Below are 144,179 nucleotides of genomic sequence, written 5' to 3' on the forward strand. Positions count from 1 at the left end.
AATGGAAGCATGAAATAAGAGAATGAAGAACAATATCTTGTTAAAAAAAAAATTGGGGCCTCCCCTGGTGGCGCAGCGGTTGAGCACTGGGCAGCGGGGCTGCCACAGCCTCTGCAGCACAGGTTCGATCCCCAGCCACCGGCAAGGGTCCCACATGGTGCAGCAGACCTCTCCTGCCGCACCCGCTGCTCCCCTCGCCAGTGTAGTACATCGGTGTGCCTGTTCTGTTCCCTGCTCTGGCTCTAGTGAGTTCTCTCACCCTCCCGTGCTTCTGACTGTACCCAGTGCTTGCATGCATGCATGCATGCATGCATGCATAAATAAATAAATAAATTTATGTAGTTTTATCTTGAGAGAATAATCATTATGTACTGAATATTTTAAAATATTTTATTTAGATAAAATTGCCATATAACATTAATTTTAGATGTATTTCAATATTTTTTTTCTACAGGAAAAAAAGTTTAGCAATGTCGTCCTTCTACCACTTATCTTATTCTCTTTAGAACTGCAATTATGTACATTAGGGCTTTTTTATTCTTCACTTCTATGAATATTTTTTCTCAGGAATCATATATTTTTTACTCCAGAAATAGGGAGTTTCAATAATTTCTAAGTAAAAATAAATCTTGAGTAACTTAAGATCTTAAAACAAGGAAATGTGGGAAGTGGTTTCTACATGGATTTACTTTAAATATTTCTTAGCAATAGTAAAACCTACTTGAAGAGACCATTTTATTAAATTAGTACAAGTCTAAACAGTTTTAAATGAAGAGTGAAATGTACTCATGAGGCAAAACAGAGCCAGAGCATAAAAGTTTTTACAAATTGCCGATGGAATTTTATAATACATGCATAAAGATTTCCTTTTGTTCTATTTATACTAGATATACAGAAACAGAACAATATGTATTTAAAAATTTAGAGGAATTTGATGGTTAGGGGGTGGGGGAAATTTATAGGAATTTGATAAAACAATTAACTGTTTAGTTATTAAATTTTATAAGCTGTATTATATAAAAAAGATTTATGCACTTGATGACATTTACATTAATCTATAGTGGAGATACATGTAAACAAATTCGGAATAATTTTTTGTAAATACTGCTACATCTGTCAAACTATTGAAGGGTAATAAAATTAGAATGTTTAGAGAAGTCAACATGAATGTCTCTATTATTGAAGTTGATAAATGAACTTTTCAGTCTATTAAAGAAACATGTAAGGAATACGGGCATGATGTTTTTGTTTTTCATGGAATATATCCAAAATGTTGACAATATTGAAGAACAACTCAATCAATGCCAAGTCCTAGAAATTAGTTAGAAATTGGTTTTGTTTTCTTTAAAGTGAGAGAAAATGAATTGTATCAAAACATGAGTTAAACAATATTTATTCACCCTTTCTCATCACATGATTTTAACAAAAACTCAAATCTATTAATAGATATTTGCATCTATTAAAGTAATTTTCTGAAAAAGTAGACCATAGAAAGCCTTGTTTTCCCCTCACTATAAGGACACATTGGTCATTATTCAGCTCATAAAATAAAACCAATGTGTTCATTTGTTAAGGTTAATTCAACCCAAACAATTCAATTACCAGTAAAATCCAAACATTAATCATTTTCCTAGTAGGTATGTAGTCTCCAAGCACAATGTCTCCTTTTTCACCTGTTGGCTATATTCTAATCACTTCATACCAATTCTATATTCTAATCCACTTCATACATAGCTTGTTGGTATAAACCAAAAACCGTATTCATTGAAATTTTTTATTTATTCTATATTGCCATTTTTTCTATTTATGGGGGTTAAGACAATAGTGTCACATACTTTCTGAATAAACAAAATGCATAAACCAAAAGTAAGTTATCATTTTAAGCAAACTAAAAATACAGCAATAAAGATTCTGAGACTTATAACTAGAACCTATATAAAAATAAATCAGAGAGGTTTGTCAAAGTTGGTCTGATACAAGTTGAAACCTACTGGCACTACTGTCATGTATATGAAAGACAAAAATTGGATTTAACTAGAGAAGATGAATAATATACTTTGACAACAAGGTCAAATATTAAATCAAATTATCTTTGTTGCTTTTGCTTTATTGATAGTACCTCAGGGTAACAACACAGACATTTAGTAGACTACCTCTTTATAAAAAGTATAAAACTATCCCAGGAAATTTGGATGTTAGCATTTGACAACCTCTTATGAATTAAAGGATAAAGAAAATAATCATTATTTTCTAATATCACACAAAGGCATTAAACTACTAATTTATGAGCAATTCTGGAAAAAGATAAACATGTCAAATCATATCATTATGATGTAACATCAAGAATCATACTGTGGCAATAACTAAAATTAAAAAGTGCACCCATAAATATACTTTTATGAAAAATATGTGGATAAGAAAACTACAGAAAATGAAATATAGTTAAGAATTTATACATTCAATTAAAATACATAGCCTTTGCTTATCTGTTTACCAATGACTAGATAGAGAATGATAGTAAATTTAAAAATTTGAGATGTGATGATGCTACTGTGGCATAGTTGAGACATAGTGTTAAGAATGTTTGAAAATTACCTGGGGTTGGAGTAAATAGGCACAATTATAGATGAAACAGGAGTACCTATATTTTAATAAATATGAATTTAGATGTTTGATATATGAAGATGTATTCTATAATTCTACTTTGTATATATTTGAGATTTACCATAATAAATGTAAAAATATAAAGTATCTAAAATCAAGAAAAATTTTACACCACTAATAAAGTTTTGCTAACACATTTATTTTCATTGTCGATTCCCAGGAGCTAAAAATATATTCCTATGTGTTTTAAAGAATACATTAATAAAATTAAACCTAAAAGGTCATAAGTTAGACAATCTATTAAATTTTGGACTAATGTAGCTGGCATAATAGCTATCCAGTGTCATTCTCAGTTGATTCCACCTGTCCAGCTGTGCAGTGCCTTGGAGAATGAGAGAAAAATGGTTGGCTGACAAGAGTTATTGGAACGAACCAAATGATGATCAATCAGATGTAACTTTTTGACTTAAGGAATAGTTATATTTCAATCTTCCCTTTTATTTTTTATTTTTGTTTCTATTTCATTTTGACTCTAAGGATAGCATTTGTCTTTATAAAGATATTTTATTCTGAATTATACATCCCCTAGAGAACAATTACTTGATTTGTTGTAATTTCATTATAAAAGAATCAAACTATCAGCAACCATTTTAAATTCTTCATTGCTATGGGTATTTCTAAAAATTATTTACTTTAGCTGTCTGAAGATGTACACAAACACACATATATACATGCATGCATATGTATCTATTTGAAACTAAAGTGTAAGAAAAATAAAACCACTGCAATTTATGTAAAATAAACTCAAATATATATATTTGGGTATAGGGACTAATTTGCACCTTTTAGATATTAGGTTTACATCATTTTTTCTTTGTAGGCAGAACTTATTACCAGCTATTTATAGAAAAGCAAGCAAAATATTAATTAAGTGGTAGCCTTATAATTCTAGTGAGCTATGGCTTCAATCTAGTTAAGAATATTAAATTTAACTGTCACTAAGACTACTGCAGTAATCTATATGATATATTATTTGGTCCCCTTAATGAACATCTTATCTTTTAAAGGGTGAAATAAAAGTCATTTTAATTTATTTGTAAGATGATATTAAAGCAAGATTCACTTGCAATTTGGTTTAAATTGAGAATCTAAATTTTGGCCCTGTCAAGCAAACAAATTTGAAAAATTTTAAAGTGAGGTTGGTACCAGTTGAGAAGGATAAAAGAAGTGAAATGGTGAAAATGCAATGTGACCAAGCAAATAGGAAAGTACATGTGTTGACAACCATGGGGACTATAATCATTGCATGATTAAATGACCTGATATCTTCCATAGGTTTCTAACATGAACTATTTAATTTTGATTTTGAGATTATGATAAAACCAAATATAAATGTGATAAGTATTTCAAGAAATGATTCCACCAAAAAAAAGTAGCCATCAAATATATCTCTGCGACCTAACAGAATATATACTTACAAAAATTATTATTATTGTATAATAAATATAGAAATGTATCTATAAAATAAGTTATTCTTACTAGCAGCATTACTGTATGTCAGCTACAAGTATCTGGTGAGTTATGAATTCATAATTATACCTTAAAATTTAACACTGAATACTCAGGAGAAAAACTGAAAGAAGAATTAACAAATAGCTGCTATGGTTATTTGTCACTAAAAGCTATTTATTGGTGAAGCTGATGCACTAGAAATTGGTCATCATAATTCCAGAATTTCATTCATATTTTTGTGTAGACCATGGCAAAAGCATGGAACTTTTGTAATTGTATTATATAAAATTCCATTTTACTGACTCCCCCTAGTTTCTAGCTGTGTGTGACTCACTTTAAGGAAACACATTTCCCTGATTCCTATAGACACAAAGATTTGAACACTGACAATAATGTAAGGGAGATAGGAAGCAGATTCTTCCCTAGATTATAATCCTTAGATTATAAACCAGACCTAGCAGACACTCTGACATCTTGTGAGAATTTAAGCAAATGATTCATCTATTGAATCCTTAGATTTATTAATAATAGTGACGGTGAGATAATAAATCTATATTAAGTTGCTAAGATTTTTGTATTTTGTGTGATGTATATAAAACAAATACAAATTGTCAATGATAAGACCAGGATTCTATAAACAAGCTGACAAAGTTGCGTCCTTGTCATAATAAAGAAAAGAGATATCAGCAGGTATGTGTAATCAGCAGTTTTCCCTGAGGAAATATTGAAAACTGTAGGTATGGAGTAAAAAATGAAATATATATATATATACATATACTCCATATAGTAAATGAGATGACATGCATCAAATACCAGAGAAATTAAGATCTTTTAGCACATGCTTTTATAATTTATGACAGAAAGGAATCAATATTTTTAGTCAAAATTATGATGTGGGAAAAGTCTTCCACTCTATCTCAGAATTTCTTAAATTATGGTCCCCAAAAATTGGAATCAGCATCAATGGCAGACTTACTGAGAAAAAAAGAAAAAAAAAAAAAGCAAATTGTCAAGCCCCACCCGAGATCTACTGATCTAAAAGTTCTTGGGATAATATGTCCTAGACACATATGTTTTATCAAAGTCTCCAGGTGATTTTGATGACTCTCTAGTTTGAAAATCAAGCTAATATGTTTCTATCCAGTTTTCCCAATGTCATATATTGGCCAGGATTTCCTTTCTCCAAAATATTCTCTTGGCTTCTTTGTTACAGATAAACTGTCCATATAAGTGTGGATTTATTTCTGGGTTCTCAATTCTGTTACATTGTTCTGTATGTCTATTTTTGTTCCAGTGTTATTTTATTTTGATTACTATAGTTTTGTAATATAGTTTGAAGTTTGAAGTGTGATGCCACCATTCTTTCTGTTTTTGGTCAGGATTACTTTTTCTTCCTGGGATCTTCAGACTGTTTTTTTTGTTGTTGCTTCCAATAAACCCCTTTCTGCTGAAATGACTGATTGATTTTGTGTGAATTCCAAAATAGTCATTGTAAGTAGATTGTGAAAAGACGGCAGAACCACCACATACTCTATTATACCCATCTAAAATTTTAATAATTTATTGATCAGCTACTACAATATTTCTTTACTTTCCAGAAAAATTTTGCTATCTACCCATGATTATATTTTTCCTTCTAAAATATTCTTATCTCAATATTCATTATAGATGTTTTTATTAATATCACAAATAGCCTTTGTGTTGTCACATCCAGAGTTCATTTTTCTGTTAATCTAGTCACTGTATTTTTGACTATTGATGTACATGACACATCCTCTTTGAAAAAAATTTTCTTTGCTTATTGAAACTGTATTACTTCACTATCGGCTATTTCTTTTTCTCCTTTCTGGTTCTATTCGTAAGCTAAACTCTGTTGGCAAGCCCACAGATATTGTTCTAGGGTCCATTATATTGACTATCTATGCTTTCCCCTTTTTAATCTCATCCAGAGTTTATTTAAATACCAACTACAACATTTGCTGATGAGTTCTAAATTTATCTATTTAGTCATTGCATTTCTCCAGAAATCCCAGCCAACGTATAGAAGTGATAATTTGATCATTTTATGTAGATGCTTTGGAATTCTTTTCTTTCTCTTCTTAGTTTTTAATAAAATATTTTATGTATGTGCATGTGTGAAGGCTGGGCTTGGAGAAAGTCTATTGTATCAACCTCTATCCAAGAAACTGACAAGGAACAGTACTTTGTCAGTGTTCTCTGCACAAGAATGTTCATTTTAAGGTTAGTCACTTTTATGACTGATAGCTAGTTTTATTTTAAATGAATTATTCAAAATTAAATCAGGAGAGTCACAGATAATGACATCAAATACAGAATATTTTTTTCACTTTTACAAAACTCTACCAGTGATAATTAGGAAATTAAGGTAGAAGAAAAATAATTGCAACTTTTAAACAAAGCAAAGAAAGTGTTATGATAGTCACAGATTCTGCAAAGTTCAGAAACAGGAAAAATGTTCAAGAGAAGGGACATAGAAAGATCAATAGAAAGAAAACTGATGAACATGAATTAGATTTATATGGCATCATTTTTAAAATTATACTTGAATTCAATAAATAAATATAAAACAGGTATAACTAAAGGTACCAAAAGCTATATTAATTTAAAAAGTTATCAATGTATGTTAAAAAGTTATCAATTTTTAAGACATAGTATATATCTTCCTAAAACTAAAAAAATAGTACATCAATTGAGTTTTCATTTAATCAATAAGAATTGAACTCTAACTGGGGCAGCAAAATTATAAAACGAAAAATGGGTATGGTTTGAGAGTTAAAGATTATGGTCATGATCTTCTCAAAGTCCCTGATAACACCATAAAGAGTATCTGAAACACAGATGACTAACAGTACTCTTAAAACTTTCATAAATTCAAAACAGATATATGTTATATATATATTAATTTATAAGAAAGGGGTTTGGCAGGTCTGGAACAAGGGAGAGATGCGAAAATTCAAATCAAGGTAAAAATTCAAATCTTATTTTCTTTCCAAACCAAAATAAAGTTGGACCAACCAATTAAGAGACCACCACAGTAGTCTTAGCAAAGAGCTTAGACTAGAAGAGCATATGAAAGATGGATTGAGATGAGATATTACAAGTAGAGAGACATATTGCTGTTGATTTGTTGCATGAACATATAAAGGAATGGGAAGATTCAAGAATGAGTCCTCTATCTTTATATTACCAACTGCTGGGGTTATGTGAAGATGGGCAGTACTTACCATCAAGGAAAATACTATCTCATTGAAAAGACAAACAAAAAAGTAATAAAAATATTTTATTTTATTTTTTTTTAATAGAGGCATGTTTATTTATTTATTTGTTTGTTTGTTTGTTTGTTTTGTTTATACATGCACTGGGTACAGTCCGAAGCGCGGGAGGGTGAGAGAATCCACCAGAGCCAGAGCGGGGAGCAGAGCAGGCAGAAGGACCGAAGCACACTGCTGAGGGGAGCAGCGGGCGGCAGGAGGGGTCTGCGCGCCATGTGGGACCCTCCTCTGGTGGCCGGGGAGCAGCCGGGGATCGAACTGGCGGCACGGAGGCCGCGGGCAGCCTCGCAACCCAGCGCTCAACCACTGCGCCACCGGGGAGGCCCTAATAAAAATATTTTAGATAATGGTAGTTTATGGATTTGGTGGAGTTAAAAATACATTCCGATTTTGATAGGCTTGTTTTAAATCTGCTTGTCACATTACAAATCCATATAAGCATATTGTGGTGGTGGGAAGGTCTACAAATTTAACTCACCAGCATATATAAAACACTTTGAAAGATACTGAGCTGGATAAAACTATGGATAAAAGGATGTATAATATGTATTAGTAGAATATTAGATATTCTCACACAACAAAACAAAATGTGAAAAGACTTAATTCACTATTTTTAAATGTTTTACAGAACAAGGAGACAGATATGCATAAAGTCAAAATCAAAAGAAAATTTTAGTTATTTAATAGTAGTCATTGACATTTTCTCTATTGGAAGTCAACCCTGACAGATGAATAGCCCACACCTGAGGGAGAAATAATATGTTGTCCAAAAATTAAAAGTAATTAATTCTGGGCTAATTCTAAGTCAGAGTCTGTATTATGCTATGGAACTTTGAAACATTTTTTATCTTTTATTATTTTAGTTTTGTTCTATGTTAGAAATAGGAGTTGAATTTTAACTTTTACTTTAATTTTACTTTATAAAAAATATAAAGTAATACTGAAAATGTCTCATAATTGTAACAAAAACGAGGTTTTGAAGTACAGGTATTTTCACAAAGGATGCAATGATGATAAATATTCCAAATGAAAAATTGAAACATGCAGACTTACAATTTAATATATATTAAGCTACTTTGCAAAGAAATAATAATAATAACATAAATTTAGCAAGTATATGATAGATAAGATAGGAATATAGTGAGAATTAAAAATTCAAGTAATTAAAATTGCATAACAGTGGTGATATCAAACACAGATTTATGTACTGAAAAAAGAAAGGACATGGTGCAAATAAAATGCATATGTTTAAGTTAGAGATATGCATATTTACTTATAAAGTACTATTAAAATATAAGTGAAGAGGTTTTCCATATACAATGAATGGATGTAAGTCGCTGCAAAGTTTTCATGAGCTTGTCTGACATGCTCATCAGAAAAATGTCTCACAATGATGGCCCTGTTAGGTCCATGCTTTGTAATTGGCCAGGAAAATATTTCTCTTAATTTCTTTAAGATTAATGTTGTTTTCACAGAAGATTCATGTAAAATTACCTGTATTTGATCAGCTTTTTCCCTACTTTCAAATGTCAGGTTATTAAATTTCTTTTTTATTTCTCTAAGGAACAGGCTGATTTTCCATTGTGTAAAAATGTCACAGAACAGCTGTGACCTTATGTTTGGAGATGACTGGTACAATGAAGTGTCAGAGCTAGTGAAAATGCCATTCTCCGATGAAGTAAGCTGCATCTATCACATTAATCATTTGTTTATAATGACTAACACAGGTGTAGACCGCCGAATATAAGAAAACTAATAAAATTGCTATTTTCTATGATGTTCCTCATTACCAGTAAATTAGAAAAGAAATTAAAGATGTAGTTAGGTCACCATATGTCACATAAATGAAAGAGCTAGATTTTTCACATGGGTATAATTCTGGGCTAATTCTAAGTCAGAGTCTGTATTATGCTATGGAACTTTGAAACATTTTTTATCTTTTATTATTTTAGTTTTGTTCTATGTTAGAAATAGGAGTTGAATTTTAACTTACATATACCATTGCCCTCACAAAAAAGCACAGGAACTCTCCTTTCAATTTAATAGGAAATAGAATACTTTTAGCTCTTTCCTAGGGCGGTATTTAGGAAGATACATTGGAACAAATTTCCCCAAGAATGTTAGTTTTCTTTTTATATCATATTCTACTGAGAAATGAAGGTGATTTTAAAAATCCATATATCCAAGCTTATCAATTTTTTCTTATTTTTAAAAGAATGTGTCCACAGCAGCTCATAGTTTTGTATTATTCAAGTCCCCATTTTTAACAAGTCTATGAAGAGACTAAATAGAAAATAAGTGGATGATACCTAGAGTTCTAGTCTGAAATCACATTATAGCTGTTTTATAATTAAATTGACTAATTTTCATCAAAATAAATTATGTCAGAATAACTATACCTGTAATTCTTGTTACTTCTAAAGAATTTTGTATATTTCCTATTATGAAAATATAATGACATTAAGATTAAATATAAATGGGAGCATACATAAAGTTCATTAGGAGATATCAGAGGATGGGACTCTGCTTAGTGAGCAATTTATACATGTGATTAGTTAATTCCTATTTTGTATATGTCATATTAGAGTGTCTTAAAATATTTAAATATATAATTATGAATAAATGTTTTACATGAAGGGAAAAATCACCTTATTTCAAATATTGTTAAAAACCTTAAATTGATTGAGATGTTTACACATTTACCAATTGGTATCATTGATATCACCTCCAAGACACACACACACACACAAATGGATAAACAATATACCCTGTATAGTCATGAACAAAAACAACAGATATTCTATAAAGGAAAATATGTGTCTGATGTTACTTTACTAGTTACATAAAAAATCCGATATTCAGATAATTGAGTTGAGACACTTTTCTCTTCCAACATAGTGTGAGGTAAAATACAGAACATTCATATGCAAAAAACACTTGCATATCAATCTAATTTTTATCAATAAACAAAAATATGTCATGGGACGATAGACACATTTCTCTTTAAACTGTGCGACTATTTAACTTTATTTTTTATGAAAATGACAGAAAAACTATTTTTTTTCCACACAAAATTTTCCCAAAGCAAAATTTATAAAAGAAAAATGTAATTTGGGCTTAAATTTAATAATCTGCTTTATAAAACACACTGCAGTGAGAATAAAACAGCAAGCCACAGGTTATTATCAAATATTTTGAAAACATATAATGAAACCAGAATAATAAAGAACTTTTAAAATGCAATAATTACACCCACAGTTTAAAGAAAAATTCAGTAAATGTTTTAAAGACATTTTACCAATGAAAATAAACAAACAGGAAATTGGGCCATGGAAAGTGGCTCAGTATCATTATTTCTTAGTAAAATCTACTTAAAACCACAATGAAATAGTATTAAATACTTCTGAGAATGGCTAAGCAACCAATTTTGTCAATTTGATAAGTGTTGGAAGAAAGTCAACTCTCATCCATTTCTACTGTGGAGACAACCCTGTTCAGCCACTATGGAAAACAATTTGACTGTTGTAAAACTAACAAACTTACCATATGGCATAGCAATTTCACTTCTTAGTATTAACCCAAAGGTATAAATATTATATCCATTCAAATACAGCTTGTTAATATTTATAGCAACATTAAAACTGCCAAAATCTGTCAAATTTCCTTTAACAGGTGTATTGGTAAAATATCAATGATATGCCAGTAAAATAAAATATTACTCAGAAATAAAAAAGCACCAACTACTGATACAGATATTGGGATGAATTGTTATCATTCACAATTTAAAGTGAAAAAAGATAAATCCCTCAAATTATTAAAATAGGCATATAATAAGACCCAAAAATTCCACTAAAGGACATCTAACTGAAGAATGCAAAAACACTAATTCATAGTAGTGCATATACATATGTACTACTATGTTCATTGAAGCATTTTTTTTTACAATAGCCAAATTATGGAAATGACTTCAGTGCCCAACATAAGGATAAATTAGGATATATGGTATAATAAGATGGAATACTGCTCAGTTTTTTTTAAAGGTAAATTTTTTTCCATTTACAAGATAGAACTGTAGGGAATGTAATTAATGAAATAAGTCAGAAGGAGAAAGAAATATATGTGCAATATAGAAAAATAAAACAAAGGAAGTGACAATACTACATCAAAAGAGATCCTAGAAGTATGACTACAGAATCAAGTCTGCTAGAGGGGAAGGTGGAGTGGGTATGGGAACCAAGGTGGAAGAGGGTAAAATGGTCTATGTTGGGTGCTTTGGTGATGGGGATGGTGTGGTGACAGACATCTGAGGAGGTATGGACCTAGTACCATAATTCACATAAGTGTTATAACCAGTTACCTTAATAAAAAATAAAATTAAATGCAAACAAAAATTCTTATCAAAGGAGTTCATTTTAATGACTTTCTGGATTAAGAAAATATTATAATGCCATCAGTCAGCTCATGGGTTGTCAGGGAATCAACTGAAGGTGAACATTTATAAATGGTATGAGAGAACTTGGGTTCACAGTGATACTAGGATATATATATTGACTATGTTATTACAGTTACACAGGTCTACATGTTACTCAAATCCAACATGACTGTACATTAAAAAGGGTGACATTTACTGTATGCAATAGATACCTAAATCAAATCATAAATATATATATACAAATATATATATATATAAACAAGTGTTGCTATTTGATGAGAGAGGCATAACCTCTTTGAAAAATAAGGACAGTTTAAGATAAAATATACCTTGATTAAGAATTATAATCTGGGGCCTCCCCGGTGGCGCAGCGGTTGAGCGCTGGGTTGCAAAGCTGCCCGCAGCCTCTGCAGCGCCGGTTCGATCCCCGGCTGCTCCCTGGCCACCGGCGAAGGGTCCCACATGGCGTGCAGACCTCTCCTGCCGCCCGCTGCTCCCCTCAGCAGTGTACTTCGGTCCTTCTGCCTGCTCTGCTCCCCACTCTGGCTCTGGTGAACTCTCTCACCCTCCCGCGCTTCTGACTGTACCCAGTGCTTGTATAAATAAATAAATAAATATTAAAAAAAAAAAAAAAGAATTATAATCTGGAAGACTCCACTTCATAAATAGTAAGGTCCTTTTTCAGAAGCTTTTTTCTATATATAATTATTTTCTATCTCCCACAGTGCTTTCTTTTTTTTCATTCTCACCTTGTAATAAAACATGGTTTTAATAAAGTGGAAATAAAACTAAAAATCTTAGAGCAGGTTTGCTGCTTACCAGAATATCATGTTTGATTTGTATATATGTAGCATACTTCTCATATATATATGTAAATCATATTCTAAATAATCCTTTCTAAAAAGGCATTTAATTAACAGCCTTAAAAAGAAATAAATAGGGTCTCCCTGGTGGCACAGTGGGTTGAGTGTAGTGCTATGAAGCTGTCTGCAGCCTCTGCAGCACTGGTTCAAATCCTGGCCAGCCAGGAGATACCCACATGGCTCAACAGACCTCCCCTGTCTCACCCGCTGCTCCCCTCAGCAGTGTTTTTGATCATCTTCCTGTTCTGCTCCCTGCTCTGTCTCTGGTGAATCCTCTCACCCTCCCGTGCCTTTGGCCTATACCCCAGCTGTTGTATAAATAAATCTTTAAAAAAACAAAAAATAATAAAAAAGAAGTAATGAATTAAAAAACAATTGTTTTAACAAGTCACATAACAAGTCACATATTTTTCTAAGCCAATGCAATCTACCATCCCCTTAGTCCTTATTTCTAACATAACAAATTTACCTTTTTAATATTAAGCAATATTTTTAAAGATTTACTTATTTATGCATACAAGAATTGGGGTACAGGCCAGAGGTGTGGGGGGTGAGAGGATTCACCAGAGACAGAGTGGGGAACAGAACAAGCAGATTGACTGAAATACACTGCAGGGGGCAGAAGCAGGCAAGTCAGAAGAGGTCTGTTGTGCCATGTGGGTATTTCCCTGGCCGGCCAGGGATCGAACTAATGCTGCAGTGGCTGCAGATAGCTTCATAGGATGTGTCTTAACCCCTTGATCCACCAAGGAGTCCTTCTGATCATATTCTTATCCGAACAACAGGTTGAGAGACTATTCAAGATAATAGAAGGAATATTTAATATCCAAAATATATAAAGAAAAAGATAGAAAAAACATAGTTATTAAAAAAGTCCATAAACAGATATTAAGACCAAAGAATTGCAAATCAGCATAGAAATTAAATATATGGAAAGGAATTCATGTTTATAAACTGCGAGGCAAATATAAACTACTATGTTGAAAACCTTTTATTTCAAACCATAATGTTGGGAAAATACTCAGTGGTGAAAGTGGAGATGAAATTATTTTTCTTAACTGATTCTGAGAGGATAAGTTGACATTATCATTTTGAGAACAATACGTTATAATCATATTAAACTGAAAATGTGCATGCATTGTGCCCCAGCAGTCCCATGCACAGTTGAATGTCCTATTACACTTGTGGTACAAGGACAACAGGACATTGGACCTTGTTACATCACAGACATTGGAAACAAAGCTTATGTTAGGGTAAATGAATAAATTAAAATATGACATCAATTCACAAAATTGAATACTCTGTAATTGAAACTTATATATGGAAGTGAAACTAGAAAATAAAATGAAATGAAGGGAAAATAAAAGGAAGATGTAGCTGAAAATGTGTTAACCTAATACTTCTGAATCAGATGCAGTGTTGTAAACCAATGTAATTTCAATAATAAAAATGAAAATGCAGGTATATATTTTTCATAATCCACATAAATCATAACTACATACAATGTTCCATAATTTCTAATACTTCTATTTAGATTTATATTTATGAAAGTAAAATAGAATTAATTATGATTTGATATTTCTCTTAAAATTTCAAACTTGGACTCTGCAGGTATAAAATGAGGCAGGTCACAATATTACTTAATGCTTTTATGGGTATCTCAAGTAGAAATAGTTGGATTGTAACCAATTCTTCCGCATATTTGTTTAACAAAATGTACCTTGGAAGGGGATTTTATATTTGTACAATATTGGTCTTTTTATATTTTACTATAAAACAGAATTCTACCAACCACAGAGACTGGAAGAAGTGTTCATCATTAGATCTTTTTGTTAAAAGTTTGAAAAAATAATCCTAGATTTTAGGAAAGAACAAATGCATTATGATCCTAGTGAGATATACCATGCACAAAATATATGCAGAGACCGCATGGAAGACATCTTAGTTACAACAGTTAAAAGCTAAAACAACACCGTGTATCTGGGATAGAATAAATGAAGAACATAGTCTGCCAATATTAATTCTGCCTATATGTGCAGCTTTTGAGACCAGTACTTAAGACTGAAGAACATTTTTAGTATAATAAAAGTAAAGGTAGCTTAACCTTGAAAAAGGTAGTGGAGACAGAATATGAAATCATTAAAAATATATAGGCTATTTTGAAACATCCAACTGAGAAAAAGTCCAAGGGAAGTAAAAATTGTTTTTTATGTCCTACTTCCAAAGATAGTAAGACTCACAGCCAAGGGATAAAATCAGCTAAATGACTATTCTTTTTTTGTCCTCTTTAAATGTACATATACTTGTAAAAGTAATCTATTACATTATATTTAATATGTTCCTGAATGGTTTGTCTGAATTTATGATTGGTTAAAGTTATGCAGTGATTGTGATTCTTTCACATGTACATTACACATGTAGAAGCATATGCCTTTTTATTTTGTTGTGATGTATTTGATTCACTGAATAAAATGATAGGGTATTTGGTGTTTCAGTAACGAGAATCATAAAAAGAATTAGAAAAAAGTCAGGGAGGGCCTCCCATGGTGGCGCAGCGGTTGAGCGCTGGGCTGCGAAGCCTCTGCAGCACTGGTTCGATCCCTGGCAACCGGGGAGGGTTCCACATGGTGCGACAGACCTCTCCTGCCACCCGCTGCTCCTCTCAGCAGTGTATTTCGTCACTCTGCCTGCTCTGTTCCCCGCTCTGGCTCTGGTGAATTCTCTCACCCTCCCGTGCTCCTGACTGTACCCAGTGCTTGTATAAATAAATAATCTTAAAAAAAAAAAAGAAAGAAAGAAAACTTGGCTAACACAATGAAAGTGGGAGGATAATAAATACATTTAAAAAAAAAACTTAAATAAAAAAAAAGTCAGGGAGCCTGCAAAATTCTCTCAAATAGAGAATTATGAAAATCCATTCAAGCACTTTAACATTTAGAAAGTAACCTTTGACCTGTAGCAATTTATTGCAGTGCATGATGTAATAATAGAGTCTAAATCAAGAGAAGCTATAGACTTTGACTGGAAAGCTTTACCCTCAGAAATCTTTGTCAGGTAGCTCTGAAACATGACTCAGCTACAAAAATGAAGCAACAGAGATACAGAAATAAAGACAGAACAAATTTATCATAATTGATAAGATCTATAGTCCCTTAAGTCCCCACAATTTCCTGTTGATGTCTTTCTTTGACATACAAACAAGAGCTGTGGTCTCTATGCAGCAATATGACAGTGACTGAATATAGTCAACTTAGCAAACATTTATTCTCAATTTAGCACTCTGCTTTGAATATTCCCCTTGTCTAATTGCCTCTGTAACATATAATTATAAACAGCAGGTGACAATATAGTGGGACAGATTGACAGAAAATTATATATATTTAGAATGCTTAGTCCCTCTCCCCCTCAGATCATAAAATACTATGGCAATCAGGAAAAGTTTTGAAGATGGAGCGACAGGTCTTATTTTAAGGATGAATATAGGATATGAGCAAAACAAATTAATGAGTTCTCTAGATTTTCACTCTCAATAAGTGAGTAAAAGGCTATGCCACTTATGAGTTAAGGAAAACTGGACATTTTGAGACCAAAAGAGTACATCTGGAGAAAATAAAATATTTTATAACTGTTTCATTTAGATGAAACCTGGATATTAAAGTAGTGTTACTTTGTTACCTGGTTATTAAAGTAGGGAATTCAATTTGGTGCTGGCATTGGAATAAACCCTGTTGGTGCACCACACAAATGCCCTAGGATTCTGTTTACTATGTTATTGATGTCATTAACCCAGCTGCCACTTGCATTGCCTGACTTGCTGTTCACTTGTTTCATATGTTTTTCTTATGCTGTTGGCATTACTTTATATTAAACAAATTCTTCCAGGGTAGTAGTGAATGGGAGCAAAAGCTAATTTTTTCATCCATATGGAACAAAGTCTGTGATTCAATTTATGCCACCATCCTGGAGCAAGATTTATCAAAAAACATATTTTTGCTGGCTTACTTTCTTCTCCTTTCTGTCTCCTCATGCTTACAATATACCCTCAGTAAGCTCCTACATTTAAATTTACTTCTCAGATTCTCATTTTAGAGACTCTAAGCCAATAAAACCTAATATCCAAGCCAATAGAAAAATCAGGGTTATAAAAACACATATAAAATATCAGCATAAATGATATTCAAACTCATGGGTTTGTATAACATTATCAGGATAGTGAACATATATATATATATATATATATATATATATATATATATATATATATATATATATATATGTATGTAACTCTCAGTCGTGGGAATTTCAATATTTATAAGTGCATAAAAGAAAAAGAGCCCATAAAGGAGTCTCAGAGTGACTGTCTTGTAAGACAGGAAAATAATCAAGTGAAGATACTGCACCAAGAATTTGAAGTGATCAAGCATGTCAAAGGCTATTGAGTGATTAAATAAAATGAAGACACTTAATTGGTCATTGAAAGAATACTTTAGGAAAGAAGCAAATGTATAATCATCTTGCATAATTATAAACACAAGCATCACTCTGAATATTTCATTTTGCAAATGATAGGAAATTATTTGGTTTCTTCAGTAGGATAAAGTCAGTGCCCCCAAGGAACTGAGAAAATACTAAGAGGAGACACTAAAAACAAGCAGGGATGGAATCTTATAGAATTACCTTGACATTCTAGACATAATACCAAAATTAAAATCTTTACTGGAAGAGATGAAGAATATAATTTTATTCATATATTGTGAGAAACAAATACAGTGATACATTGACTTGAAAAACAAACAGAATGCAGAGCATAAAAACAGATAAGAAAAGGTAGTGTCCCGACCCGCGGGATTCGTAGGGACGAAAAGAGAAGGGCTGAGGATTGAAATGAGGGGCTTGAGACAACTTGACGCTAGCGGATGCTTCTTTATTTTTTCTCTCTCTTTCTTCCCCGGCCTTCTCTCTGCTCCTCTCACCTCATGCCTCTCTTGTGGTTCTCCTCTTATATCCTGGTAGCTCCTCCCCCGTTCCTCCCAGTCTCATGTGATTTACAGGAAAAACCTGTGGTTTCTCAGAAGGCGAAATGGTAAAGCGAAACTTAACTGATGGCATGTGTTGCGCAACACTGCGCATGCTCCGGACATCTCCCCCTTTTTTCTTTTAAATGAGACACCTGGCCTGTCTTAGGTTGGCATATCCTGTGACCAGCCTTACCCGTCAGCGCTAATCCGGCGCACTTGGTCCGGACCGCTGTCTTAGGTTGGTCTGGACGGGCTATGTTCTTACCCGTCTTTGGCTCTCAGGTTCTCTAGGGCTAAGCTGACCCATTCGGTGCCACTGGGGAGTCCTGGTCAAGTACCATGGTGCCAAGCAAGTACTTGCCTGATGGCAATAGCACGTTCTTTGTTTCGCCTCCGTAGCTGAAGGAGAAACCATATGCCGAATGCACAAACAGCAAAAAGCCAAGAGCTAAGGCTACCACCCCGCCTCAAGCTTGCAACTCTGGAAGGAGTCCTCTAAACCAGGCAATGAGACCTTCACCCGTAACAGAGGCAATCCGAGTATTGTTAACAGTTACGAGCTGTCTCGCCATTTGAGCAGTCAAGTTCAGGAACTGGTGGTTCCAAGGTCCTCTGGTTACACTACTTAACCTATTTACTTCCATAGACATATTTTTCACCGCAACAGGAGTTACACAAATAAAACGGTACAGAAAGTTGCAAGGCATGTGAGCAGTTAATAAAAGTGTGTCTATCTCTTCTTGCATTAGAGCTATCTGCTGATTGAGCATCAAAAGTCCATTTCATAAATGTTCATTCATATCTTGCTACGTTGATAACGCAGAAGCAACATTGGCAGCTAAACTGTTCATAGTGTCAGTATTTGCAGCAGCTTGAGTGACAGCGACGGTGGCAGCAGCTGCAGCCATAGCCACCGCTATTGAAACGGCGACAACAGCTGCAGTGATGCCAAAATCACGTCTCCTCCTAAGTAGAACAGGGGAAAGATGTGCAGAAGCATCCACGGGCATGACTAAAGTAGAAGGCAGACGAACGATCACCGCCCTCTCCGCACTCCGGGTCCAGCAGGCAGAGAGGGCGCAGGGCTCCACTGAACAGTTCAACACAGTGGCATTTCCTACATTATTGGAGAGGACAAAAAGAAGGGAGGGGACAGGCAGACAACAGTAGACAAACTCTCTGATCTATTATTCTAGATACTAACAGATTGTTCAATGGTAGAACTAATGTTTGCAGAATAAGTGCCATTAAATAATTTCACCTCACCCTGGCCCAACAGGGCACTATCCAATGACTTGGAAGCGGAAAAGTGGAATCATGACGATCAATGAGGAGCAAAAAAGGCAGCCGATGCACAATCGTCCATCATACTGACATCTGGGACGCTCGTGTCATCAAGGTTAGCACGGTCAGGTATATTGACAAACAGAACCAATCCAGCGGGAACCCATCGGGGCGCTTCCGCATCCTTACTTGCCGGCTCACCACAGCTGGTCCTTCAGCGGTTCCTTCATTCTTTTTCATGCCCCACGTTAGGCGCCATCTGTCCCAACCCACGGGATTCGTAGGCACGAAAAGGGCTGAGGATTGAAATGAGGGGCTTGAGACAACTTGACGCTAGCGGATGCTTCTTTATTTTTTCTCTCTCTTTCTTCCCCGGCCTTCTCTCTGCTCCTCTCGCCTCACGCCTCTCTCGTGGTTCTCCTCTTATATCCTGGTAGCTCCTCCCCCATTCCTCCCAGTCTCGTGATTTACAGGAAAAACCTGTGGTTTCTCAGAAGGCAAAATGGTAAAGCAAAACTCAACTGATGGCACATGTTGCACAACACTGCGCATGCTCTGGACAAGGTAGGTCATAGAAGACTAAATAAAAACTAAAATATTCATATATAATGGTAAACACAAAATCACATCATAAAATCACAGAGTTTTCATTCAGTTAATGTCAGTAAGGCTATCTTAGGAGCTTCCTAGAAGTACACTTATAAAACTTTCTGACATTTTTTATTTGCTCCTCACTAATTGGGAGTCAGTAATTCCACTTATATTAATAATCCTAAGGATATTTATTAAATAAATATTATTAAAACCATATTAAATATAGTTTTAAAATTTTATAGCTAAGGGTATTTGAATTATTATTTACAAAATAATAACAAAAACAATGTAAAATGTAAAAGTTTAAAGAGTGAGTTATTAAATAAATTTTTGGTATATATTAAATATAGACAAATGTTATATTTATACCTTTTTCTTTTTTTAACATGTTCATATTTGTCTCACCATAATTTAAAATTCCATTGTTAAATATAGGCAAACTGAACATATACATGCAAGTTCATTTATAATTGACATGACTTTATGCTTTTTATATGACTTGACTAAAATATTATCTTTGAAATTAAATAACTTCCAACTTCCTCTTACATGGACAGGTGTCATATCACAGAAGCAAAGTATCCTAAGAAATACACAAATCACATCACCTTTGCTCTGAAGTACAGGGATTTTTTTGAGAATTTCAGGGCGATGTATATAACAATATTTTTATGTAGAGAAAAAATAATGCCAGTGGGGTTTAAGAATTATAAAGTGTTAAACATTAGAGGGAAATTATGTCTCCAAGTGTGAGTGTGGAACTTAGAACATTTTCAGAAACAACTATCACAGTGGTTGGAGGCCACTTACATAGAAAAAACTGTGGATGCCTGAAAGAAAAGTGCATAAGAGCTCATACATTTAATGCTTTTTAAAAAATGGGGGAAACAAAAAGATCAGATATTGTTAGCAGAGTAAAATTAAAATCAGCAATAGTTTTTTAACAAATTTTGCTAGAGGTATTATGCACCTTTAAATTCTGAGTTTGGACTGCTATATTTAATTAATTAAAAATTGATTAAAAAAGTGATAACGGACTGATATATAACAGCTAAAATAATTTTAAAAAAACTCTTAAAAGAAAGCATAAAATCAAATTAATCTTCATGACTTTGTGTTTGGTAATGGTTTCTTAGACAAAACATCATAATCATGAGTGACTTCTGTCAGATAAATTGGTTTTCACCAAAATTAAAAATTGATGTCCATCACATGATGGCATCAAGAATTTGAAAGGACAACACAAAGAATGGGATATTTCTTGCAAATCATATATCTGATAAGGCCCATATATTCAGAACATATAAAAATTACATAATACAACAATTAGAAGACAGATAAGTCAAATTAAAAATGAATAAAGGATGTGAATAAATATTTCTCCAAAAACACTTACAAGTGGTTAATAAGTACATGGAAAGTTGTTCAACATTATTAGTCACTAGGCAAATGCAAATCAAAATCACAGTGAGTTACTAGTTCATAGCAATTTATCTATCATAGCAATTTATATGGTTAAAACAAACAAAAATGTGGTGACAAGTGATCTGGGAAATTTCATTTCTTGATAGATAGCTGGTGAAAAGGAAAAATGATGCAGCTACTTTTAAAAACTTTTAGGACGTTTCTCAAAATGTTAAAAATAGAGTTATCATATGACCTAGATACTATTACTTGTTATACAGCCAAGTGAAATGGAAATACATCTCCACAAAAATATGCACATAAATGATCAAAGCAGCTTCATCTTTGTTAGTAAAAATGTGGAAGCAATTCAAATGTCCATCATTTCATTAATAGATAGGGAAAACATGTTACTTCATACAATGAGATATTGTTTGACAATAAAGCAAACGAACACACTGACGTGTTACAGCATGGTTGGAACTGAACAACTTTTGCTAAGAAGTCAAAGATAATATTTTATTATGCCATTTATATGAAATGTACAAATTGTTAAATTCATTGATTGAAAGCAATTGGTTAGTAGGAACTGCGGCAGAACAAGTAATGAATGGGGAGTAACTGTTAATGTGCATTCAATTTCTTTTTTGGAGACATGAAATGTTCTAAAATTAGAAAGTGATGATGCCTATACAACTCTGAATATATTAATAACCACTGAAAAGGTGGAGTATAAAATATATGAATCACCTCAAAAATACATCTTTAAAAGAGATATATTTTTAAAAGATCAAGGGCACAAAGTAAAATATATATTATAGAACTATTATTCTGAAATATTAATGAAAAATCTATACTTAGAATATATTTTCATGTTATTCAATACAATTATGTCTACACTGAGATCTTGTGTTTTTTTATTTTTCATTAAGTTAGTATTGATTATATAGATTTAATTAATATTTTTGTTGATAATAAAATTTTTTAATTATTATTGATTTGTTGACCTCAGGAAAAAAATCAAGGCTTTTATAATATTAATTAGAAAAAATAGACTTTATCATAAATCTTTTAATCACACTTTGTTTTTTCTTTCCAAGGTAACTTCCCAGGGCTCTCATTCATGTTAGGATACAGAGATCTTATAACAGTTACTTAAATCACTGAATCACTTTTGGAGAATGAGTGGTGCTTTGTTACTTTTCCTTTACTACCACAGCAAGACTATAGAGATTTGCTATTCCTTTCAGGTTAAGATTATTTAATTACTGGATGCCTTGGTGACACTCAGTTTCAGTCAGACAATTTAAACAACACACAGGGATGAATTAAAGGGATGGTACATAAAGAGAAAGTGACCTCAGAGCTTTCTTTGTTTCTTTGTTTCTTTCTTTCTTTCTTTTTTTCAATAAACAAGTCTAAGCAAGTCTTGAAAGGATAAATTTGTAATTTCTTAAACATTCTCAAATCCTGGAAAATTCTATAAACATAATGTCAGTAACTTTCAATTTCTTTAAACTTAATTCCACACAAATTACAGTCATCTACATAATAAGTACTTAAGATACAATATCTTTGAAGTCTGTCAAGTTGATCTCTCAAAAGCTTTGTTACTCATTTTAGACCCTGCCATTACTGCCCATCAACTAACCCTTTTTGTCTTTCTTTTACTTACCTTGTATTAAAAAAACTAACCCAAATTTAGGTGAAAGTATGTAGTTCAAATGGTAAATAATTAAAAAGGAAGCTGCCAGCTCATCAGCAGCATATTATTTCATCAAGATTTTTATTTTTTTTAAGATTTTTTTTTAAAGATTTATTCATTTATTTATACAAGCACTGGATATAGTCAGAAGTGCGGGAGGGTGGGAGCCCTAAAATAAAATCTTGATGAAATATGGGTCTCCCTGATGGCGCAGCAGTTGAGCGCTGGGCTGCAAAGCTGCCCACAGCCTCTGCAGCGATGGTTTGATCCCCGGCCGCTGGGCGAGGGTCCCACATGGCGCGACAGACCTCTCCTGCTGTGCCCGCTGCTCCCTTCAGCAGTGTACTTCGTCAGTCTGCCTGTTCTGTTCCCCACTCTCTCTGGTGAATTTTCTCACCCTCCTGCGCTTCTGACTGTACACTATGCGTGTATGAATAAATAAATAAATTTTTAAACAAAAACAAAAAAGATCATTTAAAAAATAAAATAAAATCTTTTTTTGTTTGTTTTTGTTTAAAGATCATTTATTTATACAAGCACTGGGTACAGTCAGAAGCACGGGAGGGTGAGAGAATTCACCGGAGCCAGAGCGGGGAATAGAACACGCAGACTGATGAAGTACACTGCCTAGGGGAGAAGCAGGTGCAGCAGGGGAGGTCTGCACACCATGTGGGACCCTTGCCTGAGGCCGGGGATCGAACCGGTGCTGCGGAGGCAGCGGGCAGCTTCACAGCCCAGCGCTCAACTGCTGTGCCACCAGGGGAGGCTCTCATCAGATTTTAAGAATCACTTCTTTTCTTAACAACAAAATAATAATAGCTATCACCATCAGAGGCTAGGTATTCTATTAAAAGTAAATCCCACAGAAAAGAAAAGGTGCCCACTTTAGCTGACACGGCATATTTTCTAACAGTGATGCCAACAAAAAGCTTTTAGAATAAGAAGTATGCACTATAGCTGTTTATATGCTTATAAACTTCAGTGGGGTTTATCTTTGTTCAAGATGATTGGGTGAGATTTATGAGCAATGTCTACCATCCACTGATGAGTCATTGAGTAAACATGTTTCCAGACTGTGTATGTATACAGAAACGTCAGCCAAAAAGTCAGTTATGTGGTGGCTCATATGCCATATTTTCATGAAGGTTTTAAAATCAGACTTTTAAAACTGCAATTCGCCAATTACAAGTGGGTGCCTTGTTTACTTTGTTTTTGATATTAACAAAGGAAAGCACTGCTGGGTTTCTCTTCAGCTGTTTGTCAAATACATGTGTTTCTTCATATATGAATATTTGGAAACAAAGATTTGGTTAATATTCCCATTCCTCTTCTCAGATAGTTTCTTTTCTTTCTGTATTTTTGTTACACAGTCAAAGATTATCAGAGACCACTATAATTTTAGTTTTCCATATTAGTGAATAACAAAGTTAACCATAAGCCCATTAATTTAAAAAGAAACAACAACAGTAATCATTGACTAATCTCAACTCCTTTTATATTTCAGATTTGAAGATTAAGATTTTAATACTAATGCTTGAGACTCTAAACCCTTTATCAGACCAAAACTAATAAAAACTGAGGATTAGTCATTGTATGCATAAATATCTATTTTTTACAATCTATTTGAAATTAAAATTAATATTCATTTAGTTGTATCTATAACTGAACAATAATGTATTAAATAATTCAGATACTGATTCAAATATTTTTGCTTATAAACACATTTTTAATTTTATTACAACCATCACTTCCCATTAAAAATAGATACCTTAAAGGAAAAACTATCAAATTTTGCTTTAATTTTTCCAATGCCAAATGGCTTCTTTATTTATTTTTATTTTTTTTAGATTTATTTATTTATTTATACAAGCACTGGGTACAGTCAGAAGCGCGGGAGGGTGAGAGAATTCACCAGAGCCAGAGTGGGGAGCAGAGCAGGCAGAAGGACCGAAGTACACTACTGAGGGGAGCACTGGGCGTCAGGAGAGGTCTGCGCACCATGTGGGACCCTCCCCCGGATGCCGGGGAGCAGCTGGGAATCAAACCAGTGCTGCAGAGGCCGCAGGCAGCTTCGCAACCCAGCACTCAACCGCTGCGCCACTGGGGAGGCCCCCAAATGGCTTCTTTAAATGATTGTTTGACTAATACTATGGACTTATTTTTATTTATTTATTTATTTTTTAAGTATTTATTTATTTATTTATCCAAGCACTGGGTACAGTCAGAGGCGTGGGAGGGTGAGAGAATTCACCAGAGCCAGAGCAGGGAACAGAATAGGCAGACTGAGGAAACACACTGGTGAGGGGAGCAGCGGGCAAGACAGGAGAGGTCCGTCGCGCCATGTGGGACACTCGCCGGCTGCCGGGGATCGAACCGGCGCTGCAGAGGCTGCGGGCAGCTTTGCAGCTCAGCGCTCAACCACTGCGCCACCTGGGGAGGGCCTTATTTATATATTTTTAAAGATTTATTTATGCATACAAAAACTGGGGTACAGGCCAGAGGTGCTGGTGAGAGGATTCACCAGAGACAGAGTGGGGAACAGAATAGTAGGAATGACTGAAATACACTGGTGAGGGGAGCAGCAAGCGAGTCAGGAGAGGTCTGTTGCGCCATGTGGGTAACTCCCTGGCTGGCCGGGAATAGAACTCATGCTTCAGAGGCTACAGATTGCTTCATAGTGTGGTGCTTAACCCCTTGAGCCACCAGAGAGGCCCAATCAACTTATTTTTAACATACAAAATATTGTAAGATAATAAAAGCACAAAAATAAATTATTTGAAATTCACTCATTGTAGATTTTATGTTGGTATATACACAGAATGGTTTTAATCACTAAGACAAAAAATTGAAATCAAGGCAGCACAGCAAATATCAATTGATTGTATTAAGAAATCTTAAGCTACTTTTAAATCCCAATCATATGTTTTGGAACACATTTTACTGTGAATCAAATTAATCAAAGTGATAGAAATTATCTGGAACCAATGTTAGAAAAACAATGAGTTCTGCCATTTATATAAAGTTTGAAATGGCTTCATGATAATCTTCATAATTTCTAACTTAATAAGAATTTCAGAAAAAAATAAGGCAAGCATGTTTTTTGTAATAGACAAATTAATCTAGCCCCTTTCCATTGTCAAGTCCAATTTTCCTCTTTTAGACATAGTCATATCCTCAATAGTAGTATAAATTCAGTATTACATAGTTGACATATTTGTGCTCTGTAATAATAGAATTCAAATAAGAATTTCAATCCATCAAGACTATGTAACTGCATTTAGTTAAATTAGACATACTGTCCAGTTAAATTTTAATGAATTTATTCACTTCCCAACTGATTGTTAATATTTGCCCAAGATGGCTCTCACTGACTTATTTATCATGTTCTTTATGTTATGCTATGTCACATTGCGTTATGTTATGCTATATTAGCTGCTAGATTCAAATATGTAAACACATAGTATCTGCTTGATGAAATTTATAACCAAAAAAGAGGAAATATATAAGTAAATTAACATTTTTTTTTAGGGGTTAAATGCTATGATAAATCTAGGTATGGGTTTATGGAACATTGCATAGTACTTCATTAAGTCATAATGTATGCCTTTTGAACTTGAGATTAGGAATTTTGCATTATTAAGTTAATATAAATGTTAAAACTTAATATCATTAATAGATTACTCTAAGGCAAGTATTATTAACATTCAAATGCAAAATTCTCATTTTCTAAAACTCTGAAAGTACTTCTACTATAAAACAATTAGCTTTATCTAGTACATCAAGAAAATTGCAGCTTTTATCCAGGTTTTTTTTTTTTTTTTTAAACAGCAAACATAGAACAGGATGTTTTCAGAGTTTTTCAAGATGTTTATAAATACCACTTGCTCAGCACTGAAACAAGGAAATACTAAATCCATGGCATTTATAATATATGCACAGACTATTTACTTTGCTTGTCCTTTTGAATGTTTCAGCTTATATTTATGGCTAGTGGGCTAGAGGCTAGGACACTTAGACCCTAAGATTCTGCGATACCTAATTTTGTGGCATGTTTTGATGAGCAGCAGTAGGGTTCATGAAAGGTTAGTTTATGCTTTACTGCTTTGTGTTCAGAGTGAATATGCAGAGTTGTAAGGAATCATTTAATTCTCTTGAAATTCTCCAGTGTTTCTTGGAATCACTAATAAATTCATAAAATGACATTTTTAACAACCTGCCAATTCACTACATATAGTCAACATGTATCCTTAAGCACAAGAACTCTATGGGAAACATTTTGATAAGTAACTTCATCTCTTCTATACTGAATTGCTTGAACTTCATTGAAATGAGAACTAAATTTAAAAGATATAGATATTTTTAATCTTCACATGCTGTTTTTTCCCATGATAGATAAATATATCCGCGTGTACTATGTTACTTGCTATGTTTTCTTTAGATTGATTCTCAAAATAAATCAGGACATTACCAAAATAAGAAGGTTAACCATCATTTTAAACTGTTTTAATTATTAATGGTCAAAGGTTAGGGAAAACTTTTTAAAATTAGGGTTAAATTAATTGTTATCCTCAACTAAGTTGAAATATGTATAATTACTAGAGGCAGAAATCGACCACGAGGGTCTTAAAAATAAATCAACTATTAGATAAATAATTACTCAATCTTTTGTTAAGAGGATGTAACTGGCTTGTTTCTAATATCATAGTATGTATTTCATCATTTTAAACAGAAGTCAGTAAGGATATTTGAGAAAAGTGACTACTTTCAAAATAAGACCTAACCTGATCACCCACTTTATGACTGAAAATAGTCATTCAACTATGCATTCCTTACTAAGAATCAAAATTGATCTATTTCCAGTTATAAGAGATGAATTCTAAAAAGAAGGCAAACTATATGATCATATAAGTGACATAGGAAACTGCCAAAATTCAACATATTCTTTTATTTATACATGTTACTGACTTAATATTGGTTTACAAAACCGTATAAGTTTGAGGGGGGACATCTTCACCTTTATGTGTGTATGAACATCAGCTCACCTACCACCAAATTTCCTATGCCCTCAACACTACATGTCTGATGTGTTCTTTCATATCCCCCTTCCTCTTCCATCTAGTAACCACTTTATTTTTCACACAGTCTTTATTTGGGGGGTGGTTGGTTGTTGTCATTGTTTATTGATATTCCACATATTAAAGACACCACCCAAAACTGTCTTGCAATTTTTGACTCATTGTAGTTATCATAAACACCTCAAGTTTGATATATGATATAGACAACAATAAAAAGGATATTAAAATAAGGTTGCTATTAAAACCCAACAGAGTGTGAAAGGATGGTTCAATATCCTGGTTACAATATGAAAAAAATATATATATATTCTTAAAAATCTGCTTAGAAAGAACACTCTACATACAAAGGCATAAATGCAACTTCCAACAATATTTCCTGATTTGAAATTCACTTGCTATAATTAACACACACACATTATGTGCCAAACTCATTTAGTTTCAGCTAATGTACTAATTTCAGCTACAAATGATTCAGTGATTTATATACGCCAAGTTCAGGAAACATATCTGTGCTATCATATCTCTTCTGTGTTATCATATCTCTTCTTTTATGTCTAATTGAATGATAATATATAAATTCCATATAAATCAACTTTTCAAGAATGCACACTAATTACTGATGTACACTAATTGACCATTGAGAATGGGTCTGATGAGCCATTAAAAATACAGGGGCTTACTTTGAAATTACCTACCATAGGTGTTATTAAGCAGAGTTTACCTTTTGTACAAGACAAAAGGCTCCTCCTCCTTTGGAGTTTAAATCCTAGCAGCATATGAAAGAAAATGAATAGCAAAATTATAGTATAATCTGAATAACTGGTATAAAATGAGAAAAAATACATAAGAGGTTGCTAATGGACCATGGTACAGTGAACTGAGTGTTAAACAAAGGTGGTAGCAGGTGAGTTCAAGGTTCCTTGCTGGCTGCAAAGAATAAGAGTCTTTTTGGAAAAGTGGGAAAATTAAGTTTATGTTATACAGAAATGATAGTACAATAAAGGGCAAGGCCATATTCCTTTACACAGTAATTTAAAAATAGATCTATGTCTAAATCATGAGAAATTTTTAAAAACTAATATCCTTTTTGATTCAAGATGTCTGTTTTTCTTCCATAGCCATATAAGTCAATATCTGCCTTGACATTTTAGAAGACATTGTAACTCAGCTACGAATGGTATTTAAATACTAACTGAAATATTTTTTCAATGTAATGATTTATAGCAATCCTAAAACTTTCTACTTTGATTTGCTAGAAAAGATTGGTTTACTGACATAGACCTAAAAATAGATTAATTGCTTTAGGGAAGTGATGATTATATTTCTATCATTTTCTAAGTGTTTCATTTGACCTTCTTTGACAGAGATCTCAGTAGACTCTGCTTAATAACACCTATGATAGGTAATTTCAAAGTAAGCCCCTGCATTTTTAATGGCTCATCGGACCCATTCTCAATGGTCAATTAGTGTACATCAGTAATTACTGTGCATTCTTGAAAAGATGATTTATATGGAATTTATATATTATCATTCAATTAGACATAAAAGAAGAGATATGATAACACAGAAGGTGAGTGTGAATCATGTCAAATTTGATAAGCTCTCACTCACACACCATTAAACAACCTCAACAGTCATGTCGGGGGAAGACTGCTGTACTTTTTCAATTTGCCTTCTCATCACATATGCAAATTATGTCTCTCCACAAAAGAGGTCCATAAAAGTGGTTAAAAGCACAGTCATCTAATATCAACTTCCTGTTTTATAGTCATAAATATAAAATGACAATAAAAAGACATTTAATTAAGATTAAATAGCCATTACTAAACATAAAATTTATTATATTTAATACATAGCACCATCTAGTGAAATGAGAGAAATCTGCAATATATTGAATATGTTGCAGAATAATTTTGCAAATATTCGAGGTTAAGTTCCTTGGCATTAATTACACATTTATTTTTCTTCTAGAAAATTCTCAAAGAATAAATAAAATATTATATCACACACATATATGTAATAATTTAAAATCTATGCTTTTTATATTACTATGTTTATAAAATCAGTAAAGTAATAACTATCTTCTCAAATATGAATGCAATCATGAGCAAGGATTTACTATTTAAGCAGGTATGTAGTGGATATTTACCTAATTTAACCTAAAATAAGTCAGCTACAATATTTGATAGAAAAATGATAAGTATAGTATCACAGGTCAGGGAGAGGAGAGTAATCAAGAGATTACAAAATTGTACTGCAAAAGATTTACTACTAAAACAATGTGCCTAAAAGGCCTGATAATACTACTGTAAAACTACTTACAATATTTTATAATACTAAAAGAATGTGCCTAACAGGTCTGATAATAATATTGTAAAACTACTTATAATATTCTATAATACAGGGGTCTCCCTGGGGGCACAAGGGATTAAGTACCGCACTATGAAGCTATCTGCAGCCTCTGCAACACGAGTTTGATCCCTGGCCATCCAGGGAGCAACCCACACGGCGCAGCAAACCTCTCCTGGCTCGCCTGTTGCTCCCCTCAGCAGTGTCCTTCAATCAATCTGCCTGTTCTCTTCCCCACCTTGTCTCTGGTGAATTGTCTCACCCTCCGCATCTCTGGTCTGTACCCCAGCTCTTATATGCATAAATAAGTAAATCTTTAAAAGAATTTATTTTAAAGATTTATTTTTATTTATACAAGTACTGGGGTACAGTCAGAGGCATGGGAGGGTGAGTGAATTCACCAGAGACAGAGTGGGGAGCAGAACAGGCAGACGGACCAAAGACACTGCTGAGGGGAGCAGTGGGCGAGACAGGAAAGGTCTGCCCCACTATGTGGGTTTCTCCCTGGCTGACTGGGAATTGAACTGGCGCTGCAGAGGCTGCAGACAGCCTCATAGTGCGTGCTCCACCCACTGCGCCACTGGGGAGGCCCTAAAAAAATATTTTATAACACAAAAAGAATGTGTCAAATATGTTTTTATAATAATATTTGGTGGTTTTGTATAAAAAAGGAACTGATTATTTTTAAAATTGTCAAAATAAATTTAATATTTTAGCCTAAAATATGCTTGGATTGTTTCAAATATTAAATATTTAAATATGTGACATTTAAATTATACATACACACACACACATACACACAAATACTGTGAGTTGACTCCCTACCATTATAACATTTAATTCATTTATGTATGTGTGTGTATAAATATATATATATGCACATAATTTTATTATGTTACACAACAATTAATTTGAAAATTAATGATGAAAGTACATCATTCTTTTGAATCAATTCTTTTAAATCAATTATTTTGCAAACCACTGCTAGGTTGGGGCTCTAATGGGGGTAATGATATGGTGATATGGTAGCTTAAATTTGTATAGTTGTGAGCCTAACCTCTAAAATGTATGTAAAGTACATGGGCATTAACTCAACAAACATACTTTTAGAATAAAATCCACTTCAAGACCACGCTTTCCACTATCAGGCTCACTACTGGAGACATAGGGCTCTTCTAACAGGACTCTTCTAACAGCCATCTTTGACTAGAGACATCTGCTTTGATGAACTTTACTTAGATCGTGCTGAAATCTAGAAAGCTTCCCCAAACCTTCTTTCTATCTCTCCTTCATTGAAGTCAGACTTGCAATTTGATGGATCTACCAGATACTTCCAACTTTTACCTCTTCCCGTTTCTGTTTGTTTGTTTTTAATGGGCATTTCCCCTAATAAATTCCTTGCACATTTAATTACATTTAATCCCATTCTGTCATCTACTTCTTGATAAATACTAAAGTGGGTTCCTGGAAGAGCCACAAGTTTTCTCTCATAATGATTCTTATTCTAGATATTAATTTGCTCTTGTCATACACAAAACTTCAGCTGGCATTATCACTTAGAAGCTTAGAGAATGCTTGATCTATAGTGTTGGACTCTCATACAGAGCAGCATTTCAGAAGAGGATACAAGGGGTCCAGTTAACTATAACTTTTGACCATCCTCAGGTTACTTCAGAATATATGGCCCTGGAACCTCCCTGGTGGCTCAGAGGTTAAGCTCATTGCTATCACCGCCATGACCTGAGTTCAATCCCCAGCCAGGGAGCTAACACGCATGGAGCAGCAGACCCCTCCTGCCTCACCTGCTGCGCCCCTCAGCAGTTTATTTCAGTAGATCTTACTGTTCTGCTCCCCATTCTGTCTCTGGTGAATCTTCTCAACCCCACACCTCTGGCCTATACCCTAGTTCTTGTATGCATAAATAAAAAAAATCTAAAAAAAATATTCCATGGCCCAGGGGTCAAAAGGCAAGCAGAGGGAACACAGAGGAATTGGCCTTGATCAGTAGGAGGAAGACTGGATGTTCTTAGACTATAGGGCAGGAAAGAGTATGCATTGAATCCAGGTCATCCACTTGGATGACTCTTTGTTATTTCCTTGCTGTGTCTTTATTTCCTTGCCCCACTTTAACTATGAATAGATATACAGAGCATCTCTGGACTGTAATGAAGGGTATTCTTACGAAGGAATCAGACCCATCAGAAATAAAGGCTTGGGTCATACTAATAAGAAAACCCATGACATCCAAAGAGACAACTGTGATTGCAAAGGATTTAGAATAGACAGCAGTTTTATGGAAGAAGACAACTATCATTTGTTGCTTCAAGAGCAACTGCATCAAAGCTTACTACAGTAGTTATTCTCTAATTATTTTTATTAAAAAAAATGGCACCTACTCATTGAGACTGTTATAGAGGATTTGGGGTGCTTTGGTGGTAGGTGTGCTATGGTAACATACATCTTAAGATGTGTGAACCTATATCCCTAAATAGTATACAGTGTTGCAAACCAACATAGTCCCAGTATTAAAAATAAATAAATAAATAAAACAATAAAAAAAGAAAAACGAGGTCCTAGAAAACCACAGAATAATCATTCCCTGAGCCTATGTGGAGGCACTGATCTGTAGAACACAAGTGGTCAACTCTGGTGGCCAGGAGATGGGTAAACAATTGACCAAGAGTGCTAGCTCCTGTACTCTAAACTTCATTAACCCGTTTATATCCAAGCCCAGTTTCTAACCAACTGCACCTAGCTAATGATGCAGAGTGGCAAGGATACTAGGGCTGCCCTATTTCTGGAAGATATAAAGTTCCTTTGATAACCAGATTTGACTTGAGGAATCTCCAATTTCCCTGACAAACTTGCTTCACTGAAAAAGTTTAGGAGTCTTTCACATACATTGCATCTCTGACACTTGAAGTCACACTCAAAACTGTCAGCTTGGTAAATATGTCAGACTTAATGTCCTGCCACCCATTTCCTCTCAGAGAATAAATAGCTCAGGCCTTTCCTCTAATAAAATGTTTAAATGTTTAATTTTGAAAATGCAAAGTTAAACAGGTCAAGACACATGCCATGTTAGGAATTACTAAATATATTAAACTGGTCATTTTTGTTGATCCACAGTCAGTAAAGTAAGAAGAATAAAAATCTGATATGAACTAAAATTCTTCTGGTATTTATGAAGGCTAAAATTACATTATCTCCACCAACAAGAGAAATTAAAGATACTTTAAACAACTGGCACTGCATCAAACTAAAAAAGTTTCTTCAGAACAAAAGAAACTATCATAAAGACAAATAAACCAAACTACTAAATGGGAAAGAATATTGCATACCTATATCTGACAAAGGGTTGATAGTCAAGATCTACAAACAACTTATGCAACTCAACTTAAAGAAAACAACTCAATCAAAAAATGGGCAGAAACACTAAATAGATAGTTCTCAAAGAAGACATATGCATGGCTAGTAGGCACGTGAAAAAAAAGTTCATCATTTATTATCAAGAAATGAAAATCAAAACCTCATTGTGGTACCATGCCATACCTGTGAGAATAATTCATATCAAAAAGACCAGAAACAAGAAGTGTGGCAAGGTTGTACAGAAAAAAGATCCCTCGTACACTGTTCTATGGTATGTAGACTGGTCCATTACCTATGGAACACAGTATAGATGTTCTCAAAATATTAAAATTAGATCCACCATAAGACTTGGCAATCCCAGAACTAGGTATCTACCTGCATATCAGAAGCACTAATCCACTAATCCAAATGGAAGTATGACTCCTATGCTCACTGCGGCAATATTTATAATAGTCAAGCTAAGGAAATACCCTAGGTACCCAAGATGCCTGGACTAGGAAGATGTGGTATATATAAATGATGGAATGCCGCTCTGCTTAAAAAAAAAAAAAAAAAAGATAAATATTATCATTCACAAGACAAATACCAGATGGTGTCACTTATATTTGGAATAGAGAGAAAATAAGCAAAGCGTCAGATGAAACCAACCCAAAAGAAAATAGAAATATGGCTATTTTGGTGGTGGGTGTAATGTGGTAAAAAACACCTAAAGGGTGTGATAGTATATCTCTAAATTATATTCAGCATTGTGAACCAACATTGACTTCATTAAATACAAAATCATTTAACACTATTAGAGATTTCAAATGTGTTTAAAAATAATTTGATAAAATTATAAACTCAGTTAAAACTTGATTTACATATTTAACTTTCAGACTTACATAGCGCTTAGGTATATAGTCAGAAACTGACAGTACATCTAGTTTAGAATCCCAAATATATGTTATGTGCTATTGTATTTGTAATAAATAGATTTTATTTCTAGAGCACTTTGGGGTTTATAGAAAAATTGAATGGAAAACACAGTGACTTCCCCTATACTCCATCTTACCCATATTGTCTTCCCTTAGTGTACTTCTGTTTAGGATCAAATTTTAATTGGCTATCTTATTGGAAAACAAATTCCAGAGTTCACCTGATGGTTCACTTTTTGTGTGTACACTCTATGGGTTTTGACAAATGTCTAATGTTATAGTCACAATTTCAGTGTTATGCAAAATAGTTTTGCGATCCTAAAATAGTTTTCACTCTTTATTCATCCCTCCTTCTCTTTCTCTGAACTTTTGCAACTACTGATATTTACCATAGTTTTGCCTTTTCCAGAATGGTATAGTGTTAGAATTATTCAATAAGGCCGACAGACTGGCATCTTATGCTAAAAAATATGCATTTAAGATTTCTCTGTCCTCTGTGGTTTGTGCACTTCCTTTTATCATTGATGAATACTTCATTGTATGAAAGTGCCATATTTATTTTATTAATCCACTATAAGGATATCGTGGTTGCCTCCTAATTTTGGTAGTTACAAATAAAACTGCTATAAATGTGCACAGCTTTTAAGAGAAGCTCTCAACTCAATTTGGTAAACACCAAGTGTTCAGATCCTGGCTTATATAAAATTGTGTTTAATTTTATAAGAAAGCGTCGCTGTCTTACAAAGTGGTTATAACACTTATTTTCTCTCCAGCATTGCCTGGAGATCCTGTTATTCCATATCTGTTCCAACATTTGGGAGTAGGTGTTTCAGTATGTACCAAAAAATTAATTATATAAATTCATCCTTGAAATGTGGCAAATCATTTAGTTAGGGGGCAGCAAGGAACACTTGCATCATGCAGGTTAAATACAATAGAATGCTGTAGATGAATTTCTGAAACAAATAATTACAAAATACATATTAATGTGTAGAAAAAAATAACATATTACATACAAACTTTTTATTCTACTGATTAGCTATTTGTTGATTAAGCATATCAGTGGATTTTTGGCCTTGGAGTTTTTATTATTGTTTTTACATTTTCTATTTTTCCTTCTCTGGTATTATTTAATATTGTATTATTTCTAGATTTGTTTAGAATTTTACTTAGAAACTAATATCCCTGTACATTCTTTGTTAAGTGTTTATTATTTATGGTTCTAATAGATTCACTGAACTTTTAATAGTAAGATGAGGGATCTGACATCTAGCTCAGGATTAATCTACTACATTGGGCTCACTGACAAAATAATTAAGAGAAATGAGTGTGTAATGAAAGAATAAAATAATTAAGCTCTTATTCCTTTTATTATCCCATTCTCCTGTGACTTTGGAAAAAGCCCCTTAGCTTCATTTTAATAACTGTGCATGGAATGAAAGTGAGGAGATAATTATAAAAACAATAAGAGGTTTGGTAAAATAACAGAATACTATATTTTGAAAATAAGCATTATATGTATTGTATATTTATATTTTTATGTTTATGCTTTTTAAAAACACAGCTATGGACTCATTCTCAATTAGTTTACTTGGTAGTATAAACATTTCTCATGGTGAATAGCTTGAAAGTAAGTTTTACGTGATAAAATTTTAAGATGTGGATATGATTTTTGAATCATATTTCAAAAAAACTGCTCCATTTCTAATAAACTGTCTTACTAATGTATCCTTCTAGAAAATAAGATAGTCATCAAACACAACAACATATAAATATGAGTCATGGATAACTCAGACATCCTTCTCTGCTAAGGAAAGATAAATACTATCATCATAACCAAAATAATTCTCATATAGTATCAGTAGATGAGATAAATCTATGGGGCATGGACTTCAAAAAATAATAATATAAACTTCTCTACTCCTTCTTTTATGAATGGAATAAGTAAGAATGATACAAGGATGCCCTTAGATATTTGTCAAGAATCTACCCAAGAGTCTAAAGTTTTCTGAGATAGCTGGAATATATGAGCCTATCTATTCTCACCTATCATCAGTCATAGAAAATAGTGGAAGCTCTCTTAAGACTCAACAAAAGACTAATTCTATCAAGATCATTAATTGGGATAAGGGCAGAGGCAAGAAAAGTTGTGATTTTAGGCTAGCGGGTAGCAGACAAATGAAAATTTGTGTTTGGAATACTACATATAACATAGACGTACTATGTTTAATAACCCTTACATTTTGGGATAGTAATTTATTCCATTTTATAGTTAGGTGTTCACATTTTTAGAGAGTTAAAAATTTTCTGCTCATATTTTGACATGGCTACATTCCACACGTTTTCACTCTTCCTTAAGAATCATGGTTTTAAATCCCAGAATAAGATTTCTGACATTTATGGATTCATTTTCATTGTGGGTAAATCATGTTCACTAACATATCTATAATTTCAACTATTTCAAATTTTATATATATATATGTATACATACAGGATATACAGACTATACATGTATATATGCATAGATATATACATGTATAGTGACATGTATAGTGATTATACATATATACCTGTATAGTCAGTTTCATATTTCCCCCATTTTAGCATCAGATAAATAATGTGAACATGAGATTGGTGGGGTGATCAGAAAGAGCCAAGGAAAGACAGAGTTATCCTGTGGTAGTAAATAATTATCATAATGAAGCCTACTTACTTCTTCCTGAATTGTACTCCTCCATTATTGATGACAAGGATCCATATTCTAAAACTGTCTTTGTCAACACATTCTAACCTGGAAAAAAAAAGTGAATGTGACACTTAGACTTGTACTTTTCCACACTGTATAATAATTGAAAATTATTTAAATTCATAAAATGTGCACATATTTTAGGATAATATATAACAAATATGCCCCACTAATTACAGCAAATGATTTTTAAAGCATTTTTTGTTTTAGATTTAATAAATGTTATTCTTTTAAAGATAACATCATTTGATATGCTGAAAATTATTCTGAGAAAATTTATAATACAAAGTAATTATAACTAGCCACAATTCTAAATGTTACTTCTCTTACACTTAAGAGTAATTTATAATCATAGGTGAATGTGAAATATTGCTATAACCATTTTTTGATGAAAAAATATTTTACACCACAAAAATTGAAATGTTCTGTATTATATTTTTACCTTTTAATTTGAAAGTATTACGTGAGAGCTGAAGAGCGAAACGGTGCTGCCACCTCCTGGATGATATAGGAATTATCTCTTTTCAAAATATACACAGCATTAAATATGAAAACTTGTGATATTCATGCTATTTTTCTATTGAAAGAGTATCACAATGTACAAAGCTATGTGTCAATGTGTTAACATACCCTTTCCTTGTCATTAAATCTATTTTATGCTTTCTTACCCACTGTCTTCTCCATGACCCAACTCTTTAGTTTAATCTTTTGGATAATAGGAATTCATATAATTAAAATTTTAACTAAAAACTAGCTAAGGAGGTAAATAAATATTTACATTCATTGAAGGAAAATAAAACTTGAACTACCCCTATAAATATAAATAGAGGTAAAATCAGTGTGCAGTAAGAGGAGCAATAGGGTGAGTCAACATGGCAAAATGGCATTTTAGTTTTTATGTCATATACTCATTCAGGACATAGATGTACAGTTGGCATATATTTGATTACAACTATGAGGCTTAGAGGAGATGAATTTTGGGATATCACTGCAGCATTTCATCTCAAATATTTGTATTTAAAATGGGAATAATATAATTTATAGAATACGACATTTACAAAGGTTAGAAAATACCTGATGGTTCATAGAAAAAATAATTTCTAGCAGTAAGAAATGTTGGTTAACAAAAACACTCTTAAAGTTTTTAAGATGTTTTTAAAATATAAAATAAACACCACAATCGATTTGGACTTTCTAGACTGACAGATTTGTATGTGTGTACACACACAGACACATCACACACATACTACTGTTTTATTCTGCTTTTTATTAACTCTGCACTTTACAATCTATTTTTTACCTTTAATGATGTATCATTATTTTACACCCTTATCTGTTTTTTTTTTTTTTGTTTGTTTTTTATTTTTATTTTAAAGAGGCATGTATTTTTATTTATGATTTATTTGTTTGTTTGTTTTGTTTATACATGCACTGGGTACAGTCAGAAGCGCGGGAGGGTGAGAGAATTCACCAGAGCCAGAGCAGGGAGCAGAGCAGGCAGAAGGACCGAAGGACACTGCTGAGGGGAGCAGCGGGCGGCAGGAGAGGTCTGCGCGCCATGTGGGACCCTCCTCCGGTGGCCTGGGAGCAGCCGGGGATCGAACCGGCGCCGCAGAGGCCGCGGGCAGCTTCGCAACCCAGCGCACAACCGCTGCGCCACCGGGGAGGCCCCCTTATCTGTTTTTTTCACAATAAAGGATTTCTTCTGTCAGGAGTGATCACCATTTTTCCCACAACCAAGGCATCCATAGTCTTCCACCAAGATCCAATGTTCCCTCCTGCTCCCTGCTTTCTATCTGCCTCCTCCTGGATGCCTCAGATCTAAGGTCAGCTTAAAAGGCTAGGTTTTAATGTTTGCCTTTGTCTGGTACTTTGTTTGGTTTCTTTACGTTCTACATATTAATGAAACCATCCAGTATTTATCTTTCTCTGCTTTTAATATTCTGACTAATAAAAACCATTTTAAATTAGGTATATTAAAACTTATTTTTACATTGGGATTACTTTTGCTTTTACTGCAATAATCATGACAATAAAATAACATATTGCTTTTATAGGTTTAAGTGGATTAATTCAAGTACTTTAATATTTTAATAATTGCCCAACATTTATTCATTTGATCATGTTAAAGGGATCATTTTTAACAGTTCTGTTTGCTAAGAAAATTTACAATTTATTCTATTGTTTCACAAATTTTGGTCTATGGCTCACTGGTGGCTCATGCTTATTATATTTACTCATGCTAGATTAATTTTCTATTTTTGGTGTAACAATTTATCACAAATTTAGCTGAACATAACACACATTCATTATCTTGAATTTCTTTTTTTTAAGATTTATTTTTATTTATTTATGCATACAAGAACTGGGGTTTAGGCCAGAGGGGCAGGGGGTGAAAGGATTCACCACAGTGGGGAGCTGAACAGGCAGATCTACTGAAATATACTGCTGAGGGGAGCAGCATGGGTTAGCAAACTGGCTGGGGCTCAAACCCATACAGCAATAGCTGTTGATAGAGCTTGATAGCACTGAGACTTGAACTCCTGAGCCACTAGGGAAGCCCTATTATCTCGAATTTCTATAGGCCAGAGCCCATTGTGAATCTCCCTGGGTTAACAATCAAAGTTTGCATGCTTCCCCTCCCCTCCCCTACCCTCCCCTCCTCTTCTCTTTATACAAGCACCAGGTACAGTCAGAAGTGCAGGAGGGTGAGAGAATTCACCAGAGCCAGAGCAGGGAACAGAACAGGCAGACTGACAAAATACACTGCTGAGGGGAGCAGCGAGCATGGCAGGAGAGGTCTGCGTGCCATGTGGGACCCTTGCCAGTGGCCAGGGATCGAACTGGCGCTGCAGAGGCTATTTGCATGGTATACCTTTCTCCATCCATTTTATTTTAATCTGTGTCTTAAATTTAAAATTAATTTCTTATAGACAATGTGAGTTGGGTTTTAATTTTTTTTTAAATCCACTCTGGCAGTTTCTATCTTTTAATTTGTGTATTCAATCATTTAAATGTAAAGTGATTATTGATATAGTTTAATTAATATCTACCATATTTGTGTTTTCTATCTGTTGTCTTTGTTGTTTGTTTCTTTGTCTTCCCTGTTTATGTTCTCTCTAATATCAACTTAAGACTTTTTATAATTGCATTTTCTGTCCTCTCAGCATATTAATTATAAAATTATACTTCTCTTATCTTTTATTGTTGGTTTCCCTAGAGTTTGTAATATAATTTGCCACTAACGTAAATCTCTCCTCAAATGGCATTATACCAGGTAATGTATAGTTACACGCACCTTATAATGCAGTAGTCCTAAGTTCTCCTACCTGACACTTTTAACATTGCTGTCATTTAAATCATTCATTCACATGTTATGGTCAACTGATAGTTGCTATCATTACTTTAAACAAAAGCTTATCTGTTAGATTAATTAAAATATTATTTTACTTGTAATTATTCCTTCTCTAATGTTCTTCCTTTAAAAACATATGGCATAAATTCAGAATTGTATAGTTTTTTTTTTTTTGATCTATGAACAACTTCTTTAACCATTCCTTTATGGTGCACAAACAATATTCTCAATTTATGTTTGACCTTGTATTTCTTCTTTATTTTTATTTTTTTAATATTTATTTATTTATGCATACAAGAACTGGGGTACAGGCCAGAGGTGTGGGGGGTGAGAGGATTCATCAGAGACAGAGTGGGGAGCAGAACAGGCAGACTGACTAAAATACATTACTGAGGGGAGCAGTGGGCAAGTCAGGAGAGGTCTGCTGTACCATGTGGGTAGCTCCCTGGCCTACCAGGGATTGAACTCGTGCTTCAGTGGTTGCGGATAGCTTCATAGGTTGTGTCTTAATACCTTGTGCCACCAGGGAGGCCCTTTTTCTTTATTTTATTTTTAAAGGATAATTTCATTGGACACAAACATTGGGCTTTTTTTTTCTTTTACCATTTCAAATATTTCACTTTACTCTTATTTTGTTTCAAGAGTGACTATTAGCACATCACACCACTTATTACAAGGTTAAGCTGACAGTAAAGTAGGATAAGGGTTTTCTATAATGATTTTTATTTTTATGAGTATTAAAGATGTGCTTCTTTAGTAACATTTATGCAATTTTCAGGTTTTTTTTTTAATCCAGTAAGACTTTATGCTCAAGTATTCATGCCAGTCAATTCTAATTTTAAGGGAAGAGAACAAAACATTACATGTTTAAAATAAATGAAAATATTTTCTATTCAAAATTAAATAAAAATACTATAGGACCTAGGGAGAGATACTTATATTTGACTTTTTCAAGTGACCTACTTTTAACCAATGATAATTACTTTCAATCATCTTTCTATTCAATTTATAAAATGAAGTTTTTACTTTTAATAGGTAATCTGCAGTCCATTAGACATTGAAAATAATGCCCATGGCTTAGTTATTCTTCACCAAAGCGAACTACTTTTTGGGACTCAATGCTTATCGTATAGTTAAAATGAACATTTCAGGAAATTAATTTCAGGCTTGAAAGAAAAGAGCCATACATATATCTGATATGGCCATAGCACAAAAATGAAAGCAATTTTGATTTCTAAAGTACTAAATGCCATATTCTTGAAGTTCTTTGAGATATTGTAAGTTAGATACTTATTTTCAATGAAATCTATATGAAAATAATAAGTACAAAATAACAGATTCAGTATGTGTGGTTGATATAATTAGAATGCTAATAGGAAATGCTTCAGTTAACAAAAAGCAAAAGCCCACATCAAATTTAAACTCAGACAGTGTGAACAATAAAACTGTTTGAAATGTTTTTAAGGAAAAAAAAATAGAATGAGCCAACGTTGTTTATATCTGAAGAAGTTAAATCATAAATGGAGGTGATATGATAAATCATTTTTATCCCTAACTTGTACAGCAGGAATAGATAACTGTCTATTAGGTGTTGAATGAAGATACATGAAGTTCTTTTTCAGAACACAATCCAGTGTTCTTTGAATTTGGTCTCGATGATATTTAGATATTATAAATTTCAGAATACTAATGTTAAGCTCTCAGAGTCATAGTTTTCTCCTATGTAAAATGAAGGTGATAATTAATTTTAATAAATAAAATGGTTTTTAAACTAAGTAATATTTTGCATGAAATAATCTATGCTATTTGTATGACAAATGGACAATGTAAAGTTTCAAAACTGTAGCTAAAGGAAATACATGTAAATAATTTGCTTACATTCAGTGGGCTTTAAAAAAAACAGTAAGATTACATCTAGCGGGCCTCCCCGGTGGCGCAGCGGTTGAGCGCTGGGTTACGAAGCTGCCCGCAGCCACTGTGGCGCCGGTTCGATCCCCGGCTGCTCCCCAGCCACCGGAGGAGGGTCCCATATGGCGCGCAGACCTCTCCTGCCGCCCGCTGCTCCCCTCAGCAGTGTACTTCGGTCCTTCTGCCTGCTCTGCTCCCCGCTCTGGCTCTGGTGAATTCTCTCACCCTCCCGCGCTTCTGACTGTACCCAGTGCATGTATAAACAAAAAAACAAACAAACAAAATAAATAAATAAATAAAACATGCCTCTATAAAAAAAAAAAAAAAAAAAAAAAAAAAAAAAAAAGAAGATTACATCTAGCAGGAAATTTATCTGTAACTTTTAAAAATAATATTTATAAATAAAGTACCCTACATATTGATTGTTTCAATAAAAGCAAAATGTTGCAATAAAATATGAAATAAAACAACATTTAATATAAGTTAAACATAATTCTTTCATTTGGTAGCTACTTTACTCAATTTACTATGGAAAAACTAAGTTTTACAAATGAAGCTAAGTACAAAGCTATTTAATGTGGATAGATGTATTTGAATGCAAGTTTCCTTAGCTCTGTATTTCATGTGTACAATTTTACTTTATTTTCCAGGAGACCATACCAGTTTTCAATTTTTTAAAAAAGATTTTTGCATTCTTGACAACTTTTGGAAGTTTACTTCATTTCAAGGGGGTCTAAATCTATACATGTTCTATACAGGGTGGGGGAAAGCAAATGTTGTCTAAAAAAATTTTTAAAAAATGATAAATGTTAAAATAAAAAATAAAGTAAAAAATAAATCTATATATGTTCTATACAGCATAGTTTAGATTCGATACATGCTAAACTTCTCTTATTTCAATTTAAAAATATGTAAGTAGTTTGGAAAAAAAATAAAATAACAGTTGTTCTTATTCCTTCATCACTCTGGTCCCATGTGGAATCTAAAAACAGGACTTTCTAATATAATTCATGATTAAAAGCATTTTGAAATTGGAAAATATATGAAAAAATGTGCAACATTTAACTTATGGGGTTCAATGTGGTATTTAGGTTCAAACATCACTTGCAGGTGGCTTACTACCTCGTTAATTAGCATGTGTTTCTATTTTATAGCTAAGGACTTACAATATTTTGTGTATCAAAGCTTACTTAATTTTCATTTTGATATTTTATCCATAGATATAATGACAAAACAGAGAGGACTAAAATAATGTGAGGGTTTCCCTGGTGGCAAAAGGGGTTAAGCACAGCACTTGGAAGCTATCAGCAACCTCTGCAGCATAAGTTCCATCCCCAGTCACCAGGGAGCTACCTACCTAGCCCAATAGATCTCTCCTGTCTTCCCCACTGCTTATTTCAGTCAATCCACCTGTTGTGTTCCCCACTCTGTGTCTGGTGACTCCTCTCACCTTCCCCAAACCTCTGGCCTGCACCCCAGTTCTTGTATGCATAAATAAATCTTTTAAAAAATGCAAACAATATAAAATAATTTGATCTGTGAATAACAGATTGCCCAACAGCTAAATTGTGAAATTCTAGGGAGTTTTATTGTTTCCATTGACGGAGAATAACATAAAAGTAATCATAGTTCCAGGAAAAAGTGCTCAGTATGCACAATTTTTCATTTATACAGCCTTTAGAGTTGATTCTACCTTTCAAATTCAGTGTATGCTAGAAGGTATGAGTGGATATAAGCATGATACATGCTTATCAGAGGTATTTTGATTGGCCAGAATATTTTTAAAAATCCCACATCTAAAACCTTGGAGCTAAAAGTCAGGATTGGTGAATTATATAAACAGGAGAGGGAGGTACTTGCCGGTAACAAAAACGCTCCTGGATTAAAACAAACAGAAAAAAAAAAAAAAAAAAAAAAAAGAAAGAAAAAGAAAAACACGCTCCTTAACTTCTCTCCTGCCACAGATTAATGGAATGTATAGTCACAGTTGGCTGCAACACCCTCATTCCATAAACCCCAACCCCACATAGCACACACAACCAAGAGAGAAGCCCGACTTCCAGTTTCTCTCTGCAGAGCAAAGGTTTTGGACTGCATGTCTAGTGCTCTGCTTTTACGATTCCCATCGACGGGACATGCTCCCAAAACACTCCCAAAATGCGAAAAGACAGCAGCGTTTTCATGGAGAAGTTCCACTTCACCTTAGCAAACAAAGAAGCTGCTTTCTCTTTTTGTCTTGAAACATATTGCATTGACCTTATTTCCATTTTCTGTTCAAAACTCTTGGGGAGAATGCTTAAGACCACTTAATGTTTTTTCTCACCCTTGCTGTGGCCCAGCCGTGCCATCTGCAGAGTCTTCGCAGTGCCCTGGGGCCTTCAAACCTGGCTGCGACCTCCGAGGAAGGGCAGGACATTTGCGCGTTGGAGCGATGTATTCACCCATTCACCCCGAAATTCCTCCTTGTCACAGCCTTTTCCACAGAAGGCTATTCTTGCTTTTCAGGAGCCCCTGGAAGAACAGCTCGCGCACCACCTGCGCCAGGTGCTCACAGGAGAGGTGCTGCGCCTGCGCGGAGCTACCTGCTGCCGGAACTTCCGGAGGAAGCGACCTGCAGGCTGCAGGCCGGGGCTGCAGGGGATGCGGGAGTCCGCGAGGCGGAGGAGATTCTCTGCTGCCCCAGCGATGGCTGGCACTTTAACATAGGAGGAGAGGCTGGTGATTGTTCTGAGTTCAGTTACCTGCTGGGAGTCCTGGACTCAGGGGCCTCTGGGAACTGGTTAGTGAGGGTTCCAGAAGCAGCAAGGCCTGCGCCAGCAAGAGTGGCTTTGGTGGCAGCAGCCAACTTCAGGCAAGTTCCCTGGCCAGGACACTGGCACGAGCAGGGTTTCCAATAGCAATAGTAGCAGAAGCTGCCAACAGAAGCTTCTCCCAGGTTCTCTCTGACACCATCCCTTTTGTTTTCTGTAGGACTGTTCTTTTGGGGAGTCTTTTGGGGTGGTGCCACCTAGGAAAGTGGGTTTTTGATGTGAGGAATTTGAGGATATCAAAGACTTCGGGCATCGTGAAAGCTTCCCTTTCAGTGAGTAAGGAAACCCAGAACAAGCCGTGGGGACCCTCTGCGTCTCCACACGGGTGATTGCTTTGCGGCTGCCATGAGGCTTTCGTAAAACTTAAATGCCTGTTTTTGTGGGCTCTGGATGTGAGAGAATCACAGCAAAGCAAGGGGTAGTCAAGCAACTATTGGGGATACTTCTGTTTCATTTCATACTTGCTAAAATATTCTTTCATGTTTTTTATACTATAGACCATCTCCAAGCTCTTTCAAAATTACCTCTGTGCATGTATGTAAGAATAGTCATCTCCTTGCTATAAAAGGATATTCAGAGGGTAATGGTGTGTCCAAGGTGACAGATGTGGTAACTAGTAGAGCAAGAAACAAGACCCAAGTCTCCAAGTTATAATTTGATGTTTTTGTACTAACATTGTCCTCACAAAGTATTTGCAAATGGATTGGAACTCAAAAAGTTTGCAGTCTATAAAGCTATCCCAGAAGCCTGCCTGCCTGCCTCTGTGTGTGTGTGTGTGTGTGTGTGTGTGTGTGTGTGTACTTTGAGTCCTTAAACTTCCCCGTAATGCACTTTTGAAAATATAATAACAGGGCCTCCCTGGTGGTGCAAGGGGTTAAGTCTCAGTACTGTGAAGCTAGCTGCAGCCACTGCAGCACAAGTTCAATTCCGGGCCAGGGAGCTTACCCACATAGTGCAGAGGACTTCTGCTGTCTTGCCCACTGCTCCTGTAAGCAGTGTATTTCAGTAGATCTGCCTGTTCTGCTTCCCACTCTGTCTCTGGTGAATCTTCTCACCCTCCCCACCCCCCACCTCTGAGATACACCCAGCTCTTGTATGCATAAAAATTAAATAAAATAAATCTTTAAAAAAATACGATGACAGTCCCTGAAACATTTTTTTTTAAAATGACTTAATAAGTCTTATATTTTATAAAACTAATCCATGCAGTAACCAAGGGTTTTATTTTTCTAGTTATAGAATGTTTTATTCCAATAATAGTAAAATAATATTATTATACTTTTTATAAAATATGATTGCAAAATTACTAAAATCATAATGCTATTTGAAAACTAATTTTTCTTCTTGATTAATAGACTGTTTCATGTATTCAAAATAACTGAAGTGAACTCTCCAAGTTGAATTAAGAGGGGAGCAGTGGGTGAGACAGGAGAGGTCTGCTAGCCATGTGGGTTGCTCCGATACTGATGGGGATCAAACTGGCACTGCTGAGGCTGTGGACAGATTCACAGCTGTGTGCTGAACCACCTACGCCACCAGGGAGGCCCTGGGTGATGAATCTTTAAAGATGTCATTGCGATGTATATCTTGTAGTGTTTTACCTATATTTTCTTCTATATATTTTATGGTTTCAGGTCTTATGTCCAGTTCTTTTATCCATTTTGAGTTGATTTTTATGCATGGTGAAAGGTAGTGGTCTAGTTTCATTTTTTTGCATGTGGTGGTCCAGTTTTCCCAGCACCGTTTATTGAACAAATTGTCCATATTCCATTGCATATTCTTTGCTCCTTTGTCAAAGATCAGTTGTCCATATAAGTGTGGTTTTATTTCTGGGGTCTCTATTCTGTTGCATTGGTCTGTGTGAATATCCACTACTTCACCACAATCAGAATGTGGTAGTTTCATTTATCTTCAGATATTGTAACTTTCCCATTCCCAGTTTCTTTGAGAAACAGAAAAAATGCATAAAAAAAAAATCTACCAGGTGTAAAATACAAAATAAAATAGGGCCCACACTGGTGGTGCAGATTGTTGAGTGCAGCACTGTGAAGCTGTCTGCAGCCTCTGCAGTGCCATTTTGATTCCGACCGGTGAGGGTCCCACATGGCGCAGCATACCTCTCCTGTCTTGCCTGCTGCTCCCCTCAGCAGTGTATTTCATCAGTCTGCCTGTTCTTTTCCCCGCTCTGTCTCTCGTGAATCCTCTCACCCTCCTGCGTATCTGGCCTGTACCCTGGCTGTTGTATAAATAAAAATAAATAAATAAATAAATAAATAAATAAAGATTCATCACCCAAAGCAAAGAAAGTCAAAGAAAAGATAAACACCCAGGATTACATCAAACTGAAAAGCTTCTGCACAGCAAAAGAAACATTAACCCAAACAGAGAGACCCCCCCCCAAAGATTGGGAAAAAATCTTTGCACTCCAGTCAACTGATAAGGGACTGATCACAAAGATCTACAAAGAACTCACTAGGCTCAACAAAAACAAACTAAACAATTCAGTCAAGAAATGGGCAAAAGAACTTAAAAGACATTTCTCCAAAGACGAAATGCAAATGGACAACAGGAATATGAAAAAATGTTCAAGATTCCTTATCATCAGGGAAATGCAAATCAAAACCACATTAAGATACCACCTTGCACCAGTAAGAATGGCACATATCAAAAAAAAAAAAAAAAAAAAAAAAAACCAAACCAAGCAAAAACAAATGTTGGCGAGGATGTGGTGACAAAGGAACTCTCCTACATTGGTGGTGGGAGTGCAAACTGGTCCAACCACTATGGAAAGCTGTCTGGAGGTTCCTCAGTCTACTAAAAATGAAGCTACCATATGACCTGGCAATTCCACTCCTAGGGATCTACCCAAAGGTCACAAAAACAGTGATTCAAAAGAACACCTGTACACCTATGTTTATTGCAGCACTATTTACAATAGGTAAAACCTGAAAACAACCCAAATGCCCAAAAATAGATGACTGGGTCAAGAAGATGTATACACAATGGAATATTATTCAGCAATCAAAAAAGATAATACTCATGCCATTCGCAGCTATGTGGATGGAACTAGAAGGAATTATGCTCAGTGAACTAAGCTAGACGGAAAAAGAAAAATATCAGATGGTTTCACTTATAGCAGGAATATAGGGGAACCAAATAAGACATCAGTGTAAAAAAATAACAGTACAAAACACAACAAAGCAAAAATGGACAATTATAAATTAGAGACATATTGCAGGAGAGGAGGAGAGAGAGGGATCAGAGGGAGGGAGGGAGGAGCACAGGGGACTGAGGTGACGGTGCACAGGTGCATTGGGGAAGGAAACTCTATGGGGACTACACCTGAGGGGGTGGGGGAAAGCAAATATTGTTTCAAAATGAACAATAATGTAAAAAATATAAAAAAAAAGAGTGAATAGTTTTAGTCTGGCAAGAACAGTCTGTTGTGGTATTTCTAACTCAATAATTTTTACAGCAAGTCATTTGAATGACTTCTAAATGAATTGTGAATATTGCCAAACTTATATTGTTTTTTTTTTATCTTGGTATTCTATCAAACATTCTCTTTTACTAAAAATTGAATATTTTCAACCACTGCTTAAAAATAGCACAAGTACAAATTTTTATTTGATAAACAAATGCCTTGTTGAATTATTTACACTAAAGAAATAATTATCTCTGATAATTTGAATCTCTGCAAACAAAGAAATAAAGTGAATAAATGCTTACTTTAAATGTTGTCCAGATGATTAAGTAAAAAGTAAAAATTACTGCAAACATGCATTCCTAAACAATGAAATAATATTTGATAATATCAGTTCTTTTATGAATGATCAGTGATTTTTATTTGTTTTGTATTTTTAGTCATTTGGATTTCCCATTGGGAATATGTGCTAACCTTCAGGATATTCTTGGAACAAGCAATCAGTAAGTGTTCAAGTTTATTATTATAGCTAAAAATCATTATTAAAATAATATGCTGATCAACATCATGTCATATATGGCATTAGTTGATGAAAGAACATTTATCATTAGGCTTGTTCTGTTAAATAACTAGAAGGATGTGGTGAGTTGTTCCTCTGGATTCCAGAATAAACTCTAAGCCTCCCTGATTATTGTTTTACCACATATAGTAGGATAGCAGGGTTTATGTAAAACCTACAGAGCTACTTATGTCACTATTGATTTCCACCTCACTTCCATCTGCTGAATTTCCTGCTTAAGAGTCTATTTCCATAAAGAAGACTATAATTAGTAGAGTTGCCCACACCTATGTGACCAACATGATTTATTCCCTAATAAAGCATGAAAGATATCCGAATGATGGAGGAAAGGAACAGAAAAAAAAAAAAAAAAACTAAAGGTGGCGCCACAAGAACAGAAACCTGCCTCACACAAGGAGGTGGGGGCAGAAGAGATTAGCATAACCACTGACACAGTTGCAGAAACTAGTATCCTGAGGCACGGGGTATGCGAGGTGCAGATGGACACTAGTATTCCTAGGTGCAGTCTGTAGATATGGAGATTGAGCCCTTTGTAGAATCTCCAGGTCCCTTTCAAATTCTACAGTTATCCAAAATTAGCAACCAACTGACAACTCACAAAGATGAGCCCCTTCCTACCAAAAGGAGCCCATAAAACCTAATGCTGCCCCCATAGAGGGGCAGCTCTTCCTGCCCACTTGTGTCTATGCAAGTGTACTTTACTTTTCTAACCCTTTTCCTAATAAACCTACTTTTTAAATGTAACGACCGGCTCTGTCTCAGGGAGAAACTCTCCGTGTGCCACTGAAAGGGAAGCTCTAGGGAAACCTTTCCCAGAGTGAACCCAAGGACCCTGCACTACTCAAACCTCATCATTAACATTTCTCTAAATCTGAACTTTACAATAACCCAGGAAGTTTGATCCTCTTTTTTGTATGTATTCTCTGTTTTTAGTAGACTTCATTTCTTAAAGCAATTTATATTGTACATCTACATGTATATGTGCCCATTTATAGTATCATACAGAGTGTTTTCACTGCTGTATAAATCCTCTTTGCTCCAACAAGTCGCTCATCCCCATCCAATCCCTGCCAATGACTGATCTTTTTATTGTCTCCATAATTTTGTCTCTTACGAAATGTCGCAAAGAATCAAGCATTATGCAGTATTTTCTGATTCGTGTCTCCCAGTTATTAATATGCACTCAAGGTTCCTCATGTTTTGATATTTAGTGTTGCATAGTATTCCTTTTTCTAGTTACACTATAGTTCATTTATCCACTTACCTACTGGAGGATATATTTGTGATTCCAAGTTTTGTCACTATGTCTAACATTGCTATAAATATCATTTGTAAGTTTTTGTATTAATATAAGTTTTAATTCCTTTGGAAAAATGCTAAGAAATGTGATTAATGAATCATATGGTAAGAGTCTGTTTAGTTTTATAAGAAATTAACAACTTTTTTACAAAGTGGCTGTACCAGTTTGCATTCTCACTAGTAATGAATGAGTCTTGCTTTTGCTGTTATGCCCTTGCTAAGATTTTGTGCCATCAGTGTTCTTGATTTGACCATTCTGAAAGGTAGATGACAGTGTAATATAATTGTTCTAATTTACATTTCTCTGATGATACATGATGTGGAGTACCCTTTCATATGTTTATTTTTCATATGCATAACTCATTTGGTGAGGTTATTGAGGTCTGGTAATTTTTAATGTGGTTATTTCTTTCTTGGATTTTAAAAGCTCATTGTCTATTTTGAAAAGTAACAAGTTTTTTTCTTTCAAATGTTTACTCTTGATCTATGGCTTAGCTTCTCATCATCTTGACATTGTGTTTTTATAGAGACAAATACCAGGTGGTCACACTTGATATAGAATGTAGAGAAACTAAACAGTGTTAAATAAAGTCAAATCAATAACTAATCCTAGAAATCTGACTACAAAAGAGGGACTAAGACTACAAAAGAGACTACCAAAGAGGGACTAAGGAGAGAGGATAAAAGATGAGGAGGACGCAGAGAACTATGGTGGAGGACGATGGGCATTTTGCTAGTGGGTGTGGTATGATAACAACATCCAAAAGGTGAGGCACCCATATCTCTGAATTGCAAACAATGTTGTAAATCATTATCTCAATTTAAAAAAAATAAAACAAAGTCATCACCAACCTGAAACATATGTTATAATGCAATGCTACTTTAATAATGAATAAAATGCACACAAAATAAAGTTAAGTAAATAATAATTTTAAATAATATACAAATTGATAATCATTGCTAAACTCAAGGTGATTTAGATTTTCTCCTATGTCATATTTTAGGAGTTTTATGTTTTTCATTTTGGTCTGTGATTAATTTGCAGTTAATTTTGTGCCCGGTATAAGCTCTGAGTCTAGTTTCTATTTTTTTATTTTTTTTGGATGTGGATATCCAGTTGTTCCAGTGACATTTGTTGATATTTGTTGAAAGACTAACTTTTTGTTCCTTTGTCAAAAGTTGTTTGGCATATTGACTATTTGACACTGGAATAGATCATGTGTGGTTTTCTATCATCTTACATTCATCTATTTATCTACTATTTCACCAATAGTTCATGTCTTAATTACTGTAGTTTTATAGTATATTTCACAGTCGGTCTCAATACAGTATTGTGTGGGCTACCCTGATCTTTTACCTCTCCCTAACAATTTTGAATCAGTTTTTAATATCCTCAAAATATCTAGCTAAGATTTTTGAGTGGGATGGCACTAAATTGAATATGTAAACCAAGTTGGAAAGAACTAGCATTAGAAATATTGAGTCTTCTTATATATGAATTTGGAATATTTGTCAATTTGCATAAATATTTGTTTTTTTAATTAAAGTTTTATAGTTTTTCTCATATGAATCTTATACATATTTTGCTAGATTTATAATGCTGTATTTAATTTTGGGTAGTGTTAATGTAAATGCTATTTTTTATATTTAAATTCTACTTGATTATCTCTGGTAGATTAAAAAAAAACAACTAACTTCTTTATATGAATCTTTATATAATCATTTAATCATTTAGTTCCAGGAGATTTTTATATATTCTTTTGTATTTTTCACATGAACTATCATGTTATCTGAGAACACAAGCAGTTTAATTCTTTTGTCCTAAATATTCCTTCGTTTTTTCATGTCCCACTAATATTAACTAAGAAAATTTTCTTCCAACAAAAACTGATTGCAAACACACAATCCTACATTGTACTACCTATACTGAAAGACTTAGCTTAAGAATATTTCTATATAATTCAGTTGATAGTAGATTATGTTAGCACCCTGAAGTACTCACTCTGTCTCAGAGAGACTCAGTCACTGCCATAGTACTGAACCATTGTACACCAATATCTGCTCTTAGTTCCCTAAGGAAGAGGACAGCAATCTGGAGATGTCTTTTGAAGGAGACAAATTTATTTTTCAAGGGGACAAATGAAAAATATGGAAAGAGCTTTGACTCAGAATGTGTTGCCCTGTTTGACTGGAAAGATTTTTAATTAAAAATAATACTGCTGAATGAAACTGTCTGTTTTGAAGAAACAGTAACTAACTTAGGTCAATTTTCTTTGGGAGTAAATCCTGAGCTGGGCATTCTTGTTCAAGTGCTTCTGGGATATGCTTTCAGGAGAAAATAAATTGAGGAAGCAGGAAAAAAAGAAAGCTAAGCAAGAATGTATTCTTAGTTGTAGAAATGCAGACAGGTCCTGGATCACAAATTGGAAGTTTTCCCTCCTTGAAGAGAACTTCCCTACAATCATAAAATTATGCATTTGAAGCTTCAAATTCTGTTTCATTTTGAGGCTTGCTCTTATTTTCTTTCAAGCTAACCTATATTCCTAAGACTATATCTGTTTATCTAACAACGGGAATTTCAGATTAGTTACTCGCTTGTATTTTTAGACACAGAAGCAGAGCCTGTCCCCCTTCAGTAATACTTTTTCTTCCTTTATCATCACCAAAATCATCATGATACACATGTGTATGTATATAAACACACACATATAAGAAAATTTGTTCTTTATCAAATATTAAGGATTTTTTTTGGTTTGCTAAATTAAAATAAATCAACAATAATGTACAATAATGAAGGGCATAATTTTTATTCATGTTGCTATTCTTTGCAGATTGGTAAAAGCCTTCTGTCAATCTAAGAACTGTGTGGATGGACACTCTCTCAATGCTCTTCCTAGAGCTTCTGCATAGGCATAGCATTATTTATTTACTTATTTTTAATGTAAAAATATTTTATTTTATATAATTCTTACATCATTTTTCATTTTGCACAATGTATACATTTTCATTTTGGTTATATTTACATCTACCTGCATTACATTGGGTAAAAGGAAGCCTAAATACTGTGCTCTCTTAAAAAGACTGGAAAGTATATTACTGACAAGTATTCAGAAAAAAAACAGTACCAGCTTATTAGCATATTTTTAATGACTTATCATAGTCTTCCCTTCTGGACAGTAAGTGCTTAATTTTATCTGCTTGCCACATAAACTACAAATATCCCTGGGGTTCCCAAGTAAAACAAAATCCCTATTCAGTTACGAGATTGAGTTCAGAATCCAGAATCTCGGATGCTTTGTGTCTTCATGAAGAAAAGGGGACCTTGATGAGACCTTAGTTCTGTTCCCCAGGAGAAGCTTCCATCTCCCTTATTTTCCAGAATCCCTTTTCCACTTTCTGGGTGATACTTCATTTACATTGTTCTTTTGACGTTAGTAGCTTGCTAAGGTAAAAATACTTATGTTATTTCCTGTCAGTAGATGGCAGGGACACCAAGACAATTTTCATTGTCAAAAATTCTTAGCCTCTATTTTAATGCAAACTGGTCATTTTAACTGTCCTTAAAGCTTAGTTGACGTATATTTATTTATTTGACTGCAGATAGTGCTCCAAAGTAACATCCACAATTAGAAATTTTCATTAATTTATTGTACTTTTATGTATTTTTGCTTTCCTATTTCTGTACCTCCCATTATGGTTTAATCTAAGGACTCTAGAGCCCAGTGCTAGAGCGGGACAAATGATTGATCTCCCTTCCCTAAAGTATTTTCTCCAATGAAGGAAAGGATTTACTGTGGGTTTTTTTTTTTATTTATTTTAACATTTATCATTTTTTTCATTTTTTTAGACAATATTTGCTTTCCCCCATCCCCTCAGATTGAGTCCCCATAGAATTTCCTTCCCCAAGGCACCCGTGCACCATCACCACAGTCCCCTGTGCTCCTCCCTCCCTCCCTCTGATCCCTCTCCCTCCTACTCCCCTGCAGGATGTCTCTGGTTTATAATCGTCTGTTTTTGCTTTGTTGTGTTTTGTACTGTTATTATTTTTTTACACTGATGTCTTATTTGGTTCCCCTATATTCCTGTTATAAGTGAAACCATCCAATAATTTTCTTTTCCTTCTGGCTTATTTCACTGAGCACAATTCCTTCTAGCTCCGTCCACATTGCTGCAAATGGCATGAGTTTATCTTTTTTGATTGCTGAATAATATTCCATTTTGTATATATGCCACATCTTCTTGACCCAGTCATCTATTTTTGGACATTTGGGTGGTTTCCAGGTTTTACCTATTGTAAATATTGCTGCAATAAACATACATGTACAGGTGCTCTTTTGAATCAAGTATTTACTGTTAATCACTCTATTAGTCATTTACTATAAGTTCTCTTAATGAATACAGATATTTAAATATGATATGCATATACTTAATACATGGTTAATGTGGGCCTCCCCAGTGGCGCAGCAGTTGAGCACTGGGTTGCGAAGCTGCCCGCAGCCTTTGCAGCACCAGCTCGATCTCTGGCCACCGGCGAGGGTCCCGCATGGCGCGCAGACCTCTCCTGCCACCTGCTGCTCCCCTCAGCAGTGTACCTCGGTCCTTCTGCCTGCTCTGCTCCCCGCTCTGGCTCTGGTGAATTCTCTCACCCTCCCACGCTTCTGACTGTGCCCAGTGCTTATATAAATAAATAAATAAATAAATGAATCTTAAAAAAAAAAAAATACATGGTTAATGTAATGACGAGTTTTAAATGATTTTGTATTCAAGGTTTTCTTCATTTTATATTTTGGAAAGTGTTAACAGAAGCATCTGCATCTTCAAATTGCCAAGTTTTTGTACTTCTATCCCTTTGCAGTCCTTTTAACAAACCTGATAATTAATATGTCCTTATGTTTTTCAAATCACAGTTTAGCAAACTACTGAGGGATACTGAGGGACCCAAAATTGTTAAGGAGTACATGCTCTGGAAGGGATTTGGTCATCTATGCATACAAAGATAAAAGAAGCAGTCTCTTAATGTGAAAGATTTTTTTTTTTTTTTTTAAAGAGGCATGTATTTTTATTTATTATTTATTTTGTTTATTTGTTTTGTTTGTTTGTTTGTTTATACATGCACTGGGTATAGTCAGAAGCTCGGGAGGGTGAGAGAATTCACCAGAGCCAGAGCAGGGAGCAGAGCAGGCAGAAGGACAGAAGTACACTGCTGAGGGGAGCAGCGGGCGGCAGGAGAGGTCTGCGCCCCATGTGGGACCCTCCGCCAGTGGCCAGGGAGCAGCCGGGGATCGAACCGGCACCGCAGAGGCTGCGGGGAGCTTCTCAACCCAGCGCTCAACCGCTGCGCCACCGGGGAGGCCCAATGTGAAAGATTTTTAATAAAATTTGCATAGAAAGAGAAGCGACAAAAGGATATTTCTAATAAAACCCTGAAAATTACCCATCCCTTCATGGACTAATACCCAGCCAAACAGGCTTTGCCCAAAGTGGGGCCCAGAGGCCTTAGAGTTTGCTACAATCTAAGGTGCCTTTTCATGAGGAACCACAACAAAGAGGTTAGGCAGGTTTCAGGCAGCTGGCACAGAGGAAAAACTCAAAATTCAAAATCAAATTACAAGTGAGGGCCTCCCCGGTGGCACAGCGGGTTGAGCACAGCACTGTGAAGCTGCCCGCAGCCTCTGCAGTACAGGTTCAATTCCCGGCCAACCAGGGAGAGTCCCACATGGCACAGCAGACCTCTCCTGTCTCTCCCACTGCTTCCCTTGGCAGTGTATTTCGGTTGTCTGCCTGTTCTGCTTCCCACTCTGTCTCTGGTGAATCCTCTCACCCTCCTGCACCTCTAGCCTATACCCCAGCTCTTGTATAAAAATAAATAAATCTTAAACAAACAAACAAAAAATAAATTACAAGTGAGAATAATACTGCAATGATCAGTTTTGCCTCTAGTTTCCAGTAGCTCCCCTGTATACGATGTCCAGCTAATGGCATACTGGGGCTTGTCTTCCAAAGCAATTGCATGTGAGTGGGATGAGGAAAATGGCACCTCCTCTTCACAAGGTATAGCTTTAACACACACATTACTAATATATTTTCCATTAAACATTACTAATATTTTTCCATTAAACATTACTAATATGTTTTCCAGCTTCCCATGAAGAGCTATAAAGTCATTTTATCCATGATGTCTTCCATGTTATCAGAAATTATTTTTACCATTTTTGTCACTTTATTTCCTGAATCACTGTTATTTTGATGTTTAAATAGCAGTTACTCCCATTTTCTGCTCACAGCAGGGCTAGTAAAATATCACCCACATTGTAGTCATTTGTATAAGCAACATCTTCTTCTGTTACTGCCTATTTTGTTTTTATCAGTAGAGAGCCACTTATGCTGAGGTAGCAAAATACTTCCAAATTCCAGTGGCTTAGTAAGACAAAAATCTATTGCCTGTTCCCACTATTTTTCCAAGATGAATTGCTATGCTTAATAGTAGCCTCACTAGATGACACTGGCCAATCCATTTTATCTTGACAGTGGTACTAAGATCACTATGGTAGGAGAAGGGAATAAAATAAACAGTGTGTGATTTTTAAATTACTGCCCAGGATGCCTTCTATCACTTAAACTACCACTCTATTGGCCAAAAGGAGAAGACACCCTACGAAATGGAAGCAAATGTTGCATATCATACGTTAAGAAGGAACTAATTTCCAAGATTTACAACGAGCACATACATATCAAAAAACAAAAACAAAAAACAACAAACAAACAACTCAATAAAAAGGGGCAAAAAAATTAAATAGATACTTCTCTGAAGAAGAAGAAGACAAGCTATTGACCAATAGGCACATGAAAAAATGTTCATCAGTCATCATTAGGGATGCAAATCAAAGCCACAATGTGATACTATGTTATACCTGTTAGAATGGCCCATATCAAAATAAACAAAAAGTGTTGGAAGGATGTGCAGAAATAGGAACCCACATACAATGTTGGCAGGCATCTAGATTTGTCCAGCCCCTACGGGAAATAGTGTGGAGGTTTCTCAAACATTAAAAAAACATCTACTATATAATCTAACAATTTCTCTCTTATTTTTTCTACCCAATGAATGCAACAACAGTAATTCAAAGGGTTAAAAATTATTTGCAGCACTATTTACAACCCAAATTATAGAAATGATCTAGATGCCCAACGACAGATGAGTAGAATAAGAAGAAGTGACACACACACACACACACACACACATATATATAATTATATATATATATATAATGTCTCTGTGTGTGTACAATAGAATACTTAGCTATAAAACGAGATGAATCAACATGGATGGAAACTGGAGGTGATTATGTTAAGCAAAATAAGGCAGAAAGAAAAAGAGAAATTACAGATTGTTTCACTCATATGTGTAATATAGAGAACAATAAGTGGTTAGATAAAACCAAACCAAAAACAAACCCCAGAAATCTGATTTTAAAATTGAGACTACTTCCTGAGGGTGAAGGTGAGGGTTGAGAGGAAAGGTGGAGGGAACTCAATAGACTATGGTGGAGAATGGTTAAGTGTTGTCTTTTTTGGAGTCTGTGGGTTAGGAGTTCCCTTGGGTTCACTCTGGGAAAAGTTTCACCAGAGCTCCTGTTTCAGCAACACACTTCCAGTTTCCCAGGCAAGCTTTTCCATAAGACAGAGATGTTAGTTATATTTAAAGGGCATGTTTGCTAGGAAGGGATAAAACAGTTAAAGACACTTGCATAAACACAAGCGGGCAGGAAGAGTTGCCCCAGAAGGGACAGGTTTGCTAAAAGAGGGCTGCATGGTTGCAGGCAGGCGGCCAGGCCATGACAGGTCACAGGCTGGCAGGAAGCTGCTGCCCTGCAGAGGGAGAGAGTTGGTGAAAAGAGGCACCTGTATAATCACAGGTGGGCAGAAAGAGTGCTGCCCTGAGCCTGGGCAGACACTGAACTGATGTAGTCTCCTTCTGTTTGGGAGGGGCTTACTCCTTGTGTGCCTTCAGTTGGATAACTGTAAGAATCTGAAAGGGACTGGGGATTCCACAATGGGCTCAATCTCCTTATCTTTACCTTTGCATGAGTTTTATGATACCTGCTTGGATGTTATGCTTTGTAATCTAGGTATCGCCCCTAAGGATACTAGTCAATTGTGTAGTTTGTGCCTAAGGATCTTGGTTTCCATAGCTATGTCAATGGCTATGTTAATGTCTTCTACCCCCACCACCTTGTGGGCTGAAAGGATTGGGGAGATAAAGAGAAGGAGAGCCAGGCCAAGTTTCTGACTGACAGGAACTTTATTGCGCCCACAGTCGAGGTTCGTGGACCCCACTTGGATTGGGGGAAGTACGCCTGTTGTTGGGGAGAGATGTCCTTTTATAGGGTGAGGAAAGGTTGGGTGGGAAGCTGGGTTTTCAGGGTGGGGAAAGGTTTGCAGGGCGGAGAAAGGTTTACAGGGCAGGGAAAAGTTTGTCTGATTTTTTTTCTACATGGGCTTCCTCATTCCTGCCCCCAGCATGGACCTTTCATGAGCCAGGTTTCTGCTCATCACTTTTTTTTTTTAAATACATATTCTGTCATTGCAAATTTTAAAATAGAATTTTTTATTTTTTTTTTTATTATTTTGACTATTCTAAAGTTGAAGGCAAAAGAATTGTAAATTTATTGGGCTTTAATTTTTTCACAGATCATAAAACTCAGAACACATATTCTCATAAATTTTAAAAAGTGAAGTTATATATTCTCTTTTTAACTGTAGAGTTAATCATGTTTAATTTTATGTTTTCTTTAATTATACAAATTAGAATACAGAGTATTTGTAATAATTGAGGCATTCCCATTTTAATTTGCATGATTCTTATACTTTGAAATCTTTATTACCAATATTTTTAACACTTTTAACTTAAAAAAATTGTAAGGTAAGCTATTTCAATGAAGGAGAAGATCCTTTTTGTTTTTTCAAATTTTTGTGGTAATCAACAACTTACAAAACCCTCCAGGTACATTTCATATGCTCTGTTTTTCACTGGCACTGTTAAATGGATCAATTTGAATTTCTTATTTAGAGACTCATAATGCCATTGAACATGCAAACATTTGTTTTCTGAAGAGGGATTCTGCTTGTGCTTTTGTTTTTTGTTATTTAATTATTTATTTTACTTCTCTATTAATTCATATTCAGTGAGTGCCTGACTTGCAGGCATTAGCATTGCAATAACACCAAGTGGCATGCTAGTGAGCAATGGCCTCGGGCCAAAGAAGCTGAGCTGCCCTGGTTCCTTGTGCTTTCACTATTCCTTCAATGGACCTTTGGTATTAGCTGAAAAAGGTGCAATAAATTGGTCTGTTTCTTCACTTGAAATCCTGTGATTGAATTAAAGAACGTTTTAATATTTCACAGGAATCTGAGAACATCTGTTAAAATCTAGCTGGATGTGCTGCGGTCTAATGGACTGGAAATTTTGTGGCTGTCCACTCTAGTAATTTTCTCGGCTGCCTTTCTTATTGTTAATGTTTCAGAGCTTGCAGTCTGTGTCACAGAGTGGTCAGAGCAATTTCCTCTGACCAGTCAAAGATAGGCAGTTATCCTCATTTTCTTTTTTCTACTTATTTTTTTAGAAGTGAATCATGCCAAATATCTTCATCTTTAAACCTTTTAACCTCTGAAGACTCAAAGATGTTTGACTATAGTTAAAGTATAAATTCACAACAAAACTTATTATACTACTACTTGAATATTCAGTTAAGACTTTATACAACACATATATAAGTAGTAGAATTTTTTTCCTCCAGAATTGAAGTTTAGAGAAAATAAGAAAATTGGTTTGTTTGCTCTCTTTTTCTCTTATATACACACCACTGAAAAAGAACAATTATCATTGTTACATTATTTCAAATTGAGGTGAAAAAGATGATACTTTTAAAGTCCAGTTTCACTATTATCACTAATATCAATTTGTTTTGTCTGTTTATCAATTTAATTACTGCTATTTGTTGTTAGCTACATTTAAGGGATAATGCCAGGTTTTTTACATTAAAAAAAATCATGATCTCCTAGATAAAAGGAATTATCAAATAGATAATTAAATGTAAGTGCAAACCAAGCATGTATAAAAGATTGGTTGGTTGGGTCAAAAATCAATTTAGAGCAAATGATTTTACCTTGTAAATCTATATTTTAATCTCAGTTATTATCCCCTGTAGTGAAGGAACTTGATCAAATTTTTTTTCATTTAGAGTCTAGCCATTTATTAATTTATTTTAATTTAGTTATTAAATTAGCTACTTTTGATTTACAAACTGTATATGATTCAGAAGAATAGGATCACACCTACTCAAATGTTTGTCCTCACATCACAGTAACCACCATGACACCCATAGTCCTCCACTATTGTTCATTGGCTCCCCTCCATACTTTGCTTAGAATTTAATTTTTTTTATTTTTTTAAAGATTTATTTATTTATTTATACAAGCACTGGGTACAGTCAGAAATGTGGGAGAGTGAGAGAATTCACCAGAGCCAGAGCGGAGAGCAGAACAGGCAGACGGACGAAGTACACTGCTGAGCGGAGCGGTGGGATTGGCAGGAGAGGTCTGTCGTGCCATATGGGACCCACACCGGCCTGGGGATCAAACTGGTGCTACAAAGGCTGCAGGCAGCTTCGCAGCCCAGCGCTCCACCGCTGAGCCAAGGGGGAGGCCCTTGCTTAGAATTTTAATTTGCAAATATTTTTCTTTCCAGTATTCTTGTTAACGGATAATTTTCTGTTATACGCAACATAACTTGTGGTACTCGTACTGTTCTTATTCTCTGCAACTATCTTGAAAATGTTAAAAGTCATATCTTATGACAGTGACAGTTCAATAAGGAAATATCATTCACCAATGTTTAGTTTTCTTGTAATTTTGTTCATAGGGGAGGATTATTGTGAAGTTAGTGGTGATTAAGTTTATTTTTTTGATTAATGAAAAATGAGTGGAATTGCAAATTTTATCTGCTAAGTCTGAATAGCATTTTTAAATTTACAAATCCTTCCAAATCATCAGTCCTTATGGTACATGTTGCTTTATTTTCTGCATATTCATTTATCACCATTTAGATACAATATATTTTATGTAACTTGTCATATGCTTCCCCATGCTCTGAAAAGTACATATTTGAAAGTGAGATCTACAAAAGCAAAGTATTTCTTTAATTAATCTATTGTCATTTTTCTTTCCCTTTCAGTTTAGAATAGTGCTTGAAATATAGAAACTATTATGTAAATAGCAACTAATACTGAGCAGTATATGTGGTTAGACAGGCGTATATAGTCATTACCTAGATAATAGAGATTCAGATAGAGCTGCACATGTATGTTTATAAATGCTTACACTAAAACCTATGTGTGTATGTGTGTGTATGAAATTTATTCATTGCATATTGGTACATATTAAATGCATAAAATACATTTTTTATTAAAGATACATACTTATGTATATATAAAATCCTGGAGATCCCCACATACAATGCTAATTCTTAGCGTTGGCTGATAAATGCAAAAGTTTTGAGTTATTTTTTAGTTAACTCAGAACTGAAATGTATAGTGAAATAAGACAGAGCGAATAGTAACTGCTTTATAACTTCACCTGATTAATCAAAACCTAGACATTTAAGAGTATATATTTTAACTGTGATTATGAAATTCAAATTAAAATACTGAACAACCCTTGAGAATCAGACAGTTCAGTCACGATTGTTGGGAGAATTGACTGGAAAAAATATAAGAAACTATATTGCTAGGTATAGACTATCCTTCATGCTGGGAATCTGAGTGTCTAAGCTTTGAGTCTTGACAAAGAGATTGTGAGGAAAATGCTGAAAACTTATCCTAGGTGGTATTCACAAACATCATCTGACACTTTAGAATCAATAGAGATGTTCATGCTGCACAATCCACTCTAAAACAGCATAATGCATAAATATGAAATGGTTTTATTATTATGTACCACTGGCCCAGACCTTATAATTACAGTATCTTGCTAGATCATATTAAGAAGGCAGAACAGCAGTAGAGTCAGCAGGTACAGTAATTTACAGTGAAGCTGTACTATTAATAGTTTGAGAAGTCAAGAGTTTGAAGATGGCTGGACTTCAGATATCTGAGGTCTCTTTAACCAACCCGTGGGATAGGAGAGTGTTATGAGGGTAGCTGCTCTTAAAAATAAGAATAAAGTCTATGATGAAGTGATATAGAGGTCATCTGAGGCAGCAGTTATATGGAATGGCCTGGCTCATACTGCAATGCTAACTTTACATCAGGGCCTAGGGGTTAAGCCTCAGTGTAATCATCGCTATGGCCTGAGTTTGATCCATGCCAGAGCTAATCCAGAAATAGAGCAGCAGACCTCTCCTGCCTTGCCTCCTGCTCCTCTTTGCAGTCTTTTTCAGTAAATACAATTATTCTGCTCACCACTCTGTCGCTGGTGAATCCTCTCACCCCCTCACACCTCTGGCCTACACCCCAGTTTTTCTACACAAAATGAATAATTAAATAGTGAATAAATAAATAAATAAATAAATTTATCTCACTCCTCTATTTATGCACAGAACACATTTTTAGGGGATAATTAAGTTGTGTCTCTCTATATATCTATAGGAATATATCATTAGCATAAGTATGGAGACTAATAAATCTGGATGAGTCATATGAGAAAATTTAGAAGACAATGTAGGAGCATATGAAAATGAAAGTGATAAACAAAACAGTAACAGTAAAACAAAAGGAGAAAATTCAAAAGGAATATATAATAATATATTAAATTCCAAAAAGAAAGTATAAAAATTGAAGAAAGAGCAGTAGTATTGGTGAAAATAGTAACAGTGAAAATGGCAATAGAAGTGTATAAACTGAATATAAAACAAGGATAATTACCTTTGGGAATACAGTGATATACACACATATGTACACATTCAAGTCACAGACGGTTAAATCTGAAAGACTGCAGCAATATAAAGATATGGTCCATATCTTAATAATAAAGGATGTATATTACATTAATGATTTAATACATATATACACAATTCCATCCATTAAAATAAAGATAAATGTAAAGTTAGTATATCAAAGTCTTGCATGATATACATGATTTGTAAAGGGAATTTTGGGGGAAAATAGTAAACTTTGTAAAGTTTGTGAATTGGAATCCTCATCCCAGAAATCGATGTTCACCATATTTGTTCACATTAACTATCTGCATGTCCTTTGATCTAATGAGTTAATTCTAGTACAAACATATAATATGGGGGTGTGATATGTTATTTGTGTTACCAAGGTGGTAACATAGAGACCATCAATAAGAAACTATCAGGTTCTATGCAATAGTTCCATACAAAATCACGACAGGGACCTTAAGTTATTTAACACAATGCCAATTATGCAAAAATAAAACTACTAAGCAAAAACACTTTTATTTTGTACAGACAGATGCACTTTTAAGGACCTTGTCAAAAACATAGAGTATATGTCTGTGGCAGTACTGGAAGAGTGGTAAGAAAATAAATGAAAATCAGTATTAAAAGGGAATAATTAAAATAATACTTTCTGCGAGTCTATGTATATGCTATGACATTGGCTTTGCAATTTAAATTTCTTTTCCAAAAAACATTTCTTCAAGTTTTCAAGAAATATGATATCTTTCAATAATGTTTGTTAAAGTAGTGATGACAAAAATATTTGTAAGACTATTTAGCGACTCTAATGATTGATAACTAATAATTCACAATATCTATATTTATTGTTATCTATCATCTATCATTTTTCATCTATCATCTGTATCAATCAATTATAGAGTAATGTTTCAAGAAAGAAATGTCTGTCATTATCATTTATAATATTTTTATAACAACACTGTTCATTGAGACACAGTCAATTAACATAACCATGGCATTTTAAAAAAAAGTTAAGATATTGTATTTTTTTTAATAGAGTGTAAGAAGCACTTTGTAATGTTTTTCAGTAGCATACTATACTACCAGATTATGAACTTATACTTAGGAAGTTTGTTAAATAAATTGGATCTTACTTTTCTAGAATATTTTATGTGTTCATTAAAAAAAAATGCCAAAAAACAAGTCTCATTCAGAGATGTCAGTATATACATATATATTTTTTTTTTACTGAGAACTGAAACAAACTTCCTTAGTTAGGAAAAACATAATTTTATACTACTGTTCATCAAAGAATCAGATTGCATTTGATGAAGATCAATGTTCTTACCTGTTCTCATCATGTGAAGACACTGAGCGTTAGATTTGCTAAGGTACTTAATGTTTCAAGAAAACCTTTTATCTATACTGTTTTATGAGTCAAAGACTCCATCACTCTCACATAATGACAGAAAATCATTGAAACAAAAATGCTTACTATCCTGCAATAGCAATAAAAAGCACATTTACCCTGAACCAATACATCCATTATCTTGTAACCTTGGGGATATAAAAGAGAGATAAATTGAAACTGCAAGATTCCTTTCCCTAAATTATTGGTTCAGTATTTTCCATTGTAATTTCAAATCAGCAAAAAGGCAAAAATGGGATTCCAACTTTATTATCTATCATCCTTGCATTGTTTCATAAAAATTCCCTTGTATGACCAATATAGCATGTGGTATGGTATGTTGCTTGTCATGTATTATAATCTAAAGATAAAGCAAAAAAAAATATAAAATTCTTGGTAAAGAGTAAATACAAATGTTTATTGCAGAACAACTAAAATTGTAAGATACAGGAAGATAACTGATGTATACAAATAAATAGTCTTTTTAATAGGTTTAGATTTATGTTTCCTAATCATATATTTTTTAAAGATTCATTTATTTATGCATACAAGAACTGGGGTACAGGCCAGAGGTGCATGGGGAAGGAGCGGTGAGAGGTCTCACCAGAGACAGAGTGGGAAAACAACAGGCAGACTGACTGAAATACACTGCTGAGGAGCAGTGGGCAAGTCAGGAGAGGTCTGCTGTGCCATGTGGGTAGCTCCCTGGGGATGGAATTTGTGCTGCAGAGGCTGTGGACAGCTTCACAGAGCTGTGTGTCCTAATCATATTATTAAATTTTAAGCCACACTGTCTTCATGGTATTTCCACAGAAACAGAGTTGATTAAGATCACTCTACAATGTTCAAATTCTGCTTTTAGTTCAGTCTAGGAACCAAAACCTCGCTGAAGTCAAGGATCAAAATCGCCTTTATATTTAACATTTTGAAATATGGTCGGTCAGTTGGCATACAAACGTGTATGGTGTTACAAGAAAAAACGTAATAATTTCCTCTTGCCATTCTAGCCTGGGATGTTCTTTGATGTGCTTACTATCACAATATTTCTACAATGCTAGAATTTAATGCAAATTCTACATTATATAACCTATGTTTTATGTAATTTTTTGCTCTGCCTTTTTTTTCAGCATAATGATTGAGATCCAGCCATACTGAAATTATTATACTTATGGATTTCTAACTTTTACTACTTTTGGACTTTTAGCCATTACTTACATTTTTACTTTTACCTACCTCTTTTACACATACAAGAGCCTGCATGACAGGTGTGCCTTTCTTTTTGTTTTCAATCTTGTATCTGTGCTTTATTTTTGAGCTCATTGCTTATGTTCCTTCTGTAATATGTAGTCAGTTATTCATTTCATCTGTTGCATTTTTTTAGATACTTTATTGTTCATCTCCAGAATTTCAATTAGTTATAACTACAACAATCCAGTATATTTCTCCTTTTCCAGCTCACTTTTCTAACTTTTTAAACATATGAACAATATTTATGTCTGTTTTAATATCCTTGTCTTCAATTTCCATCATACTTTACTTTATGTGTTTGCAATGAGTGAGTTTTTTGTTGATTATCGGTCATTATCACATTGATTTGTGTGTCTGGTAATTCCATATTGGTATCAGGAATTGTCAATTCACATTTCATTTTATAATACAAAAATACATTCTAGAGTTTAATAAAAATTACCATACAGGCAGTTAGGGTTAAAATATATACCCATATAGGACAGACATTTTAAAATGAAAAGCATTCTTACCATTGTAATTAAATATTCATTATTAAAGATATGTTCTGTGACTTTCATCTTTATATAGTTTACAGGCTCTTTCTTTCCTTAGTCAGGGCAGCCTATCAATGAAGCCACTGGAATTCAGTCATTTTCATTAATTGAAATTAAATTCAACAATTTCATTAATTTCAACAATATCTTTGAAGTAAAATCTCTAGCTATTGTAATGTAATGCCAGACTAAGGCAGAATGTGACACTGATTAGTTGGGGAAAAAAAATCCCTACCTTTTGTTGTAATTTATTTTGAGGTAAATATATTTCAGAGTAGCAAAAATTATGTAATTAGTATAATGTACCAATAGATAAAACTCTCCTTGGAGATTATTGTACAAAAGTAAAAATATTGCTGTGGCATCCTGTTTAATAGGTGATTTATTCTTTTGCTAGCTTAGAGCTCCCCTATGTGGCTGTTTGGCTGAGACACACTAAAGGCTTAATATTGATATTTTCCAACAGTTTTTAAACATAAATTATCCTCAGATATATTAATACAAAATATATTGTGCTAATGATTTACAAATAATTTTAAGATGCATAGAAGCCATGATTTTCCTCCACTGAATAATAATGACAAAATAATTTTAATAGAATATAATTCAAAAAATATAAGACAATTAAATGTTGATAAAGGTAAATAGAATTATATCTAAGGGACAATATGAACAAATCCTCATACTTTACAGGCTACCTAAATTTGAAATAATTTATATCCAAAAAAATGAGTAGAATATATTTTATTTAATTAATTTATTAGTTAAATATACATATATATGAAAGAATAAAAAAATATATACTTATAAGGATATAAGAATATTTAAAATTTTTGTTGCCTTCAATGTACTGAAAATTCAGTAGGGCAGATGATTAAATGTAGTATATATGATTAAATATGTACAGATCTGTTAGCTGGCTAAGTACTAAATTAATTATAACTATAACAATCCAGTAGTATATCTTCATGAATTGGTAGAATTTGGATTCGTTTTAAAATATGGTTGAAATATTTTGTTCAAGAGAACATTTTAGTTTCATTAAATGGCAAAACTAAATGTAACAGTAGAAAAACTTTGTCAATCAGTAAGAAAACTTGTCTAGGCAACCACAATGTACAGATTATATACATATCTTTACATATTAAAAAAGACAGTTTATTAGGAAGAGGAGAGAAAGAAAAAGAGAGGCACCTGCATAGTCACAGGTGGGCAGGAGAGTTGCCTCTTGCCAGGGCAGAAATTTTACTTTAATGTACAGATTATATGGGATGCTGGATCTAAGTAGAGGCCCAGCCCAGTTGCACCTTTTATGATTATCACATTTTATATCTTTTCACATTATCTAACATATTATCTAACACTTAAATAAAGCTTATGGAGTTAAATGAGACATTAGTCTTACACATTCAGAGTTAATATTTTGTGCAAGTTTGATGGCCATGTAAATGTTTTTTTTTTTTTTTTTAAATTCAAGTATGACTATGCATTTTTATTTATTTTTATATTCCCCCATACAATTGCAAATGCCCCATTCTGACCCCAATCCTTCCCCTCCCGCCCCCCCCCCAAAAAGTGTCTCTGGTTCATAGTTTTTTGTTGATTTTGATTTTCACTTTCTTATATTCATTTTCCTGGTCCCTTATTTAAGTTTTCTAGATTCCTGCTATGAGTGAGACCATCCGGTATTTTTCTTTTTCTTTTTGGCTTATTTCGCTGAGCATGATCCCTTCCAGTGCCATCCATGTTGCTGCAAATTGCATGTGTTTATCTTTTTTGAATGCTGAGTAATATTCCATGGTATATATGTAGCACATCTTCTTGATCCAGTCATCTATTTTGGGGCATTTGGGTTGTTTCCAAAGCTTAGCTATTGTAAACAGTGCTGCTATAAACATAGGAGTGCAGGTGCTCTTTGGAATTGATGTTTCTGTGTCCTTTGGGTAAATACCTAGGAGTGGAATTGCTGGATCATATGGAAGCTCTATGTTTAGTAGGTCCAGAAATCTCCACACAGCTCTCCATAGTGGTTGGACCAGTTTGCACTCCCACCAACAGTGCACAAGAGTTCCTTTTTCTCCACATCCTCGCCAACATTTGTTGTTGCTAGTTTTTTTAATATGTGCCATTCTCACTGGTGTGAGATGGTATCTCATGGTAGTTTTGATTTGCATTTCCCTGATTACAAGTGATGTTGAACATTTTTTCATATGTCTGTTGGCCATTTGCATTTCCTCTTCAGAGAAGTTTCTTTTTAGCTCTTCTGCCCATTTTTTGACTGGATTATTTTCTTTGTTGTTGCTGAGTCTCATCAGCTCTTTGCAGATTTTTGTGATCAGTCCTTTATCATTAGTGTTGGGTGCAAAAATGTTCTCCCAGTTGGTGGGGTTTCTCTTTGTTTTTGTTATTGTCTCTTTTGCTGTGCAGAAGCTCTTTAATTTGATGTAGTCCCAGCTGTTTATCTTTCTCTTCACTATCACTGCTTTGGGTGATGTGTCTGTAAAGATGTCTTTGATGTGCAAATCCCGTAGTGTTTCGCCTATATTTCCTTCTATATATTTCATGGTTTCAGGTCTTATGTCTAGTTCTTTAATCCATTTTGAGTTGATTTTTGTGTATGGTGTGAGGTAGTGGTCAAGCTTCATTCTTTTGCATGTAGCGACCCAGTTTTCCCAGCACCATTTATTGAACAAACTTTCTTTGCTCCAATGCATATTCTTTGCTTCTTTGTCAAAGATTAGTTGACCATAAATCTGTGGGTTTATTTCTGGATTTTCTATTCGATTCCATTGGTCTGTATGTCTGTTCTTGTTCCAATACCATGCAGTTTTGATGATTATGGCTTTGTAGTAGAGTTTGAAGTCTGGGAGTGTGATGCCTCCATTTCCTTCTTTTTTTTTCAGTAGAGCTTTGGCTATTCGGGGTTTTTGGTGATTCCATATGAATTTCATCAATAATTGTTCTATTTCTTTGAAGAATGCCATTGAGATTTTGATTGGAATAGCATTGAATCTGTATATTGCTTTTGGTAGGATGGCCATTTTAATAATGTTTATTCTTCCAATCCATGAGCAGGGGATGTCTTTCCATTTCTTTGTGTCTTCTTCTATTTCTTTTAACAGTGTTTTATAGTTTTCTTTGTATAGGTCCTTTACCTCTTTTGTTAGATTTATTCCCAAATATTTGATTTTTTTTGTTTCGATAATAAAAGGGGTGGTTTTTTTGATTTCTTCTTCTTCAGATTTATTGTTTGTGTATAGGAAGGCTACTGACTTTTGCGTGTTGATTTTGTATCCTGCCACTTTACTGAATTGATTGATGAGTTGAATTAGCTTTTCTGTGGAGTTTTTGGGGTTCTCTATGTATATTATCATATCATCTGCAAATAGTGATAGTTTGACTTCTTCTTTTCCTATTTGGATTCCTTGGATGTCTTTCTCTTGTCTTATTGCTCTGGCTAGGACTTCCAGTATTATATTGAAAAGCAGTGGTGAGAGTGGACATCCTTGTCTTGTTCCAGATCTTAATGGAATTGCTTTCAGCTTTTCACCATTGAGAATGATACTGGCTGTTGGCTTGTCATAGATGGCCTTTATGATGTTGAGGTATGTTCCTTGTATCCCAAGAATTTCAAGGGCTTTTATCATGAATGGGTGTTGCACTTTGTCGAAAGCTTTCTCAGCATCTATTGATATTATCATATGGTTTTTATATTTCTTTTTGTTGATGTGTTGGATAACGTTGATTGATTTTCGGATGTTAAACCATCCTTGTGCCCCTGGAATGAATCCAATTTGGTCGTGGTGAATTATCTTATGGATACATTGTTGGATTCTGATAGCTAAAATTTTATTGAGGATTTTTGCATCAGTGTTCATTAGGGAGATTGGCCTATAGTTTTCCTTTTTTGTGTTGTCCTTATTCGGTTTTGGTATTAGTGTAATATTGGCTTCATAGAACGTGTTTGGTATTGTCCCTTCCTTCTCAATTTTTTGGAAGAGTTTGTGAAGGATAGGCACTAATTCGTCTCTGAATGTTTGGTAGAATTCATTTGTAAATCCATCAGGTCCTGGGCTTTTGTTTTTGGGGAGGTTTTTAATTACCATTTCAATTTCGCTGCTTGTAATTGGTCTGTTTAGGTGTTCTATTTCTTCTTTATCTAGCTTTGGGTGATTGTAGAGTTGTAGGAATTTGTCCATCTCCTCTAGATTGCTGAACTTGTTTCCATATAACTGTTCATAGTAGTTACTGATTATTCTTTTGATTTCTGCTGTGTCCGTTGTGATTTCTCCTCTTTCATTTATGATTCTGTGTATTTGTGCTTTCTCCCTTTTTTCCTTTGTGAGCCTGGCTAGGGGTTTGTCTATTTTATTTATTTTTTCAAAGAACCAGCTCTTGGTTTCATTGATCTTTTGGATTGTTTTTTTAGTTTCAATTTCATTTATTTCTGCTTTGGTTTTTATTATTTCTTTTCTTCTACTGGTTCTGGGGTTTTTTTGTTGTTCTTTTTCTAGATCTTTGAGCTTCGAGATTAGGTTGTTTCTTTGAGTTCTTTCTTGTTTTTTGATGTGAGCTTCTATTGCTATATATTTTCCTCTTATTACTGCTTTTGCTGCATCCCATACATTTAGGATATTGGTGTCCTCCTTGTCATTCAATTCAAAGAATTTTTTAATTTTTTCTTTGATCTCCTCGTTAGTCCAGTGGACTTCCAGTAGTGTGGCTTTTAATCTCCATGAGGTAGGATAGTTCCTTGCCTTCTTTTTATGATTTATTTCTAGTTTGATGCCTTCGTGGTCAGAAAAGATGGTTGGTATGATTTCAATCTTGGTGTATCTGTTGATGTTTGTCTTGTGCCCCAGTATGTGATCGATCCTGGAGAATGATCCATGTGCGCTTGAGAAGAATGTGTACTCCGTTTTTTTGGGGTTTAGTGTTCTATAGATGTCTGTTAAGCCCAAATGCTCTAGGTCCTTATTTAGAGCTTTAGTTTCTTTACTTATTTTTTGTCTTGTTGATCTATCCATTGTTGATAGTGGTGTGTTGAAGTCTCCCACTACATATGTGTTTTCTCTGATGTCTGTTTTCAGAGAGGACAACAGCTGTCTGATATATTTTGGTGCTCTTTCGTTTGGTGAGTATATGTTAATGAGTGTTATTTCTTCTTGAAGTATTGTCCCCTTAATCATAATGTAGTGACCATTGGGGTCTCTTTTTATTTTTTTGAGTTTGAAGTCTGTTTTATCTGATATAAGTATAGCTGTTCCTGCTTTCTTTTTTGGCCCATTTGCTTGTAGGATTGTTTTCCATCCTTTGACTTTGAGCCTATTTTTATCTTTTGTAGCTAAATGTGTTTCCTGGAGACAGCAAAAGGTTGGGTTTTGTTTCTTAATCCAGGCTGCAACTCTGTGTCTTTTTATTGAAGAGTTTAGTCCATTTACATTTAGAGTTAATATTGATATGTTAGCATCTGTATTTGCCATTATGTTTGTCTTTCCTTTGATTTTATTTATTTATTCTTTTAATAACTTTTTTTTTTTTTGGTCTTCTTTCGTTGTTATTCGTCCCTCTGAGGTTCTGGCTTTAGGATTCCTTGTAGTATTTTTTGGAGTGGGGGTTTAGTCACAATGAAATTCCGGAGTTTCTCTTTGTCTGGGAAGGTCCATATTCTTTCTTCATGGAGGAAAGAGAGCTTTGCGGGATAGAGTATTCTTGGTTGGCATCTGTTTTCTTGGAGTCTGTTGACTATGTCCCTCCACTCTCTCCTTGCCCGTAGTGTTTCTTCAGAGAAGTCTGATGTCAGCCTGATTGGTTTTCCTTTGAATGTTATCTGTTTCTTCCCTCTTGTCAGCTTCATTATTTTTTCCTTGTCCTGGATTCTTGGGAGCTTTACTATTATGTGTCTTGCTGTGTTTTTCCTTTCGTCGTGGAAGTTTGGTGTTCTTCTTGCTTCTTGTATATCAATTTTCAGCTCCTTCTTCTCATTTGGGAAGTTCTCTTCAATTTTATCCATGAATATTTTCTCTGTTCCTACATCTCTCTCCTCTCCTTCTGGAATTCCTATAACTCTTATATTTCCTTTCCTCATGGAGTCAGATAGTTCCCGAAGTCTTTCTTCATTCTTTTTCCTTCGTACTTCTCTTTCCTTTTCTGTTTTGGTTCTTTTTATTTCTGTGTCTTCAAGATTACTTATTCGTTCTTCCATTTCATCTATTCTGCTTTCATTGCTTTTCCCAGAGTTCTTTAGTTCCTCCATTAATTCTTTGATCTCCTGCATTTCTCTTACTTCCCTCTTTAGGGACTCAATTTCCTTCTTCTGATCTATCACTTTTTTAATCATGGCAATTTTAAATTCTCTTTCTGGAAGGCTCAGAAGTTCTTCCAAGTTGCTGTCGTTGCAATCTGGGGAGTGGTTTTCTTTTTGTGGTGTGCTTCTTTCCTGAGGAGTTTTTAGGTTGCGTGTGGTTCTTCTACTCCCTACTGTCTGTTTTCTAATTTGTCGTATGCGTTGGGACACTGTGTTGCTCGGACTGACTGACATCTTGGGTGAACTTCTCCGCTCCCCTCTGGCTCTTCCAGGAGCCATCTCTGTCTTCTGGGGGAGCTTTCTGCTGGTTTTAGGCAGTTTTTACTGAAGAAATGTCCCTGTTCTCAAATGGCGAAGCGGGATGCAGTCCCTGCGCCTCCGGTTTCAGGCACACTCTTCTGCGCACCCGGTCTGCCCCGGACGTGGGTGCCTGCTCCCTCTGTGGGCTCAGACTGCTGGTCGGAAGGGGCCTGGCGTGGAATAACTTCCCGGCTGGCCACTGGGTCCTCCAGAAACCTTCTGCCCTTTTCAAGCAGTCTTAAGAAATGTCCTGTTTTATAGGGTGTTAGTGACTTTTTTTTTCCTGGTCGCTAGGTGGCGCCAGAGATCTCTCCTATTGTCCTTGGGGGGCTGTTTTTCGCCTCCCCCCACCCCGTGGGACAGAGAACAGAGCGGGAATGGTAGGGTACACCTCAACAGCTTTGGGGTGCTGTGTCTGCCTTGTGCCCCACCGTCGTGGAGAAACCACGCCCCGAATTTTCGTGCCCCGGGTCTCAGTTCAAAGCCCTCAGTTCCAGGACGCGGGCTGTAGCCCAGTTCAGTGGCGCGGGAATGGCGCCTTTTGCACCGCTCCAGTGCCTGGGCGCCTGGTTCCTGCTCACTCAGGGAGGGACCTTCACCTCAGTGAGGACCTCCGCGCGTCTCCCCGCAAGCCTAGGTCGTCTCCCCGCAAGCCTAGGTCGCAGGCGCGGGGACCTGGGCAGCCGCGATCCAGGTCTGCACTTGCTTTTCAAGCTCCCCGAGCGCACCGCGTTTCCGCGCCAGCTTACCGGCAGCCCGGGCTGTGTGCGCGTCTCCCGGGGTCTTTGTTCTTCTCTAATGGCGCCCAGAGCCGTTCGCTCACCGCTGTGGCGGATCCTGCAGGGTTCGCCTCAGCTCCCGTTCACGGGGTGTGGTGGCTGCAATAGTTCCTTTCCACTCCCAGTCCCGCTTGCTGCATCGTTTGTTCTTGTGGGTCGTTTTGGTTTGTTGTTTCCTCCTCTCTGCGGGTCGGAGAGTGCCGCCTCTGTGGGCGGGGGAGGGGAGCAGGGTTCTGCGCTTCCCTCCCCTCTAGTCCTCTTTTATGCATGTAAATGTTTTTTAATAGATTTTATTTATTTTTGCATAGAAGAACTGGGGTGCAGCCTGGGTGGGGAGGTGAGAGGTTCACCCGAGACAGATTGAGGAGCAAAACAGGCAGATCTACTGAAATATACTGCTAGTGGACAAAACAGGAGAGATCTGCAGAGTCATGTGGGTTAAGTTGCTGGCCGGGGATGGAACTCAGACCATCATGGTGGGCCTTTTGAGGTGGTAGTGCTGAGACTTAACACCAGGTCCACCAGGGAGGTCCCCGGCCATATAAATTTTTATTCAATTTTTTTTTTAATATGTGCTACTTCTTTATTTTGCTAAGAATGTAGATAGCATTTTAGGCAAAAAAAAAAAAATATTAAACGGTTGGTAAATACTCTAAACATAAACATCATAAAAAGTCCTTAGTACAGTATGCCATTAAAACATAAATGTAGACAAGACATAAATGAAAAAGAGAATAAGGTTCAGAGGCATTTCTTTACTCTCAAGAGGAACAGCTAAGAACTGCCCAGAGGGCCACTACACCAAGAGAGTCCATAACTCAAGGTGAGACTATAGCACCCCTCTAACTCAGGGATCAACAAACTATACCAGAGGAGACACTGAAGAAATTTATCTTTCATGTAATAGGAATTGGGTGGATGTCTGGAGACTGTGATCTGGATCTGGGAGAGAGAATAACTGCCAGTTCAGACAGACACACTGGGGAAGGGAAGAGTTGAATAAAAATAGAATGAACGTAGTGAGGGCCACATATAACACATGCGTAGTGAGGGCCACATATAACAAATTCACATCCAACATCATACTCAATGCCATAAAACTGAACACTTCTCTAAGATTATTTGTAAGACCAGGATATTACTAACACTGCTACTATACAACAGTATTGGAAAACTACAAAGAGCAATTATATATATAATATTCAAATTTATAGAGAAATAATTGAAACATGACAAGATCAGAGTATGACAAGCACACAATTAACATTATAAAGAGCTATGAAAATAAAAAAAAATCCTCTAATGTCAGGAACAAGGGAAAGATGTTCACTCTTTTTAAAATATTTATTTATACATACAAGAACTGGGGTCCAGAGGTGTGGGCGGTGAGAGAATTCACCAGAGACAGAGTAGGGAACAGAACAAGCAAATTGACTGAAAAACATTGCTGAAGGGAGCAGCGGGCGAGAAAGGAGAGGTCTGCTGCACCATGTGGATCATCTCCCTGGCTAGGGATCGAACTCATGCTACAGTGGCTGGAGATAGCTTCATAGTGCTGAGTCTTAACCTTTTGTGCCACCAGGGAGGCCCCAGGTGTTCACTCTTTTATGTTTATTCAAAATAGTACAATAAGTATTGATCATAACAATTAGGCAAGAAAAAATAAAATTAAATCTGGTTGGACAAGAGTAAATTTGACCCTGCTTGCAGATCATATGAACTTATATACAGAAAATCCTTAAAACTCCATAAAAAACTGTTTATATATATATGTATGTGTATATATATATATATATATGCATGCATAAACTAAGGGTACAAAATGCATCAAAATGTTTTAGCGTTTTACTGTGGCAATTGTGTCATACATCTCCTGTTTCCTGTATCTCTTAATGGCATCATTTTCCCTTGTGCTTGATTGGATATCTTGTTGTTCTCTCATCATGGGTCCTCAGCATTTAAAATCTACTGCTAATGTTGCCAATAAGAGGCCACACTGAGTGAGTGACCTAGACATAAAATTAACAGTGATTAAGGACTATGGAAGTGGAAAATCAGTAACGGTTATTGCTTACCGCTCAGGCATGTCCCATTCCATCATCATTATCATCTTGAAAAACAAGAACAAAGTTACCAAAGCCATTAAGAGATCTGCTCCATGGAAATGAATGTATATATTTCCATTGAAAACAATGAGAGTAGGAAAAATTTGAGAAGGTCTTATGTCAGATATATAAAGGAACTTTTAATGATCAGACACAGAAGCATACCTCTCTCAGCACAGCACCATGAGGATCACAACCAAAGCAAAACAAGGCTGAATGTAACCACAATGTTGAAATTATTACTAGTTCTGGGTGGTTTAATGATTTCTGAATCATCATTACTTAATGTAAAGTAAATGGTGAGTGTTTAAATGCTGATGTCAAAACAGCTGAAATTTTTTGGAAATTCTAGATAAGTTGGTTGGTGGTGGAAAATTTCTTGTCAAAGTCAATCTTCAACATGGATGAAACCTCTCTATTCTGAAAGAGGATGTTTGAAATGTTTACCCATAAGGAGGTTGAGTCAATGCCATGCCTTGCCTCAAGACTAAAGAGGATAGCAGTGTTACTGGGGTGGAGGGTCAGTGATATAATAGGCTACAATTTCAAGCCCATCCTATTTTGGCAGAGTGAGAATCTTAGGCCTTCAACCACATAAATCAGCATACATTGTCTCTGTACTACAGGAGCAAAAGGGAGTCATGAATGACCAAGTTCTTCTGAAATGTCCTGATTTACTATACCAGCAAAATTGATAAGTATTATTTGGGGAATAACATGTTTCAAGATTTTGGTTATTATTGATAATTCTTCTTGGCATTCTCATTTCATATGTGATCTTCACCCTAATATCAAAGAGGCATTTCTCCCTCCAAAAGTCACCTCTTTAATCTAGTAAATAAATCAAAAAGTTATAGCAGTTTTTAGGGACACTTCTTGCAGAGAAACTTGGCCCCGGACTATTGCTGCAGGTGAGGAGATCACTGTAAAGATCACTGTAAAGATGCTGAATTCTGAATTGATTATAATACCTATGACTGTATGAAAATCTTGCTAGGTCTTGAGGTAATGCCACCGAAGAATGTATGAAAAGAACAAACACAACAGTTTCATCCATTACTTCAAAGAATTTGCTAAGGATGAAGAGGTTGCATAAATCAACAAGACTATTGTTGAGATGTCAAGCAACTTTAACCTGGGTATAGAAAGGATGGCACTGAAGAGTATCTACACATCCTGAGGAATTGACTAATGAGTTCCTGAAAACCCTCGTAGAAGGAACACATAACTGAAATAGAAAAAAAAAAAATAAAGATAACTGTAGGAGAAAAGAAACATTCCATAGAATTTCATAGTGTAGGGTTTAGCAAAAGATTTGCTAAACTTCAGAAGCTCCTTAAATGTTTGAAACATGAACTCCAACACTGAAGTTTTTATTAGTGGAGAGGAAAGTTCATGGCACTCAATCAGCTGAAAAGAACGTCAATGATGAAAAAAAAAAAAAGAACCAAACAAACCAACATGGATAAATTTCTGTAAAAAGAACAATACTTCTTAAAAAGTAGCTGATAGTTTTCTAACTCATCATCACTTATCATCAGGGGAATGCAAATCAAAACCATAATTAAATATCACCTCACATCTTTGAGAGTAGACCATATCAGAAGACCAGAAACAAGTGTTGGCAAGGATATGGGGGGCAGGATGGGATGAGCCATCAGATACTGCTGGTGAGAGTATAGACTGGTCTGTCTTCTAAAGAAAAGAGCATGGAGGCTCCCAAAATATTAAAAATAATTTCTAGCATATAATCCACCAATTCTTCTCCTATGTATCTACCCAAAGAATTCAAAAAGCTAATTTGAAGAGACATATTCACCTATAAACATTGCAGCACTATTCACAATAGCGAAGTTATGAAAACAACCTGAGTGTCCAAAGAACAGGAGAGTGGATAAAGAGGAGATGTTATATATATGCACGATGGAATACTACTAAGCTATAAAAGATAAAATCTTGTCATTGGTTACAGTGTGGGTGGAACTAAGGCAATTGTGCTAAAAGAAGATTAGTCAAAAAAGAAAAGACAAATACCAGATGATTTCACTTATATGCAAAATATAGAGAAACAAAACAAATAAATAGACAAAATAAAGGAAAACAAACTCTATAAAATTTGACTGTAGAATTGAGGATGGCACATGGCATGGTGATGGTGGGGAGCAAGAAGGGGACCCCACTGGGCTGTGGTGGAGGACTATGGGTGCCTTAGTCGTGGGTGTAATGCGGTAACATATGTTTGAAGATGTGTGATCTTATACCCTTCAATCATACGTAGTGTTGTAAACCAAATTACTTCTAAAAACTATGAAAGAAGGCAGTGTTATCACAGATGGCAACTCCATGCAAGTTTTTGCCCCTGAAGACTCTTTACTGGGAAATGTATTAGAATTCCATTTTTTTTTTAAATCACATTCTTGTCAGCATTTGTTACTTTTGGTGATTTTTGTTTATTATCCCAAATGCTATATACTCCCTTTGTATAGTCAAACAGTGGTCTTTAATTAGTTCTGGCTAGCAGATGAATTTTTAGGTTAGTTTAATTTATTTTCAATCTTTCTTGGCTTTGTTTCTCTATATATCACATATTCGATTATAGATTTGATGCTACCTGATGGTCAGGTGGGAGTTGGGTAAAGTGGAGAGGAGAAACAGTGGACCGTGGCAGAGGACTCTTGATGCCTTGGTGGTAGGTGTGGTATGGGATAGGCCTACCTCTTCAGAAGTAAATCATATACAGTGATGTCAACCAACATTACCTCAGTAAAAATAATAAAATAAAATGAAATATTTGGATTAGTACGCACAAGGAAGAACCTCTTCACCTTGGGTGAGCTTTAAGTCAGGTCAAATTAAGTTGGTCTTTCAGAAAACTACCACAATGGTCACATAATGATGCTTTTCCTGTAATAAGTAAAAAATAAAGTTTCAGCCTAAATTTGCCACCTCCAGTGGTTAACAGGGTGCTGATGTTCTTTGACCTACTATGTTTATCCTTTCTTGCTTGTTTTCTTATTGCTTTTGTGGAGAGGATATTGTTAAGATGTACTTGGGCTGACATTTTTATCGACTTTTCGAGTCTTAATCTTATTTGACTCTGAACTTGTCTTTTGTGTCCATGTCCCAAATGAAACACAAAACTGAAGTCTGCCTGGTAATGTCAATGCTGTCAAGGTAATACAAGTAATTCTTGCTTCTTGGCTTCACGTTGTTATACAAGTTTTCCATTGTCTCTTGTCAGATCTTTAATACTTTAAAGAAGATACATTTACTATTTTTTTTTACAGTATAGCTATTTGAATTCAACCTCAAATTTAGTTCAAATATATAGAGAGCAATCTGTCAGAAATGAAAGTCTGAATGATAGTGATATAAAAATTGTGAGGAAAAAAATGAGCATGATTATGTTTATGAGGGAAAGCCTGTGGAGAGAGTGATTGAAACACTTGAAATCAGGTATAAATGATGAAGCATTATGACAGGGATGATTGGAATAAAAGTAGAAGAATATTCTTGGAAAGGAACATTTCAGCCTTGATTAATTCACAGATATTTGTAAAGATGTCTCCCTAAAAGACAAGACCAGAGTAGAAGCTAGTGTAGTATCTCCAATACAAGATTTGTGATGGAACTCCTACTTTTCCCATTTCTGCTCTCTTTAGGTATATCTTTCAACAATTACCTCTCATTTGTAAATGCTCAAAGATACTTTATCTTACTTTAATGCAAAATAAAATGTGGTGATGGGGAATGATGGAATATAAATAAGGAAAGGAAAACTATCAGTTTTTATAAAATTTAGAAAATATTCTCATCTTGGACATAGGCAGCTTCAGTTGTTCAAGTCATGTTCTGATTTTATCTTTCTGTTATTGTTTTTGTTGCTTGAATATTCTTTCCATCTATAACAATCATCCCCCATATGGTAGAAATAAGTACTGTAGAACCTTCAGATGTAAATGGCTTTAGCTGCTCACAGTGTCACAAGAATGTTTTATTGGTTTTCTTTGTATCAAAATCAATCTTTGAAATTATGGGCCTCTATGGGTCACCTTTTACTGCTTGAATGAAAAAGATATCCAGAGAATAGAGTACTCTTCTGTAGAACATTTATTAATATCTTAAACCATGTTTGAGTTGGAGGCTCAAAAACTATAGAGAATGAGAAAGGTAGTATCAATTGATTTTTTACCAACTAACAAGGATTGTCCAGAAATGAATGGACTTCTTTGTACTCTCCCCATGTGTCCCATCCATTTTAACCATCAGTGGCTATCATGACAACACCTCAACTCCAGATACCAATAGCTATAACTATTAGTATATAACCATAGTGTATTTATTTTAAGCAACAAAAATGGCAATGATTGTTGCAAGCAAAATATACATTAATGGAGGTTACTTATGCATCATATAAGTGAAGAGATATTGAAAAAATGGACTTCAAAAATATAGGAAGCATGTTTTTATGAGTACATAGAAAATAATTGTCACTTTCAGGCAAAAATTTAAATCTAATGCATTTGAGAATGTAGACTGTGGTAGCTAGAAATATCAGTTCAGTTCTTGCTTCTGAAACTGTTTAGAATAAGTTCCACATGAACCAGATCATAGATACCTTAGATTTATATTCTGGTAAATTACTCAGTCTAAAATTTCTACAAGATTACATTTACCTAGGTCTAAAATTTCTGCTTTGACTCATAGTGCCTACATGTCCCATTTGAAGTGGCATACTTTATTCTTAAAGTCTTAATTTTCTTCATATCAGTGTTTTTATCCTTCATTTTTCTCTATCTATTACATTCTCCATTGTTGATGCTTGTCCAGTGCTGGCAAGGAGATATGTCTTGATCAGATCAAGAATGAGACTTATGTGTGGAAGGAAGAAGGAGTGTATATGGTTGCAAATCGAAAATTTGTCAAGTGCATGCCTGTCCTTCATCCCTTCTAGATGCTGAAGTGTAGAGATAAAATATAAAATAATCACTAATCAAAAGATATTCAAAATGCTCCAAAACAGTAGAAATTTTGTTTCAGTACCACCTGGAATGCCAGAAAACCTTAACCGCACAGCATGACATTTATAATTTACCAGGAAACTAAGATCTGTTTCTCAAGTTTGCTTTCTCATTCTCCTCTTACTCTATCTCCACACTTCTCCCTCTCTATCTTCAAGTCCTTATTATTCCAATTAAAATGCTACAGCTATCTCTCTTCCCAGTGTTTGTACTTTCATATTAGCCCATAGCATGCAGGGTACACAGAAATAAATTTCCTGAGAAGAGAGGTAAGTATATGGTAGATACACAGTTTCTTTAGTCATATGTGTTATATCTGTGTCCAAGTTTTAGTGATAAGATATAGGGAAAATGTTCATAGCATATCCCAGAAACACTAATAGAAAACCATAAAATCAATAGCACTGGCTAAAATAAAGTTTAAATCAGGATAAAATAAAAACATTTCAAATCAAAGTTTTGGGAACATAAAAATTAAAATTTGGGAAATATATTTGTAACAAAAATAACAAATAATTGCTAATTGGACCCTAAATAAAAATGCATATAAAGTTAAGAATCAGATAAGGTGTTAAAGGAAAAAATAGATGAAGTATTAAGAAATGTTAGTAATGATTAATCTAACACAATAGCTATGAACAATATTTCCCGGGACAAATCAGAATGTTGGTTGTGTTGTCAAAAGATCTTTGCTTATTACAAGTAATCATAATATGGCAAATTAAAATAGGATTTGTAAGATTGATATTTTTAATACTTCCAAAATACACAGTGTTTTTTTTTTGAGGAAGAATATTTTGTAAAACTCTTGAAACTCAAATTGACTATTGTTTTGAGTTAAAACTGTGGATTTACAAAGAACAATTCTATTATGGAGCAGTAGTCTAGACAAAATAAGAGCATGCATAAATATGACAAATATACAAAGTTAAAAGTATACTCTAGCATCATTTGAGAAAATCAAAAGGAACCTAAACATCTGGATAATTTTGAGTTTCTTCCAGGTTTAGTTTTATAAAAATGTGAATTCTTTTTTTTTCCTTTTTTTTCTTTTTCTTTATTTATTTTTAAAGATTTATTTATTTTTATACAAGAGCTGGGGTACAGGCCTGAGGCGTGGGAGGGTGAGAGGATTCACTAGAGATAGAGCAGGGAGCAGAACAGGCAGATTGACAAAATACACTGCTGAGGGGAGCAGCGAGTGCACAAGAGAGGTCTGCGGCACCATGTGGGATTCTCGCTGGCCCTCTGGGATTGAACTCATGCTGCAGAGGCTGCAGGCAGCTTCATAGCATGGCACTCAACCCGCTGTGCCACTGGGGAGGCCCTTCTTTTTTTTAAGATTTATTTATTATTTATTTATACAAGAACTGGGGTACAGGCCAGAGGCATGGGAGAATGAGAGAATTCACCAGAGACAGAGCAGGGAGCAGAACAGGCAGAATAACTGAAAACACTGCTGAGGGGAGCAGCAGGCGATACAGGAGAGGTCTCTTGTGCCATGTGGGTTTCTCTCTGGCCGGCCGGGAATTGAACCCGCACTGCAGAGACTGCGGACAGCTTCATAGCACTGTGCTCAACCCACTGCACCACCAGGGAGGCCCTGAATTCTTATTTTCTATGGAACTTTGATAGTAGCAGATTTCTAAATCAATTCCTAGTAAACATTGCTGTAATCAAAGTTACAGGACAAGGTAAGACCTTGTCTGCTATAAACTATAAATACCATCATATTTATGTATGTTTGTATACATAAGAACATATGAAACATATATGTATATTATAATATGTATGTATAATGAGAATATGTATAGAGTATTAATATAGTCTAACAAGCAACCTCTTAATTGGAATGGTTAGATTGATGACCTGGAGTGTCTCTAATACATCCTCACAGCAATACTCTTTTTTTTTTTTAAGATTTATTTATTTATGCATACAAGAGCTGAGGTGCAGGCCAGAGATGCAGGGAGGTGAGAGGATTCACCAGAGACAGAGTGGGGCGCAGAACAGGCAGATTGACTGAAATACACTGCTGAGGGGAGCAGTGGGCAAGACAGGAAAGGTCTACTGCTCCATGTGGGTCACCTCTCTGGCTGTGGATCGAATTTGTGCTACAATGAGTGCGAATGTGCCACCAGGGAAGCCTAAAACTCATTTTCTAAGCTCAGCGTGGTCTAAATATTTTGCTCTACATAAGTTGTGTTAAAATACTAAATTTCTAGTACATCTTTGTAAAGATTTAGTTTTGTTTCTCGCCTCTTGTGTCCCTGATCTTGAGTAAATTTTTGTATATATAGTCATTGTACTATTTGTAAAATCTTACAAGAAGCAAACATTCTCATCAGATGTTATCATACTACCCTGTTCTTTGTGGTATGACCTATTTTAATTTCCTACTCTCAACAAATAAAATAAGTCTCCCTATATGATCATAGTCCATAATCAGGTTTTTTTCTTAGTATTGTTACTTCAAATTTACTTTCCATATCCTGAAACATGCAATGCCTGAGTGTAAGAGCATTTTTCCTGCTGCATGTCAAGATTTATAGGATGCATGTCACTTTTTCTGCTTAAGATCATGCTCTGGAACTAAATCACTGCACAATCTGACCCAAAGATTGTAGTTGAGTAGAGCTGTCATCTCTTCCTGGAAATAAACCTTCCCTTCAATAATCTATGGTGCCTGCCTGGCCAGCTTTCTTTAATTCCCATCTATTTCTTGGCATGATAATGCTTTTACTTGAAAATTTGTTTATGGAAAACTCAATGAATTCAACCATATTTCTGTTAGGTACATTGGGAGAATAAAAATGGTGTCACACCCAATGAATAAAAGTTGTTAAGTCGGAAATTCAAAAGGGCATCAAAAGCATTTTCAGTAGGAATACTTTTCAGCATCTACCTAGAGAAAATACAAAATCTGACATTTTTCTACCTTTATAACTTTCTATATTTATTAACTAGATTATAAAGCACAATGCATTTTTAGCTGAGAGAAAAGTAGGCACTGCGAAATAGGTAATATTAAATATTTTAAAGAAACATAAATCAGAATAAACAAATAATTTGTTAATGTTTGGTATTTTTGAAATACTGTTCTCATTAAACAAATTTCAAATGATGTTCCATTAATACAGGCATATTTTCACAAAAGATTTGCTATCTGACTCAAAGATAATTTTGAACTACCCTATCAACATTCATACATAAAACAGTAGCTTTCTAAATACTTGATTGTACTTCTGACTAATATCATATTCTTGAAGATTTATCTTTCTATACTTCTATAGGAATTGAAATTCTTTTATGATGATATAAATATGAGCAGTATTTTTCTGTGTGTAGATTATAACAGTTTTGTCTTCTTATGTCTATATATAGGGATATAGAAATGCTAGTTTAAGAAGTATTTCTAGAATATGACATATACACTGTATCATGATAAATAAAACAAAGCTGAGACTGAAAGCACAGGAAATATAAATGATATTAGTAAAATATATTTTGAACACAACTAGATAGGACATACTGAATGAAAATTGCTCAGTTTGTTTCATCATTTTCCCAAACTATGCTTTATCAAATTATGTATAACTTTGCTAGTAAGATTATTTTTCACAAGAGATATGAAAGGAGAATCACATTTTCTTTTTCCATATTTCTCAGTTAGACTGTTAGACTTCTGAGTTCTGGGAATTGAGGTTTTTTTTTTTTTTTTTTAAATTCTTTTTTTTTTTTTTATAGAGGCATTTATTTATTTATTTATTATATTTTGTTTTGGTTTGTTTTGTTTATACATGCACTGGGTACAGTCAGAAGCGCGGGAGGGTGAGAGAATTCACCAGAGCCAGAGCGGGGAGCAGAGCAGGCAGAAGGACTGAAGTACACTGCTGAGGGGAGCAGCGGGTGGCAGGAGAGGTCTGCGCACCATGTGGTGGATCCTCCTCCGGTGGCCTGGGAGAAGCCGAGGATCGAACTGGCGCCGCAGAGGCCGCGGGCAGCTTCGCAACCCAGCGCTCAACCGCTGCGCCACCGGGGAGGCCGAGGTTTAAATTATATTCAAATAAGGTTACATTTGAAAAGTATCCTGATCAACAGACTGTGTCAGGAAGAGTAGATTTGGTGTCAATCAGATGGGTTCAAATTCCAGTACCTTGACCACTACTACAGCTTTGCCATCTGCAGCTGGCTCACGCCTGCAGTTTTGTGGTGAATGAGCTCCTTGTAGTGGAAGGAGTTGTGGCTTTAAGTTTATGGAGTTCGGTTCTGTATATGTGCATGTCCTTTTGACAAGGCAGCTGAAGCATTTCCCAACATGAGACGAGTCATTGCAGGTACTTGGACTTGGAGGGGACTCCTCTTGCTTTGGCCACTGGAGACAGAAAGAGGCCTAGAGTACTTTTATATTAACAGATAAGAAAATTAAATGGTGTTGATTAGAAAGAGTGCAAAAACATAGTCATCATTTTCCACCAAAGAAAATATTAAAATCTAAGCTTGACGATTTAAATATACTTTACTGAACTAAAGAAAAATTTACCATGAATAAATATCAGGTAGAATTTTTTTGACCCAAGCTCTTTAAAATTGGATAGGCTGCAAAAATATACATAAAACCAAACACCCGCACATTTCTCATTGATGCAATATTGCTCAGAAAAGATACGGGTTGGGCAGCAACTTCCCAGAGGATTTTCAAAATTTAATAAGCCTGACCCTTTATACAACTACTGAATACTCAGGGGACAATAGTAGTCCAAAGAAAAATTATATTTTGATGCTGGATATACTGGCTTAGTCTTAATTGTAAGTGAATGAATCACATTTCACTGCTTTTTGTTTGTTTAAATTGGTTAATTTCCATGGAGAAATGTGGAGCTCAGCAATTCGTGTGGCATGATTTTTTTTTTTTTTTAGTTTAATGAAAAGAAGCCAAGTTTTCACACTCTAGAGGAAATTCCTTGATCCATAGCACGACACATTAGTGATTTGAAGTTTTAACTGTGTTTTGCTGAAATGTATACTCTTGAGAGCCAGTATACAGTGATAGTGTGGCATAAGCTTAGTGTTACTGTCACAATTTTTTTTTTATTTCTACTTTAGAAATAAATTGATTTTAAATCTCCCTTCCTCTAAACAATACATCTATCAACCTGTATGATTGGCTTGTTACTAGATCGTTTTTCCTTTCATGGTCTCACCTTTTCTCTGAATCAACACCACTTCCTTCTGTACTAAATTTTCTTATCAGCATACAAATATGCTGCAGGTTAACAAATATATTAAAGAGAAAACATACTTCCTCTGCCCTCAAATCTTTCTATCACTCCAGTTCTATTACCAACAGCAAAAGTTCTCAAAAGGTATATATTTTATGGTTTAATGATTCTGATGACAAGGCACAAGGCAATGACATTCAGGTAGGTGAAAGGCAATGCTGTTATTCACAGCTTTGGAGGAGACAAGACTGGGCATTCACATGCACAAAGGAGATCGTATCTCAGGACAGGGTACCAATAAATTGGAACTATATGAAATTCATGTATGATGACAGGGAGTGTGGGTTTAGCTTGGTAGGTATCTTGGATTATCTGTAAATTTTATAATTTGGATAATTCTGTGGATTTTTGGGAATAATGATGTTTGACACATAGTTACAGGGTTATTAGGGTAGCTTCACAGTGGTCACAGAGTTGGGAGACCTATAATTAAAGTGGTTGATGTGGATTTACTCAAATACTCAAGAAGAAAAATTGATGGACTTTCTAGTCAGTGCTCAAAACTGCATCAAGACATCATTTTTTAAAAAGAAAGAATACACTATTACTTCAATAAAAACATCTGAAATTACCAGCATTTTAGTATTTATCATATTTTTTCTTAACACTGCAATCAGAATTTTGTCCAAAGCTCACTACACAAATGATTTGTAACTGAGGTTAGTGGCAACATGAACATCGACATATCCAAAGGCTAATATTCAGTCTTGATCTATGAGAAAAACATTTGAAATGATCTAGTCACTTCTTTCGTTAACATGGTCTTTACTTGGTACCCAGCATAGCATTCCATCATTTTAATTTACTGACTTACTATTTTGTATACATTATGTAGAATTTCTTTGTTTTATTTTTATTCTCTGAATTTTTCATGTGTTCTCCATTTTCATTGTGTTTTATGTTTTTTTTTTCTTAGAGATTTGCAGTTCTTTTTAAAATTAGTTTTAAGCTTATAGGATTTTGGATTTGTATATAACATTTGCTAAGCTTTGTATATGATATGTTCATAAGTAGATCCATCAGTTCTTCATACTATGTTTTATGCTTTGGAGATACTGTTTGAAAAGTCCTTTTTGTAAACCTAATATGTACATTTTCTGTATTTGTTTCATGATTTTTTTTTTAATTCACATTTAAGCCAGATGAATCTGAAGTTCAATTTCTAGATGCTCTGGAAATTACATTGAATTTTTCTTTGAAGTATAGCAGTTAGCCTGATTTAGTAGAGTAGTTTTTCATTCACTTATTGATTTATTTTCCCATGTATATACTAGAGTAAATCTAGTTAGATAGTTCTTTTAGTTGATTATTGCTCTAGAAAAGAAATCCTGTTTATTTGTGTCTATTACTTTTCATACTCACAAGCATGTTCATTTTATTTTATTTCTAATCTTTTAATGAAATAGGATCAAAATTTTTGTCACATTTTAACTAAAGGTAAATCTTGCTGCCTTCATTTCCTCACCATCTCTCCCCTTTTTATTGTCTTATAGTGCTAGTTATAATACATAGCATCATGTTAAGACTGAGAGATCAAAGTTGGCACTGCTATCTTATTATTTTAGAGAATGAATAATCCATATATCTATCATTTATAATGCTTGATGTAGGTGTGTTTTTAAGTGTTTTTGATGTCAAAGATGTTGTCTTCTATCCTTAGTTTGCTAAAGGAATTTTGCCTTATATCCTATCTAATTTATATTTTGTAATTTTACATTTATATTTGTCACTTCAGTGAGTGTCAAATTATACATCATTGCAGTTTAATTACTAATGATTATATAGATTACTACTGGTTATTAATATTACCTCATAATTTTTATTCCTTCAAATGTCTGCTTTGTGCACTTCAATAGATATTTATTGTCAACCATGTGTTTCTCAAGGTACTACACATAATCTATTGCTTTTTTTTGTAATCTACATGAGTTCTAAGTATCTTCTCCCAATTTGGGACTTTATACAAGTTTCACATACAGTTTGAACACAGATATTCTTAAAATTATTTTAGATAATTTTTTATTTTTAATATTTTATTACCATATCAACCTTCTTTGTTAATTATTTCCTTCACTGAGATATGAATATATTCTGAATATTTTTCAAAATATTTACTTCTAAATTATCTAGAAATGGCTTTGTGCATGGTGTGGTATTGAATCAAATTTTGTGATCATATGAAAAATTTTAGCAGCACTGTTTTTAATGTCCCACATTAATTTTAATCAGGAAGTAATTTTTTGTTTCCACCTCATATATACACTTATCTTGCATTAGCTGGTTTGTTATTTAACCACTCTAGAAATCAGATTTCTGTTCATGCTGTGACAGGCCATATTGCTGTTAAAATAAGCTTAGTTAAAACAGAGCCTCTAGTTATGGGGAAAGTTAGTCTCAAGCGTTGGAAATTTTCTGGTTTGAATCTAAATCAGTGTAGTGGGGTCCACTTGACTTGTAGCAGACAATGGGTGCCATGGTGGGTGTGATATGATAACATACATTTGAAGTGGTATGATCTTGTACCTCTGAGCCAAATACAGTATTGTAAACCAATGTTGCCTCAGAAAATAGATCAAAAAAGAAAGAAGTAAACATATTAACAAATTTTTGAAACAAAAATTTTGTAAAGAAAACAAATGAACAGAAAATAAAAGAACAAAAGGATGATTTTTTTTTCTCCTTTTCTGATTTTAGTGAACTGCTCCAGTTTGTCTAAGAATTCATTTCATATGACTGAAAAGAATTATCTATAGGGAAATAACTGCATTTTTTCAGGAAGCAACAATTCAAGAGGGTAATGCATTGTGGTATGTTTCTTCCTATCTTTTGTCATCTTTGAAATCTATTTTCTTACTCTTATTCCCCTAGGTTATATATTTCAAATAAGTATTGATGTTTAGTCCACATGTGGATTTATTTATTTTTTTTAAGAAATTCAGGTTCAGAAAATTGCTATATAGGGGCTGTTTCAGAAAGCAAGCCCTCAGGATGGGATTTCAGAAGTGGATGTCCACCTGACTTAAAATAACAATGAACCTACTGATTCTGGTGTTTTAGATGATAGTAATTTTTGGAAATTTCATATCACAGTTGCTTAATAGTGCATGCATTTTTATTTTTTTATTTTTTTTTTTTTATCAAATGTTTTAATTTAATAGGTGGCATACAACAGAACTCAGGTACTATTTTTAAGTCCTTATACCAAGAAATATATATACTCGCTTTTGAAAACAAAAAGGTGAACTTTATAAAAAATAATTTAATTCCCTGTTCAAGCTTACTTTCTAATATTTTCTTTTTTTTTTTTTTTTTTTTTTTATAAGTCCTTTATGTTTTGAGCTTTCTTTTTTTTTTTTTTTTTTTTTATAAATTTTATTGTTATATTCCCCATACAATTGCCGCCCCCCATTCTGACCCCAATCCCTCCCCTCCCGCCCCCGCCCCCCTAAAAGTGTCTCTGGTTCATAGTTTTTTGTTGATTTTGATTTTCACTTTCTTATAGTTTTTCATTTTCCTGGTCCATTATTTAAGTTTTCTAGATTCCTGCTATGAGTGAGACCATCCGGTATTTTTCTTTTTCTTTTTGGCTTATTTCGCTGAGCATGATCCCTTCCAGCGCCATCCATGTTGCAGCAAATTGCATGTGTTTATCTTTTTTGAATGCTGAGTAATATTCCATGGTATATATGTACCACATCTTCTTGATCCAGTCATATATTTTTGGGCATTTGGGTTGTTTCCAAAGCTTAGCTATTGTAAACAGTGCTGCTATAAACATAGGGGTGCAGGTGTTCTTTGGAATTGATGTTTCTGTGTCCTTTGGGTAAATACCTAGGAGTGGAATTGCTGGGTCATATGGAAGCTCTATGTTTAGTAGGTCCAGAAATCTCCACACAGCTTTCCACAGTGGTTGGACCAGTTTGCACTCCCACCAACAGTGCAGAAGAGTTCCTTTTTCTCCACACCCTCGCCAACATTTGTTGTTGCTAGTTTTTTTAATATGTGCCATTCTCACTGGTGTAAGATGGTATCTCATGGTAGTTTTGATTTGCATTTCCCTGATGACAAGTGATGTTGAACATTTTTTCATATGCCTGTTGGCCATTTGCATTTCCTCTTCAGAGAAGTTTCTTTTAAGCTCTTCTGCCCATTTTTTGACTGGATTATTTTCTTTGTTGTTGTTGAGTCTCATCAGCTCTTTGCAGATTTTTGTGATCAGTCCTTTATCATTAGTGTTGGGTGCAAAAATGTTCTCCCAGTTGGTGGGGTTTCTCTTTGTTTTTGTTATTGTCTCTTTTGCTGTGCAAAAGCTCTTTAATTTGATATAGTCCCAGCTGTTTATCTTTGCCTTCACTATCACTGCTTTGAGTGATGTGTCTGTAAAGATGTCTTTGATGTGCAAATCACGTAGTGTTTCGCCTATATTTCCTTCTATGTATTTTATGGTTTCAGGTCTTATGTCTAGTTCTTTAATCCATTTTGAGTTGATTTTTGTGTATGGTGTGAGGTGGTGGTCAAGCTTCATTCTTTTGCATGTAGCGACCCAGTTTTCCCAGCACCATTTATTGAACAAACTTTCTTTGCTCCAATGCATAGTCTTTGCTCCTTTGTCAAAGATTAGTTGACCATAAATCTGTGGGTTTATTTCTGGATTTTCTATTCGATTCCATTGGTCTGTATGTCTGTTCTTGTTCCAATACCATGCAGTTTTGATGATTATGGCTTTGTAGTATAGTTTGAAGTCTGGGAGTCTGATGCCTCCATTCCCTTCTTTTTTTTTCAGGAGAGCTTTGGCTATTCGGGGTTTTTGGTGATTCCATATGAATTTCATCAATAATTTTTCTATTTCTTTGAAGAATGACATTGAAATTTTGATTGGAATAGCATTGAATCTGTATATTGCTTTTGGAAGGATGGCCATTTTAATAATGTTTATTCTTCCAATCCATGAGCAGGGGATGTCTCTCCATTTCTTTGTGTCTTCTTCTATTTCTTTTAACAGTGTTTTATAGTTTTCTTTGTATAGGTCCTTTACCTCTTTTGTTAGATTTATTCCCAAATATTTGATTTTTTTTGTTTCAATAACAAAAGGGATGGTCTTTTCGATTTCTTCTTCTTCAGATTTATTGTTTGTGTATAGGAAGGCTACTGACTTTTGCGTGTTGATTTGTATCCTGCCACTTTACTGAACTGATTGATGAGTTGAATTAGCTTTTCTGTGGAGTTTTTGGGGTTCTCTATGTATAATATCATATCGTCTGCAAATAGTGATAGTTTGACTTCTTCTTTTCCTATTTGGATTCCTTGGATGTCTTTCTCTTGTCTTATTGCCCTGGCTAGGACTTCCAGTATTATATTGAAAAGCAATGGTGAGAGTGGACATCCTTGTCTTGTTCCAGATCTTAATGGAATTGCTTTCAGCTTTTCACCATTGAGAATGATACTGGCTGTTGGCTTGTCATAGATGGCCTTTATGATGTTGAGGTATGTTCCTTGTATCCCAAGAACTTCAAGGGCTTTTATCATGAATGGGTGTTGCACTTTGTCGAAAGCTTTCTCAGCATCTATTGATATTATCATATGGTTTTTATATTTCTTTTTGTTGATGTGTTGGATAACGTTGATTGATTTTCGGATGTTAAACCATCCTTGTGCCCCTGGAATGAATCCAACTTGGTCGTGGTGAATTATCTTATGGATACATTGTTGGATTCTGATAGCTAAAATTTTATTGAGGATTTTTGCATCAGTGTTCATTAGGGAGATTGGCCTGTAGTTTTCCTTTTTTGTGTTGTCCTTGTTCGGTTTTGGTATTAGTGTAATGTTGGCTTCATAGAACGTGTTTGGTATTGTCCCTTCCTTCTCAATTTTTTGGAAGAGTTTGTGAAGGATAGGCACTAATTCGTCTCTGAATGTTTGGTAGAATTCATTTGTAAATCCATCAGGTCCTGGGCTTTTGTTTTTGGGGAGGTTTTTGATTACCATTTCAATTTCGCTAATTGTAATTGGTCTGTTTAGGTGTTCTATTTCTTCTTTATCTAGCTTTGGGTGATTGTAGAGTTGTAGGAATTTGTCCATCTCCTCTAGATTGTTAAACTTGTTTCCATATAACTGTTCATAGTAGTTACTGATTATTCTTTTGATTTCTGCTGTGTCCGTTGTGATGTCTCCTCTTTCATTGATGATCCTGTTTATTTGTGCTTTCTCCCTTTTTTCCTTTGTGAGCCTGGCTAGGGGTTTGTCTATTTTATTGATTTTTTCAAAGAACCAGCTCTTGGTTTCATTGATCTTTTGGATTGTTTTTTTAGTTTCAATTTCATTTATTTCTGCTTTGGTTTTTATTATTTCTTTTCTTCTACTGGTTTTGGGGTTTTCTTGTTGTTCTTTTTCTAGATCTTTGAGCTTCGAGATTAGGTTGTTTCTTTGCGTTCTTTCTTGTTTCTTGATGTGAGCTTCTATTGCTATATATTTTCCTCTTATTACTGCTTTTGCTGCATCCCATACATTTAGGATATTGGTGTCCTCCTTGTCGTTCAATTCAAAGAATTTTTTAATTTCTTCTTTGATCTCCTCATTAGTCCAATGGTCTTCCAGTAGTGTGGTTTTTAATCTCCATGAGGTAGGAAAGTTCCTTGCCTTCTTTTTATGGTTTATTTCTAGTTTGATGCCTTCATGGTCAGAAAAGATGGTTGATATGATTTCAATCTTGGTGTATCTGTTGATGTTTGTCTTGTGCCCCAGTATGTGATCGATCCTGGAGAATGATCCGTGTGCGCTTGAGAAAAATGTGTACTCCGTTTTTTTGGGGTTTAGTGTTCTATAGATGTCTGTTAAGCCCAATTGCTCTAGGTCTTTATTTAGAGCTTTGGTTTCTTTACTTATTTTTTGTCTTGTTGATCTATCCATTGTTGATAGTGGTGTGTTGAAGTCTCCCACTACGTATGTGTTTTCTCTGATGTCTGTTTTCTGAGAGGACAACAGTTGTCTGATATATTTTGGTGCTCCTTCGTTTGGTGAGTATATGTTAATGAGTGTTATTTCTTCTTGAAGTATTGTCCCCTTGATCATAATGTAGTGACCATTGGGGTCTCTTTTTATCTTTTTGAGTTTGAAATCTGTTTTATCTGATATAAGTATAGCTGTTCCTGCTTTCTTTTTTGGTCCATTTGCTTGTAGGATTGTTTTCCATCCTTTAACTTTGAGCCTATTTTTATCTTTTGTAGCTAAATGTGTTTCCTGGAGACAGCAAAAGGTTGGGTTTTGTTTCTTAATCCAGGCTGCAACTCTGTGTCTTTTTATTGAAGAGTTTAGTCCATTTACATTTAGAGTTAATATTGATATGTTAACATCTGTATTTGCCATTGTGTTTGTCTTTCCTTTGATTTTATTTATTTATTCTTTTAATAACTTTTTTTTTTTTTTTGGCCTTCTTTCATTGTTATTCGTCGCTCTGAGGTTCTGGCTTTAGAACTCCTTGTAGTATTTTTGGAGTGGGGGTTTAGTTGCAATGAAATTCCGGAGTTTCTGTTTGTCTGGGAAGGTCCATATTCTTTCTTCAAAGAGGAAGGAGAGCTTTGCGGGATAGAGAATTCTTGGTTGGCATCTGTTTTCTTGGAGTCTGTTGACTATGTCCCTCCACTCTCTCCTTGCCCGTAGTGTTTCTTCGGAGAAGTCTGATGTCAGCCTGATTGGTTTTCCTTTGAATGTTATCTGTTTCTTCCCTCTTGCCAGCTTCATTATTTTTTCCTTGTCCTGGATTCTTGGGAGCTTTACTATTATGTGTCTTGCTGTATTTTTCCTTTCGTCGTGGAAGTTTGGTGTTCTTCTTGCTTCTTGTATATCAATTTTCAGCTCCTTCTTCACATTTGGGAAGTTCTCTTCAATTATCTCTTTGAATATTTTCTCTGTTCCTACATCTCTCTCCTCTCCTTCTGGTATTCCTATAACTCTTATATTTCCTTTCCTCATGGAGTCCGATAGTTCCCGAAGTCTTTCTTCGTTCTTTTTCCTTCGTACTTCTCTTTCCTTCTCTGTTTTGGTTCTTTTATTTCTGTGTCTTCAAGATTACTTATTCGTTCTTCCATTTCATCTATTCTGCTTTCATTGCTTTTCCCAGAATTCTTTAGTTCTTCCATTAATTCTTTGATCTCCTGCATTTCTTTTACTTCCCTCTTTAGGGACTCAATTTCTTTCTTCTGACCATTGTTTTCCCTCTCTAGGGACTCAATTGCATTCTTCTGATCGTTGATTATTTTTCCCTTATCATTGTTTTCCTTTATGACTTCTGTCAGTTTTTTAATCACGGCAATTTTAAATTCTCTTTCTGGAAGGCTCAGAAATTCTTCCAAGTTATTGTCGTTGCAATCTGGGGGCTGGCTTTCTTTTTGTGGTGTGCTTTTTCTCTGGAGAGTTGCTAGGTTGCGTGTGGTTCTTCTCCTCCCTACTGTCTGTTTTCTAATTTGCCGTATGTGTTGGGACACTGTGTTGTTGGGACTTGCCGGCATCTTGGGTGGGCTTCTCTGTTCCCCTCTGGTTCTTCCAGGAGTCATCTGTCAGTTTCAAGCAGCCTTTACTGGAGAAAGGTCCCTGTTCTAAAATGCCGATGTGGGGACACACTCCCCTGTGCGCCTGGTCTGCCTCGGCGGTGGGTTCCTGCTCCCCTCTGGGCTTGGACTGCAGGCCAGAGGGGGTCTGGCGTGGGCGAACTTCCCCCGCTCACCTCTGGCTCCTGAGGAAGCCTTCTGCAGGTAGTCTTTACTGAAGAAATGTCCCTGTTCTAAAATGGTGATGTGGGACACACTCCCTGCGCTTCTGGTCTCAGGCACACTATTCTGCGCGCCTGGTCTGCCCCGGCTGTGGGTGCTCGCTCTCCCTGTGGGCTCAGACTACTTGTTCAGAAGGGGCCCGGTGTGGGCTAACTCCCCAGCTGGCCACTAGCTCCTTCAGTAGCCTGTGCTGGGGTCAAGTCGCTAGGTGGCACCAGAGATCTCTCCTAGAGCCCTTGGGGAGCTGATTTTCCACCCCGTGGGACAGGGAGCAGAGCGGGGATGGTAGGGTACACCTCAACGGCTTTGGGGTGCTGTGTCTGCCTTGTGCCCCACCGTCGTGGGGAACCCACGCCCCTAATTTCGTGCCCCGGGTCTCAGTTCCAAAGCCCTCAGTTCCAGGACGCGGGCTGTAGCCCAGATCAGTGGCGCGGGAATGGCGCCTTTTGAATCCCGCTCCCCTGCCTGGGCGCCTTGTTCCTGCTCACTCAGGGAGGGCCTCCGCCCGGGTCTCAGTTCCAAAGCCCTCAGTTCCAGGACGCGGGCTGTAGCCCAGATCAGTGGCGCGGGAATGGCGCCTTTTGAATCCCGCTCCCCTGCCTGGGCGCCTTGTTCCTGCTCACTCAGGGAGGGCCTCCGCCGTCTCCCCGCAAGCCTAGGTCGCAGGCGCAGGGCCCTGGGCAGCTGCAATCGAGCGCCGCTTTCGCGCAAGCTTACCGGGCGGCTGGGGCTGTGTGCTGGTGCTGGTCTCCTCCTGGTGGGCGGGGCTCTCTTTACTGGCGCCTGGAGCTCACCTCCGCGGCGGATCCTGCAGGGTTCGCCTCAGCTCCCGTTCACGGGGTGTGGTGGCTGAAATAGTTCCTTTCCACTCACAGTCCCACTTGCTGCATCCGTTTTTCTTGTTGGGCGTTTTGGTTTGTTGTTTCCCTCGTCTCTGCCTGTCGGAGAGTCTGCATGCATTTTTAGTTGAGATGAATCATGGGAGGAAGGAAATTAATGCTATATTTAATCAGTATGAAACAACAGTAAACATAATTATAGTGAAATGGGGATGATGCTTTCGATGGTACTGAACTTCTTGCAAAAGGAAGAATATAATTCACTGAGAGCAGTTGTCTGCTAATCTAATAAATGATTATAAACCAGAGAGCTTCTGTGACATCTTTAACTTTGACTTAACATTTATAGTTTAATAATTGATAGAATTGAAATGTCTGCACCCTGAGCCTTGTAAACACTCTTAAGAGAATATTAAATGTGCAATACTGAATAGTATGCTGTTACCAGATAAGCAACTCATAAGGAAAGATATCTGAGATTGGTATAGGAAAATATAGTTAGATAATCTAAAATACCTGATTTGTTTGATTCTAAGTTTTCTTAGAAAGAACAGGTAGTCACTTTCCACAAATCAAGAGAAACCTTATAACGTACTCACAAAAAGCAGTTCTTTCACAAGTAAATGCTTATTCCTCTTAAGAATAGTTGTACGTATTTTATCACCTTAGGTTGCGAAGTCAATCTAAGTACAAGTTTGAACCAGAAAGAAAATCACTCTTTAAGACTTGGGAAGCACAAAATGGTGGTGGAAATGAATCTCAGCATAGTGTAGAAAGGGGCTGTACATAAGTCTGGGTAGAGTTTTCATTAATATGGATACATTAACCCTTACAGTTGATTCAATATTTTGCAAGGATATCTGAAGTTCAAAACCTATCTGTTGAGATGATATCTTTGTTGGGATAATAATCTGAGATTTGCACTGACCTAAAGCGAATGAACTGGAGATTCTTTTCAGAATGTTAAACATTCTTTTCAGAATGTTAAAGAAGGAATAAGCAGCATGTGATGGACATAGAGTACACTCATTGAGTACAGACCGAGAATTATCAGGGAACTATAATTAAAAAAATCTCCCAATTCATAAACCCTTTCACAGTAGAGAAATGTACTTTTATTATGGAATAAGTTTTAAACCATAATGTTATGTATGTCACAGATAATCTACTGTGAGATTATAAAGGTAGTAAAGAATCTCAGTTTCATGCAGTCTTCATAGAAGCTGATACTATCCATTTATATATATATACATATATATATATATATATATATATGTTCTCAAGATAAACGTAAATATAACTTCTCACATTAGAGAACTTGACATTGCCATTGGTCACAAATAGCTCTTCCTAACTTCACATAGAAAATGGGGAGACCATCTGTGTTAGCTAAGTGATTTTAAAGAAGAGAGGAATAAACTTCTTATATCTTCATTACAAAATGTAAAATGCAACTTGGAACAAAGTTCCAGGTGGGCTTTAGAAGCCCACTAAAGGTAGTTTCAAGCTTTGCTGCAGACTGAGATAAAGGGACAATATATTTTGATGCTTACGTTTTTAATAAAAGGTTTCCAAGTCCTTGAGAAAGATATTCCTGCCATAATGCTGTCAAAAAGCTGTTTTCAAGAGGATTTCTAGAATAATAATAAGTGTATAAGATATATTTATATAAAATGCTACATAATTGTATAAATATCTTATAAATAATATATTGTGAAGATTTTATAAATTTACTTATAATTTATGTATAATAATCATATTTGTATCTATTAAAGTTTTTTTCAATAAGTGGGAAAAGTACTTATAATTACAATTTTCAGATGTGGAGGCTCAAAAAACAAAGGAGGGGGGAAGAATCTCTATATTTTCAAATGGGAGAATAAAATCTCTTATTATTAACTTTGCATTTGGCCCTACAGAACCCAACATGCAATAATTGTTTCTGAGAATGCTCAGTAGGGTTCTATCCCCTTACATAATAAGAAATATACTGATGAAAAGCCTCTTGTTTTTTTTGTGGTATTTTGTAAGTCATTGTTAATAGAGAGGATTGCTTAAAGAAACAGCTTTCTAATAACAGTGGTTTCATGGAATCTCAAAACAGGAAAACACAGGAACAGCATTTAACTGTGGGAGTATAATTATCACAAGGAGTTGAAGGAGAGGAGAGACAATGAAGCGTCTTGATCTGCTGGAATGCAGGGCAGTGGCTAATGAAACAGAGCGTTATGTTCCTAGGTTCACAGTAACTGGATGGTCGGCTACAGTGCTACTTAGTTTGTATAATCAGAAAATTAAAAGGAAACTTGGCTGATGTCAACTGTGTCAACTGTTGCAGTAGAAAATTGCCATCCTTTCCACAATGTTTGAACTGAGCCTTTTGATAAGACCAGGCCCAATTTGAGATAGTATAATACAAGACCTCTTTAGGACATACTCTGTTAGGACATCACAAACATATTAAGTAAACGTTCTTCACTCAAATTTTTCTAAAATTGACCAGTCACTATGGTAACAGTGTCTTGGGGAGAAGTCTGTAAGAGATTGGTTGAGGTTTGCTAGGTGTGGGATTCTGATCAGGAAACACAAAGCATCATCCTTGAGTTCTCTTTCAAGTACAGGTTTAATGAAACCAAGTGAAAATGGAATTTGGATTTTAGATCCTTTCACACAGTCTCCATATTTTTTTTGCTAATATGCAAAAAATGAGTGACAGTGAATTTCTGTTTACAATAGTAGTTTTCAACTACTTACCAACTGATAAGATAAATTTTGATTTTAAATGGAACAAAGAGTAATTCACATTTTAATATTTTTACAATAGTAGGCCAATATCTATATTACCTAAAGGCATTATCAGAAATGAGAAGATACTAAAATATCACAAGAATTCTACCCATGTTTTTAAATATTTCTACTTTTTTATGTATTTAATAATATGAAATTTAAAAATCAAACTGTACTTACAGCTTTTGTTGCATTTAAAATCTTTTGATGCATATGATTCCCTTTAATTTTTAATTTTACAAAAATGTATAAAAAGCTCCACCTCACTATTCATAATGTATGTACACACATATATGTATGATATACATGTAGATATATGTATATGTAGATAGATTAGATGGGCAATATATATTTATATAACCAATCAAAGGCACTGAGTGTTTAGAAAATACACAGTATTGCGTTATGTTCAGGATAAGAGATACAAAAAGTCCACAGTGACAACAAAAATAATAATAGTGAACAATACCAATCATAATCAAGAAATGTGAATAAAAATACAACCAAAGCAAGTTTTCCCTTGAGGAGCATTCACTTATAATGCTATATTATATAAGGCATACATAGTGTAACCATCTTTATCTTGCCATGCATAAAAGAAGTGCATTATACTAAGGTATTTATATACACAATTATATATATACACACATATGTATGCTCACACACATGAAGTTTTATATATATAAATATATATAAACACACACATATATATACACATACATAGATAAGTTTTGGCTTCAGAAAAGAATATACTTTGGGTAAATGTGAAACTATAATTGGAAATATGTGATATTTTGGTATTTGAAATATTTTACTATGATTATAATTTAGGATATATTAAAACAATGTTCCAGAGAGATAAAGTATGCTATATAATACAATTTATATAATATTTTAGGTTGTAAATTAGAAGTGACTGCAAACTTCATTTTCATTATCTAACTTAATTGCATGATGTTAAAAATTGCCCCAAAGTGAAAAAAGAAAATTCTGCTTGCTATTCTTGTTTTTAATTTTAATTAAAAAGTTTCAAAACTGAACATTTGTCTAATTACATTGATGGAGCAAACTTTATTTCAGTGACCTCAACATTTGTACATTTATTATTGGTTAGTATAGCTTTCATTCTGCCTTGGAATGAACAGATTACCTTAGTCCTCCGTATGGCTTAAGCCCCATTGGTTGTGATGGAAAATTTCAGTTTTTCAATCATGTGTTCTGAGACAAACACTATTTTTTTCTAGCCTTAAGAGAAAATAAGCAAACGTGATTTAAGGGTAGAGACTGTGTCTTTGCAGTGTCCCCTCTTTTCTCTTGTGGTATCCAAGATATTATAAATGAATATTAAATCATGATGATGACAAAATTGTAAACTCATTCCGTAAGTCATCAAACTATGAAATTTTTGTCATTTACACATGATGGTAAGATATTTGAAAAATAGAAAACCTTTTATATTTCCTTAGGTCATTTTGAAGAAGCAAAACAATTGGCATACATGAGAGCCTCCCATCTATCTGTGTGTTTAATAAAGCCAAATGTGATGAAGACTAATGTAGCATACTGATGTTTGCAGAATTTCATTAACGTATTTTCAAGACTATCATAACTCACTCACCTCTGTTGAGTTTATGAGCCATGGGTTTTGCTCCAGAACATAAAATCAGCTTGACTAACACAATGCAGAGACTAATAATATCAAAGATGACACTTCCTCGCATTTTGAAACAAGGTGACATTTATTTTCCTTTCCCCCGTGTAATAGGACAATGGAGTCATTTAAATTAGCACTGAATTAAGAACTTATCCAAAGTCACTGACTAATTGTACCTCGTCTTTTATAATAAAGTTCTGGCATTTTTTAATTACAAAATTCAGAGTGCTAAATCAAAGTGATACAATTTCATCAGCTTACTATATAAAAATTTTGTGATATAAATTGTTATTTTCTATTCTTACTGCCATATAGAATAAATATTTTAAATACATTACTACTGCTTTAATAACTTGCTGGTAATAAATAGATAATAAGTAATAGTTACTAACTTTTATAACCAACTGATAATTATAGACAGAATTTAAGGAAATATTCATCAAATATACAGCATATGCATTTTTTATTATATTCAATAAAATACACTGTTAAAGGGTATTTTAATAGGCAGTCTATTTCATTCTAGTCTACCACATTTGATGATTTGATTCTATCAGATGTATTTTACTGCTGTTCTCATGAGACAATACAATTATTAAGTGTATATGTATAAACCAATTCTATAATCAAATAAATGACTACCAGGTGTAGCTTCTATCTACTTCTGTATTCTTATAATAGCCCTCTCCACTCCCTCATTTTCCCCCAAACTACATTTGCTCCTCGCCTGCCTCACTGGCCTTCTTCTTTCGCTTCATTATGTCAAATGAATTTTCTCTCAGATCTAATGTTCTTTCTTCCCATCCTGTTTGGAAAGCACAAATACAGTTTTTGCCTGACTGCCTCCTTGTGAGCTTATAGATCTCAGTTTACTTTTTTATGAGATAGTTGGTAAAAAAAGGAATTGCTTGACCACTTTCAAATGGGAACAAGGTCATTGTATTTTAACAGATTTTGGCCCAACTAGCATAGTTATCAGAAGGGATTTTTCTTTTAATTATGAGGTAGCAATCCCAGTCTTAAATTGCTACTTAAAAACTGTGCCCCACTGTAGGATTAGAAAAATCTCTGAATAAGTGAAACTTTTTGTTTTGCATAGATAGTAACTATTATATTTACAGTACCAAACACAAATTCTTGAACTAGTATCGGATTAAATTGATTTGAAGAGAAGTTCAGCCTAGGGTCCTTTGCCCTTCAATATTCACGATAGTTTCCAAAGATGCTTACATGGTCAGAAAAAATACCTAAATAGAAATGGAAGGATATTGGTAGCACAATTCACAGTCGAAATGCCAATTTCCTAAATATATTTACAAGTCCTAAAATTTGATAATGAAAGGAACAAAACCTGCCTTAAATTGGGCAAAATAAATTAATTGTTGATGGCAAAATGGTAATATGCTCAACATGCCTCATAATTTAATGAAATAAAAATTAAAGTGATCACAAGATAAGTTTTTCTATCTACCAATTTCCAAAAACAGCAACAATTTTTATACTACAAAACATAGATGAATGTGATGTGAAAACAGCCCCTTTCGTACAGTGGGAGTTTGCATATTGAACAGTTACTTTGCAAGGCAGTTTGACACATTTGGCAGATTCATTCCGTCAAACATTTTTGAGTACCTCTTTGTTTCAGACATTTCTTAAGCCTAAAAATTGCATTAGAAAAAAAAGATTATCAACATGCCAAAACTCATGTATACTGTATTCCAGGTGTGGGGCATGGGCAATACACAAATTAATGGGTTAATCATGCACTTCTTTAGATGGTGCTAAATGCTATAAAGAGCAACATAAAACAAGGAATGGTCTATTAGGTATAGAGTGAAATGGTCGTCACTGCAAAGGTGGCATTTGGCTAAATAGCTTGAAGATATATGTCAGTGAGGGCCTCCCTGTTGGTGCAGGCGGTTGGGTGCTACACTGTGAAGCTGTTTGCAGCCTCTGCAGCATGGGTTTGATCCCGGCCCGCTGGCGAGGGTCCCACATGGCGAAACAAACCTCTCCTGTCTTGCCCACTGCTTTCCTCAACAGCGTATTTGTCAGTCTCCCTGTTCTGTTCCCCACTCTGTCTCTGATGAATCCTCTCACACTCCTGCGCATCTGGCCTATACCCCGTTTCTTGTATAAATAAATAAATCTTTAAAAAAAAAAGATGTATGTCAGTGAAATTGCCTGTTGGCTATCTAAAGTGAAAAAAAGTCTCAGGGTTTGAAAGCAGGTTCCATTTTTGAGTCAGAACATCATTAATTCACTGGGGAAGTATCTTTTGACTGATCAGATTTAGAATGGCTATACAAAACTTTAGGATTACTAATTTGTCTGTTATTTTTTTTTTCATTTTGTCTGTGTTTAAGAAATGATTTATGAATATTTTATATTTAAAAAAATCTTTTTTAAATTTTTTTAAAGATTTATTTTATTTATACAAGAGCTGAGGTATAGGCCAGAGACAACGGGAGGGTGAGAGAATTAACAAAGACAGAGCGGGGAGCAGAACAGGCAGACGGACCGAAAGCACTGCTGAGGGGAGCAACGGGAGAGACAGGAGAGGTCTGCTGCGCCATGTGGGTATCTCCCTGTCCGGCCAGGAATCCAACCGGCACTGCAGAGGCTGCAGACAGCTTCACAGCTCTGCACTCAACCTTCTGTGCCACTGGGGAGGCCCTATTTAAAAAAAAAAAAAATCTTTGATCATTGTTGGAAACCATCCTGAAGAATATAAAATCCTTGGCAACCAATCCTTTATTGCATACCACTGTAAGTTCTCATGAGAGATTCTCTTGTCAATGTGATGGCCTCCAGACCTTAAGGCTTTGTTCACTTTCTATGATAGTATTTGTTTTGTTTGTTTGTTTGTTTATTTTTTTAAGATTTATTTACTTATGCATACAAGAACTGGGCTATAGGCTAGAGGTGTGGGGGTGTGTGTGAGAGGAATCACAAGAGATAGAGCAGGGAGCAGAACAGGTGGATATACTGAAATTCACTGGTGAGGGTAGCAGTGGGTGAGACAAGAGAGGTCTACTGTACCATGTTGGTCAGCTCCCTGGCCGGAGATTGAACTTGTGCTGCACTGGCTCTGGGATAGCTTTATAGTGCTGAGACTTAACCCCTTGCACCACCAGGGAGGCCCTCTGATAGTATTTGATGGCTGCTTTTGGTTGTGTATTTCTGCTATGCTAGAATCTATATTATCACATGTCCTCACTGTATTCTTATTACCCTTTGAACACCTTGAACTCTGAAATGTCATGTGTGCAGTCCATCCAAAACTACTTTTTTCCTTTCCCAAAGGCACTTATACTGTTCCATGTGACAACCTATACCCTGACTTTTGCTGATATATTTAGCATGCTGAGCACTTGCAAATTCTTCAACCTGCTCATGCTAAATTCATTGTATACTTTAAATTAGTTTTCATTTTCATTGGCATGTCTATAACATTCAGTCCTGGTATTCCTTTCTCATTCTCATTGCATTTGTTTCTCTTGTCTTTTGCACCACTCTAAGTTTTTCTGATCCCTTTCTAAAGGTCCCTGCTCATTAATCTCATGTGAGATGTTTTTCATCCCTCACAAATAAACAAATGTTTCTTTAATTCAGTGTGAATAGTAAATATATTTAGCATTCATTAAGACTGATTCTGAATCAGAATTAGTAGGGCTTTGATTATTATGATATAGGAGAGTGATATCAACAAGATGACGGTATTGCTATGTCAGACTTCTCTGCACAAGATCAGCTAGTAACTCATTTAGAAAATTCCAGAACCCAGGAAAAGAGGTTGAAGCAGCCCCCTGGACAATAGAAACTGAAAGGGATCTCATTGGAATGAGGAAAAGGATAGTTGCATGTTGACAGTGTTGTCCCCTCCCTAAGGACAGCACAGCCCCTTAGTGAGAGGGCTGACATGACCTGTAATTTTCCAGAATGAAAATGAGAATCCAACTTGATATCCACCTCCTCCAGTATTAAATGACGATTTCTAGAAGGTCTACTCGGTACTCACCTCAAAGGGGTCATCGTGGGGTCTGTGGAGCTCAACTGTTACAGGGCCAAGGCCAAAATAGTGGGTCATTTGCTCTCTAGGGGAAGAATTTATCAGAACATGAGGTGTAGTTGCACCAAGCAAGGTTTAATTAATTCATACATGAGGGAACCAGTGATGAAAGAGAACCAGTTCCTCAAAGGGAATTAGAATGAGATATTTAAAGGGTAAGTCCGTAAACTAGGGAAAGGGAGAACATCATCATAGCTTGTTTGATACTGGGTTAAACCCAGGCTTGCACAGACAGGTTACATCCCAACTATATACGAGGGCTCTCAGCCTTCTCCCTTCAGGATATTGTGAATAATCGTTAGTCAGGATCGAATGGTTATTGATTATCATGGCTCTTCATGGTCAGTATGGTGGGCCAAGTTGTTTGGACAGGGCTCACAGGCTCATGCTTTAGTATGTTCAAATAGGACTCAGGATAACTCATCCTGCAAGCTTACAATTTCTGCTATCTAGGTTGTCTCACAACTCCCAGCTGTCATATAGAGAAGGGATGCTTGATTTTCAGAAAGCACTGCACAGATGTTGGCAGTCTGATTTCCTATTTGCATCAGTTCCATGGACAGACACAATGGTCTGTATATACCTCTCCCCATCTATACGGAGTTTCTTTAGCAGTTCTTATGATTTGGATCCCCAGCCAACTGATCTTAATGGTCATTAGAGCATTTTCTACAGACCCACCTGGGTAGGTAAACAAATGTGTTGCTTTCCTTAGCATAGCTAAGGAATGTGTTGCTTTTCTTAGCATAGCTCCCAGTGCTATACCACTGGGGAGCATAACTACAGATATCTGGAAGCCCTGAGGCATCCCACTCAGGAAGGGATTCTAGCAAGCAACCCTAAATATTGAATGAATATAGTCTCTACACCCATATAGGCAGGGAGCCTGAACAGTGACCTGACCAGTCTTGGAGTCTGTAATTTCCCAATCACAGACCACAGTCTAAAACCCCATCCAATGCCAAATTCTCACAAACAAAACATAAAACAAAAAGAAAAAACAACTTTGCTTAATTACCAAAAGCAACCTGTGAACTTACCCGATCACAGAGCATATCCTGTGGCGCCACTTAGCCAAGGTACCCTTACAGTGACATTCAAAGAATCATCTGCTAATCCTTCCTAAACTTTTCCACAATATTGAAGAAGAGAAAACACTTCCCAACTCATTTTACAAAATCACTTTCTCCCAACACCAAAGTCAGATCAGAACACTAAAAGAAAAAAATATAGGCTGATACCTCCAATAAATATAGGCACAACCTTTTTCAGCAAAATACTAACAAATCAAATTGAACAGCATATTGGAAGGAGAAATCACTATGATCAAGTAGAATGAATACCTGGGATACAAGATTGATTCAATAAATATGTTACCCTACATTAAAACCTTAAAATATGTTACCCTACTTAAAAAGTTATTGCAATAGTTGCAAAAAAAATGTGAAAGATTCAGTGTACTCAGTATTTGACAAGAGCCAAGAAAACTCAATGGGAGAATTGCAGGTTTTTTTTAATTAATGTTTTTTTGAGGGATACTTTGATTGTCACTTGCAAAGTAATAAATTAAACTCCTATTTAGAACACTTACAACAATTAACTGGAAATGGAGTAAAAGGCTAATTGTAATGCGTACAATCATGAAAGCCCTAAAGAGAAACATGGGGACATTTTTTTTTTTTGACTTCTTTTTTTTTTTTTTTTACAGCTTTCTGAATGACAACAAAAGCAAACACAGAAATCAGTGGGACATAAAGCAAAATTTTATTCATGGCAAAAGAAAAGTCAACCTGCAGAATACAAGAAAATATGTGAAAATATTATGCTTGACAAGGATTTGAAATACAAAATATTTTAAAAAGTCATGTAGTTTAATAGCCAAAAGCACACCTGTTAAAAGACAAGTGTTAAGAACTGGTAAAGATGTGAAACAATGAGAATCTCTAAACACTGTTGTTAGTGATATTAATCAGTGCAGACACTAAGGGAAACACTCTATAGATATCCCTGGAGAATTAAAGATGGAACTACCATATGATTCAGTAATGCACCTAGATCGCAGTACCGTCTCCGTGGAGAGAGAGAATAGCAAAAGAGAGGGATAGAGGTAGGAAGGGACACCTCTATTTGAATTTATAAAAACTGTAGGGTCTCAGTTTTTTGTTTGTTTGTTTTAACTGAGCAATAAGTTGGGGCGGACAAAACTCTATTTAAAGTATGTAGACCTATCTAAGCATCTCATGGGTAATAGTAGGATATGGGAAATAATGACAAAGAACAGTTAATATAACCCACTTTGAATATCAAGCTTGATTTGAGAATGTTGTTTGTTTGTTTGTTTGTTTTTTATATCAGGAAATAAGTAGACCACTTGTTAGGCATATAAGACAACTGCAGTGCTCACTTTTAGTACAATTTATATAAATGTCATTATAATTATTTTTATTTCAAGTATCATGATTGTTATATATGAAAACTTTCTAGATGTCATTTTGAGATAAAATTAAATGTTCTAAATTCATTGTATCACTGATATGCTGTAATAATTGCTGTTGGAACTTTTGCTTTTCAATCAACAGAGGACAGAAAAACTTTCCGTGACTTCTGTTTGCATTAGAAAATTAATTGAATTAATTTCTCTAGTCATTAACCTTCCACATGAACTTACTGATCTTTAGTAGAGCCTTGATTGGTATCCATTAAAATAGAATATAATTAGCACCATTCTAATTACATCCAAACTCATTTCAAGAAATAATTTATTGTTCTTTCCATCCCATAGAGAGAATAAAAATTGCATATTTTTATTTGGCCATTAAAAAGGCTACAAAAATAATGAAAAATAGTGTCCATGGATTAATTAAGTGGTAAATATTATTTATTGGCTTTTGCATAATATATTAACTCACTTCTATATAATTGTTGACTATTTCATGATTATAATTATGAAAAAACCAAAACAAACTATGCAGATGCATATATACAGATATATAAATATATCTAATAGAAATACATCTATATTATAAATTTATCATGAAGTTATTATTTATTTGTTAAATAAGCCATAGTCATTCAAAGTATGTCTATATAGTTTTAATTATTAAAAATCAAATAACTGAAACTAATGAATGTCCCTATAGTTTTGACTTTTCAGATATAATGAATTATTGATGTGATAAGAACTTTTCAAGGTAAATGAAACACTGTACAAAGATTTCTGCCATTGAGGAATTGACATTCTATAGATGTTACACAATAATCAATAAACATAATAAATAGTAAATGGAATGACATGTTACAAAGAACATGGTGTTAAAAGCAGGAAAGCTAATCTAGATATTACAGATGGTCTGTTCTATATATTATTTATATAATATATTCATTTTTTTAAATAATAAATTTTATTTTTATATTCCCCATACAATTGCAACCCCCCCATTCTGACCCCAATCCCTCCCCTCCTGCCCCCCACCCCCCAAAAAGTGTCTCTGGTTCATAGTTTTTTGTTGATTTTGATTTTCACTTTCTTATAGTTATTCATTTTCCTGGTCTCTTATTTAAGTTTTCTAGATTCCTGCTATGAGTGAGACCATCCAATATTTTTCTTTTTTTTTTTGGCTTATTTCTCTGAGCATGATGCCTTCCAGCGCCATCCATGTTGCTGCAAATTGCATGTGTTTATCTTTTTTGAATGCTGAGTAATATTCCATGGTATATATGTACCACATCTTCTTGATCCAGTCATCTATTTTTGGGCATTTGGGTTGTTTCCAAAGCTTAGCTATTGTAAATAGTGCTGCTATAAACATAGGGGTGCAGGTGCTCTTTGGAATTGATGTTTCTGTGTCCTTTGGGTAAATACCTAGGAGTGGAATTGCTGGATCCTATGGAAGCTCTATGTTTAGTAGGTCCAGAAATCTCCACACAGCTCTCCATAGTGGTTGGACCAGTCTGCACTCCCACCAACAGTGCACAAGAGTTCCTTTTTCTCCACACCCTCGCCAACATTTGTTGTTGCTAGTTTTTTTAATATGTGCCATTCTCACTGGTGTGAGATGGTATCTCATGGTAGTTTTGATTTGCATTTCCCTGATTGCAAGTGATGTTGAACATTTTTTCATATGCCTGTTGGCCATTCACATTTCCTCTTCAGAGAAGTTTCTTTTTAGCTCTTCTGCCCATTTTTTGACAGGATTATTTTCTTTGTTGTTGTTGAGTCTCATCAGCTCTTTGCAGATTTTTGTGATCAGTCCTTTATCATTAGTGTTGTATGCAAAAATGTTCTCCCAGTTGGTGGGGTTTCTCTTTGTTTTTGTTATTGTCTCTTTTGCTGTGCAGAAGCTCTTTAAGTTGATGTAGTCCCAGCTGTTTATCTTTGCCTTCACTATCACTGCTTTGGGTGATGTGTCTGTAAAGATGTCTTTGATGTGCAAATCACATAGTGTTTCGCCTATATTTCCTTCTATGTATTTTATGGTTTCAGGTTTTATGTCTAGTTCTTTAATCCATTTTGAGTTGATTTTTGTGTATGGTGTGAGGTAGTGGTCAAGCTTCATTCTTTTGCATGTAGCGACCCAGTTTTCCCAGCACCATTTACTGAACAAACTTTCTTTGCTCCAATGCATAGTCTTTGCTCCTTTGTCAAAGATTAGTTGACCATATATCTGTGGGTTTATTTCTGGATTTTCTATTCGATTCCATTGGTCTGTGTGTCTGTTCTTGTTCCAATACCATGCAGTTTTGATGATTATGGCTTTGTAGTATAGTTTGAAGTCTGGGAGTGTGATGCCTCCATTCCCTTCTTTTTTTTTTCAGGAGAGCTTTGACTATTCAGGGTTTTTGGTGATTCCATATGAATTTCATCAATAATTGTTCTATTTCTTTGAAGAATAACATTGAAATTTTTATTGGAATAGCATTGAATCAGTATATTGCTTTTGGTAGGATGGCCATTTTAATAATGTTTATTCTTCTAATCCATGAGCAGGGGATGTCTTTCCATTTCTTTGTATCTTCTATTTCTTTTAACAGTGTTTTATAGTTTTCTTTGTAAAGGTCCTTTACCTCTTTTATTAGATTTATTCCCAAGTATTTGATTTTTTTTTGTTTCGATAATAAAGGGGATGTTTTTTTTTTTCATTTCTTCTTCTTCAGATTTATTGTTAGTGTATAGGAAGGCTTCTGACTTTTGCATGTTGATTTTGTATCCTGCCACTTTGCTGAACTGATTGATGAGTTTAATTAGTTTTTCTATGGAGTTTTTGGGGTTCCCTATGTAGATTATCATATCATCTGCAAATAGTGATAGTTTGACTTCTTCTTTTCCTATTTGGATTCCTTGTATGTCTTTCTCTTGTCTTATTGCTCTGGCTAGGACTTGCAGCATTATATTGAAAAGCAGTGGTGAGAGTGGACATCCTTGTCTTGTTCCAGATCTTAATGGAAATGCTTTCAGCTTTTCACCATTGAGAATGATACTGGCTGTTGGCTTGTGGTATATGGCCTTTATGATGTTGAGGTATGTTCCTTGTATCCCAAGAATTTCAAGGGCTTTTATCATGAATGTGTGTTGCACTTTGTTGAAAGCTTTCTCGGCATCTATTAATATTATCATATGGTTTTTATATTTCTTTTTGTTGATGTGTTGGATAACATTGATTGATTTTCGGATGTTGAACCATCCTTGTGTCCCTGGAATGAATCCTCCTTGGTCGTGGTGAATTATCTTATGGATACACTGTTGGATTCTGATAGCTAAAATTTTATTGAGGATTTTTGCATCAGAGTTCATTAGGGTGATTGGCCTATAGTTTTCTTTTTTGTGTTGTCCTTGTTCGGTTTTGGTATTAGTGTAATGTTGGCTTCATAGAACGTGTTAGGTATTATACCTTCCTTCTCAATTTTTTGGAAGAGTTTGTGAAGGATAGGCACCAATTCGTCTCTGACTGTTTGGTAGAATTCATTTGTAAATCCATCAGGTCCTAGACTTTTGTTTCTGGGGAGGTTTTTGATTACCATTTCAATTTCGCTAGTTGTAATTGGTCTGTTTAGGTGTTCTATTTCTTCTTTATCAAGCTCTGGGTGATTGTAGAGTTGTAGGAATTTGTCCATCTCCTCTAGATTGTTGAACTTGTTTCCATACAACTGTTCATAGTAGTTATTAATTATTCTTTTGATTTCTGCTGTGTCCATTGTGATTTCTCCTCTTTCATTTATTATCCTGTTTATTTGTGCTTTCTCCCTTTTTTCCCTTGTGAGCCTGGCTAGGGGTTTATCTATTTTATTTATTTTTTCGAAGAACCAGCTCTTGGTTTCATTGATCTTTTGGATTGTTTTTTTAGTTTCAATTTCATTTATTTCTGCTTTGGTTTTTATTATTTATTTTCTTCTACTGGTTTTGGGTTTTTTTTTTTGTTGTTCTTTTTCTAGATCTTTGAGCTTCGAGATTAGGTTGTTTCTTTGAGTTCTTTCTTGTTTCTTGATGTGAGCATCTATTGTTATATATTTTCCTCTAATTACTGATTTTGCTGCATCCCATACATTTAGGAAATTGGTGTCCTCCTTGTCATTCAATTCAAAGAATTTTTTAATTTCTTCTTTGATCTCCTCGTTAGTCCAGTGGACTTCCAGTAGTGTGGGTTTCAATCTCCATGAGGTAGGAGAGTACCTTGCCTTCTTTTTATGGTTTATTTCTAGTTTGATGCCTTCATGGTCAGAAAAGATGGTTGATATGATTTCAGTCTTGGTGTATCTGTTGATGTTTGTCTTGTGCCCCAGTATGTGATCTATCCTGGAGAATGATCCGTGTGCACTTGAGAAAAATGTATACTCGGATTTTTTTGGGTTTAGTGTTCTATAGATGTCTGTTAAGCCCAAGCACTCTAGATCCTTATTTAGAGCTTTAGTGTCTTTACTTATTTTTTGTCTTGTTGATCTATCCATTGTTGATAGTGGTGTGTTGAAGTCTCCCACTACATATGTGTTTTCTCTGATGTCTGTTTTCAGAGATGCCAATAGTTGTCTGATATATTTTGGTGCTCCTTCATTTGGTGAATATACATTAATGAGTGTTATTTCTTCTTGAAGTATTGTCCCCTTGATCATAATGTAATGACCACTGGGGTCTCTTTTTATCTTTTTGAGTTTGAAATCTGTTTTATCTGATATGAGTATAGCTGTTCCTGCCTTCTTTTTTGGTCCATTTGCTTGTAGAATTGTTTTCCATCCTTTAATTTTGAGTCTATTTTTATCTTTTGCAGCTAAATGTGTTTCCTGGAGACAGCAAAAGGTTGGGTTTTGTTTCTTAATCCAGCCTGTGACTCTGTGTCTTTTTATTGAAGAGTTTAGTCCATTTACATTTAGAGTTAGTATTGATATGTTAGCATCTGTATTTGCCATTGTGTTTGCCTTTCCTTTGATTTTATTTATTTATTCTTTTAATAACTTTATTTGGCCTTCTTTTGTTGTTATTCGTCCCTCTGAGGTTCTGGCTTTAGGATTCCTTGTAGTATTTTTTGGAGTGGGGGTTTAGTCGTAATGAAATTCCAGAGTTTCTCTTTGTCTGGGAAGGTCCTTATTCTTTCTTCATAGAGGAAGGAGAGCTTTGCGGGATAGAGTATTCTTGGTTGGCATCTGTTTTCTTGGAGTCTGTTGACTATGTCCCTCCACTCTCTCCTTGCCCGTAGTGTTTATTCGGAGAAGTCTGATGTCAGTCTGATTGGTTTCCCTTTGAATGTTATCTGTTTCTTCCCTCTTGTCAGTTTCATTATTTTTTCCTTGTCTTGGATTCTTGGGAGCTTTACTATTATGTGTCTTGCTGTATTTTTCCTTTCGTCATGGAAGTTTGGTGTTCTTCTTGCTTCTTGTATATCAATTTTCAGCTCCTTCTTCGCATTTGGGAAGTTCTCTTCAATTATATCCTTGAATATTTTCTCTGTTCCTACATCTCTCTCCGCTCCTTCTGGGATTCCTATAACTGTTATATTTCCTTTCCTCATGGAGTCAGATAGTTCCCGAAGTCTTTCTTCAGTCTTTTTCCTTCATAATTCTCCTTCCTTTTCTGTTTTAGTTCTTTTTATTTCTGTGTCTTCAAGAGTACTTATTCGTTCTTCCTTTTCATCTATTCTGCTTTCATTGCTTTTCCCAGAGTTCTTTAGCGTCTCCATTAATTCTTTGATCTCCTGCATTTCTTTTACTTCCCTCTTTAGGGACTCAATTTCATTCTTCTGCTCATTAATTATTTTCCCCTTATCATTGTTTTCCTTTATGACTTCTGTCAGTTTTTTAATCACAGCAATTTTAAATTCTCTATCTGGAAGGCTCAGAAATTCTTCCAAGTTACTGTCGTTGCAATCTGGTAGATGGTTTTCTTTTTGCGGTGTGCTTTTTTGCGGAGGAGTTGCTGGGTTGCATGTGGTTTTTCTACTCCCTACTGCCTGTTTTCTAATTTGCCATATTCTTTGTGACACTGTGTTGCTGTTACTGGCTGTCATCTTGGGCGACCTTCCCAGCTCACCTCTGGCTCCTCTGGGGGACTTCTGCTGGTTTTACACAGTCTCCACCAAACAAAGGTCCCTGCTGCAAAATGCAGGTGCCGGGACACGCTCCCCTGCACGCCCGGTCTGCCCCAGCGGTGGGTGCCCCTCCCCTCTGGGCTGGGACTGCAGGCTAGAAGGCACCTGGCATAGGCAAGCCTCCCAGCTTATCTCTGGCTCCTTGGGGAGCCTTCTGCTTGTTTCACACAGTCTCCACCAAACAAAGGTTCCTGCTGCAAAATGCCGGTGCCGGGACGTGCTCCCCTGCACACCCGGTCTAATATATTCATTTTTATAGTAGATTTCAGTAAGACATTCTTGAAAGAACCGAGCAATTAGCCAATGGAACATATATAGAGAGAGCACATCATTTTGAAAAGCTAGATACTAGACTTGTCCTAAGTTTTTGTAGTAACCTGGTATATTTGGACAACAGAAAAATACTAGTGGACTAAACAGTTGGAGAGATCAACAAAGGATAAAGTTAGAGAATATGGAGAATCAAATCTTGTAGGTGTTTTAAATCTATTTTTAAGGACTATATGGGGTCTTAAAAATGAGTTCATGTGATTTCCTTTAATTAAGCAATTTACAAATGATGCCCAGAGAAAACAAATGAGTTATGGAGGACTTGAAGAGTTTTTCATCCAAATGCAGCTCACAGCAGTGTGATTTATTTACAAATTCAACAGGCATCAATAGAGTATGTGTGCTGCTTCAATAGATTTAATAATAGAGAAGAAAAACATGAATATAAATAGCTATGTTACCTTTGTAAGTTATATAATAATGGTGTCTGCACCATTGTGGAGAAAGGATGTGACCATTTCAAATGCACTAAGAAGAAGTTGAACGTGCAATGCTTGAGTAATCCTATCACACAAAGATGGAAGAAGAAGATCATAACTTAAAAATCACAAAACTCGGAAGAAAATGGAAGAATAGGAATGAGAGAAATCTGGACAATTGGAAAGGATGGTATTGTGAATGATGTTATGTGTCTGTCAAAGCTATGGGGTTTACTTTACGGATGATAGAAAATCATGCAATACAGGGAAATGGAAAATGATGGAGCTTTGTCTCAAGTTTTGTTTTATGAATATTATTATGATGGTCAGGAAGAATATTCTATAGAAAGGAAGGAAACCTGATAGAATACAAGTTAAATGTCCTAACTTATAGAAAACTAACCAAATGGATGGAGAGGGGACAGAGGATCATGAAACATTTGTCAAGTAGTAGTGATACCATATGTTGGATTACCAAATGTTATTGGTTTGAAAAGATGACAGTGAACTATTTATAGATAGAACAGAATGACAGTAAGTCATTCTATCATCATAATGAAGCAATGAAGTAATAGGAACTGGATTTTTTTTTTTTTTTTTTTGGTATCAGAGCCCTACTAGTAGCCATTCGTTATAATCAGTATCTACTTCTAATAACATTGAGGGTTTCAACTTTAGCTCTTCTACAATATTTTGATTAAAATTTATAATTTGTTTTCTGCTCCTGATTTGGTTTCAAATCTGGATAAATATTTAAGACACTTTTCACACATTTAAGTGAGCATCAGTGTGTGTGTGTGTGTGTGTGTTTTAGAGAGATGGGGGCTCAGTTCAATTTGCTGACAGAAAAAAATAGAACAAAAATATGAAAACTGTCTTTAGGATATTTTACTTACTGTCTGATACAATAAATATATAAGTAAATAAGTGTGTATTTCTGCCATTTGTTGCCCATTAAAAGAAATATGAAGGGTATATGATCAACTGGAAGGGGAGAGATTATTTCATTACTAAATATTTTTATGAAATACCAGAAAATATTAATTATAATTGGCATCAGAATAATACTTGGAGTTCCCTCAAGTTTGCACTAAAGTCCCCCCAGAGACAAAGAAAAATAGTCACAATGCTCATAATGTTAAAGACATTTGCATAAATTTTGTCACGTTCTAGTAGTACTACTAACTGTAATTTTAATGAGACTAGGTAGATTTATTTAGGTTTTCAATTAATTTTATAACTGAACTTTTAATGTTGGAACTGGCTGCCTGATTTCTCTCTAGTGGAAATTATTTCCATTTCTGTGTTGCTGTATAGATACTTTGTATCTTTATATTTTACTAGTATCTTACTAGGGAACACCTGAAATTAAGGAAGCACATATCACTCATATTTTTATTTTTGTAGTATCATAAGTACTTGAAAATGATTGTTTAATTATTGAATGAAATTTTGTTATCAGGTTGGTATTGTTACAGAGAGCAATTAAATATTGTATTGCCTTAGTGATTTGGGAGCTACTTCATATAATAGAATACCATAAGAGAGGTACAGTTTGTACTATATTTTAGTTAACTTGGTGGTTCATTATTGTGACATTTATAGTCTGGTATTTGTGAATATTTTTACATAGTAATTTTATCATAAAATATTTCCCCATAGCTTTAAAGGATTTTTTTTCTAAATTCAACACACACGGAGAAGAATAAAAAATAAAAATATATATTTCTTCTTAGCTATCTAAATTATAACAAATGTAGTGTGTAGAGTATAACAAATGTGTGCATATATGCATATATGTATATATTCTATCAAACACATTATCAAGTAATCAATTATGATAAAATATTCTTCATACAAAAGAAGAAAACCCATATGTACTAGACTTAAATAATTCCCTTGTATACCATGATCTTGATTTCAAAATCTTAAATTTACAACTAACTTGAACTGCCTAACATAAACATATATATTAACTTCTTTATAATGTAGATAGTTTCTTGGAAACTGAACCTGAACAAAATGGCTTATAATCAAACCAATTTCACATATACTGACTGCTATAACAAACATTAAGTTTTAATAGCCTATTCCTTTCACAAAAATATAACCAAATGTCTAAATAAGAACCTAAGATACTTCTAATATTAAAAAATAATGAGTATCCATTCATTTTCCAGCCCTATTATTCCATTTCAAGGTCATAAATGAATAATGCCTATCACAGCAGCTTGGTGTAATTGACTGGAACCCACCCTGGACAGGAAACCCTTCCATTAATATTCTCCTCTCTCTCTCTCTCTCTCCTTCCCTCTCTCTCTTTTGCTCTGTCTCTGCCTAGGATACTTTAGACATGCCAATGATCATAGTATTACAAATGTGCAATGTGGGAGGAAACCATGAGAAATCCCAGACAGACATGGGAAGAACATGCAAACCACATAGACAATGGGCCGCTGTCCAGGGGTTGATTTTTTTTTTCCCTCATCAATGTCCTGTTGAGACTACTGTAGAGTGAAACAACACGATTCCAGGGTCTGCTGGAAAGTGAAGATAAATAAAAGAGACAGATAATTAGAAAAGTGATACCCTATTAGAAGATGATATATTTAAAAGGGGCAAGAAAAATATTCAAACTCAAAATATAGAGAGACAGCTATTACAACAAATTTCACTCTAATAATTTCATTGACTAATCATAAAGATTTCAAAAATACATGTATGGTTTTTAAAGTAATTTGTTTTCCCTTCACATTAGTGTTTTTGTTTTTTAATTTTATTCTTCAGATAGATCAGAATTACTGGGTCGATTTTAGCATTTTCAGAAAACTCCATTTTGTTTCCATAAGGAGCTAGACCATTGTACAATCCCACCATAGTGAATAAGGTTTCCAATTTACTCACCCTCACCCATTGACACACTTGTTTTTGATCTGATCTTTTTGATATGAGTCATTCTCAAGGAAATGAGGTGGTATCTAATTGTGACATAGGCTTCATTGCTATTATCTCTGACATGATATAACTAATGGTTTAAACTCAATTATCCTAGAGATCAATTAAGACTGATAACAGTCTTAATTTACTATATATCATCAATATGATATACTTACTGTCATAGTTGTTACTTTTTTATAAAAAAGTACTTTCATATAGAAAAAACAAAGACAATCATTAAAATGACAGCCATTTTCTTATGTGAAAATTCAGAACTTTTAGTCCATTTCTAATTTATTTTACCTGTTAACTTTGCCAGAGTGTAGTAACTATTAATAGATATAAAAAGAGTAGAAAGCTGTTATCTTCTATGTTAAAATTTTTGTTTCCCTCTCATTAACTGGACCAAAAATATATGTTTTCAATGGAACAATAAAAAATTGGTTGCTGTGATTACTTTGATACAGTGAAGCCTGATGTCATATTCTACAAAATTGTGCCTCCTAATACAACCACAGAATTAAACTTCTTTGAGAAATTTCCCTTCATGGTGGAAAAGATTTATTTTGCTTGAGGTCTTCATTCTCACATCTATCACATTTTCTTCTTTTTTGCCCTGTCTGGAAAACTACTCTATTTGACTGTTACAGTTTCAATGGTCTTACCTCATTACAAAACCTATTAGTTTCTATAAGAAATACTTTCAGTTTTTAAATACATAAAAATAAATAGAATACCACAAATAACTGCTTACCTGCAAATAAAAAAAAATCAAATGATACTTCAATTACATTACAACACTTGAGGGACATTCCATAGTTCTCCTTTGTGGTAGACTTTAAATCAGCCATCTGGATTTCAACAATATTTAGTCTCAAAACTTTGAATAGGGAATTAAACATTTCCATAACAGCTCTCCCAGTGCTCAAATCCTCATACTGATTTTGCTTTGCAGTATGCGTTATACTGTGTTATGTTCCATGCTGAAAATGATATGTCTTTACTAAACTGATGGTAAAATCACCGTAACATTTATCAGTATAACACCAGGCTTTTATGTCCCCTACTGGAACAGATATCACTTGTTAAACATTTCTGTCATAAGCAAGTGGATTGTATTTCTTTGCTTGTGACTTTTAGCCAGAGGACTGATCTAGGCAGCAGAAAACATGAGTTTTGAATTATGTTAGTACTTTTCTTTACTGTTGATTCAAGTCCCTTAGCGAATATATTTTAATCACATTTATCTTGCTATTTGGAAATAATACATCAACACATGCACAGTATGAATTCCAATCACACACTCTAAAAGATAAAATTAAATCCAACAAAACCTTTTTAAGCATCTATTTTGCTCCTTCAAAGTAGGATGACATAGGTACTTCACAGGGATCCAAAAGTTGGAGCAAGATGGTGTCACAAGTGATTCCATGCCTCACTCCTTAGAGGATAATCTGAAAGTTATCCAGAAGAACATAAACTCAGAGAGACTCATGACATGGGAGAAAACTGAAATATCATTTGGACATTGGAAACCAGCACAAACAGCACCAGAATGGATAATGAGAAGAATCAAATCAAACAAAAATTGGGTGGACAATTTTTTTTTTTTTGTAAATAGAATTCTAAAGTCTTTGCCCTAACAAGATAACCCATCCCCTAGTTACTCAATATTAATCTACATACTTCCATGTAAGGACTTTGGTGATATAATTAAGGTTAATAATCATATGACCTCAAGATGACATTATCTTGGGTTATCAAGATGGAGCCAATATATTCATATGAGCCCTTAAAAATGGAAAATTAAGGCAGAATGGTCAATCAGAGAGGTGCAATTGAAGTGGAATTAGCGGAGGAGAAATGAAGCAGAAAGAGATGTCAGGGAGTTTTGAAGAATGTGTGAAAAGTACAACCTGCCATTGCTGGTTTTGAGAAGGACGGGTACCATAAGTAAGGTATGTAGGTAACATAAGGGACATGAGGAAAAAACTCTGAATACCAGCCAGCAAGGAAATGAGGGTCTTAGTCCTACACTTATATGGCATGGAATTCTGACAGAAAGTATGTGAGTTTGGAAACAAACTTCTCTCCAGAACCTCCAGAACAGATTGCAACCCAACACTTTGATTTCAACCTTGTTAGATTCTAAGGCAAGAAACCAGCCAAGTTTACCAGATTTCTAACTCATAGAATTCTGAGATAATAAATATGTGCTATTTTAAGTGAATGTTTTAGTTAGTCATAATTTGTGGTGACAGCAATTGAAAACTAAAAAAAAGTAATCTGATCCTCTTTTATTCACTCCTTGATTTCAGTATCTATGATTTCCTGGTAACAAAAAAATATATGCCCTATATCTTGATACTTATATAAAGCATAGACCGTATCTTTTAAGATAGAACAATGGACTTTCATGTATTTTTTCTCATCTGGCACTATAACTGAACTACACTAGGTCATTTCTCTCTTCTAACAAGGCAGCTGCTTTTGATAAAGTATGTGGTAAAATCCTTTGAATTTTATGGCATATGCTTGTTTTTACAATTAATTGCTCCAAAAATAATTTGTTTGGGAAAAATAGGCCATAGTTGGTAGTAATAAAAACATCTTGGAAAGCAAGTCCGTAAATAAAGCATATTGCTATGCCTGGACAAATTTCTGTCCTCCTCAGGAAGGAATCGAACCCCCGCTGTGGACAGCTTCACAGCACTGAACCCAACCTGCTGCCCCACTGTGGAGGCCCTTTCTCTTTTAATTTTTTTAAAGATTTGTTTGTTTGTTTGTTTGTTTGTTTGTTTATTTATTTATACAAGCACTGGGTACAGTCAGAAGCACGGGAGGGAGAGAGAATTCACCAGAGCCAAAACAGAGAGCAGAACAGGCAGACTGACTAAGTACACTGCTGCGGGGAGCAGCGGGCGGCAGGAGAGATATGTGCGCCATGTGGGACCCTCGCTGGCAGCCGGGGCTCAAACCAGCGCTGCAGAGGCCGCAGGCAGCCTTGCAACCCAGCGCTCAACCACTGCTCCATTGGGGAGGCCCCTCTTTTTTAATTTTCAATAAATTATTTTTAGTATATCACTCACTGTTTCTTTTTATCCAGTGTGTGTAATTATAAGTGACAATAAAACTTCTCTAATTTTTTATTAATACTCTTTTTATCTGTATATCATTGAACATTTAAGTAAAACACACCTTTACCAGATTTCAAATTTATAGCTTTACATCAGAGTGCATAACCAGGGGTGACATTTCCAATATCCGAAGGAAAACTTCTCTCATTTTTACTTAAAACTAAAAACTCATAAATTCATCATTAACAAAGTAATGTTTTATAAAAGTAAGAAGTACATATAAATGGATCCCAAGAACATATGGTTTTAATTGTCTCATTAATTGATTCATTCATGCATCATTCATGCAAATAGTTCAAATTAGTATATGAGCAACATAAATGTGGCTGTTATTATTTTCACTTGAACAAAATCTTAGAGGAGCACCGAGAAAGTGAGTACCTTACTCTCACTAGATCAATTAAGAAAATGTTGTAAGAGGCCATTCTAAGAACTTAGCAAGCATTTGTCACAATATAGCTTCATTTTTCATAGATTTTGGTGAAAATTTTTACCTGTAAGCTGCCCTTGCAACTTACAGACATTAATTAGATGGCAAAGTTATCTTGGTTATCATGCTGACACATGGTCTTCTGGAAGTTTATTATTCTCTTGATACACAACCATGTAACTTTTGATTTTGTTCCTTTTTGTTTAGTAAAGTCTATTTAGTTCCATTAGTTTCATTCTTTATTTTTGTCACTGTTCATTTTTAGTGCCTATTTATATAGTTTTTCAGTTTCTTAAGAGATTTCGAAATAGAGAATGTCATTCCATATGATATCAATGTTTCTTGGAGCTTATGTATTCTCAGAGATCATTTGTTAAAAAAATATCAGCAAGGTTAAGATCCAATTAGTAGTGATGGAACTGTAAAATCTGTGTCCCATATGTGGGTAGACATATGGAAATTTGGTATCCTTTATTTCGGAACTATATCCAGTATTGTAAACCAATGTTATCTTAGTAAAAATTATTATAAATAAGTAAATAAAATGATAATATTTTGAGTGATAAATCATATTGTTAGGGGGAAAAGGATGTCCCTCTATAACAATATGGTTTAGAGAATGGTGTGTGGTCTTTCCTCTATAATTTATCTTGACTTCACTTTGAATGTTACTATGTTTTCCTTTAACCTAACTCACTTGAACTTCAAGGTCTACTACTCACTTCATTGTCTCTACACAGTAATAATCACTTGAAGCTCAGTAGACTTGGTTCAAATATTCAGAAATCCTGAGTTTGCAACTACCAAATAGCATAAACATTAGAGATAAAATTTTATTTTATATTTTACATTCCACACAGTTTTGCATATTCTCTGTAGGCAAGAACTACATCTTGTTTTCAGTTCCCTATTCACTTTGAAATATAATTCCGGACATAATACACATTTTCCAAATTTCAGTTAAGTATATAAATGGTTAATTAGGTAGTCACATTGAATTTTGCAGACTATCAACAAAAAGTATTAACAGGTAAAAATGTAAATATTAAATTTAGAAAAGAATCTGTAGCAAGGTATTTCTGTGGCTACAGCATGGATTGGAGAAGCTTATGACTAATTTGTTGTGTATATATTTGTTTACACAGCATTTCACCCCTTCTTTTCTGCATGTGGAATTACTAAGCCAATTTTAGGTGCTACTAATTTAGTTAAGATTTCACTATCTCCAGTCGAAAATATTTGATACTTTCCTGTGACATTTTACTATTTCCATTTGTTTTACATTATATTTTTTATAATGCTGGATTTATATATTGTTGGAGATTTACATAGAGGTTCAGAGGCAATAAAGCATAATGTTTATTTTATTTTATTATTATTATTTTTTAAAGATTTATTTATTTATTTATACAAGCACTGGGTACAGTCAGAAGCGCGGGAGGGTGAGAGAATTCACCAGAGCCAGAGCAGGGAGCAGAACAGGCAGAAGGACCGAAGTACACTGCTGAGGGGAGCAGTGGGCAGCAGGAGAGGTCTGTCTTGCCATGTGGGACCCTTGCCTGTGGCTGGGGATCGAACCGGCACTGCAGAAGCTGCGGGCAGCTTCGCAACCCAGCGCTCAACCATTGCTCCACCGGGGAGGCCCTATTTTTTTTTTTAAGATTTATTTATTTATTTATTTATACAAGCACTGGGCACAGTCAGAAGCACGGGAGGGTGAGAGAATTCACCAGAACCAGAGCGGGGAACAGAACAGGCAGACTGACGAAATACACTGCTGAGGGGAGCAGCAGGCACGGCAGGAGAGGTCTGTCTTGCCATGTGGGACCCTCGCCTGCGGTCGGGGATTGAACCGGCGCTGCAGAGGCTGCAGGAGCTTCTCAGCCCAGCGCTCAACCACTGCTACAACGAGGGAGGCCCAGTAAAGCATAATGTTTATACTGTACTTTTCTAAGTCTAACTTCTTTGAAACGTATCAGGAAAAATGGTTACCTAAAACACTATGGGCAATTTGCTTACTATTAGTCAGGTTCACCATATAAAATGAAGATAAATGTGGTACCTACCTCATTGGCTTATTGTCATTACTTAATCATATTAAGTTAGAATATATAAAACACTACATTACCAAATATATAATAATCTCTGGAAATAGTTAAAAATTATCAGTGAAGCCTTTGAGGATATAAATAACTTTTCATTTAACTTTTTCTTGTAGTAAAAACTGTATATTCTATCAAAATTATTTTGTTGTTTTTTTATCATTGTACCCTTTAAATATTCTCTTTTACTTTAAAGTTGTATTTACTTTTCTACACTCTTTTTTTGAATTCATGTCTTTATTCTTTTTATAATAACTGAAAGTTTAAAAATAAAAATCCAGCATCATTACATTTGTTATATTATGTATTGCTTTTGAAAGTGGTCACACTAAGCCCTCTTAGTTATAATTGTGTTGCTTTATTATAACTGTCTACATCATGCTTTTGTGACTAAGCTCTTGACTATTGTATGTTGGCATTTCAATAATTTATAAGGGAGCAAAATAATATGTCATTAACTTTCAGGCAATGTTCACCAGAACTATTCTGAAAGCTTTGAACCCCTGGGTTATTCACTGAAACTCTGACAATCAGCCCACCCTGTTCCATTCATTCTTTAACTTTGAATTTGTTCTCACTGAGGATAGTACAAATAGGGAAGCCAAACACCCTGAAGGATAATGCGCCAGATTAGATTCTTGGAGGCTGGGGACCATTTCCTGGCTCTGCCTTTAATTGCCTGTATGAAAGATACAAAGGGATTTAACATCTTTTGACCCTAATGACTTCCAGGACTGAATGGGGGAGACTTGGCTAAGTTTCCATTTTTTGTTTTTTTACAGAAATAAGATAGAATGGGTGTTGATTTTTTTAAGTCAGTAAGCATTATTGAATGTCTATAGAAACAACACAAAAATGTACTTTGTGATCCAGATCCCAGTTGGATTTTGTTTTTATTATTTTTGAAAGAATTAATAGAAGCAAACATAAATGTAATGGACTAATTATTTCTCAAGTCTTTTGTATTATATTCTAAAGATCAGAAACTTTCATTTTAATCATTTATTCACTTGCTGCGTTTATTTATTTATAGTGCATAATTAATAAAAATATATTTGTTAATGTTAGGGATCGAAAAGTGAGTAAAGCATGACTCCCAAATTGTGAATGCTCTGGAAATACCACAAGTTAAGATCATTCAAGGTACACAGAAGGAGAAAAAATCCCTGAATACCTTATATCTCAACCCTCATAAATGCATTCTAAAGCAACAGTCATAGGAAATTAACCCATAAAAAATTTAGAGACAAAAAAAGTGAATAATTTGCCCCAGATCATATTAAAAAAAAGTACTGAATTGGAAATGTATGCCTGACAATTCTGATATAAAAAATTGCCAATTTCTTGAATATATTAATGTGCACAGACAAAAAATAAACTTACTTGGGTACTTTTCACAGTTCACTCTTAGGCCCATGAAGCGTACATAGTACAACTGAATAAGGTATTTTTAACTTTTCAACTTTTTTTTTATTTACATCTAACCTATTGCTTTAGTTTTCTTAGATATCATTATCAACCCTTCCAATGAGGGGGTTATATTTGAGGGACAATAAAATGGGTATTTTGGATTCTGATTCAAAGACTCAATTAGATATTTTTTGCTTGCACACTTTAAAGCCATTATCATATCTTTATAGTATTATAGACGATTATTACAAATATGAGCCATTTCATAATTGAACAAGTTAGAAGCAAATTTATTATCTTAAAAATTGCCTTTGATTTGCAGAATTTCGATTTTCAGTCCCAATTGTCCATTCTAAATTCTCAGATCCCTAAGGACAAAGAAACATGCCTCATTTGTGTTCTGAAGTATTTTTCATTGTCCATTAGAGAAATAAACTACTATACAATCACTTTCTTTCTTTTTAAACACACTTCAATATCCCCCTTATTTCATTCATTGTAGTAAATGGAAATTTACCAAACAATGTGGCAAAGACAAATCTTTTAGCAGCAAAAGAATGTCTCTAGGGCCTCCCATAAAGTGAGAACAAAGTGCTTCATAGCTCTATTTGAATCTGGTTAATAAGACACAAATGTAATAGGCTTCACTGCATTTAACTTCAGAAAAAGCGCCAATATCTTCAAATGTGAACCTCGGATTATTGCCTGTGCAATTTGTTTAGGCAGCCAATGCACCACAACTCCTTCCCAGCCTACAAATTGCTTTTGTTAGTGGGAAACAGCATATGATAAAGCCAGATTTCCTGGTGCTTTATTGACTCATGATCAAGTAGATGCTCAGAATACTTTTGTCTTCTTTCAATGACTCTCAAATATTGTAAATGGTTTCAAAATAATAACCTCTTTAACGACTATGTTTTTTTTTTTTATGATCATTTTGATTCTTTGAAGTTTTTCTTTCCCTGGTTTGCTATATATTTGAAATTGTATTATAGCACTACTGAAAAGTAATTATTTCCCTAAATGTGAAAAACTGGGCTTTAGTGGTGATGAGTCGATGTTCCTAACTTTAATAATAATACTACATTCTGATAGGTGCAAAATATTGCAAATGATTATTCATAAATACTAATTTTAAAAATGCCATTATAATGTGTTTGGTAAATTGCAATTTGCATTACTTTTAAATTTTATATAGTCTGGTGAGCAAATCTAATGTGCAATACATTATTTAATGATACCAATATAATTAATTACCCTAGCATTCTTGTATTATATAAAATCTGCCCACTAAATATGATTTAACAAATAAGCCCACATTTTATTATTTTATTTTTATTTTTTAAATATTTATTTATTTATGCATAAACGAGCTGGTGTGTAGGCCAGAGGTGCAGGGGGGTGAGAGGATTCACCAGAGACAGAGTGGGAAGCAGAGCAGGCAGATTGACTGACATACACTGCTGAGGGGAGCAGCCAATGAGACAGGAGAGGTTTGCTGAGCCATGTGGGTCAACTCCCTGGCCTGGGAGAGATCTCATGTTGTAGTAGCTGCTGATTGCTTCATGGTGCTGACAGTTAACCCCTTGTGCCACCAGGTGGGCCCAAGCCTGCATTTTAATCGTTCCTATTTATTAAGTTAAAAATAAAGTATTTGTGCATCAAGGCTATGATAGAAGAACATTCCAAATATCTTCATAGAACATTCAAGTTATAGAAATGTTTAAAGCTATTTATTTAAACAATAATATTAATTCAGAATTTTTATAAACATATGAACCATATTTATAGTCATTTTTAGCTTATCTGATAAGATATTACAATTAATTTAGCTGACACTGAGTAAATTTTGTATTAAACTGATGTTTGCACTATATATATATATATTTTTTTTTTTTTTTTGCAAAGAAGAACTGAGATATAGTCAAGAGATGTGGGGGATGAGAGGATTTGCCAGAGACAGAGTGGGGAGCAAAACAGGTGGATTTACTGAAATAAACTGTAAAGGAGAGTAAAGGAGGGCAGCTGTGAGACAGGAGAGATCTGAGAGGCCATGTGGGTTAGCTCCATGTACAGGAATTGAACTCAGGCAGTAGCTATTATAGTGCTGAGACAGGGAGGCCAATGATTACACTTTAGAAACAAATGTAAAGCTTACAGTCTTTTAAGAGATTGTTACTTTACCACAACCACTGCTGCACGAGTCCGGTCCATCCATCTATCTGTATAAGTGTAAAAAATGTTCCTCCATATTACCTCCCTGAGCAGGGAAGGGTGCCTAGTGTAAGATGCAGGGCTTCTTTGATGTGTTTCTAAATAATCCATCAAACACCGCTTGCCACAATGGGAGGAGAGTACTAAGTAATATACTTGCTGGCTGGAAGCTGGGGGAAGGGTCTATGGGCTAAGGAGTGCATTCAACCTCTAGAAGCTGGAAAAAGTAAGAGGACAGACTGTCTCCCAGAGTCTCTCAAAGAAACAGCTTTAAAGTTTAACCCAATGGAAGCCATTTAAGTTTTTTTGTTTTATAATTTATACAGTAATGATGAAAGAAAATATAAAAAAAATTTGAGTCATGGGGTTTGCACTAATATTTCACAGCAAGAATAGGTATCTAATGAATATAGTTAACCAGAATAAATCATTATAAATGGAATAAATAAATTTAGAAATATATTTTCTATCTAGAACAAAAGCAAATAAAAACATTGTCTTGTGCAATTATTATGTTACATAAAAAATACGTAAGCATACTCACTGGTAAATAACTATATATTGAGAAATGTTAAATCATGTTGGCTTGTTATGTGACCTTAAACAAATAATTTAGCAAATGTATGTGAGACTCCCATAAACAAAATACTTATGGAAAGTGCATGAACAGTGCCTGGCATAAAAAAGTCAGCCACTGCTACTCATCTATTTGTTTATTAGTATTATTGCTGATTATTATGTATTTTATTATAAATCTTGGAAATAGAAGCTATAGTCCTAAAATATATTTTATATGATTTGTGAAACATTTCCAGATCACTATGGAGTCTTTAAACTGAAATATTTGAGGGCCTCCCTGGTGGCGCAGTGGGGTGAGCAAGGTGCTTTGAGGCTGTCCGCAGCCTCTGCAGTGTGGGTTTGATTCCCTTCTGGCCAGGGGGAAACCCTCATGGCGTGGCAGACTCTCCTGCCTTGCCCACTGCTCCCCCCAGCAATGCCTTTGGTCCATCTGCCTGTTCTGCTCCCTGCTCTGTCTCTGGTGAATTCTCTCACCCTCCCACACCTCTGGCCTGTACCCTAGTTCTTGCATAAATAAATAAATCTTTAAAAAAAAACAAATATTTGAAAGTGTATGAGTACAATAGACTATAATATCTATTGTATGGAATCATAGTAATAATTTTACTAATTGAGAACTACATAATTATATGTTATAAGTAGAAAAATTAAGTTCCTCAAGATTAAAGAAGCAACAGAGAAAAGTAAGTGGAAAAACATTAAAGATAGTATTCTAAGTGTACATATTATAAAATGTCAAGTTTGAATTAAAATCAAAATCTAAACCCCTATTTAATGGTCTCTGATATCCTACAAACCCCTTCATCTCTTAACTTAATAGAATAAAATATAGGTATGATACTAGACTTTAAGCTGAAAAATTAGAAAACTTAAGTAGAGTAATAAATTTATTTTTAATATTATGTAACTATCAGAATAGTCAAAACTTGTTTGCAGGAAGTTGCTTAGCCTTTCCTCAACTATGGCTTAAAAAGTAATTTTACATGAAAGTATTGTATTTCTGCTGACACTAAGGACCTGCCTTTGTGAGATCTATTACTTTATTATGTGCTATGGAATTATAGTTAAGGGTAATTTACAAACCATATGTGTGATTGGTGTTTAAAATTATCTTCAAAGACAGAGTTCTATGTTGGCAACAATTCTCTGCCTAATCAAAGACAAAAATCAACGATCAGGAAAGCAATAAGCTATTCTGACAAAAAAGTTATTCATTAGTGTTTTTTTTTTTTTTTTTTTTTTTTTTTTATCTTTAGGACAACCATGGTCAATTCAGTTAAAATCTTGTTGGGCAACATGTTCATATAATTTTATCATATTCGTTACTATCATTATCATCATCATTATGATTGTACTATGTCTCAACTATTTGTTCCTCTTTGTCCTTTTTCTACCACACATATAAAAAATCAAACATATTTCAGGGCCTCCCTAGCAGCACAAGGGGTTAAGACACAACCTATGAAGCTAGCTGTAACCCACTGCAACACGAGTTGGATCCTCCCGGCCAGGGTGCTACCTGCATGGCGCAGCAGACCTCTCCTGACTCGCCTGCTGCTCCCTTCAGCAGTGTGTTTCAGTCAATCCGTCTGTTCTGTTCCCCACTCTGTCTCTGGTGAATCCTCTCACCTCTCACAACTCTGGCCTGTACCCCAATTCTTGTATGTATAAATAAATAAATCTTTAAAAATAATCAAACATATTTCAAAGAGTAAAGTAATTTTATATGAAATGTTAAAGTGATTTCAGGAAATAAGTTAAACTCAATAAAACACATATATAAATTATCAAATATTACAGGATAATAGATCATGATATTTACATTGAAATCACAGTACATTTTTCTTTAGTTATTTGATTGAAGGCAAATTATGTGTCCTTTTTTAATCTTTATTCCATAATTTTCCAGTAGAAGAGAGTTTATATGTCTCTGTCTACCTGTGTCTCTGTGCATATATGAATGATGTATATGAGTTTAAATATATACTTTATGTTGCATACATAACATATATTACATATATATACATACATGTTTATATAAAATGCACACATACTCATAAACGTGCATGCATATAAATATATACTTATACACACATAGGCACCTGTGCATTTACATGATTATGCTTGACATACAATTATGTATTTCATGTGTAAAATATATGTATATTATAGATGCACATACATTAGCTCAATAAACAAGTGAACATATCCCAACTTTTTACAGCATAGTCTGTGTTTTTATAGTAATTCCATTTTCCTTCTTTGTTAGCAATTTTTCTGATATCTATCTGAAAAAAAAAAAAAAAAAAAACACTTCCATTACGCTCCAGCTGAAGTAAACATTAGGGACAATGATATCAAAAGTGATAGCTACAAAACTCATACCAGGGTAAATCAAATAGCCATCATAGCCTCTTTCATTCCACAATATATTTTGGAGATGGCCTTCTAGTTTAGAATTGCAAGGCCATGGCAAAAAACAAAGATTCTGAAGAAGAATGAAGGCAGGTTTATTACTGTCAAGAAGGAAGTTACAAGGAGGAAAAGAGTCATTGACAAAATGAGTTGTATAGTATTGGAGTAAAGAAAGAGTTATTGGTCTGAAAAGACAGTTATCAATATATACACAAAGATATAAAAACAGAAGAATGTGTGTGTATATGTGTGTGTTTGTGTTGCTATGTTTGTGTATCTATGTATCCATTCACATATTTCCTGGGTCTATCCAATTAGAAAAACTAGAAGCAGTGAGATCTCAGTAATGGGAAAACCTAGTGCTCAGATATTGCATTTCTAAAATTCTAAAATATCTAAATATATTACCTGATTGTAAGAAATACAGATTATTGGGGGAAATTACTAATCTAAACATGGGAAAAACAAAGAATAAGTCTAGAATATTTTATTTCAGAAATGAATTAATTCTCAAAGAATAAAAGAGACATGCAGAAAGGACAGATACAAAATTAAGAGACTGTCCTTGGACAAAGTAAACACAGTCATATACAAACAAAAAGTATTAACATATTGTTACCCACTGATTACATATTCATAATTTCATATCAATATTATTAAATACATATTTAAATACAGTGAAAATAAAATTTCATATTAAAAATACCAATTGATAAATGCAGGCAAAATTATGGAATTAGAAATTCACCATTAGTAACTCTCCCAGGAAGAACAGTTATTGACAAGTGCCGATAGCTGCTAAAGTTAAGAATCACTATAACTTAGCGATCAAAGTTAACATGACCCATAAAAGTGAACATTAATTTATCATGTAACTGATGTAACTGACCAGAAGGAATGAGATCACAAATTACATCTGTGATATTCCTGTTAAAAGAACTAAGCGGAATGTAATCATGATGGACTATCAGTCAAACTTAAACTGAGGCAGCATTCTATAAAATAGCTTAGAAATAATAAAATTAATAATAATGATCATGAAAGGAATGAAAAGAGTATGAAAGTGTCCCAGAGTAAATGTGACTACTGAGTTGATAAGTAAATTTAATGGGTGATGTTATGTTGCATTATTTGCTAAGGAGGATGTGATGAGTGGGTAAAACTTAAAAGGGGTCCATGGAGTCTCACTAGTAGCACAATAATGTTAATAAATTCCTCATTATGATGTTTGCACTGTTGAAGGAGTTATCCTTGGTCTTTATGTAGAAACTGACTTATCGAGGCTCATGGATCATCATGTCTGCAGACTATTCTCAGAAAGGAAGGTGAGAAGATAGATAGATAGATAGATAGATAGATAGATAGATAGATAGATAGATAGATAGATAGATAGACAGATAGATAGAAATGTAGATACAGATATGGATATAGACATTCATACACATATATTGACAAAGCCTATTTAGGCTAACAGCTGGGGGATCCTGGTTAAGCATATAATGGAATTATTATTTGTGCATGTCTACAGACGAGTAGTTCTTTTAGTCTGGACACAAAATCTATTTGTTTTTTAAATTCTCAGACACAAATAATTAACTCTACCTTCTCTTCCCCACATTAAATCCTGGGGAATATGGATATTTTTTTCTGACCATCAAAGTCACACATTTTGTTGGCATAGTCATTTTTTCTCATCACTTTTCTGTGTCTTCTCAGCTATCACAAATCTCATTTTGAAAACTGATGAAAATACTTATGAACAGCAATGTATATACTTGTTATCAAAGCATGATTTAGTCTTATTTTGTTCACTCTTTTTTATGTTTGCTACTTTTTTCATAAACAAGTTTTTTTGAGTCTCATGCAAAAAGTGAAAGGAGAATGTTTTGATTATGAATATCACAAGGTTACTCCAGAGTTTACTTGTATTATTTATTTATGATAGGTCATATTGATCTGTATATTTTTCTTGCTGAATTAAGGGCATTTCAAATTTTAACAACATGATTAGAAAAAGTTGTCAATAAATAAATTTAGTCCCATTTAGCAAGTAAATCATTCATTGAAATACATAAATCAGAGGACAACAGTTAACATTTTACCTCTATCAGTCATTGGGAGTAGGAAGCTTATTTATTCACCTCATCAATCTGAACATCGTTTCTAAAATATACAATATATAAAATAGTAAGTTACCTTTCATAGTCACCTGTGCTAAAATTGAGATAAAGCATGTACAAATTCTTTATGGAGGGCAACATATTTTTATGTGATGGAAATATCAAACATGATCTTTCAGTAATCTAAATTTTTTATAGTCTAGGTGCTTCAATTTAGTTCTATCAAAAAATGCATTAATGGGCCTCCCCGGTGGCGTAGCGGTTGAGCGCTGGGTTGCGAAGGTGCCCGCAGCCTCTGCAGTGCCGGTTCGATCCCCGGCTGCTCCCTGGCCACCGGAGGAGGGTCCCACATGGCGTGCAGACCTCTCCTGCCGCCCGCTGCTCCCCTCAGCAGTGTACTCGGTCCTTCTGCCTGCTCTGCTCCCCGCTCTGGCTCTGGTGAATTCTCTCACCCTCCCGTGCTTCTGACTGTACCCAGTGCTTGTATAAATACAAACAAAAAAAAAAAAAAAAAAAAAAAACTTCAGTCCTTTTAAAAAAAAATGCATTAAGAATTACACAAGTCATTAACATATATTCTCTTGTAATTTTAATAATCCCAATCTTATTTAAATACTTACATGATTTTTATAGCTTTATGATTTTCAGACACTGTGTTTTCAGCAAAAACACAATAACCTGTGCACACTGTATGTAAAAAATGTTACTAGATATTTACTAGAATTAATTATTTCAATATTGTAGAGCAGATAGTTTGGACAATGGCAGAAACTAGGATTGTGGAAGTGCTAAAGAAAATGAACATTATAGAATCATTAAAATATCAGAAGGAACTATTTGAAAATTGAACATGACAATTAGAAAAGATTTAGGTGACAGTCATGACTGAAGTTTATTCTTGACTTTGTACATATTAGGAACAAATATCATGAAACTTTAGATTTGAATAAGGTTCATAAGAACACCTGCGGTAATAAAATATACTGTGCTTTTGTGTTGACTTAGTAAGACACACTGATATAAAAACCAATATAGAAAGTATAGGTGATATTTAAAGACTTGGGTCTGGATTTTAGATGAGTAATGATTGCATAGAAGTGACATCTGAAGTCATCGACTTAATTAAACACACAGAGAAAAAGTACAAAAAATAATCTATGTATCTATCATTTAAAAGTAGAAATACACAATACAACTGATTATAGAGGTAAGCTATATTATGTATACAAATGTATATATGTATATGGAAATTGCACATATAGCATTTTTGTCAAGGGACATAATGTTTCTGAATTCTAACTTTTCCCACTGTAAAAGTATTTAACTGAATTTTGTCACATTAAATTCCTTTATTTTTCTACTTTGTAATGAAAAATGTGAAGTGATGTGAAATGGAGAGGAAGACAATCCCAAGAGAGGGGAAAAAATGTTACATTCATATTTCAGTTACATTTATATTTCTTCCAAAGAAATCTAGTTACCTAAAAGACAATTTTGAAACATTTATTTTGACACTTGTTCATGATCTATCACAGGGTCCGATGTCTCTACAGACTCATATCCTGATGTTGGCTTTGATTTTCTCTGTCTCATCAGAGGTCAACAAAGGAACCTGTTGTTTTCCAGATGGAGTGCACAATCTATTCCCAAAACATGCTTCTCAAATGGTAAGAAGTGGATCACTCACTTTATCTTTAATTGTAATAGTGTATGTATATTCATATGTCTATTGAAAATGAAATATTTTAGCAGTGCCAAATACTTTGTGAAAGTGCCATTCAGACATATGGTACAATATGTTTATACCTATCGCAGACCATCTGCTGTCTAGGCTCAATTACACATTTATTTTACTTTTAATTCACAAAGAAAATGGAAAATAGAACTGGCCCATGTACCATAATTTGGCTGAGCTTTAACCAGGTGCAAATTCAATAAGAAAACATATTTGAAACTATAAAAAACCTCACTTACTCTGTCCCCTTGTGGGTATATATTCTATCCAAACCAATGCAAATGTTTCAGCTCTTAATGCTTGAATCTGTTGCACTGTTTGGGGTCAGGTGGGATGAAAGTGATTTAGGAACAAGAGAACTAAATATCCTTTGTTAAAAGATAAAGTAATGTTCACAATAATGTTTGCAATATAATTTTATTAATGCCACATATATTGTATATTTATAGGAAATGTAATAATTAAAAATACTTGATTCCTTATAAGTTTTCTTTTTTAACAATGCATATACTGTACATCAGGTGAAATATAACATTTTTATAGGCAGAATCATAGTTTACTTAAAAATGTATCTGTCAGAATGCAAACCACAGATACAGAACCAAAAAAGAAAGAATAAATGAAGATGAAGTAGTATCCTACTTCATTAGGCAATTCACATATGAAAATGAAGTAGTTTCCACATATAGCAATTAAGTCTTATAAATACTTGTAATGTCTTGGCATCCTATGTCTCATACAGAAATATTTTTCAAAGACAATTCTTTCTAAAACTGTTCAGATATTATAATAATTATGAACTCTAGGTAATTTTTATTAGTATTTTAGTTGAATTTTAATATAATTTGAGCTTTTTAATTGAGCCATTGAAGTTCCTAGACTATTTTTTTTTTTTTAATAGAGGCATGTTTATTTATTAATTATATTTGTTTGCTTGTTTTTTGTTTATACATGCACTGGGTACAGTCAGAAGCGCGGGAGGGTGAGAGAATTCACCAGAGCCAGAGTGGGTAGCAGAGCAGGCAGAAGGACTGAAGTACACTGCTGAGGGGAGCAGCGGGTGGCAGGAGAGGTCTGCGCACCATGTGGGATCCTCCTCCGGTGGCCGGGGAGCAGCCGGGGATCGAACCGGCGCCGCAGAGGCCGCGGGCAGCTTCGCAACCCAGCGCTCAACCGCTGCGCCACCGGGGAGGCCCAGTTCCTAGACTATTTTTGCCTGAAAAATATTTGACTCTTTTTAGCCTAAGATATTCTGGTTTCATTGAATAGGAATTGTTGATACTTTTTCCCAGAGGCTAAATGCATCATTAATAAGAAAGATAAAGACATCTTTTGAGATTCCCCATTCAATAGAAGTAATTATATTTTCCGTGAAAGGCATTATGATAAGGGTCACTTTATAAACATATACAATAATTTATGATTATTTTCTCAGAACATGTTATTTATAAGGATGTATACATACCATGTTTCATAAAGTAATGTTCTTTTTTTTTAAACTTAAAAAAATATATTTTATTCGTACAAGAGCTGGGGTATAGGCCAGAGGTGCAGGGGCCAAGGTGAACAGATTCACCAGAGACAGAGTGGAGGCTGAGGGGAGCAGCGAGCAAGAGGTCTGCTGCGCCATGTGGGTCAGCTTCCTGACTGGGGATCGAAATCAAGCTGCAGTGGTTGCTGATAGCTTCATAGTGCTGAGACTAACCCCTTCTGCCTCCAGAGAGGCCCTCAAAAAGTATTGTTCTGTTAAGAACATAAAGGTATATTATGGGGACATAAAGGAGTCAGTTATTTTTCAGTTCAGTGGTAAGGAAGTACTGTTGTAATAGATAAGAGTAGGAATCCAAAGAGCAGTGGTAAGGAAGTAATATATAAGAGTAGGAATATAAAGAGCTTTCCTAAGAAAGTCCTTTCTCAAAGTGGGTTTTGAGAAAGTGTTTGGAATCTGGCCTGTTGAAACAGAAACTACCATACTTGGCATAAGGGACCATGAAACTAAATGTATTGAGAAATTGTTTATATGAAACATATAAAAAAATGTGCTTGCATTCTAAATCTTAGTCTCTCTGAAATTAAAAAGAAAAGAAATGAAAAGAAAAACAAGTGACATTGATGTTAAAGCAATGCCAAATCAAGGCCCCATTAATATACTTAACAGGATGGTGAATAGTTTTAATCTCATGGCTAACTTCTGCCATGTATAATGGCCTCTACAAGCACTATCCTGATAGTCATTATATTCAACAACAAATAGATTTTAGTGAGAACAATGATTGATTAGTGTTGACTTCCAAGGACATTTAATGCACATTTTTCAATCCTACCTTTAATTCACCGTTCCATCCTTTTTCCTCATGATAACAGATGTCTATTTGGAGTTAATAAGCTGACTTTTTCCATCATGATTTATTTGCATTCATGCCTAATCAAAATGGACTCAAAGGAATCACAGAATAAATCAATTAATTACACATCCGGACTTTTTTTTTCCTTCCTAACTACCCCTTAGGCGTTGGCCTTTCCAAGGGCCTGTCACCATCTGTTATGATTGCAAGTACATGGGAGAAAGGGAAAAAAAAAATGGGAGAAAGGATGTGAAGTGGAAGAAGGGAGTACTTGGCGGTTGACCAGTCAGTCTGAGTTAGTTGTTGTCTAGGGTTCTTATAACTGCATTGATATAATACTGACCTTTCAGGAGACTTAGTACACAAGTAGATTCTTCTACCATTCTATAAAGTGGCCATGGGGAAAAAGAGATTTTAGCTTAATTCTGGGTATGAGAACATAAACATGAGGCTTGGGTATTTTTAGTGGCAATGTGACTGAATTGCAGTGAAATGTAAATATTGGTTTAGCATTTATTTTTGAATCTGTCTCTGAATTATTCATATAAAAGTTGGCTCTATTTTCTGCCTTTTATTTTCCCTCGCTATTGTACTTACACTATAATGTTTGTTTGCTCACATTACTTTGTGAAAAGTGGCACACCCAAAAGGTATAGGGTATTAGTCAGGATTATATTTATTTACCTGAACAACCCTCACTGTATTCTAGCACCTTATCTCTATGATCATGACTTTGATCACATCCTAAAGATATATATGAATCTGACAGAATTTTTCTAACATCCAAGATTAAAAAAAAAAAATGGAGTAACTAAGCCCTTACTGTGGAATTAAAATTCCAAATAATCAATTATGTAAAGTCAAAACAGTTATATAGCTGTATATGGATAGATGTTAGTAGACATAACTAGACAAGTAGGAAGATAGAAATGATCAATAGATGATAGATGACAGATAGCCTTGGTAAACTCATTTAATTAACAGAGTTAAGTCTTTCTGTAGCATGTTACATGATTATATCTATCTTTCATGTGCATTTTTTAATTTATTGGATATATCTCTTAGAGCTATGCTACAACTATTTGTTTTTTTCTCATGTTTACTATTTCTTTTATCTCATAATGCAGGGTTGCTTTGCTGTTTATTTGCTTAATTCTTTTGACAATCGTTTCTTCCTCTTGTTATTTATGTATCCCAATGTATTTCATAGCAGTGATTATTCTCTTTTAAAGGGTCTGTTTTACTTTTTAAAGTGAAATTGTCTTTCTTCAGTTCTACAAAGTGGTATCACTTTGATAGTTACCATATTTTAGGATGTTTTTCAATTAGCTCCATCTCAACATAAGCCATCTGTTATACCTCTTTATAGACACACCCCACCTTCAGCTTATAAATATTATAATACACAAAACCTATAGGGTTTATGATTACCAGCAGGAGTATCAGTCATATTTTTAGGATTTTTAAGGAATAAAAAAAAAGTGGCAATTAGTTAAGAAATTTTTTCTGTCCCTAGATAGATTCATTATTAAACAAAATACTACATTTTTGGACAAAAATGATTATAAATATATTCATATATGTTTTTTTTCATTCTCACTTCTTAAATAATAAAATAGCAATTTTAACGATACTAATGACCAAATTTCTAACTACAGTGTGCCTGGATCTGTTTTATATTATTTATGTCCACCATATTGATGTTTTAACTACATAATAATTCATAAAATCAATGTTATTAATATCTTTGTATAGATGAAAAGTAGGTAGCCAAAGTTATGAAATTAAAATGAAGCCTATAGCTAGTATAATGGAGCAGGGATTCAATTTATTGCAATGTGACAATCATTTCATGCTCTAGCTATATATTTTTTCTATTTCTTACTGTTTGTTATTGCTGTATCTGAATATGCTATTTCACTTGTAATAGGTAAAGTTGTAAATATTATATTTTTATAGACCACTGAATAGAATATTTTATTTATGGTGTTCTGTGATATAAAAGGAGATGTGTGTTTATCCTTTTATCCTGTGATGATTGTGTAACTCTGAGGAAGCAAGATAAAGTATGTTTTCACAGTTCATATGCTAATGTGTTTTTTACACATAGAAATTTTTATTTGTGTATACATGATATTGGTCACATCTCTTTTTCATATGTATACCATAGTGCTTTTGCAATGATTAAAATCAGGTATCTACCTTACCTAATGCCTGGTGTTCAGTGACTATAAGATATGACCAGTAACTATGATCCTTAAACAAAACAAAATAATTTCCAACAAATTATTCCTCTACTGGCAAACTATTCAGATTAAACCTTCCTGGCAAACAACTAAAGATATTGAATGAAATATAGTTAGGGCTTCCCCGGGTGGCGCAGATGGTTGAGCACAGTACTGTGAAGCTGTACGCATTGTAGAGGCTATCTCCCAGCTGGCCGGTGCTGCAGACCTCTCCTGTCTTGCCCGCTGCAGCATATTTCAGCCAGTCTGCCTGTCTGTTCCCCGTCTGTCTCTGGTGAATTCTCTCACCCTCCCGCACATCTGGCTTGTACCCTGGTTCTTGTATGCATGGATAAATATATCTTTTAAAAACAAAGAAAATGAAATGTAGTTACAAGTCTTACTGCAAACATCAAAATATTATAAAATAATAAGAAATTACCAGACAAAATCCTATGAGAAGCAAGACTTTATTGTTAAGCACATAGAATCAAAGCAAATGTGCTTACTCTGGAGAAATTGAGCTCTCGTTTTAAGACTCTAATAGAGCAAGACAGAAGTAAAATCTAAAAACCTTCAAGGTGACTGACCCAAATACATATTGACTAAATTAAATATTTTCTTTCTTAGGATAAGCTTGAATCAAAATATATCTACACAGCACCAACCACAACAACTTAAAGACAGATATGAGCATATGATTTAACAATCTAAGGACATTGTTTGGAAAAACCAAAGGGATTCAGCTGTTTATCTTGGTTAAATCATTATACCACAGAAACTGGCAGAATCAATAAAAAAAATACTCTAGAAAAGGCACATTTATCTCAGTAACTCAGAAGCCCCCAAAATATTTTTTAAGGATAGTGACTAATATATAGTCAAAAATAACCAATATCATAAGTAACAGAAAAATGAACATGCAGAAAGAAATAAACAGCAGAAATACACCCACATAGTCATCAGACATATGGGAATTATTAAACACAAGTTATAAAAAATAATTTTTATGAAGCTAAAAATGATAATCTTGAACATAGTTACAGAGAACAAGAAAGTGCTATGTGGTTTAGATGATTCAGAAAGTATTTATTACTATTTAGTTCTTAAAAATCAGAGTACAAATTTATACTCAGTGAATGTCTTTAGCAGACTGAAAAAAATAGATAACTGATAGTTTTGTCAAAAATAATTCTCTAGGGGCCTCCACGGTGGCACAGCGGGTTGAGCACAGCATTGTAAAGCTGTCCGCAGCCTCTGCAGTGCCAGTTCAATTCCAAGCCAGCCAGGGAGATTGCTACATAGCTTGTCAGACCTCTCCTATCTAGCCCGCTCTCCCCTCAGCAGTGTATTTCAGTCCTTCTGCCTGTTCTGCTCCCTGCTCTGTCTCTAGTGAATCCTGTCACCATCCTGCACCTCTGGCCTGTACCCCAGTTCTTGTGCAAAAATAAATAAATCTTAAAAAAAATTATCTAGATAGACCACTTAGGCTCAAAACAATGAAGGCTGTGAGATGGCAATCATGAAAACAAGACAGAGTAAGGAATTCTAATAGATTTTAATGAGAGTAGACAGGGGGCAGAGGACATATTAGATGAGAAGATAACTGATCATTTTCCAGAAATTTGTTTTAAGTGCATAACAATCACAACCAGCTCACTCCCATAAACAATTAGCCTTTACTTTAGAAAGCCAAATAACTTTCTAAGCCTAATTTAATGTATTGATCTTTCCATTTGGACTAAACTAAATTTTACTATGTAGCAGAATGTTTGTGTGTGTATCTGTGTATGTATGTATGTATGTGTGATTATAATAATTCCACTTTGGCCTACAAGGAAGAAGTCTAGGCCAACTCTATAACCCATAAATGCCATGGTCAGTAATGTGAAGTTGAACTGAAAGCCTTTAATGACCCAACTGTTGTAACTGATCACTTAAAGGGCAGATTTCATATCATCTTTTCTAGTTGACTGATACTATTGTGGGAAAACTGTCCATGAGGTGCATAAGAATTATGATACAGTTACATTTCCAGCAATCTTCCCCAAATAATCAATGGGTATCATATTCTTAATGTTTAACCCAAGTCATCTCAGGGACACATGATCTACTGGTGGAATGTTTTTAAATATATAAGGTCACAACAACATCTCTTAAGATGGAGAATATTGTTTGAATATTGTTTGTATAATTGTTCTGATTTTTTTTTTGAGGAACTGCTTGAGGGCATTGAGTCTAAACTTTTATTTACTTAAGATACCTGTTGAGAAGTATATGTTCACTCCATGTAATGACCAAGAATGATGCTTGGAAAATGTGCAAAACTATTTCTTATAGAAGGTACAGGAGCTTGGACCATTCCAAGTTGTCTCTAATACACAAGTAAGAAATAGGATTAAAGATAATCAGATTATAGTCAGATTTCTGGCAAAGGATAGTCAATCAACAAGTAAACTATCTGCAGCTGGATGTGGAGGAGCAATTCTGGCCCCATGTGCTTTACACTCATAATGAGAATGTATGTATCCAATCACAAAAAGAGAGGGTGCAGTGAAACATTTTAGATATATTCTGAACCCTTCAAGATGGTGGTTAAAGGAAAACCTATTGGACACCTCTCTCCATATACACCCAGAGTTCTGAGAGAGAGAGAGAAAGAGAGAGAGAACTCCCAAACTAGAATAATTTTACCACCTTTGAAAAAAAAAAAAAAGGTAAAATCCTGTTTCAGAATGTAGAGGAAAGAAAAATCTTCTAAAAACATGAAAATTGGAAAACTAATGGAAAGTGAAATTGAAATAGCTATTATGAAGAAAATTGATGAGATTTCATCAAATGCTCTCCAATAGAGAATACAACACTGATGAAATAAGAAAAAAAGAAAGAGCAGGTGGTGTTCTTCAAGGAGGATGAAACTATAAAAAATACTCCAAAGAGAAATTGTGCAAATGAAAAACTTAATGAATAAAAATTTCAGAGTAAAGCATAGCAATCAGTCTTAATCTTGAAAGAATCCGTATAACTGAAGACAAAATTCTGGTAATTGACTAAAATGAAAACAGAGAGAAAAATAAGATATATAAAGAAACCTTACTAGAATTAGCACTCTATTAAAAGTGGAAACAGATATTGACTTAACCAGAAGTAAAAAGATAAAAAGCAGAACAAAGGGTATTAAAAATTAACAATAGGGCCTCCCTGGTGGCACAAGGGTTAAGACACAACCTATGAAGCAATCCGCAGCCACTACAGCACAAATTCAATTCTTGGCCAGCCTGGGAGCAACCCACATGGCACAGCAGACTTCTTCTGGCTCGCTTGCTGCTCCCCTCAGCTGTGTGCTTTGGTCAATTTGCCTGTTCTGTTCCCCACTCTGTGTCTGGTGAATCCTCTCACCCCCCATACCTCTGGACTGTACCCCAGCTCTTGTATGCATAAATAAATAAATCTTTAAAAAAAAGAAAATAAATGATACCTGAGAATATCCCAAACGCAAAGAAATAACTAACCATAAAGGTAAAACCACCAGCCAATAATACTGTGTGCTACAAATCTGTCATTCAAAGTTGATAAAGTAATGAAGACTTTCCTGATGAGCAAAAACTAATAGTTTACCACTTCCAAATACATCCTATAAGAAATGTTGGAAGATTTTCTATATGTAAAGAAAAAAAAATACAAAATATTTGAGCAAGATGATAAATAGTAATATAGAATAGTAATATAGAATCAGAAATATTAACAACAATAAAACGAGACAGCAACAGATATTAATGGTGAAAAAATAGGACATTACTTATTTAGTCAAATGACCATGAGTTAATACTAGCACAAATATGATGATTTTGACACTGACAGGTGAACATAACCCACATGATAATCACAAAATAGAAACGTGTAATTAAGGCACTTCATTTATAAAAATGAAAAAAATAAAAACCTGAGAGAATAAAATAGAAACAAGTGAAAATATAAAAAAACAAGGGTCTCCCTGGTGGCACAAAGGGTTAAGTCACAGTGCTATGAAGCTAATCTTCAGCCACTGCAGCATGAGTTTGATTCCCTGCCAGGGAGCTGACCCACATGGCACAGCTGACCTCTCCTGTCTTGCCCGCTGCTCCCGTCAGCAGTGTATTTCAGTCAGTCTGCCTGTTCTTTCAATCACTCTGTCTTCTGGTAAATCCTCTCAACCCCCTCCCCCACACCTCTGGCCTATACCCCAGTTCTTATATGCATAAATATATACATAAATCTTTAAAAAATAAACAATACATAAAACAACTAGAAAATAAAAACCAAGAGGTAGTATGGAAATAATTATATCATTTGTCATCCTAAATATGATAGGCCTTAACTCACAAACTAGAAGGCAGAGTGGTCAAGTGGTCATGTGGATAAAGAAGGAAAATAACCCAAAAGTCAACATAATGGTGACTTCTGAAAAATATCAGATTGTGATTATAGGAAATCATAAGATGAGAAGAGAGGATTATGAGTTGGTGACATTTTACTGTTTCCTGAGTAGGCTGATATTTACCCAGGTGTTCATATTGTGATTTTTTTCATTAAACAAAATATTTTTCTTTTGTTTTGTATATGAAACATCATTAAAAAATGTAATCTGGTTTAATATTTTTAATTCATCCTATTTCCTTTAATTACTGAACCGCTTCAGTAAATATTTCATTAATTTCAGTGTGTGTATCATATCTCTTAAATATAATTTAAAAAGAATCATAGCATGATATTTGTATAGTAACTACAGAACACGGAGGCCCAAAATTTTCACTGAAAATCTTGTGCGTAAGAAAATACCCGAAGGCAGGAAGAAGTGGCATGATGTGAAGTTTAGTGACTTTGAAACATATGCCAATAATATTTTAGGAACAGAAAAATATAGTGAGTATACATATCAGGCTATTAAAAAGTGTGCATATTAAGATGGAACATATCTAAAATCAGCAAATGAAACAGTTAAGCCCAAATGAAAATTAGATACTTACTTTATTAGTTTTTACAAATAATAATAGACTTATTAAATGATAGTGGTTTCAAAACTAGTAAATAGAATCCTAGAAACAATGTATAGCTCAATGATTATTGTATAACTTACACATAATTTGATTTTAGATCCAAGTATTTTCTAAATCTAGTACATTTACATATAAACCAGATTATTTTTTCAGATAAACTATATACTACCTTGAATCATATAGATATCCAGGAAATAAGTCAGCATTGGGAAGAATAAGATATGAAACAGATCTAAGCTAGAGACTCTGGCGAAATAGTCATTGTCTGAGGCTGTTAAACATGAATAAAGGAAGCAAATGAGTGAAAGGACTTCATCAACATGGAGAAGCTAACTAGACTTTGTAATTGAAACCCCATGGTACCCAGAGACCACAGAGCAAGGCAATTTTGTTGGGACTGTGCCAAACAGGCCTCAGCCCACTTTCTGTAGTTGATTCTCATCCTGTAGGTCCAACAAGGCCAGCTCAGGCCACTGCTCCATAGAATCAACAGATCCATGAATGTGCCCTGACCTCAGTGCAGGCCGGGATTGGTTTTTCCCTGTTTAATATTTGGTTCTAGGATTCCAAAATGTACCAGTCAGGTGTGAGTTAAATAGGCAAATCAGGTTCAAGCTCCCTTAATTAGTTAAGTATTAGAATTGAAAATGGAAAATGAACTAATTGATGCTGAACAGTCCAATCAGATGCTTAAGATTGAAAATGGTCCAATTAGGCTTGTAGGGTGAGGGACCCTGAAGGGGATATAAGGCAGAGCAAGAAAGAGCTTGATTCATTCTGCTGTGAACCTCCATAGAGAGAAGGATTCATTGGACCACCTTCAAAGAAGAAGTCAGTAACAAGACTTTGACAAAGAAGCATTAATTGAATCACCTCCATAGAAGATAATACCCAACATCTGGCCTTCAAAGAGTAAAAGTTTCATTCTTCTGCCAATCTCCAAAGAAAGTAGAAGGATTCTGCTCCTGACCTTAAAAGAGGAAACATTCATTAGACCACCTTTGAAGATGGGGGATTCTGCTCACAGCCTTTGAAGTGAGAGAAAATCATTCAGCAGTCAACCTTCATGAGAGTTATCAGACCCCTGTGGCCTCTGTAAGACTACTAGATGATTTTCAGATCTCCATTCATTTGTAAAACTTCGCCAAGTCTTTCATACTGTATCTGCCTTCAGCCCTGCCTCTGATAACACCTGCAAGGTGCACTTTTGGGCTTGGCCCAACATCTTAAGGAGCTAATCACAATCTCAGGTTCTCTGACACAGCCTCTTGGTGAAGTTGAGTCTGTTGCTGTCTGATCCAGATCCAGCACAGTGTTCAGACTTTCTGCTCTGGGCTGCTACTGTGTCACCTTATCTTCTATGAGTGAGTGGCCTTTGGGACTTCTGGGCACTGCGGCCACAATCTGGAGTGAAACAGTGCATGTGGCCTCCAAAACTCTTTCATTTTCCCTAATCTCCAGTTTGCTAAACCCTGTTGTTGTTGGATCCTAAGCCTGTGTGGTCTTGCAATTGTGCATGTGGGTGAGAACTTACTGACAGTGACCTGTTTGACACCTTGGCACTGCCCCATAATGCTTTTATAGTACTAAGTATTTTTTGTACTGTTTGAATATG

At 34.8% G+C, this 144,179-nt stretch overlaps 1 protein-coding gene across 1 annotated transcript; it reads left to right on the forward strand.

Annotated features, from left to right (window-relative positions):
* The first annotated feature begins 19,049 nt into the window (after positions 1 to 19,049).
* LOC129146944 (uncharacterized) lies at positions 19,050 to 106,969 on the forward strand. The gene is made up of 4 exons (XM_054701675.1): positions 19,050 to 19,121; positions 44,765 to 45,276; positions 49,100 to 49,162; positions 106,266 to 106,969. Exons 1-4 carry the CDS (start codon positions 19,050 to 19,052, stop codon positions 106,396 to 106,398), a joined length of 780 nt encoding a protein of 259 aa, XP_054557650.1. The 3' UTR covers positions 106,399 to 106,969.
* The last annotated feature ends 37,210 nt before the right edge of the window (positions 106,970 to 144,179 follow it).

Source organism: Talpa occidentalis, unplaced genomic scaffold (genome assembly GCF_014898055.3).
Source record: "Talpa occidentalis isolate TD23 unplaced genomic scaffold, MPIMG_talOcc4v2.1 talOcc4.5, whole genome shotgun sequence".
NCBI classification, from domain to species: Eukaryota; Metazoa; Chordata; class Mammalia; order Eulipotyphla; family Talpidae; genus Talpa; species Talpa occidentalis.

What these genes read in the sequence shown, in the direction of transcription:
- LOC129146944 (XM_054701675.1), top strand. Translation starts at nt 19,050, where the DNA reads ATGAGGAGCAAAAAAGGCAGCCGATGCACAATCGTCCATCATACTGAC. An exon ending in GTGGCAGCAGCCAACTTCAG is followed by an intron (nt 45,277 to 49,099) that starts GCAAGTTCCCTG and finishes TTGTATTTTTAG; the next exon opens with TCATTTGGATTTCCCATTGG. An exon ending in ATTCTTGGAACAAGCAATCA is followed by an intron (nt 49,163 to 106,265) that starts GTAAGTGTTCAA and finishes TTTTTTTTACAG; the next exon opens with CTTTCTGAATGACAACAAAA.